Genomic DNA, 144,179 nt, shown 5'->3' on the forward strand with positions numbered 1-144,179 from the left:
ATGCACCGTGTGGGACCTGAGCTGCTAATCCCACCTGTTAGTAATTCAGTGGCTCCTCATTTGTTTTTTCTTTCCTACCAGCAAACCCCTCATCCCTTCAGAAATACCCTTCTCCCTGAAAGGTTTTGCCCTCTCCCACTGCTTTGTAATGCCTGTGCTCATCACATTCTGCCTTTTACTCTTGGCCACCCTCCTTCTCCCCCTTGCGTAACCCAGTCGCCTCAGTACTCCTGAAGTGGGCACTTTACAACAGCAAGGCCTCCGTGTACCTCAGAGCCCTGCTTTCCTCCATACTGTCCCTTCCTCCTGCTCATCCATTTAAAACAAACCTGGGAGCAGTCTTAAAATTTGGCAGAGATGTATCTTCCCTCCCCTTTCCAGTAGCTGTACTTACGATGGCACCATGCATGGCCAGTATCATGACCGCACCATGCAAACCAAGGCTGACTCGCTGCCATAGCTACATTCCAGATTTCTTCTTTCAAGCGGTTCACTTGTGACCCTGCTGCAGATTGAGGGGACAGGGAAGATGACTGCTTACTTGGCTTCTCCACTTCACTCACGGTCATCTTTCTTTTCTCCTCGTTTTTTGAGGAGGCCTCCCAGAGTGGTGGACTATCAACCCAGCAAGTCACATAGGATATCTTTGTGGACTTGCTTCCTAGTTTCTTTTTGTTATGCAAAACAGCAATTCACACACATACGGCAGGACAAATTATAGAGAGATGGTCATTCCAGGGTTTCAGCTCCACTTCTGAATTATGCTGATTTTGTACAGTTACACAACCTAAGGCAGTCCTTACGTAGATAGACAAATTTCAGGAATCCTCTTTGTTTCAAGAAGTTAACCTGTGTCCCAACACAAAAGATAACAATTAGAGTAGTGATTCTCAAGTTAGGGGTCCACCAAATGGGGGTGAAAGTCAAAAGAAATTCAATAGCAAAACGGAGATTTACAAACAGGGTTGGCTTTACAAGTCTGGATGTGAACCCAGAAAAACTGAAGTCCCCACCAAGTAAGTCTGGAATGCTAAAATACATCTCAAAGTATGTGCTCCTAGGCCCAGTAACACTATTTTACTTGTAGGGCACTTCAATTGCAGCAAGTAATAAGGGAGTGTAGCTTGAACTAGGAAGAAGGAATCACCTGTTACAGCATATCTAATGCAGTTCTGTTTAAAATAAACAAACACGCCTGTGCTCTGTTGTGCTGTTATCTGGCTCTTCGGTATCTTTATTATGAAAATAACATAACAGAGGATTCACTCTAGTTTTGCTTTCTGAGGTGGCTCTTAACAGTTGTACAGATGAGTAAGTGGAACTGCTCTCCATATTCAAGGGTGTGATGGATGCTTCAGGACAGCTACCGTGAAGGCCGCCAAGGCCCCCATCAGGGCACAGAATATGCTTTATGCCTTGGAGACTGGGCCCCTCCCTACCTGTGTTGCCATCATGCTCACTTGGAAAAACCAGTTGTTAATTTAAAGGACATTGAGATTTGAACTGGTTTATTTTCCCTCAGGAATAAATTAATAAAAATCTTTCACCAAGAGAAAAATCAGCAAAATTTTGCGTTTGTCGGTATTTTCTGATGTACTAACAATCAACTCAATCATGTAAAAGCCTTAATTCAGCACGTACTTTTAAATATGTGGCTAAATTTAACCACAGAGCAGTTTCACTGAAGTTAAGATGAAAACGTAAGCTAGTATATAAAACCCAAATTTGTAAAAAGGAAGTTAACGGCTTCAGGATTTCCAGATGTTTGCTAGGCTTGTAAAATTAAAAAATGCAACTGAGCTGGTTAATGGGTAAGACACTGTTTCCAGAGAAGATGAAGAAAACTAAACATACACCATCACATTTGTAACTTTTTGCTTTGTTTCACTCATTAAAGAAAAAATATATTGTTGTTTTAACCTTTGACTCTAAATCCTAGCTGCATTTGTGTAAAAAAAAATGAATCAAAGATAGCTGCAGGTAACCAATCTCTTTAATTTGACATGTTCCAAGCAACCTTTTATTGTGTTCAAATATGAGAATATTTTACTTATTGCAAAGTATCCTGCACAATACAGGTGCTCTGCTATAAAATCTTCTCTCTCGCTTATAATTCAGTCATTCTAAATTTAAAATACCAGTATACAGTACTAAAACCTCCAATTGAAGTTTAATATAAAAATATCAGCACAAAACTCCTTTTTAAAGTCTGTTTATTGTGAGCAACCCAAATGCCTGTTTAATTATTATTAGTTGTAGTATATTAATAGACTTTGCACCCCTACAGTTGCTAATTCATACCATCTCAGGTATTTTGATGAGATAAGAAATACTAAGTAAGAAAACAGTAAGTATTCAAAGGGTTAATTTGCTTAGAATAATAATAATAAATTAGTTTTTTGCATCTTCTTCAGTTCAAAATCCAGCTTTGAGACTGAGGAAGGCTTCCAAATCACATCAATTAAATAAGAGTGGTCCTTTTAACCAGTAGCAGTTTGATTGCCAATGACTCGAAGAATCTCTTTATGAATGCTTGGTTCCTGTGTATTTATACTTGTATCACCCACTTGACCATCTTCATAACTAAAAAAAAAGTACAGAAAATAAAATCAAATTAGTGTTTTATTAATCTACCTAAACCCATCCAAAACTCTGTTTCATTCAATAATCAAGAGTGCTTATTCCATACGTTAACATGTTTCTATTAAAATGCTCTGCTGCACTTCACCATTATATGCAGATCCTAAACTCTAGAGAGTGAAGGGTAGTAAGGCTGCCATTGTCACTGAAACCCTGAGGCTGAATAGGCCACTAGGACCCAAAGGGGACAGGTGAGAGGGGAAATGCTCACATCATAGACAGGAAGCCTTTAATGAATTCCTCAGCTTTAAAACATACAACCAAGTAGAAATGGTATTTTACGATACATGGATAGACTTACTGTAACATGAGGTAATGCTATAGAGTGGGAAAAATCAGTAACTCTCCATTCATTTATTCTATAACAAAACATCTACTAAACCTTTGTCACTAGCTTATCCATACATTTCCTAACAAAAGTAAGTACAGAGAAAGATAAAAAATGAAGTGATACTGAAAAGAATTAGGAAGAAACATCTTTTATCTACTTCAATTACAACTATTGGAGGGAACATGCGGAAGACGGTCTAGGACAAACAGAAGTTGAATGTTAAAAGAAGTTTTGTACTCACACAAAGAAAAATCTTGTACACACATGATCCGTATTGGGAACTACCCATATCTCGCCATGTTTGTGCAGATCGGATGAGGTTATCACTATCAGGGAAAGAATAAATTTCATAGTGATGAAAACATGCCTGGAAAATACTGCTTTAAAAGATTTGCTTTTTTATACACTTTAAATAGCCTTCTGGGAATGCGTAGTTTCCCACTGGATGTCTGTGGTGTGGCTTAGACTCTGAGTTGGCTGCTAGTACAAACAGGGAGATGAACTTGATTCTTGTTTCCAAAATATGTTATATTTTCCAGAAAACACAGATGCTTGATGTATGGGAGCCAGTTGTTAATTGGAATGAAAAATGAAAAAGTGTATTTATTAAATACTGATTTTAAACAGCCATAGGGCTGTTAAGGAGGATCTGAGTCAAGTGTTTGATGATGGCTGAGCCAAAAATAAGATGTTAAAGACAAAGTCTGAAACCAGATATGACAAATTTGGGTTTTGCAGTACTACCAAATATTTGAAAAAATTAAGCATAGCAATTATGACTCAAGGGGATCATGAAGCTTGCCAAAACTTGCTCAATGTTTAGAAAACAGCAATGTATTTGATGGTACGTTGTTTACCAGCAGAATGACAACACAGGAAAGAAACCTTTTTATTGCTAGGTAGAAGCTATACCATGAATCTGTATTTGAAAATATTTCTATAAATGCATTTAAAGAGCATCCTTCTGGACAAGTTGTCCAACTGTGGGATGAGCGGGTTCACGGTGCGCTGGGTGAAGAACTGGCTGAAGGGCAGAGCTCAAAGGGTTGTAGTGAATGGGGCTACATCTGGCTGGCGACCGGTCACCAGCGGTGCTCCTCAGGGCTCAATTCTAGGGCCACTTCTGTTCAATAGATTTATCAGTGATCTGGAGGCAGGAGTTGCATGCACCATTAGCAAGTTTGCTGCCAATACCAAACTGGGAGGTGCTGCTGACTCTCTTGAGGGACAGCAGGCCTTGCAGAGGGATCTAGATAGACTGGAGCATTGGGCTATGATTAATGGGATGAAATTTAACAAGTCGAAATGCCGGATTCTGCACCTAGGACAGAGTAATGCCGGGCACAAGATTAAATTGGGAGAGGAGTGGCTGGAGAGCAGCCCTGCAGAAAGGGATCTGGGGGTGCTGGTTGACAGCAAGCTCAAGATGAGTCAGCAGCGTGCCCTGGCAGCCAAGAGGGCAAACCGCATCCCGGGGTGCATCAAAGACAGCATAACCAGCCCGTCAAAAGAGGTGACTGTCCCGCTGTGTCAGCATTGGTGCGGCCTCACCTTGAGTGCTGTGTGCGGTTCCGGGCCCCACAATTTAAGAAGGATGTGAGGGTCCCTGAATGTGTCCAGAGGAGGGCAACAAAGCTGGTGAAAGGGCTGGACGGAATGTCCTGTGAGGAGCAGCTGAGGACTTTGGGCTTGTCTAGTTTGGAGAAAAGGAGGCTGAGGGGCGACCTCATTGCTCTCTACAGCTTCCTGAGGAGGGGACGTGGAGAGGGAGGTGCTGGTCTCTTCTCTCTGCGATCCAGTGATAGGATGCGTGGGAATGGTTCAAAGCTAGGCCAGGGGAGGTTTAGACTGGACATTAGGAAGCATTTCTTTACTGAGAGGGTGGTCAGATACTGAACAGGCTTCCTCGAGAGGTGGTCGATGCCCCAAGGCTGTCAGTGTTTAAGAGGCATTTGGACAATGCCCTTAACAACATGCTTTAACTTTTGGTCAGCCCTGAATTGGTCAGGCAGTTGGACTAGATGATCGTTGTAGGTCCCTTCCAACTGAGATGTGCTATTCTATTCTGTTCTAACACTACCATGAATCAATGCATATTCAATTTTTATACCATTTCTTCTATGAACTGTAATTTTTAACAAACATTTATCTCTTCTAATTAATTTAATTTAAAATCTATATTACACACCTCCTCTAAACACTTCACAGAAAAATGAAGTGAATATGAATGATGTAAAATATATTTTACCAAATATTTAAAATTCACCCTTATAAAATCGATAATCCATTAATAAGTGTGAGGAAAGAATGACATGGATGATAAAGTCCTTGTGAAAGATGTAATTTTTATTTAGAAGCTTTAGGCATTAAAGGCCAAGTAAATTCTAGTAAATCCTAGATTAATTTCATATCTTCTTCTGCAAGTTTTAGAACTAAACTTATGTATTTTTCTGTCCAGATCAAATTGAATTTTCATGTTCACTGACATCTCCTAAATCATATTAAATATCTCACTTGAACATTCTCAAAAATATATATATTAAGAAGTGGCATATATAGCTTAAAGCTTTCATTTTGAAATAACATCTTTTCCACTGTCTGTCTTAATTTTTCCTTTTGAAAATGAGCAAATGCTCCAAATGAAGGGCAAACTGAGTTTAATATAATTTCTTTCTGTTTGGCCAATGAGACTAATTACCAACTACTGGCACAATTCTTATTCCCACTTCATAATTCTTTGTTCTCAACACCTGCTGAGGTTTCATTAGTTATTATAAGAACAGCCAAGTCTTTCAAGAATGGCTGTACTCATATGCACTGGATTTTAACTTCACAAAATTTCTGAAGCAGTCAGAGAGAACAGACTGGTTACCAGATGAACAGTATATTTGCCTGAGCAGTGAAAAATTATTTGGAAATTCAATAGGAAAGCTGTTTTTTCTGACTTTTAGGTGTTTAATGCATTTGTCAAGAGCTTGCAAGAAGTCAGTGTTTCAAATAAAGGCCATGACTTGGGTTATCTTGATGGCTTAGGAATATGATCCCATTTGAAAGACAGACCAGATGATCAGTTGCTACGTGCATATGATTATTTCATGAAAATTCACCATGTGTTATAAGTTTTGTTCAAAGAGGGAAACGTTCTGAACTGAAATATAAAGGTCAGCTATTAAGCAAGTACTTGTATGCCTACCAGTAGTCTCTTACCTAGAAACAACCAAGACTGGAACTAAAGGTCTCACTGATTTGCATCCAGTAACAGTGTCCATGACTAAAACAGTTTTTCAAGGGCTTTCAGCTTACCTTCACATAAGGCTATGCATTTTAAGTTACGGCTTTGCAAAAATTGTGACTGTTGTCCTTTCTTCTGTGACTGAGATGTAAAAACATGAGAAAACTTAATTAGTGCAGTAAGACAAACGGAGTGAAAAAGTAACAAAGGAGAGGGCTGCTATTTTCAGTGGTTTATTAATGAACAAAGATAGAGGCAGTCTTTCTAAAACATTTCTATTGTATTTCCAAATGTAATAGAATTTCTAAAAACATTTATATTATTTGTTTGGATTACTGTAGAAGAGATTTGAGCTCCTTTATCCAGAAAGAAAAGTTCCTAATTATTACAGAATGAATAATATTATTAGAAATATCAGTGTTACTGATAAAAAAATTGATAGCAGAAAAAAAAAAGGTGAACTTGATCACCGATGGTTTGGCCACTACCCTGATATTTTACTGGCCTTCCCATTTCTGAGGGCTTCTGCTGTTACATACCAATCTCTCTCCAAAGCCAGATTATTCTGTAGTTTCTATGTGTTAACTATAGAGACAGATGTAAGATTTCTTTCTCAAAATTTAGCCCTACACATAAATGCTATGAGATTGCTTTAGTTAAAGCAAAATTGTAATGGTTTAATACGTAAAAACCATGAAAAAGAAAAAACTGACTTGCTATAAATGAAATGCTACTCATTTTCCAGCAATAAGCACTCTCAATTCCTTTTGCCTCATTCTTCTGCAAGTCCAGAAATCAGAAAGCAAGGGCTTGCTAAGGGTCATAATGCAATCTGTATTTCATTTTCATTCTCTTCCTAAATTCTTCTGCTTGGAGAAGAAAGGCACAAGACCTGCAGTATAATCCGTAAATTGTTACTAAAAGCAGTTGGGCTGTATTTGATGTTTGCCTAGTCTCTGAAGTTGTTGATTTCATTCAATAAAATAAAACTGTTAGCTTTCACAAAGGGAATATTACTTCCTTTGCAGCTATCAAGTTCCCAAGCATAAAACCATAAATCTTTCTGAGATGGCTGATGTACTGTACCTGTGATGTATTACTGCCCTTACTGCCTGAAGCTGGTTCATCTTTAGCTGACACCTTCTGCTGCTTCTTGTTCATCCCTAGGAATATTAAAATCATGTAAGATACCCTGGCATATAAATACCATAATAAGCAAAGTTAAGTATGGAGAATGAAACAGGTAGCACAGTGGGAATCACAGTCCTTTGCATGGCACCCAAAAAGCAAAGACCTTAGGAGAGTCAAGTTAGCATTAAGCAGGTGCAAAAACAGATAACAGCTCAGGAATACTCTTAGGTGGTTGCTTAACAAAGTTGCGTGTCAGCATGTCTTGAGTCTAACTAACCCTAGTCAGGCTGAAGTAACACAGTTTGATTTACAGTGGGCGGGATAGTAAAATCACATAAGAAAGAACTTTAGATATTAATCTTTAACACTTTACTTAGACTTATTAAAAGTACAATTAATTTTTAGTAGTTAATTTATTTAAAGTTTTAAAGTCTACCATGGTTTAATCAATTTATCTACATGTAAAAATATTAAATTGTCAGCCACATTGGATCCAATTTCCATCTCAAGTAATCTAAACACCTTCTTTTGTGCCTTAGATCTCTTTTATATTCCTCATGTTGGTTTATATAAAATTCCTGTATTGTATGCTACTATCGGCTTCCTTGCCTTTCCAGTATCCCGTATTTCTTGGCAGTTTGCAAACACAGACTGAATTATGGGAAAGTTTAACTCTTTGAAGGAACAGGGAGTGTAGGACTCCTCCGTGATTTTTATTGGCATCAAGTATTACATACTTCATAGGAACACAGGCCTCCTTTCTGGAGGAGACTGGATAGACGAGACCAGGAAAGGTAGAGAGATGAGAAAAAACACATTGAAGCTGACAAAGCAATGTTGTCCAAAAAGAAGGGCATTTTGTTCGATAATGATACTGCAACCTGCACTTTTAGTGAGTCCTAAAAAGCTTCCATACTCGTGTAATCTCTGAAAAGCTAAAAGTGCGTTTAGAGATTATTGATATTGAAATTCAATAAATAGTAGTAAAAAATGCTGAGCTCTTAAAATGAATTGTGACATTACCTAAAAATACTGAAAATCAGAAAGCGTAACTAAAACTCTCAGAATTATCTACATGCACACAAACACACATTCAACTATACCAGCACTTTCATACATGAGGAAATGGTAAATACAACATACCTAAAGGAAAAAGTCACCGTATTTTAAAATCTCTTAAGTTTCTTAACATACACACTGGTGTATCTTGTTTCCATTATGCTTCTATTTATGATCTAATTCATATATAGAAAACTCTGCACGACTCACTTTTGGATTTACTGGTGGGACAAAGTATGTTCCCTCCCCTTCTCATGCTAAAATAAACACACTCTCCTGTACTTGCAGTGTAATCCTGACATGGCAATACTCGGGAATACTCTTAAATATACACAGTTGAACATGTCTATTGATGAATATTTGTTTTGTTAGATCAGGTCATAAAAGCCCATGAATCCATAGATAATGTTAGATGGACTTAGGCAGATACTGACAAAAAAATCACAAACACAAAGTTGGATTTCCACTGCATAATCAAGACATGCTCCATTACACACAGCATCCAACATTAGCTACTATTTACTTCAAGCACAGTTTCAAGATACTAATCACCTTGGAAAATGAGGACAGTATTTAATGACGGAATTTAGATTTTCTCTGTTTTGAATAACTTAAATCTTGGTCGACAAAGATAAAATTTAATACAGTGTTGTAAACAGTGAAGCTGGCAAGAAAAGCAGTAGACTAAGATACCCCCCTATATTTCTCCAACTTTAGAGTGATTTATAAATATCACCTGAGTAACCAAATGATATGCTTGACAATGGACTAAGGTAGATTCCACTTCCAAACATTGCACCATGGAGCTGAAAAAGAGCAGAATGATCGTTTAATGCTAATTTGGTTATCTGGACAAAATAATAATGATAGGAACAGGTCATAATGTAGATAAGCATCTGCCCCACTTCATTAATTTATTGCCTGGTAATAAATGGTGTTCAAAGAAGTCTTTAAAAAAATCACGCTGCAAAAATACAATTAAAATACTGTATATTCTGGAAACCATGTCCAAATGCCCAAACATAATTTTACATCAGATTTATATATAAAATTGTATTTTCTGTTTTTAAATCTAACATCACCATGGAGGATGCCTACAGAGGGTGCTTCTGTACATGGCCAAATACACCTCAGCCTTAACAAGGCTGAGCAAGGTCAGCGTGCGTCTCACATCAAAACCTTGGCGGGAAGCACAGCCTAAGCCAGCCTCTGAATCAACAGCAGCAATAGCTGCTTTTGTTTTCTTTAAGGCAGGAGATGAAGAGATGGTGATGACACTGGTCATATACTATAGAAAAATTTAGTCACTAGTTCAGCCTGAGTACTGGAGGAATGGGTTCAATCAAGCTTTTGCCTGAGCCCATTCAGACATGCATATCCCATCACTGCAGAACTATGCTTTAGCCACAAAGCTACCAGCTGTCTGAAAAGAATAGAGGAAAGGGGAGACTCTTCTTCACCAGCATCACTGCTCCATGTCATGAAGCTTGGGCTAAGCAACAAAAGTGAGCACTTTTTATTAGCCCTGCAGACATTTTCTTGTCTGGAAAGCGGGAAGTATGGGTTTCACTTCTCCACCAGGGACTGACTGCTTTATGTAGAAAAGCCTTTGAAGAAAACAGACCAAGTAGTCGTTGGAGCACAAATGAGAACCCAGAGTATCTCCTACCTAGGTAGACGTTATGACCACTGGGCTTCAGAGTCATGCTCACCCTTATTTACTCTGACCCACTGATATTTACATTGTCTCTGCAATGTGCCAGAGCTCTCATAGGAATGTGCAAACGTGCTTTCACTCCTCCAGATCCTACAATGTTGTATAGGATCCTGGTGAGTAGATATTTTTCCTGACTGGTTGGTACTGGGGTAAATAGGATGAACTGGACTCAGGATATGCCTTAGGTGTGTGAGAGATCTAAAAATGATGACTTGTATAAAATAGGGGTTTACTGCTTCTGCCTATTCCCAGTATTTCAACCCTCAACAAAAAATAAGCATAAACAAAGGGGTTTACTTTGGTGAATTTTGGTGTATAAATCCTGCTTTCTTGGGGAATGATCTTCCAAAGACACTAATAAAAACACCCAAACCACCAAGAGGAACAGCAGATATTTCCATTTCCTTTTTTTCAGTGTCTTCTGTACCCCGATCCTTAGTCAGCACCCTGGGATCCTCCTCCAAGGTATCATGGACTCAGCTCTGGGGAAGAGCTGTCAAAACCACAATGCTAAAATACTCTGAGTTACAGCTCCCCAGTCCCTCTGGTACTGCCTACTTTGCTCTGCAGTAGCGGTCTCCTGATGATTCAGTCTGAGAAAATGAACTGAAGTTTGCAATAGCTCCTTCCTGGCCAGTACACTCATATTTCCATTCCCAAGGAAACCAGAGAAGAGAAGATGCTGTAAACCCAGTTGCTGTAAATCTAGTATGCTCTTGGATCCTATAACATGGAGATAGTTTATGTAGCTCTAAATTTTAATCCCGACTGCTTTTAAGCAGTACCAAGCTAAGCCTCCTGGAGGTGCTGCTCTGCAATGTAAAACTGAAACCCTGATTCCAGCAATGGGATTTTCTAGCCATTTTAGCAGACACATTATTTCATTTTAATTGCATCAGAAAAGCACCTTTTCCAGAAAACAAGAGGGTATTTGAAATCATCCCTTTTTTCCACCTATATGACTACCAGAACCACAGCCCCTGAAAACTTGCCTAAGCTAGTATGTAATCAAGCATGCACAGGTTAGCTAAAGTCTATTTAGTCTACTATTTACCTGCAGCCTCGTATTGGAAGCAACAACTAAGCCGTTCCTCAGGATGGAATGCCAATTTTCAATGTGTGAACCGCTGAAAAAATGAAAAAGAAAGCGTTAAAATCCACAGTGTAAAACGCAAAATGAAATCAGTAATCCTTTAAAACAATAAATTCACAGCTGTAAACCTCAAATGTCAAGAACAAAAAAATAGCAGGGCATTTTGATAACCTTTGATTAATATGAATATATGTACTTACTGAAATGCAAAGGTACTTCCGTAGAGATTTTTAGCAGCTCGGAAATTGGATTCTTTGGCTGGTGGACTGCTGAGAAGTAGGAACTGGTGGGGAGTGTGCATAAACTTTAGTTGCTGTAAAATATAACAGCGCACAAGTGAAAAGAAGTTGATTAACACAAAAGCATTGTATTTCCATAATGGTAGTTCTTAAGATACCATGCTGTTTCGCACAATACATGACTGCATCTAAATAACTACATGAACTAAGTTGAAATTGGTCTCATCACCATAGCTTTTACCTGAAATCAAACAGTAAAAATGTCTTTCAGTTTATGAAACATACAGAAGTTTCTGAAACAGATTTCAGCCTAATATGGCTCTAGTGAAGTAATTAAATTGAACAATTTCATCATGGTATTCTGATCAGAGGTGGCTTTGATTTAAGGTTCAGTTTTGAAAGGCTGCACATTACTGTGCCCTTAATCAGAGGATCAGAGGCACACATACTCAGAAATTAATCTCAGCACCATCCCTCTAAAATTCAAGAGCTATACTCCTTTTAAGGTGTACTGATATGTGGATCTCCTGGTACATCGTGTCTGTGTGCACTGCTTTCTGTACAATTCTGTATCTAATATTCTATATAGTAACAAAACAAATAGTGAAGTTATTCTCACCCAATCTCAGATCACTACAAGGCAGACACTTGTATTTGAGCTGCTCACCTCAAACAGGCTTTTTATGAGCATTATTCCTTTGACCTATTTTAGATATTCACAACATGATTCTATGCGTCATGACCTGAAACTGCCTATTTCTCTCCGTTGTCTATTAATGGAGTCCATGTGATGATTAGTTTGAATGTAGACACCCATGTTTGGCTAGGAGACTCCCACCTAAAATGCTAATATGAGCCATGAGAAATGAGAAAATAACAAAGAACGCACAGACACTTACCCTATTCACCGGTAGCTTCACAATATGTGATCTATTACTAGAAATAACCCTAAAATAAGAAACAGATGTATTAGACATGGTAACCAAACAGAACTTTTGTTCTTAAAAATGTGTTATGAATGGCTACCACAAAGCACCCAGCTGCAGGCCTTTGAACCTATCAGATGGAAGTAGACCAAATCTTAACTAGAAAATGAGATCAGAGGCTGTATATATAAGCTGGAGTCTTTCCAGTGTTTTCAGAGGGCCCAGATGAGGTCCAGAAACAGTCCAGAAACACCTGCAGTTGCAAATGTCAACCCTGACGTTGATTCTTAGGGTGAGCTTATACCAAATTACACTGGTGAAGTAAGTATTCATTAAAATTGTACTTCAATAATTATCATCTCATGTGAGTCAATTTTATACCATTGTAGAAGAGGATGTGCAAGCGGGTCTTGTTTATCCATCTGCTTCTTTATTTCCAAGTAAGGTGCCTAGAAAAGAGTAATTATGTTCTTTATTTCTAGTTGAAATCATAAGCTTAAATTTTGTATGTTACATTGCCCACGATTTCATCTATTAAAACGAATACATGGGACTCATTATTAGGCTTAAATCACAGTTTTACTGACATTTAGCATTGTACAGTTATAAATGTGTTTTGACAACAACAAGAATTAATATGGCAATTATTTTCCCTGGAGTAAAATAATAAGCATATAATTAGCATCAAAATGAGTATATTATAGCAAACACTGGTGATCTCAGGGAGAACAGCAGAAGACATCTATTTATGTTTGGCTCTTGGATTGAGAAATTGGACTGGAACTTCACAAAACTAAGTCTCTCAAAATACCCCGAGATAATCCACTTCATTTTTTTAACTGTTTCATGGTATAAACTGGTAAAATACTGTATCAGTTTATAATCCCTTTGAAAACCTTTCTTGATTTCAATCACAGTGCAAAGCATCCCTTTAAAAGTCTTCAGTCCAAGAATTATTCTAACATTTTAAAAAGCAAAATGATGGTTATTTTTCTTTTTAAAAGACATTACATTAGGTAACAGAAATACCTGATTTTTTAAATTTTTACAAGATGTTACATTAAGTAAAAAAAAATGTTTTTAATTTTCAGTTTATTTTACTCCTCTCTATACACCTCATTCTTCATTCCAGAATTGAATACATATAGAGTAAGATTTATAAACTGTTGTGAGGTTACATTTATATAGCAGTTGGAAAAGCAAGGTACATGGGAGAGATTTCAATAATCAGTTATAATCAGCTGGGCTGTCTGGGAAAGGAAGTGTAACAATAAACATAAGTGTGGCTACCAGATTCTGTCCCACTGTGAATACTGAGAAATCATATGGTAGTAATCCCAAGAGACCCAACCTTCAAAGTCCCTAACCATACTTAGCTGATCAAGTATTTTTCTATAATAGAAATAAAACTATTCATAAATAATAATAAATAATAAATAATGAAACATTCAGAACACTGTCACAAAATCAATTTCTTTTGCTTTGGAAATAAAAGACCCAGTTTGGCTTTGATATTTCCAGAAATGCAGCAGTTGGTGATTCTCTCATTACAACATCCCATTCTGCTGTTATTATCTCTTATTTAAACTTCAAAAGATCTGAGTTCTACTTCATCACTTTTATTTGACTGCCATTACGGATACTCTAGGTTTATTATTTTTAACACACATTTCAATATTATTACAGCTCTATAGGAAAGAGATGATACTATTGACTTCCCCACCTATCATAGGCAAGCAATATAAACATCTTCCTAGTTCTAGAAATAGTGATTAAGTTAGGTAAAGATTTTTAAACTCACCTGTGTCATCTCTCTAATAGAAGTGATACTGTCCAATGCTTTCATGACTCGGTCATAATTCTTCTTCTGATGTAGCATAAAATAAGCACATAAATTAGAAGAGTATTAGTCTTTGGCTCTACAAAAACCTGAATTCTTTGAGTGTGTATAAAACCAAAGCTAGGACATAATGTTCAGCAAACCAATCCTTTCAAACATTTCTAACCAATAGCTTCCTTCCACCTCACACATAGACTCTCTCATTCATAGTCCAGGAAAATTCCCTGAAAAAATATTATCATGATGGTTTTTCTTTGACTTTCACTGGAATCTCCAGCATACTCAAAAAATTAGCTCACTTTTTAAACAAATATTTTAACTAAACACAGGTTCTGACAGTTATTTGGAGAACATGCTATTAAGTTAAATAATGCAGTGACAAAATAGATTTTAAATAAAATGCTAAATAAACAGATGTGTTTACTTTGCTAACAGCTCTATAAAACATCAGAGGTCCTTCAGTTGTCCCTCTGCCTCACCCCAATCCTTGCCTACCTTCTGCTTGGGAACCACTACCAGACAGCTCCACCTTTTCCGAGTGGATGAGCTTAACAGTCTATGCTTCACCAGCTCCACATGTCATGTCACCTTCAGGAGCTTCATTGTTCCCCGTCTTTGGGTCTTGCCAGCTTCTGCCCATGGGCCTTCACCTTGCCCATGCTGGCAAGAAGCTGGGAGGCGGCGGTGTGGGCCCTGCCAGCCCAGGGCTCTCTGCATTCCTCCTCTGATGTGACCCTCTTTCATACTCCCTGGTCTGCTTCAAACTCCTGCCTTGCCCAGCCACCAGACTAGCTGTCTCCTCATCAGCCCCCTTCCAAGCACCTCCTGGCAAGTATATCTTCCCACATGCTACAGAACACACTCGCCCCTTCCTGAGGAAGAACCACTGCTAACTGGCCTTTGTTCAGAAAAAGTGAAATGCATCTGAATGCAGGACATCCAGAGTTCTCATTTATGCCCTTGGGGATGGCTCAAGTGAGATGTAATAGTTCACGGCTTCTCAGGGGCTTCCCTGAGAGGCAGTATTTGCAGCCTGAGGTGCAAGTAGTGCAAACACAATTCTTCAAAACTGATGTTTGTACAAAACTCGACTATTATGTCAACATTTGATAAAATTACATTTAGACATAATTTTTTGTAACGAGAAAATGAGATGACAGCAATGACCACTTTTAGAATAAAAAGATGGACTGGAAATCCCCCGGTTTACATGGTCTACACCTCCCAAAGGCCATCTTTCTCTTTGTGTCCAATGTGTGCGCTGAGAGAAAGACACTAAGAATATAAAATTTTGCATCTAGAATTTGTACCCTAAAAGAATTTTTTGGCTTCAACGTAACTCTGAACGCAACTTACAGTGTATACTCAAATACCTTCTCAGAGACAATTAAAAAAGCTACAAAGTTCTGCAAACAGTCACATGCTAGTGCTATATTCTGGAGCTGTATCTCTTATAGTAAAGGAGACTCCTCCAGAAGAAGGCTTTGCTTTGAAATTTCATGCATGACTAAAACCAAGCTATGACATAATGAAAGATAACTACTTACCCTGGGGTTAAAGGCCAGCATCTGAGGATCATTAGGATCAACCACAGAAGGATATGGCTCAAAAATGACAACTTTCCTAGGTGACTCTAATGCAGACCGACACATGGATACTAACAGATCAACCACCTAGGAATAAAGAAAAATATTTATTCAATATATGTACTTTCATATGGTACTATATTTCATTGTTACCTATATTGCCCAAACCGTGTTATCCACAGGACATAGTTTAGGACTGAAATTCTTCCATTGACCTCAACAGGCTTCGGGTTCAGCCCTCGTACATTATTCCAGGTGCATAAGTAGGACCAGTATCTGGTTCTAAATGTATTATCATGTGAAATACATTGCTCGCAGTCCTGCTTTCTCTTGTGCACATGTGCTAATTCCTGGATTAAATTCATTCTCTAGGGAAATGAAGTCATGGTGGATCTGTGTACCTCTGTACAGTAGATGCCAGTGAAAAATGTAATCACAAACCAGAGAGAATGCAGCTTTCTGGCAGCTGTGAAACCTAAATCCTGCTCATAATGAAATCCAAAGTTGCTACATAAAAATGTAGCTGCAAATTAGCTCATTTCCCCTTGTTTTTTCTGTGCCTTCTGAAAACATTATTGTGTGAAAACAGACTTTTGCATGAAAGAAAGGAAAAGCTGAGATGAGTCGTACTTAGTAGGCATCCCTGGTTCCTCCCACAACTCCACATGGATCAGATCTCATCTCACAGCTCAAGCTGTTCTAGAAGTTTTTATATATCTGCCATTGTAACTGATCATTTGGAGGAAAAAAAAAAAGATAGTCCTTTAGAGAAACAGAATGAAAATAAGAATCATGATGAAAGGGAAAAGGAACTGCACTGCAGTGAGTCATACTGTTGCCATTCTCCTCCTCTGCTCCTTCAGCATGAATGGACAATTTTCTCCATCAGTTTAAAAATATTCTGTTAGTTCCAGTTACTAAATATCTCACATATACTGAAAAATGAAGTTATTTAAATAATGATCGCTTCCTCCATGGTGCTCTGATTACTTTCCAGTTTATAACACCTGTAAGTGTGATGAATGTTCCAAAATAGGGCATCTGCATTAGCATTTGCAAAGGAGATCGGGAGTCTGCATACACAGCCAGGTCAGGCAACAGCCCTGCAACTGTGTAAATGTATTACCATGAAATTGAGCCTGAGTTCATCCACCTTGCTTCTCAGTTGCGCTTCTTAGCTTCCAGTTGCAAAACACTACTAGGGAAGAGTCGTTTCAGTCCCCAAATCTCTTAATAAAGTGACTTGAAGTTGTTTTGCTTTATGATTTGCATGATGGGACTTTGTCTTAAAATCAGCACAGGTCTGCTTAGAACACCATCCCAAAGCCCTCCTTTAAACCAGCCGTTGACTCCTATATTGCTTCTCACCATGATACTGGCATATTACTCTGACATGGAGGAAAACGTGCATAGATTAGGCTTAGTTAAACCCCTGATTTCCCCCAAGATCATTATTTTGAGCTGATGGAATGCAGAGCAACTTAAACTGGGAGGTAAGTCTAATACAAACATTATAACACAAACTTGTGTATGCTTTCCTTGGTAATAGGAAGTGCTGTGGATCTAGTAAATGTCCTTATAGATGGGCCTGAACTCCTCCTCCTTAACAGTAGGTACTGAAGTACGTAAGTAAGGATTAAAATATTTTCAAGGAGGAAGAGACAACGCTTGCTGATGACAATTCCCTCTTACGACATCAGTCTCTCAGACAGTGCCTCTCTCTCTCTCTCGACCCTCTTCAGGGAATCTGAACGATCAATAAATCAGGCATTTGATTTTCAGGCATTTTGACTACGTGACTAAAATAAGGCAAGGTGAGTTCGGGCTTGAAAGTTTTAGAAAGTACAATCACTTATTGTTAAGGAGGAGCCATCGGAATATTGGGAGTGACAAAGTAGGGGTGTACTACCTTAGGAAACCAGCTGAAAGCACAGCAGAAAAAAACAGGATGTGATTTCTAATAATGGGAACCTATATTTAGGCTCCTTCACTACACAAAATGATTTGGAGGAAGATTCACCTGACAAAATGTAGAGATTCACAATGAGAACACCTACCTCTTACTAGTGAGCCTAGGCTCTCTTTATAATCAATGTAAAAAATAACCACTGTGCTGATAGCTTATGCTGTGATTCACACTGTCCTAAACTAATGTCAAAAATAGCTCAGATGAATCAAACCCTAGAAGTGCTGAATTCTTTCTACAAAGAGGAATGGGAGCTCAACCAGATCAGATGTAGTGAGCTGGGTTCAATGCTATCACTAGAGTGAAACTTAGCAAAATTTAGTCACCTAGGTCCAATGGGACAATTGACAAAACCTCTTATCTGACTCTTTTAAGCACTGTTAAGGTTGTAATCACTTCAGTACTCTACAGCAAAGCTCTGCAGATGTAGAGGTACTCTAGAGATCTAGAGCAAGCTCCGCATATGCCTGCAACAGTGATATCTACATAAAACACAGAGAGCTAACCAGGACCACCTCTCCTGTCAGCTATATTTAAAATGAGAAGTGAGAGCTACTTGTTTGTACCTAATGTACAATGTACATGTAATGTACCATGTAAGTTTGTACCTAATTTTCCCCTAATTTTAGAAAAGCAAACTTCCAGCTGTTCAAAGAGTTAGTCAATAGAACCCCCTGGGAAACTGCCCTCAGGGACAAGGGAGCAGAACAGAACTGGCAGATCTTTATGGACGCTTTCCATAGAGCGCAAGAGCTCTCGATCCCCAGGTGTAAGAAATCAGGAAAGAAAGGCAAGAGACCGGCACAGATGAGTCAAGACCTGCTGGTCAAACTAAAGGGCAAAAAGGAAATGCACAGGCAATGGAAGCAGGGACAGGTATCCTGGGAAGAGTATAGGGATGCTGCCCGGTTGTGTAGGGATGGGGTCACGAAGGCCAAGGTGCAGATGGAGCTGAACTTGGCAAGGAATGCAAAGAATAGTAAGAAGAGCTTCTACAGGTATGTCAGCCAGAAAAAGGAAGGTCAAAGAATGCGTACCCCTCCTGATGAACAAGACTGGCAAACTGGTAACAACGGATAAGGAGAAGGCTGAGGTAGCCAACAACTTTTTTACCTCAGTCTTCACTGGCGATCTCTCTTCCCACATCTCTTGAGTGGATGGACTGCAAGACAGGGACTCGGGGAGCAAAGTCCCTCCCACTCTAAGAGAAGATCAAGTTCATGACCACCTGAGGAACCTGAATATACATAAGTCTATGGGACCCGACAAGATGCATCCCAGAGTCCTGAAGGGAATTGGCTGATGTAGCTGCCAAGCCACTCTCCGTGACATCTGAAAAGTTATGGCAGTCAGGTGAAGTCCCTGGTGACTGGAAAAAGGGAAACACTGCATCCATTTTTAAAAAAGGGTAGAAAGGAGGACCCTGGGAACTACCAACCTGTCAGCCTCACCTCTGTGCCTGGGAAGATCACGCAACAGATCCTCCTAGAAGCTATGCTAAGGGAGGTGATTGGAGACAGCCAGCATGGCTTCACCAAGGGCAAGTCCTGCCTGACCAACCTAGTGGCCTTCTCTGATGGAGTGACTACATCAGTGGACAAGGAAAGAGCTATGGATGTCGTCTATCTGGACTTCTGTAAGGCCTTTGACACGGTCCCCCACAACATCCTTCTCTCTAAATTGGAGAGATATGGATTTGATGGGTGGACTGTTTGGTGGATGAGGAATTGGTTGGATGGTCGCGTCCAGAGGGTGGTGGTCAACCACTCAATGTCCAGATGGCAATCAGTGATGAGTGGTGTCCCTCAGGGGTCTGTACGGAGACCAGTACTGTTCAATATCTTCATCAATGACACAGACAGTGGGATCGAGTGCACCCTCAGCAAGTTTGCAGATGACACAAAGCTGAGTGGTGTGGTGGACCACAAAGCTGAGGGATGGGATGCCATGCAGAGGGACCTGGACAAGCTCGAGAAGTGGGCCCATGTGAACCTCGTGCGGTTCAACAAGGCCAAGTGCAAGGTCCTGCAACCCCCAGTATCAATACAGGCTAGGGGATGAAGGGATTGCGAGCAGCCCTGCGGAGAAGGACTTGGGGGTACTGGTGGATGAAAAGCTGGACATGAGTTGGCAACGTGTGCTCACAGCCCAGAAAGCCAACCATATGCTCGGCAGCATCAGAAGCGTGGCCAGCAGGTTGAGGGAAGTGATTCTGCCCCTCTGCTCTGCTCTGGTGAGACCCCACCTGGAGTACTGCGTCCAGCTCTGGAGTCCTCAGCACAGGAAAGACACAGACCTGTTGGAGCAGGTCCAGAGGAGGGCCACAAAAATGATCAGGGGGACAGAACATCTCTCCTATGAAGAAAGGCTGAGAGAGTTGCAGTTGTTCAGCCTGGAGAAGAGAAGGCTCCAGGGAGACCTTATTGCGGCCTTTCAATACTTAAAGGGGGCTTATAAGAAAGATGGGAACAAACTTTATAGCAGGGCCTGTTGTGATAGGGCAAGAGGTAATGGTTTTAAACTAAGAGAGGGTAGATACAGACTAGATACAAGGAAGAAATTTTTTGCGATGAGGGTGGTGAAACACTGGAACAGGTTGCCCAGAGAGGCTGTAGATGCCCCATCCCTGGAAACATTCAAGGTCAGGTTGGACGGTGCCCTGAGCAACCTGATCTAGTTGAAGATGTCCCTGTTCATTGCAGGGGAGGCTGGACTAGATGACCTTTAACGGTCTCTTCCAACCCAAACTATTCTATGATTCTATGATTCTAAATGTACATGTAATGTACCATGTAAGTGCCTGAATTAAAAAAATAACTTGCTCCCCAGAAACACATAGCTGAAGTCTTCAGAGGACTTCAGGGTAAGGAAGAGGTGGGGCTTCATCAGCACAGCTCTCTCCATTTCTTACAAGCTTAGACAGGTATCCCAATGTTTGGTATGCTAGATGTTGCCAACATAGCCATCTAATGGTCTTCAGACACCAGATGAAGAGCTGATGTTCAGATCCTGCAGTCATATTCTCATGTGAAGAAGCTGGTGTACACTGCTGCAAGTTTCTTCCTTCGAGGAGATGCCCATAGGCGGTATTCAGGCACTTAGCTGAATAGTTTATTTCCAGTGGCTAGACTCGCTAGTGCTAGTTAAAGTCAATGGAACTGAACGTTTGCTCTTCCAAGAAAATCCATGTTGCTTACTACGTAAATGCCCAGTGAGTGACATATGTCTAGGATATCAGAGAGGAATGCACTTTTCTGTAAGACACGTAAACATTTAACTTAAGATCTTAAAAGGATCTTAAACATAAGATCTTTTAACTTTTCAATTTACTGCAATCTAAGGTTAAATGGTGATTTGGAAACATAGTTTAAATTACTTTGGTTTAAGGCACATACAGAATTATGTGAAATTATACAAAAACAATGATATGGTTATAACTACATTAATAACTGAACTTAGAGTCAGGAAGCAAGCTTATATTATATTCCTGATCCTTGAGAAGAGAGAAAAAAAAACTATGTAGCAACATTAGTAAGGACTTTCCCACTGTTATTTAATGATCAAAACAACAGATGCTCAGTGGATAGCTGCATCCCAACACCATGAACAGGAAGTAGTTTATTAATTGCATGAGAGCAGTAATGGCTCATTAGGTGAAAATAAATGGGAATTATCTCCAAATGACAATGGCTGCCTTTATTAACAACCCAGGTGACCTCATTGAATACAACAGAACAAGAAAACAGGGTTACTCTAATTACATGGAAGCACAACAATGGAAGCACCTCATTAGTACCGTTTGAAAATGCCATGCATAAAACAGTGTATTTACAGCTATAAGAGTGACAAATAAATACTACTTACCAAACAGTACTCATATGGGGAATATAAGTCAAAATAAATACTAGAAGAGACTCAGAAGACCGAGTATTCTATAGAAAATCAGACATGTAATAAGCATTAGATAATTCTACCTGAGCCCCAGTTGCAATTTCATCAGCAGCTTCGTTCATCACTCCTAATGTTTGGAAAGCAAATACACAGAGCTCCCGTTCACAAACAGTGGGCTACACAGAGAAAGAAAGTTACGTTATATTTTTTTTCTAGTTTTGGGTTCTTGGTTTTATCATGTAATACCTACAACAAAACCCAAACACATTTAATGTTAATTTTTTTCTTCAGATATTAACTGCAACATTAATTTCAAATTATGAATACATGTCAATTATTGAGGAAGATACATTAGAGAAGCATTTTAATAATCTGAAGAACAAGTGTGAAGAGCGCTAAAACTCATAAGTACTCACAGAGGCTAAACTTAAAAGAAAACCAAACAGATTACAAAACCAAAATGACAGGCATAGTACCCAAATGTCCTTAACACTATCCTATCAGGCTCTGAAAACTTCCTACATAATTAAAATTAATGGAGAACAAATCCAGAAACTAATAGGGGCACACCCTCTTCATAAATGCAGGTTTATCCTTCACAGCTTGTTATTCTGCTGTTGAGAACACAAATAAAAATCTGATCTAGAAGACTAATTTCTTGAAGAAGCTACTTTTAATTTAATTTTTAACTAACTTAACAACTTATTTGTAAACTTTAAGAAAATGCATTATATTTTTATAGAATAAATACCGTGTTTGGGAAGGCCATGTTATTTTAATAAATAAAGGTGCTTCCACTCTTTTTTCATATATTCAAAAAATAATAAAAAAAACTTGCTGTTGAACCATTTTTGCTTGTATTTTTTAAAAATTCAATTCACAATGGCATCATGATCAAATAAACAAACTTATTTAAACTGCATATTGAGTGAGAACTGAGACTTCTGCCTTCATAAAGCAAACAAAGCAGAAACAAAAAAGAACACAGCTTTAAGTAAAGAGAATGGGCATGACTTTACAGGCTTCCTAATTGGTTAAAACCCTTACAGTAACTCCATGCTTATTTACTGTAAGATAATTAGCAGATCAATTTTTTAAGGGCTTAAGTAATGAATCACCCAGTGAACTGTTATAAGCATTCAAAATGAACAAACAGTTGAAAAAAATACAAGAAAGAAACACAGATTAAAACCTTCCTTAAAATTGACCCCAATAAACATAACTGTTTATTACAATGTTGAAAACAATCAAAAATATTTTTTGGATGCTACTTCTCTGAATCCATATTATTAAATCCCACCTCACTGAAACTTCAAATGATCTTTGGTAGGCACTACTGAACTTTTGTAACTAAAAATTCTGAGTCTAGCTATCACGATAATCACTATAGCATTTGTAGCAGTACGCTTTGAAGTTCAAGCCAATGTCTCTAGGAAGCACTTGCAGCAATGAAAAAATGAATTGAGCACACAAAACACAAAATTTGGCTCAATTCTGTTTCAGGAAACAGCTTTGTCAGTAATAAGCATATTGCTGTATTTGTAGTCACTTGTTTCATAGCCCGCAAAATATGCATTTGCTGGGTTTCAAAGATTCAAGACTTCAATAAACATCTGAAATCTACTGCATTGACATATTCTCACATCAGTTGCTTTACAAGAGCTACCACCTTTCAAGTTCAATAGCGTCACCCATTTGATTTATTTTATCTGCTATGTTACATTGCATTAAGCAGCAGACGAAGCCTAACACAATCCAATTCACTGTGCCATGGCACGCTAGACAAAAAGTATTTATTATTGTCATTATTCTTAAGTCTTCCACATTTATAAGGTGGTTAAATCATTTGCTTAGTTGGGGAAGCATGGTGGCACTACCATCTTGACTATCATAATTAACAGTATACACAGACTCCCTTTTATTTCAGAGGAAGGGATTAGTTTAGCCATGCTTGCCATGAAGAAGTGTCAAGAAAATACTTACTTTTTGACATTTTGTTTACAACCTCAACAAAGTAAGTTATCCCGAGACTTAAAGATGGCAAAGGGAACACAGGATTTGTCATTTTTGCTCTTCACACCACCACCCCCCGTGTTATGATCCTAGAAGTGTCTGAGCATCTGGAAGAGGGAAGTTAGGAAAATGGTCATAGTCCTTATGTTTGACATTTGAAAGGCCCTTCTTCTCTCAGGTGGACACGGGAGCTAAGATCTTAAGGCTGGAGAACTGTAGATATGAGGAGAAGCAAGACAGCAAAATTTGAGCTCTGAAGAGGAATAGACATTAATGTTAGGGTCTATACAATTCTTTTGATTTTATGTATTTGATGAACCTTTATGCCCACTGAATATTTTGGCTCTGCAGTCTAATGAGGAAAATAACACAAACCCTGTAGCTATATGGACACTTCAATAGCCTGCCTTCATATATCCATCCTAGATGCCTTCTAACCCAAACTCCAGCCACTTTAAGAGCACTTCTGGATCCTGTTTCCGAAATTTGTCCCAATTTAACCAAATCAGACGCTTTTAACTTAAATTTCCCACAAGTGTTAGTAGAGTGTTCCAAGAGATGTTGGTATGGTTATTTCACTGTCCTCTACTCCAGTTACTAGTTAGGTTCAACCATTTAAACTCCTTTCTTTCCCTCCAAAATGAGAAGATTGGCTTACAATTAAGAGGCAAACATTTGGAGGGCTTTTGTTTGTCACACGATGGTGACTTCTCTATTCAGTGCCACACTTCCATATTGTGGTTTTGTCCGCAATTGTGCATGCTAGAACCAATGAAAACATAGGAAAACTAAGTTAATAAATCAATTCCAGAAGACAGAGCTTAAAGAAAATCACAAGCTTTATGGGAAAACTGGGATTCAAGGCTGCTCTTACACTGCTGCTAATGTTTTGCATACTGCCAGTGTGTTTCCCTTTACGGTGTCTTCTTGTCTCTTCTCTTGTAATAACATGTGAGCCCTTGGGACAGGAACAGTCTTGCTCTGACTTCGTATCATAAATATGAGAAATGTCCCTAGCCACAGTAAACAAACAAGAACAACACTAACACATTTATAAAAGATACGTTGCTCCAATGTTGGATACTCTTATTTTGGTTCAAGTACACGTACTATTCAGCAAGCTGAACTTTCTAAGAACTTTTGTGTACGTACATGAAAGTATAGACATGTTCTTACTGACGTGGATCCATATCCACCAAGGTACAGAATATCCAACTTCTATTAGATTACTAGTTTCCGTTGTTTTCAAAGGGAAAATACATGACAAAATAGGGCTTATACACTTAAGTATATATTTCTGGACGTGAACTTCACCTTAGGTGCACACAGAATTTTACAGATTACAACCATCACCTTGAAGGCATGCAGCGCTGACTAGCTGGGAAACTTTGTTCTCCACTACCTGAAGAGGGCAGCTGTAACTCCTCTTCAACAACAGCAGCTGCTAGTGGTCTCACATATACTTTATTTTTCACTTGAAAGGACAAAATTAACATAAAGTCATTGACTTCCACAAAACTATTAGCTAAGTGAAGATCATTGGTACTGAAAGACTATTTAGAAGGACAATTATTCCAGTGGGGAAAAGCCAGAAGAAAATAAGAGCTGGGCAGTTAACCTAAGACTGCAAATGCTTGGAAGCAGAAGGCACTGACAGAAGCAGAAAGCATTTTTTGAGCTTTTGAGGTTTTTGGACTTTTCCTTTAGCCATCCCCACTCTTTGCACCCACCCAACTGCTGCTGTGATGAAAAAGGGCTCAATCAGAGTTTCCACATGTTACAATGCAAGTGTCACTTCTTACTGCAGTGACTGTGAATGGCAGACAGGCAAACCACCTAGGTTCTATGACATACTCTGGTTCCTGGACTCATACGCTACTTAAAATATTTTCCAGACATTCTTTCATTTCGAAAAAGCTGAAACTTTCATAGCCAATATTGATCTATCTTGCTACTTTCTGATGTGTGCTGTGGCTGTGCTCAGAAGAGCAATGTGCCACCCTTTCCTGTATCCTGAGGGATGTCACACAGACACTAATGAGGCTGCAATGTGACTGACACACCTAAAAACTCTTGATCTAATAGGAGAAGCTCAGGGAAGGCTCATAGCCTGACACGTTAGCAAATGCAACAAATGGTAAAGGTGAAACCATTAGCGACTGTCTCACTTCTAATGAAAACAACAGGCATGGAGATGAAGTGTAACTTCAAATCTCTGCTCTGTTTCCTAATTTCAGCCATGGTAATTGTTAGTTTTTCCATAGGAGGAAGTTCTCTCTTTCTCTTCATGATACTCACCAGAGGGATAAGCATATAACACAGCAGCAATAATGGGGGGGGGGGGGGGGGGGGGGGGCAGAAAGAGGGAGGGAGGGAGGAAAGGAAGAAGGAAAAGAAAGAAAAGAAGGAAAAGAGGGAAAAGAACGAAAGAAAGAAAAAAGTGGGAAAGAGCAGGTGAGAGGAGGAGGGAGAGAGGAAAAGAGTCTGGTAGGTAAATGTCTCTTTTGCAAGTGAGCTTTCAAGTTTTTAAGGTTTATTTCACAGTTTGTGTCAGTTATGGATTTTTAGATACGTCTTAGCTACACTTGTAAGAAAAGTCTAAGATTGGTTGCTAATTCTCTACCACCTGAGTCCATATTACCTACGGATCAGTTATAACCGGAGCAGTAACAATAACATCGCTAATTCTGAAACAGAATCCAGAGCTGTAGGAAAGGCTTTCTTCCGGCTCTCTCATAGCTTACATCTGTAAGCCACGCTTTCAGATGAATTAACAAATGCTACAGAAACCTCAGTTGTATCTACAGATCTGACACACGAGATAAAACTGGTACCTGGAAGGCAGGCACTGATGAGGCACTTTTATACTTTCTACCAGTGCTGTTTAAATGCCGTAGGTAAAATTCTCATTCTCTGTAAGAGGACTAGACCAAAGCACGTTTATGAGTTTAAAACTTTTATGTTTCCTAGAGTATAACAGAAGGGTCAATTCAATTCAAAAGTGATAAAATAAAAAGTTTTAGGTAATATGTTTCTTAGAACACACTCCCACAGAACTACAAGGTAAAGATTTGACCACTAACTGTAACATAAGGTTCATCAAGCTTCAGAGTTTAAGTAATTTTTAATCAATGATCAGTCTTATTTTGAAAGGCAAGTTTAATGCACATGTGCCTACTCTACCATGGTTTATACTTCTGAGTGAAGCATCCAGCACTAGCTCATAGTGGATTAAAAACCCTATGATTTACTAAACTTAAAATTCAGCTTTGTATTTTAATAACATTTATTGACAGATTTTTGCTTTATACTAAAACATATATTTAAAAATAAACTTATTCAAATGAAATATTTACCCACTTACACTGATTTAGGAACTGCTTTAAACCTAAGTAATTACCAAGAAGTACACCCGTGTCCTGAATTTTCAAATGAAGTCAAACTACTACAGGGAACTACAGACCTGTTAGTCCAACCTCAGTTACTGGAAAAATTATGGACAAGATTATACTGGGTACTATTGAAAGGCATTTAAAGAGCAATGCAATCACCAGGCTGAGTCAACATGGGTTCACAAAAGAAAAGTCCTGTCTAACTAATTTGATATCCTTCTATGATAAGGTCACTTGCCTAGTGGATGAAGGGAAGGCAGTGGATGTGGTTTTTCTGGATTTTAGTAAGGCTTTTGATACTGTCCCTCACAGCATCCTTCTGGACAAGTTGTCCAACTGTGGGATGAGCGGGTTCACGGTGCGCTGGGTGAAGAACTGGCTGAAGGGCAGAGCTCAAAGGGTTGTAGTGAATGGGGCTACATCTGGCTGGCGACCGGTCACCAGCGGTGCTCCTCAGGGCTCAATTCTAGGGCCACTTCTGTTCAATAGATTTATCAGTGATCTGGAGGCAGGAGTTGCATGCACCATTAGCAAGTTTGCTGCCAATACCAAACTGGGAGGTGCTGCTGACTCTCTTGAGGGACAGCAGGCCTTGCAGAGGGATCTAGATAGACTGGAGCATTGGGCTATGATTAATGGGATGAAATTTAACAAGTCGAAATGCCGGATTCTGCACCTAGGACAGAGTAATGCCGGGCACAAGATTAAATTGGGAGAGGAGTGGCTGGAGAGCAGCCCTGCAGAAAGGGATCTGGGGGTGCTGGTTGACAGCAAGCTCAAGATGAGTCAGCAGCGTGCCCTGGCAGCCAAGAGGGCAAACCGCATCCCGGGGTGCATCAAAGACAGCATAACCAGCCCGTCAAAAGAGGTGACTGTCCCGCTGTGTCAGCATTGGTGCGGCCTCACCTTGAGTGCTGTGTGCGGTTCCGGGCCCCACAATTTAAGAAGGATGTGAGGGTCCCTGAATGTGTCCAGAGGAGGGCAACAAAGCTGGTGAAAGGGCTGGACGGAATGTCCTGTGAGGAGCAGCTGAGGACTTTGGGCTTGTCTAGTTTGGAGAAAAGGAGGCTGAGGGGCGACCTCATTGCTCTCTACAGCTTCCTGAGGAGGGGACGTGGAGAGGGAGGTGCTGGTCTCTTCTCTCTGCGATCCAGTGATAGGATGCGTGGGAATGGTTCAAAGCTAGGCCAGGGGAGGTTTAGACTGGACATTAGGAAGCATTTCTTTACTGAGAGGGTGGTCAGATACTGAACAGGCTTCCTCGAGAGGTGGTCGATGCCCCAAGGCTGTCAGTGTTTAAGAGGCATTTGGACAATGCCCTTAACAACATGCTTTAACTTTTGGTCAGCCCTGAATTGGTCAGGCAGTTGGACTAGATGATCGTTGTAGGTTCTTTCCCACTGAAAGACTCTATTCTGTCTAATCTATACTATAAGCTCAATGAAGTCAAGCTACTATAAGCTCTATATAGGTATACATACTGCCAGAGAGCAGGAATAATTAATACGCTATCTCACTATAAATCTGTAAGGTAAGCTCTCTGAATAATCTCACAATATTCAAGTGATATGTGGAACATGCTGCTGAAAGACATGGGAGATACCACAGTGGTAAGCAGATACAACCTGTAGAAAGATGAGAGTAGACTGAGGCTGAGTAAGTAATGTTACTTGTTCTGATAGGTTTTGTTTTGGCTGATCCAGATTTTATTTTCTGCTTTTTGTTTTTTCTGCATTCTTGGACAGCCTATACACATGGGGGTTTTTTACTTTTACTTCCCAGATATATAAATAGATAGCAAACAGACAAGCATTAAGGAGTGTAGCTGGGCTAGGTGCACTTTGGTAAGTTCTTGGTGACAGGAAAAGCCATTTTACTCTCTTGGTAAAAAACAAGTAATTGAAATCCATTCTACTAAAATACTGGTTGTAACTGGAGAGGCTTTTTTTCATAAAAAGAGATAAAACCAGCCTATATTGTGGACTAATGATAAGAAGGACCAGGGAGTTATTCCACAAGAATCTTGGAATTCCACAAGCATCTTGGCTAAACTCCAGTCTGGCTAAGCATATTTGTACACCTACCCTTTTCTCCATAGTTCAATGACGTTTATTCTACTCCAAGAATGTCCCAACCCTAAGTGGTGTATTGTTTCTGGAACATCAATGCTACTGTGTTTCAGTGGTGGCTAAGAATCTTAGATTCAAAGGACAGAGAAATCCAAGACCTCTTCAAGTCAACAGGAACTTACCGACACCAAGATTTCACCTGTACTGAATAAATCATAACTGAGCACTTTGGGATGAAAAACTTCCTAAAAATGTAAGCTTACTAATGTAAGAACTGATATATCAGAATTATCAGACCGTACTTATTTTTACAGCTAAATACAAACAACAGGTATTTCAAATATTGTTTTACAGTATTTTACCATTCAGATTTTATGGGCTAAACTTTGAACAGCAGAGATGTCTGCACCAGAGTACAAATTTCAAAGAAACTAGCCTCAATATTTAGTTTTGCTGAGTTTTTTACTATTTCCTGCTTTGTTCTAGAGAGGCCTCAGTCTGAAGTTTCAACACAAGATGGCACTCTAAAGAGACTTCTTGACTGAAATAAAAATTACTGATACAGAGAGGGTTTTTTTATCACCTTATTGAACATATTCCAAGATTTTTTTGTCCTGTAGAATTGTCTCACAGGTCTTTAAAATCCATTCAATGATGCTGTTTTACCAATGGCTTAAGTATTTGACAATGAGCAATTAGGGAAGGCATAGTCTGTCTCACTCACCTAAACAAGTTCTCTGTTGAGAACAAATTCAAAGACAGTAACGAGCAGACTCTTATTGTTTTCAGTAGGTTCACCAGGTCTGCCTTCTCTGTCTCTCCTTAGCACAAAACCTATGTCTGACCTTGTACTTCCCACTGTTTGTCAAAGCTGAGCAAAGAGCTACTTCAGAAGAGACTGATGACAGAGCTCCAGAGAGCTGTGCAGCACAGGCCACCTTGCAGGAGGATGCACTGTGATTCTTTACATGAGACAAGGGAGCTGTTTAGATGTAAAGGCTGCAGTCCCAACCCTCACTAATGATTTCAAAGCTGTTTCTTAATCCTTCTATGAAGAGTGAAACATGTAGGATTCAGCTCACTGTTAGGAATAATCGCATGAATTAGTATGGTCTATGTTATGCAAGAGGTTAAATAATACTTTTTCTTCTTAGGATCCACGTATTCATTGAATTTTCCCTGTGCTTTGCAGAAAGACTGCAAATCATGCCATGCAGTGCTTTCAGGGCATTTGCAGTTTTCAGTGGCATTCTATATAAGTGTGTATCTCTAAACACCCAATTTAGCTTTTATAACTTTGGGTGCACTGTAAATAATCACTAGATCTCACTGTGCCCTTGAAATAAATGCTAAAGAAACATGCTATGATGAGAAATTACATTCATCCTCATCTCATATGGGAAAGGTGTGAATAACTACAGGAAAGCTTTGCCTACTTTATTGGTTTTTTAAAAAAGGGGATGGAATAAAGCAATGGACCATGGACCCTTATAAAGAAGAGTGTTACAGCTTCATGATGCGTTATAGTACTTTTCTAAGATTCCTTCTTCCATTCCAGAGAACCTTTGTCCTTCCCCTTCACAATAATACAGCTGCAGTTCCTTGTGAGAGCATTAGGTTTTTGAGTGTTTTGAAGTTACCCTGTCTACATAATGTGTTTTTATCTACACACGCTCTTGTGGAGTACCCACAGGAACTGTATCTGTAATTCTGGTCTTCTGTATTTCAGGGAACTTTTCGAGCTCAAAAGAAAACTGGTTGTTCTGAAAGATCCATACTTTCCTCCGTAAAGAAATTCCCAAGAGAAATCTAAGAATTTTGTCCTTATTCATCTTCAGTAAGTCACTAAGGTAGCCTCTTTATTTATCCTCAATAAGTGACTAAGATAGCCTAACAACGTCCAAAGATTCTTATATACAACAGGATCCCTGAACCAGCAGGGAATATTTGCATGATTAGATTAGTACCGCGGGCTCTGGACCAAGACAGGTATCTGCAACAGCCGTCTTCCATAAAATGGTATGTCTGCCATGTGGATCTAGTGTCTAAATTAAGCTATACAAAAAGACACATCTTGTTGTCATCAAGTTGCTGTTATCTTATGGGAAAGAAGATGTCGAGATTTTAAGAAAGCGAAGTAAATTAAATAGATATTAAAAACAGAACACCCCCCAGAAAAAGTTATTTAGGAAAAAGAAACACAATACTTAGAAGAAAGCTTGTGCTGAGAGAGACTGATGTAAAGATACTTTAAGATAAAAACATAGCCTGTAGAGCAAATCTGCAGAAAGGAAAAAATTTCTCTCTCAGTTTCACTTGGTATCTTCAGCTGTCCTGAGGATGTGACATCTGAATTATGCAAGTCATTAATAACCAGCACAAAAAATTACACCCAGGTATGAGAATTTAGAGTATTAAAAGAATGTAATTATTGTGTGATAGCAATTGTTGAATTTTCTAAACTGCATTTCAAGACAATTAATTAAACTACACTATAGTTCAGGAAAGCTGTCAGGCTGACATACTGGAGGATTACAGAATCAAAGTCCTTACTGGCTTCTTTGCAATTGCGTAAAATTCCATTAAATACCCAAAAATCAAGCCTAAATACATTTTAAAATAGCTTCTCAAGGAATAACTTTGTTATTTATTTAACATAAATTCATATGCCTTCTTTATTGTTGGAAAAAAGGTCCAAAAGGTAGAACGGAAACTCATCATTAAGGATACATGCACCCAGACATGACCCTGTGTGCATTTGTGTGGAGGAACTATTCTTTAAAGGAAGAGACTGGTGAACCATCCAGCGCTATTTAGTCTGTGGCATCTCTTGTGATACAACCAACTACAGATAGAGCCTATCCAAGTAATACCTTTTAGACATGGACATCTGTAGAAAACAGCATCTAGACACAGAATCTAAAAATGTAAGCAGACCGTAGCAAGGTTCTGAGCATTATGCAACCTGGTGAAGTTACTGTGGTATCAAAAGTATAAGCACTCTAAAGCTCTTTATGAAGGCCAGGAATACTACATGTGGGATCCATTAAGTAAGTGACATAAGGCTAGACTGCATGTAGCCTTGCCTTAAATGAAAGCCCCCTGCATTCTGCTTAATAAAGTACTGTATTTCTGAGATCTGCTGTTGCAGCAGTATTAAACATGAAGTGCTCTTTCAGTTGGGTCATTCTTTATTCTCTTTATATACATTATATACATATGTATGTATGTACATATGTATGTACGTGTGCAGCTGAAGCATGTAAATAAACCCTACAATTGACTTCTTTAGGCTGCCTCTGCCAGAGCTCTCAGTAGAGTGAAGCATAAATTTCCTTAAGACCCTTTGGCAAGCTCATGCTCGATTCAAACTGAGATCCTTTCTCACCTTCTACAGAACTGCAAACTCATTAATGGCTCTATATTGCTTATTGAGTCATTCAAGCATACACAGAGCATGCTAGATTTCTTTCTGCTATCTCCATCTCCCTGGGTTATGTAATGACACCCTTTCATTTTTGCAAAGCTTGCTACGTTATGCTGCTTGCAAAGGCACTGATGAATATATGTTTAGTGGCAAACATGTTTGCACTTTCCTCTGTTTTGAAGCACTGACAAACTCTCAAGCAGATAGCTAAAATGACCCCTCTTTAAGCTGAAGACAGAGAAAAGTAATTCTGAGGGATTTTAATCTCCGAAGTGGGAAAGCAAGAAGAATTAAGATTTTTTTATTTAGAGCAGATGACTTTCCATTCTGTTTTAATAGTTCATCATGTGAACAGGAATAAATCCCACTGTTTGCTTTGTCCTATGGACAACAGATAAACCTCAATAATTTAAATAATGATATTATCCAAACTTTACTCACTATCTAAACATTACTCACTTTGTCTTATCTCATCCTGTCACAGGTAATATGCATAGCAGTGCATTCAAAGATGAACAAGGAACTGATGCCTTTTCCACAGGCTTCTAATCAGGGTTTGGTTGCTCATAAATCTGGCATAAAACTGTGTTTTTAAAAGGTAGATATGAGCTTGAAGAGGCAAAAACCCACCTGATAGGGTTTTCAAAAGTACAGAGGTTTAATCATGACTTAAAATGGTGTTAACTGACTAGATGCTTTTGCAAATCCTGTTAGCAGCCTATTTACATACCCTGCCTGCAGTCAGAATGCCTGACCGTGGTGCTACTGAGTGTCACGGGGGATGACACTGAGGTGATTTCTGCCACCGTGTAAGCAACAACCTTCCTGAATTTAGTTCCATGGAACTATCATAGATGATGTCTGCTTCAACTTATGTGTAGTTGCTTGCCACAGTGTGGAGAAATTGGCAGGTGTCAGACCATTCACAAACTGGTATTAAACAGTTTTACACGGCTTTAATCTTTTAAGATTACTCAGGTTTCCACAGGATTCAGGACAGGTGAAACAAGATGGATTCTAAACTGCAAGATCAGTCCTAAAGGTAAGAATTTTATTCTTCTAATAGACTCTTTCACAAAGCTGAACTGATCCAGTAGCTCCAGGCAGAGTGTGTCTCTCATGATCAATCTTACTCTTTTTCACTGTATGCATTCACCAACAGCATGAGGGTACAACGTTCAACATGCAAAACTCCTGGTTCCCAGTTATACAGGAATGAAAGGAAGGAAGAGCTGCCTAACTGGCCAGACTTTGAACCACAAAGGTTTGTGAACCTACTGAACCACAACAGTGCCCCTGGACTAGGTCACTGCTAGATCACACACTTCACAGAGCATCTCCTTCTACTGCCTTTTTTATCACATTATGGAGGATGGCTCATTCCAGTGGCCCATGAGCAAAAGAGGGTCAGAAGAACTTCACAGCCTTGTGGCATTAACACCAGTGTATCTGAGTACCCTGGTCATGGCTTGATAAGAGCTCCTGGACTGAGACGATCCTAAGCTTTTAAAAGAATGCCAGAGGACCGGGAAAGCACTCTAATGCACTTCCTCTATCTTATGTGGTTGTGACTACCGTAGTGTAATAGTGTTCAGTGAAATACATCCCCCCTTTATGTTTCTATATTATACAAACCTGACTTCCATCTCCCTTGCTTGCAATACATTTTTTTCAAATTTACAGCAAAATCTAGTTAATAAGCATTACATTTTTGCATCTTAAAAGGATATTAGGATGAAACGCATCTGAAATAATTCAATAGTTTTATAACAGGTTTGTATGGTCCATTGCTATTCAAGGCATTATAAAATGCATTGTTTATCCCAGCGAGCACACCACTTACCCTCAGCATAGGGCCATTCTGGAACACATGGGGTTCATCACAAACTACACAGTATTCATTCAATACTGGTATCCGCTGCTCAGCAAATTCAATAGTCTGAGAACAATGAAAATGAGAATAACAACATCTGCTTAAAAATAATTAACAGTCAGCTCATGCTCCACAGTGTTTCATAAATGGGTAAGATATGACATCCTACCTGCACAAGAAAGCCACGGTCTCGTACTGAAGTGCATTTTGCACCGTAATTTTGCTGCAAGGAAAAAGTTGAAGCAACTTCACTGTTGGTAGATTAATTATAAGGAAACGGTAAAACATTTGTATTTTTTGCGTGCAAATATGTTAATTAAACAATATTTGCATCTAAAAAGATCTCTCATTTGCATAAACCAGCCATTACAAATAATCAATCCTTTTACTGTTTGCTGAGTGTGGGGTAGATTTTTAGCATTTCATTTTAGTTCTTAAATCTGACGAGGTTTTGTATCTCAGCATCCCAAAAACTTTAATCTCAAATGGAAACACCTGTGCCTTCACTCCATTCTAATAAACCAGCATTTGGTAATTTCCATTAAACTTTAGCTGCGTATTGTCTATCCAAATATGGGCTATCTGCTTAGGCTTAAAAGACTAATATAACTCTCAGAAAGGCTGAAAATCTTTTTCTTTTATATTTACTAAGATCTCACTTCTGTAAGCACCACGCTAACAGATCTCTGTGCTCAGATCCCACTGAAATTCTGCCTTTTTCTTTCAACACACAGCAACATAAATTAGAAGGAACTTCTGTTACAGGAGTCAGTAAGGTACAAAATTCCCTCTAGGCTGACATCTATCTCAATCAAACCTTGTTTTGAATAAGAGTCAGATCACCTCCATTTATGGCTTTTTTTTTTGGTTTTGTTTATAGGCTTATTCCTTTCATTTCTCTAACTGCTTAATTGGGAAACTTTTCCCATTTTTCTGCTGGGAAATAATCCTCCTAATTGTATTCGTATGTGAGACTGAAATACTTTAGCTGAGAACTGAAGAGAAGTTAGGGTCCTGATTCATCACTTCCATATTCCACTGACTTCAAATTGCAGTTAGGTACCAAGGCTACCCATACATCTGGTGCTTGCATGTAAAATGTGAAATGAACTGTTGATGCCCTTCTGCTAACATCAGTCAAACTGCACCTGACCATGTATATGATGATTTTCCCTCAAAATAAGTGCATTCTAGCAATAAATTACTGGTAGTTTTTATAGACTGCCAAGCAGGGCTTGCATTTCTTCCATATCAGCTGATAACATCAGTAACAAAATCATTTAGTCAACTTCATTATCTTATCAAAATCAATGGGAATTTTCCTATTAACTTCAGAAGAGAAATGTCTTGCTATGTTAAGACATTTTCTGCTGATTCAGAAAAAAATGCATCTCTAAACTCTGACAAGTAAAAAGTCTGTTGGCTCATCTTAAATTAATATTGCTGTGCTCATTAGAGGAACCAACCACACAGCATGTACATGAATGATTTTATGATAGTTTATCACTGCTTTTAGATCTGATGAGTATAGCTCACAGCTCATTAAACTAATTTACCAAGAGATATAGCACACAATGTAATTTCATTATTTAGAATGCACTATTTTGAATATATGTATGGCATTTCAAGCAAGAATCAGCTTTTTCTCGCTGAGAACATCAAGGTACCATCAGGCTAAGGGAGTGGAGAGGACTGTCTCCTAAGTGCCTCTCCCCAGATCTAACAGAAAACAGACGAGTGCCTTGAAAGAGCACAAACAGACCCACTCTTTCTTCTAAAGTATAAAAGCCATCTTTTAAGAGGCAGAGGCAGAAGAATTAATTTTGAGTGCCCTTTCTTAAATTTAAGAATATGTGCTACCATTTGTTTTCCCAATCGGTCATGTCTCTGGGGAAAAAAAGGGGGCCAGTGTGGACCTAATTCCTTCCCTGACCTCCGGCTGCCACCAGTGCGTTTGAAGGTTAAACCTTTCACAAAGCACAAATGCGCAAGAGGTGAGCTGAATCGTGACTGCATTCCTTCCACTATGATGATGATCACAGATGCAAAGACCAGAAGGAGAGGTGACCTGGCACCCGAACAAGCCAATGGACGGTTGCTTCCCCCATAAAGCAAACAGTGAAATGAGAAAAGACCTGTGTGACCAAGCCAATTTTGCAGCACAGAAGCGCACACTCTCCCTTCTTCCTGCAGCAAGAACGGAGGCAGGGAAGGAAGTGGATGATTGAACTTTTCCCATGGCCAGCAGGTACATTGAGCTGTATTCAACGTGACATGTAAAATCTGTCTTGACCTAAGCAAATTCTGGTTTTATAACTTACATATATGTGCATGCACAGTTGTTTAAATGCTCCTTAAAAAGCTGACTCCATTGCTCTTGTCTTCCAATATATTCAATATATCCAATATATTCGCTAACATATATCCTAAGTATTAATGACTTTGCATAACAAGCATAACAGCACATTTGGAAAATAATAGGAGGAAAATGAGCAGAATAAAAAAATTATTACACACAGCAGCTTGTGAAGGTGATGATGAAGATGGGGTTAAGATACCAATAAGCCCTGAGGTAAGAGAGAGCCTCCTGCTCTCTGCTATGGTGGACTCCTTGAAAGGCTCCATTTTGGATGATTTAGGGGCATTGGAGTAAGTCTTGCTGAGTAACTTGTGATTCTTCAATCCATCCAATTCTTCCATTCTAAGATTACTGGAGTAGGACCTGCTTAAAAGTTTGTGGGGCTTCAAGGTGCTGTTGTGCTCACATCGAGGGTCCCCAGAACATGATCTACTTAACAGCTTATGGGGCTTTAAAGTGATGCACTCCTCCTGCTTGACGGCTGCAGAGCAAGAACGGTTCAACAGTTTGTGTGATTTAATAGCCATTGTCTGTTCAGCCCTAGGGTCACTCGACAACGAGCGGCCAAAGGTTCTGTGAGATTTTGTGGCACACATATCCTCCGCCTTCACTGTGCTAGAGCAAGTCCTTCTCAGTAGCTTGTGAGTTTTGGAGATGCCATCCTGTTCTGACTTCAGTTTTGATTTATTTTTACCACAGCCAGGTGGAGGATAACTTGGCGACCTTAAAAATAAAGAAGGAGAAGACAAAGTTGGAGAATAATCAAAATCTTGTGCAAATCAAGCACGACCACACATCTGTAAAAATTTTTAAGTGTCATCTGTCTTTATGTATTTCACTAGTGATAAATGCAGCCCAGCATTAAAAAAATGAGCAATTGTATGTAGCACTAATTTTCCAATACCAAATAGACATCTTACTCCTGTTTACACACCAACTCATTGATCAAAAAGATGACTGACTACTTAAGTAGAAGTTAGAGCTATATCCTTACAGCTCTTTGTAAAGGTCTCTATGTCTCTAAACAAACCATTTATTCAGGAAATTATCTTTGAAATGAAAACCACGTATTTCACATGAGATTACAACACATTTTCCTTATCAAAATCTATCTTTCCTATGTAATCATCATGGCCTGATGTCCTGGTTTCTCCTGGGACAGAGTTAACTCTCTTCTTAGTAGCTGGTACAGTGATGTGTTTTGGATTTAGTGTGAGAATAATGTTGGTAACACTCTGATGTTTCAGTTGTTGCTAAGTAGCGCTTATCTTAAGCCAAGGACTTTTCAGTTTCCCGTGCTCTGCCAGCAAGCAGGTGTGCAAGGAGCTGGGAGGGAGCACGGCCGGGGCAGCTGACCCGAACTAGCCAAAGAGGTATTCCATACCATGGAACGTCATGCCCAGTATATAAACAGGGGGGAGTTGGCCGGGAGGCGTGGATCACGGCTCGGGAACTAACTGAGCATCGGTCAGCGGGTGGTGAGCAATTGCATTGTGCATCAGGTTTTTTTCTCCCCCCCCCCCTTCCTTTTTTTGTTATATTCCTTTTCATTACTATTTTTTTTTATTATTACTATTTTTAGTATTATATTTTACTTTAGTTATTAAACTGTTCTTATCTCAACCCACAAGTTTTACTTTTTTTTTCCCTTTCCTCCTCCTCACCCCACTGGGAAGGGGGAGGGGGAAGCGGCTGCGTGGTGCTTAGTTGCTGGCTGGGGTTAAACCACGACACCTGATCCCATTAAAGTTAGTGTCTTCCAGACACAGCATAACAAATTCTATGCCCAGATCCAATGGAAGATATAATGAGCAGTGAAACTCGCAGGCAGTAAATAAAATTTCATTCAGCTGAAATGAACATTATTTTTAAAAGCCTCATAATAATCTGGGTGCTTTGTGGAAGACAATTTGATGCCCTTCTTTCCTGTTTTAGACAAATTCTAGCTCTGTAACACTAGAAATCAGCATGTGAGGAACCTAAATTATGAATGCAGAAAGTAAAGAAAAGGTTTTTACGAAACAACATTCACATGAACTGCCACATTTCTCTAAGGTTCACATTCGCCTGTCCTTGCAAAGCAAGAACATGTAGCAGGTATGCTGAATCATTTTTCTATGCTTTATAAGCAATCACAATCTTTGGAGTATTTTTCGGGCTTGGATCGAATAGAAAGGAAGTGAAACCCCAAGGGGAGAGGCTGGCAGGTCTTCCCACCCTGTTAGCAAGTGGTGACAGTAGAAGATGCACGTGGAGGTTGCTGACTCACTGTTGCAGTTGGCTCACTACTACCCTCCTGCAGACAGGAGGTAGGAATGGTGCTCTAGGGAGAGAGGGGGTCCCTGCATTTGGGCTGAGCCATCTTTGGACAGGCACTGCAGCAGCAGCCAAATCAAGAGGAGAAAGATTGGGCTGGCTTTTGTATGCCCTTTCTGAACAAAACCAAACCCCAAGCTACAGCCTGTGCTAAGCAATGGCATGTAGCACGGTAGGGTAAGCTTTCTACTTAAACATCACTTCCCTCTTCTACCTTTGAAAAGACAAATAATCTTTTGTCAACTTTGACATTCCTCCCTTCTTCAATGTGAGTGATTGCTGTACTCCTCCTCTTTTTTATACACAGAATTTAGAATGGCAAAATTCATCAAAAAGAAGGAGTGTTCAAAGAAGCATTCAATTCAAATTCACAGAAGGGGTGATCTGTCAACCCTTCATAAGCAGGAAAACATGCTAGAGTAAATAGTCACATTCCTTAAAGAGATAAAATCAGAGCCTGATTATACATACACTTATGAGTATGAGTAACTGGCAGAAGTCATAATGAATTCAAATGAACTATTCACAAACTACTTCTTATGTTTTTAATGCCTTTGTTCTTTGAAATTCTGTGCCCGTATTTCAGAAGTGGTGAACATTAATGTACTCAAACAGTGCAAAGGGGTGGCCGCTCAGCCTTTCATTAATGACCATTCTAGTTTTAAAAAATTAAAAATACATACAGCTGTGGAAAGAACAGCTACACAACCACAAATCGTTTAATATAGATATTATATATATATTATATATATGTTATATATTACTTGTATATATCACTTATATTTATATTCTTGCTATTCAAGTAACAATGCTACCAAGCTATAAAGATATAAATACAACAAGCTAAATAATATAAAATTAATTATTTCCAATTCTAGATGAAACATGGCTGTTTCAGAGAGCAGGGCACTGAAATGCTCTGCCTTCAAACAGTCTTAGAAGCTGCAGTAGTACCTAGTTCACTTTTGATGTCATACAAGGCAAGGACTGGAAACCCATGAGGTAAGATATAAATAGAGCACTTCTCTGTGGAGAAAAGTCAACATTTCACCTTGTGAAGTCTGCTGTGGATTTTGAACAGGATATGGTGGTAACAGCTCATTTTCCTTGCTATTACCTGCGCAATGTAGAAAAGATGTGCAGAGGGGATTTCACCTTTTTGTCAGACACCTTCTTATTGTGCGTACAATTAGATTTCTCTTTGCTATTTTTCCACTGTTGTGTAACAAATGTCTGCATGATTCTGCAAATTAAGAAAGAAAAAAAGATTTTCTTATCCTAGCCAAGACATACTCACTTTAATACTAGGGTCTCTCTGTTCACCACACAAGTGACATGATGCAATGTCCTCACACTACAGGCAGAGTTTTTCTGTCATGTATGTGGACTGATGATTGAGTGCCTCAGCTCCTCAAAAATGCTTTTTTTTCCCCCTAAAATTAATTTACACAGAACTTTTATTGAGAATACAGTCTGTGTAAACAACCACTGCAAGACTTATGCAGATATGCCTCTCCTGGAGACCTAGAGACAAACTGATTCAAAGGCATCCCATCCAACATGGGCGTCTGTCTCTCTGGTGACTACAGAGGTAGGCTACAGTATCCACACTGCTCAAGTAGGAGCATATTCTCCTAAGGCACAAACATGAAGGTAGGGATGTCAAATATTACACTACCCAAAGAGGGTTTACAGAGAAGACAGAGCCAGACACTTCCCAGAGATGGACAGCAAACGACAGTGGTCACAAGTTGTGGCAAGGAAAGCTAAAAAACATAAAGGCTACAAAAAGAAGACATCCACAAGAAGAGTGGTTAAGTACAATAGGTTGCCCACAAAGGCTGGAGATTTCACAGCCTAGCTGCCCGAGACTCTGAGTGAACTAATCTAACCGTGAAGTTAGTGTTACTTGGAGCAGGAGGTTGCACTAGGTGACCTCCAGTAGCTCCTTCCAAGCCAAATTACTCTGTGACTCTAATCTAGCAGTGGGGGTCTTCGAGTGATAAAGTCAAAGTGGAAGTTGGTACGGACTTTATTGAAAACTTAATGAATCTTCAAAGATGAATATCCTGTTGCCACAGCCATGAGGGGCCATGGGGTTCATCGGTATTCTGACTTCTGCTCAACTGTGAATTATGCAGCTATGTCCTTGAAAATGTCTTATGGGAACATTTAGTAATTACCCGGTGCACAAAGCAGAGACAGTGTAAGTACTGAAACATTTTAAGAGACTGTTCATGTCTGGGGAGCTTTTTATTTTTTTCTTCAAAATCACGCACCATACAGATTTTAGTAACATTGCTTCATTTGTAAGATTTTGAAAATGCTGCACTGAATTTCTTTAAACACCAAACAGCAAAAGATTTTTTTTTCTGAATGGATTCTTTATGTGGTAATGGTCAGATAGTAAAACCTATATTCTTGTCATTTTATTACACATACACAAGCGTATGTGAAAAGATGACTCAGCAAAATTTTACTAAATTGAATTGTACCATGAACACACAAAACTGCTAATTTTTTCAACTATTCTTCCCTCTTGTCCCCAAAATGTGGATGGCCTAATTATTATGGTACATCCTAGAGGCCACCATGAAAGCATAGCCCCCTCAGGGTATGCATGATGCTCAAAAAGATTCCTGCTCCAGAGGCTTCACCATCTAAGCAGAAACATGAAACTGAACACTCCTAGCTACAGTCTTTTGAACTTTCGTAGCTTACTTCCTAAATGGCAGCAAAGTGACAGAAAACCCTGGCAGGCAGCACAAATCAGGTTCTCCCCAACAACTGTCAAAACTGAACTTAAAAAGGCAAATCCTGTTATTTTTTATTTAAAGAAAAACAAGTTCAAACCACTTTGATCCAACCAACCTGACAACCTGTGAATTTCATCCTACTTGACACGGTCCAGGAACTAAAAAGAGTGTAGTAATTTGCCTAAAAGCAGGGGTTTACACTTTTCTAGACTTACTTTTTCAGCTGATGTCCCAGCCCAAATCTTTCCTTAGTAGAGATCTGAAATACATCCACAGTTGGCACTACGGAAAAAGGAGATATTGTTGATATATGAACTTACAGCAATAATCAAGAACTCATGACCACATAAGTCATATTTAAGGACCCTGTTCTATCTGGACCTTCAGTATAGACAATGCCATTGAAGCAATGGTGAAACTGGACATGTCATCTAAGCCTATTAAGAAATGAATGGTTCTTTTTCGAATATCAGCCAATATAATTTGTAATTTTACAAATGAGTATTTTAGAAATTGAATTCCCCCAAATGTATCTCTTCCCACTAATTTTAATTACAAAAATGTGCCCTTGTTTTTTATATTATGCAAGTACTAGAGAGCAGCATCAGATTAAATGTATCTGGACTGGTAATTCATCTCGCCTAAAGTAAGTACTCTTCACACACTACAGTTCCTGTGACTATGAAGAAAACCGAGAGTGGAATAAACTGAATATAACTGGTATCTGGGTTTTCCTTCTGAGGGCGTTTTAATACAAGATCTATAATCGTCATCTAAGTGCCTGATATATGAATTCCAGTGGCCAAGGATTACCCTGAATTTTCCTGAAGACCCGTCCTAACATTGGTATATCCATATTCATCTGTCACAAAACTGAAAGTGTACAGGGTGAAGGCTGGAAATTAGCTCCTGGTATTACTAAAATCCTTTAACAACATTTACTAGATAGAAGTGGCAGATGGAATCCAGCACTTGTTGAGAGAGCCTCAGGTCCTCAAGGCACGACAACAGCCAACACATATTACAAGCGCGAATAGACTTTATACTTCGTATTACATAAGGTGGTAATGACTACAGTAAAATAAAAAAGGAATGAAAACAAAAAATCTTGGGTCGGTTCAAATTTTATTAGAAAAAGGAAATCAGTATTTTAAAATCTATATTTTTCTGATCACTCAGAAAGCCAGATTTTATTCAGAATGTCAAAGTTTATCCTTTAATTTCGCTTTAATAAATAAAATTCAAAATACAATATATCTAACCTGTCCATCCAATTTCACTTAGTTCAAACCCCTGTAGATACCCTTTCTCTAATGTTATTATTCAAATATAATGTCATCTTTTAAAGACAAACTGAGGATTTTTTCAAAAGGAGTGAATGATTTGATTAGCAGTAGCAATGTCTTTGGATTGTCAAATTTAGGACACATGGTAGGGGGGGTATATTTCCAATGAGAATCATCATACCTAGACCAGCAATCTTAAAATCTGACATCTAGACTACAATTGTTGTCTAAGCTCTACAGCCAGAGGAGACAGCCCAGTACCTCCAAAGGCTGATTCATCCTCATCTAAGACAGGTTTCTAAGGCACGTGGGAGAAACTGCCCACAAGTACAACAATGAGACAAGCTATTAACCAGAAGAATGACTATCTAAAATCAGGATATTACACAGCTACAAGGTGGTATGAATACCTCCCATTGTGCTTTGGAGTATACTGCATTTCTGTTTCTTTTATCAATCAACAGAAAGTACTATGGGAGAAAAAGATGTTGCATAAAGTCATGGCCCAGTAGTCTCAAAACAACAAATTTAAGGGGGAAGAGGAATTTACAGAGAAAGGCTCTTGTTAACACAGAGAATGGTGGATCTCATTGTCCTTTTCTGGTAAACAGACGTGGCTGCAACAGCAGCTGAGTTTATAAAACCAGTATCTGCGAAGCACTTGCCTCTGGCCCTGATCTTGCCTTTCTTGGTACTCAGGCACTCCCAGAATCAGTCAGCTGCAGGACTGGGAACTAAGCTTCCCATTTTAACCTTGTCAACAGTGCAGAAGATATCTTGTTGTTACTTCTCATTTCACTAGATCATTTCTTACTGCATGCTGCTCTTCACGCTTCACCTTCTCTTATTTGCTGCACTTTTTTATTTTTTAAATTACATTTTGATAGAAATATTCTGAATACTAACATTGCTACCTGCTACGGCAAATACATATTTTAAGATCTGCACATTTACAAAAAAGATTTAAGCAATAAAATACAGACAGAAAGACCAAAGTCAAGCAAAAGAAAAAAAGATTGATGTAATGAAATACTTATTTGAATGAACAGAATATAGCTTATAGTTAGCATCGGCAGGCAACATATCCTAGAAAAATAGCTCATTGGGACAGATTTTGCTAACCATATTATGACTGCAAATATCTATTCATTTTCCAGAGGCAGAATTCTCCCACAGATACAAGCCTGAACTGACAGTTTGCACTGGAAGCCTCCAAAGCAGGGCAAGTTATGATCCAAATTGCAACTTAGTTCTGACTTCCCACTGTAAAAATATATCTGAAGTTGACTCTTGCATATGAATGTTTCCAAATCTTCAGAATCAGTTGATTCTTCAGGAGTTTGACCATTTTCACTCGCATGAGGAAGCTTTACTCACTTAACAACTCATTCAAACCTAAAGATTCCCGGAGTTCACAGAGTCATATAGAAATCAGAAGATGAAAGGATAATTATCACAGCCTGATTCTTCAAAGGTGTGTGAAAAAGGGCATATTAATGTGCTGCACAGGTCTGTGTATGTATAACTTATCAGTGATATCTCACCTGTGCAGATGATCCCTGATTTCCAAAACTAGGAAATCACGTATTAGAAACTGTAGATCTTTATTCCTTAACCCTGGTTCCTAGGGGAAGCAGTTGCATTTCAAAGGATATCAGGAAAACAAGTTCCAAAAATCAACTATGAAAGTTTAAATTAGATGCCCTTGTCATTATTGAGGGTCTAGCCATGCAAATACACGTAAGCATAATTTCAAACGACTAGGATTGCTCTCAGCAGTAGATCTAAGCACATGCAGGGTCAAAGATTTGGCAGCGAATGAGTATCTACCACCTCGTACATGGCTCAGACCGAGACACCATACAAGGCACATGAAGAATACACAGGTGACTAACCTGGACCATTTAAGTACTGTGTAAGTGAACAGTGCAATCGCACTATTATAGGCTCTGTGCGAATTACATCCCAAGCCACAGCAATCTCTTCCTAGTTCAAGATAAAAAGAAAACGACACCATTAGCCATCATGAGGAACTGCTGTATGTGTCAGTCTACCTTAGAGTTGTTATAAACACCATCCATCCATTTACCCAGTTGTGGAATATCTACTGCAACTTTAAATTTGAGACTTACGACAAACTATTGCCTGCTGATGCCCCCAAGAGCAGTGTTAGAGTGCTTCCGGTTGTTGAATATGCTCATTTAAACTGAGTACAGGTTTATACACAACACTACATCTACAATGCAGGCAGACACATTCTCATCTATCAAGAGATACTGCTTCAAAGCTGAGAAGCAAAGGAGCAAATAAAGACGGAAAGGAAACTCATCCCGTAACACAGGGCAAAGGAAACTTTTGCTCCTTAAGACTGATTAAAATAATTCAAGGTACAGTCAGATTTTCTTAAATTTTAGAAAAGCCCAAGAACAACTATCTTACGTGCTGTGCTGACCTGAGAATATGACATATCTGTGCAGAAGCTAATGATGCCCCTAAAAATACTAATTTTTATTCTCTCTCTAGAGGACAGGAAGTTACTGCACAGATCACGTGAGGAAGTGTGGAGTTAATGACAGCATAACTGTTACAGAAGCCATGCTGCCAGTCGACAGCACCACTGTCCTGTGTCTCCTTTGCCACTCAAGCCTCTCCCTAATCAGCTGCAGATGTTGAGAAGCACACAGGAGAGCTCCAGCCAAGGTCTTCTTCCCTCCAGGACTCTATGAAGTGCTTTCACCTAACTAATGTCTAGGATAGCAAAAAAAGAAATGTATTTCATTTATATCAGTTAAAACATTTACCATTCACAAAGCATGTTTGAAAGGAAATACGCATGCAGTAAATAAAAGCCTACAAAGCATTTTAACAATGTGATCATAAAAGGAAAAGGAAATCTTTCCACTGAGTAGCAATCAATAATGTGACAGCCACTTGCAAAGATCAAGTCTCCGAAAAACAAAAGTCTCAGTGGTTGTCTAGAGAGTCTGATGTGTAGCAAAATTAAATGGGTATTAATGTTCATTATGTAATTCTGTGATTAGATTACTTACATCAAGAAAGCTAACATCAATATGCAGATCAATATCGACATCATCAATGGCTCCATATTCCCTGAAAGGAAAGAATTACATTACATTAGAGCTCTTTAAGATACTCCTCAGCCCAGGAGTACTTATAACAGGGAAGATTTTATAAAGGATAATCTTGTCTGTAAAATCAGATGGTTATAAAATACACATTTACATAGATTGAATCAATATTCCCAGTGGGTGACTGGCTGCTGCACTGAAACTTTCCTTCAGTGGATCTTGCTTAAACAGGCTAAATCTTTTTTTCTACTAATGCCCTCAAATTCTCTCTCCGTTGCTGCTACGTATTTTTGTCTCGCATATTAAACTGAAAGAGAGTAGATTTAGATTAGCTGTAAGGAACAAGTTCTTTACTGTGAGGGTGGTGAGGCACTGGAACAGGTTGCCCAGAGAGGTTGTGGATGCCCCATCCCTGGAAGTGTGCAAGGCCAGGCTGGACGGAGCTTTAAGCAACCTGGTCTAGTAGAAGGTGTCCCTGCCCATAGCAGGAGGGATGGAACTAGATGATCTTTAAGGTCCCTTCCAACCCAAACCATTTTATGATTCTATGATTCTATGTATTGCACAAATAAATCAAGAAAACAATAATGGTCACATGCTGCTCCTATTTATGACAAAAGAAAACCCTAGTTAGTTTTCAAAAGTACTTTAGGTTAACAGCCAGTAACCTAAGGAGAGGCTTGAGATAAATCATTGAAGACAAATACAACATAGCCTACACGGTAGCACATTATACCTGTGGGATTGCTTCACACAGTCAAGCATTTGTTTGTCAAAACATAAAGATTGCCCTGTAATGTGCTCAAGGCAATAGTTACCTTATTTTATTTGTTATGTGTAGTATTGCTGGAATCCCCAAGGTTCAGATTTAACTTATGCTCATAGGTGTTTCATTGCCATCTGAAATCTTACATTTGAAGTGTGACTTTTTTCCCTCTTATTTTCTGACTCATTCTGATTGCCCTCCCCCAACATACTTGAAGACTTCTGAAAAATAGGGCTAGAAAATAGTCATTCATACAACCAAATAAAAAATTGCTTTCCTTTTCATTTAAATTACTTAAGTAGACAATACTATAAAAGTGCAATTACTCTCAATTTTTCACAGATTAGCTTCTAGTCACTAGGTTTTTTTCTTTACACTGCATTTATATGCTTGTTCTCAGAGTGACTTCCATGCTTTTCTATTAAACTAGACTAAGTGCACAGTAGCAGTTGTGCATAAATAAGTTGGAAAGGTAATTTTGAAATACAAAAATATTTTTGTGAATATAACTGTCCTCTACCAAAGTGACCTCTCAGCCCATGGTAGGGCCTAGCTCACACTGTGAATGCCTTGACCTCTTGTGAAGCGTGGTGGAGGGAACCCCTTCCACCAAACCTCGGCATCCCAATGGTTCTCTCCGGTAAGGGAAAACCCAAAGTCTCTCTCTAGATCAGACACGTCCACACATGGTACACACAGGGCAGGTAAATGGCTGGCCAGGGCTGTGTTACCTGGAGGCTCCCCAGCCACCCTGACAGCTGCTCGAGAGACCGCTCACCCAGAGCTACACGTACAGGCGCCCGCTGACCTCCTACAGCTCACTGAAGACCTGGCTTTGAAACAGTGAAATTCTCCACCTACTGAATGGCTTAGCCACTATCCTACACAACAGTGGCCTCAGATTTTTTTGTTAATTTCCCAGAAGTTCCAAAGGACAGGCTGTTATAAACTCTTAAGTAATATTTATGAACGCAGGCTGGTGTTACTCACACGACTGAGATTCAAAAGGCTGTGAACAAGCATAATTTGATAAACTAAACATAGTTCAGCTAACAAAACATAGAAATATTAGTGGAAGAAAGGATAAGATAAAAATCAGTTGTAACTGTGGAATTTCCATATTCGCTGAAAACCCTTTGCCCCCACTCCATTACCATCCTAGAAAATGGATTTTAGACACATGATGCGGACTCTAGTTTTACTTCCCCAAGCTGAAAGGGAGGAAGAAATCATGTTTTCTTCCAGCACCTGCAGCTTACAATCTGCTGCCTACAATGGCTCCATGAACACATCTTGATTTTGAAGCTCCAGAGGTCCTCTGTCCATCAATGCATAAGCAATGTAAACAGATACTGAAGAGTTTGGATCAGTTGGTCCAGAGGTCTTTCTCACGGCTTTGGTGGCCAGATTTCAAATGGCAGTGGTGAAAAGCATGCAGGTATAAGAATTTCACTTTTACATGTACAGTTGACTCTGTGACAGCAAGAGACTACTAAAAGAGGGTCAGCTGTCTAGGAAATACACATCTTAGTGGGTGTCACTGTCAGACAGACTTCTCTCTCCACAGAGAAGTGGAGCTGCAGGAGAGGGATGAAACTGAATGCTTAATGCCGTGTTTCTCATTTCCAAGAATTTGTAAGTATTTTCAACTGCAACACAGTGGAAGAAGCATTGAAGTTTTCCCCATGCCAAAAGCAGCCACAGATGCCAATTTCTACTACAGTGAGCTCAAGGAGATCACAATGCTTCCAGTGAAACAGTTGATTCAATAAATTAGATGCATTAAAGTTTTTGAAAGGTTACATATAATGTTTCAATTTTAGGAGCCTGAGGAAGCCTATTATCAAGGTATTCTCAATTTCATAGTTATCAATTTGGCAACTAAACATTTACCTCATTCATTTCCTAAACCCATATACAACTATTTGGATTTCAGTTCCCCAGGTCCTCAAAATGTAATGAAATTTCCACTTAATTTGAAAAGGTATAGTACACCATAGTTGTAGACATGCTCTCTCTTCTTAGACAAAAAAACCCAGAGCTTATCGTTTAGATGTTAATGGGAATTGTTACTTGCAATATATGTATGCTTAAGGTTACTACCTTCTCTGTATTTTATTACTTGGTTTGTATGACAACTTTGATATTTTATTTGTAATACATCTGACAGGTCTGTTACATCTTGCCTACCTGTTATTTTTATGAAATTATTAAGATTACATAGATGGAAAATGAAGTTATGAAAGACCTGAAGTGTATTAAAAATATCATACAGCTATGCCCTATGGCAGAATCATGCACGCTTATATATGCCCAACAGAATTTTTGTGTAATTACTCTTTGCAATCCACCTCTGACTGAGGTTCCACCACTTCCCCATGTAGGATACTTTAGATTCCCACAATTACAAAGCTTCCCTAAAACCTAATCAAATTCTTGTTTGTTGCTAACACAGCTAGTTTCTTATTGTCTCTCTCATGATGACAATAGAGAACATTTGATCACTCCTCCTATCTACAAACAGCTTTTTTGAAGAGCTGTTATTATGTCTTCTCCTCTTTTTTCCAGACTAGACAAATCCAATTCCTTCAATCTTTCCCTAGGGAAAACATTTACTAAATTTCTTCTCATTCCTCTTCTTCACCTCCAGGGCAAAAGATCCGTCTTTGACAGAATGAATATGACAGAAAAGGAGTTTAACAAGGGTTTAGAGTAATGCTGAATAGTAATTTTCAACAAAATACAACAGCCTGATCAAATACCGACTGAACTGCAAAAGACAATGACGTTTTAGAACAGGCTTCCAGGGCTTGTTCTCAGCACAGCCCATTGTATCAGTACTCAACCACAAAAAAAAGAAAAAAACAGCATTATTGCTAGCCAGCAGTGCTGCTTCCTTTTGCCACAAGATATGCAGAAATCACCAGAAGAGACTTGTGCTTTGGCAGTCAGGGAAGGTCCACAAGGAACTCAATCTCCAAAACATTAAATATTCCACAATATGGAAAGGTCAATGACATACCTGAGAGATACTGCATTAGGTCCATAGATCTCTCTCACTGCTGTCAAATCAGCCTCCAGCTGTGGGTGCTTGTGAAGTTCTCCATCATAGCTAACCTACCGGGGAAAAAACATATCCTAGGAGTTCTTACTTATTTCATTACTGGCACCTGATCTAGGCTGTTGAAAGTTCCCCCTGCAAAATATGCTGCATAAAGATTCCTTAACACCACGCTCAGAAAGGACACTGTTTATAAGCTGAAGCACTGAGGTGGTCTAGCTCTGCTAAGCAATGAGATTTGCAAAGCAGGCACCTCTGCATCAAAATTTTTTGAGGGTCCCACTCCTGTTTGTGGGAAGAGAAGCTGCAAAGGACTCATCCCTCTGTCCTGTCTTGTCCTGGGGTTTGTTCTGGGACACTTGTGCATTTTACAACTGTTAAGTAGGAGAAGAACCAGATCTCCCCACTCATATCATCCCAGTCCAACCACTACAGGAGAAAGGTTTGCTCCCTCTTGCTTGTTGTCACACTGTCATATATATTTGACACAGAACGGCTTGGGCTCAACAAGAGAAGCATGAAACTATTCTATATACCAAGTGTCTCAGCATCTAAATTACATTTTCAGTGTACCCATTGGCTGTATTCTATCCACCAGTGTGATGACATCACATGAAAAGGAAATAAAAGAGCACTTTCCCATTTTAAGTATTTTACCAGAGAAGGTGTAAAGAAACATGTATTTAGACATCACCCCCATTTTTTTCAAACTCTACCTGAAAAATGGAAGAAGTTATGTTAGTGCTTACACTATAAAGCAAAACTTGTAAGCTAGCTTGGTTGGACTGTATGAAGTCAAAATAATTAATATCCTCCTATCTTCTACAAGGACCAAAATACCTCTTTAGGCTTGTAACAGTCTATTCACAGTCTATTACTACCTTCTCGTTAAGCAATATGCTCCTGATTGTGTGAACCTAATTCTACTTCTTTATAACAATTAGAATGACAGTTACTCCACAAAAATCAATGAACTCCCTAGATTTGGACAGATTCAGAAATGACAGTAAGATTTGGCTTACTTTTGACAAATTCAGAGAGCAAAGCACAAGAGTGTAGTTTATCCCTTTAGACATATATATATATAGCCTTATACAGGAATTCCTGCAGAGAATTCTTGCTATTGCAGAACCATAACTGCACTACTATTTCTTCCATTTGTACATCCAAATCTGTAGACCAGGGGTGTGACACTTTCAGCTCTGATATCTAGAGATGTACTTTTCAATCTAATTAAACAAATTTCAATAGAATTAAAAGAATAATCAGCTGATCACTTTTTACATGTGAAAATTAGCAAAGAATAATTTGATTAGACTTAGAATTCTTCAAATATAAAACACAGAATTCATCAGCATAGTATGGGCATGTGTTTATCAGAGATATCAATGATATTAATGACCAGAAGAGTATAAGCCAAGTATCCCTCCCTTGTTTGGGCAGGCATGTCAGAACTATTTTCCAAGTAGAAGAGCATGGGAAGAAAACTTTTATTATAATTTTCTTTTTTCACTTTAGATAGGAGCAAACCAATCCTTTTTACATGCTCAGTACTCAAAGATGAATTATTTAAAGATGCATAAATAATTGCTGCCCTGCTTCCAAAGACAGCACAGCAGTCATTTCACAAATTGTAGCTGTGGTGCACTCGCCACCTTTGTTGGTCCAAAACCACATTTTTTTAATCGGTCTTAAGTATCAATAACAGTAAAATCCAAAAGGAACACTATGCAGAACACTGAACTGCGCATCATAATGCTTTCTCCCATCTATTTTCTGATGGTAAGAGGTTATGAACTCAAAAAGGAAACAAAGCAGTGTTCTGGCAAATTGTAAGACAACAGTATGGTATTTTCCACGCCTGAATTAGTGCCACAGGCATGCTGATGTACGCAGAGGAAACTGCCAGAGATTTGTATGTCCTGTAACTGAAGCACAAGGGAGAGGGAAAGCGAGCGCCAAAGGCAATAGTATTAGTTTCAATCTCCTCTTCTCGTTTGCAAATGTAGAAGCTAGAGATTCAAAGCAAGAATTAACAAAGAGTCTCAGAGAAAGTGAATATAAAAGCTAAAAAATCTGATAACTTTGCTATATCTGAAAGGTCTGTGTTTAGAAAGTCTCAGTTTTTAATCTGAGACCTGATTCAGATTATTTTGTCCCACATAATGACAAAAGGTTGCATTTTTAAAGGAGATTAAGTGATTTACAAATCTAAATCCCATTGAAAATCAGTAAGACTTACGCTATTGAATCACTTAGCTACTTTACAGTATTTATCCATTAAATCCTTAGGAAGGATTACAAGCAGGTGCCTAGGAAGCAGATACAAACATTTAATTTATGACCAAAAGGTCGTATCTTGTTTTCACTGCCCATCAAATGCCACTTCCCATCTTCCATGGTCCTTGTTTCATCATCAGCTGCTCTCTTGTCTTTCCAGCTGTAACCACTTAGAAATGTTAAGAATTGTCCCTGACCTCCACCTTTCCCAACTGTATTGCACACAGTTATATTGGCATCTATTCCCTCTAGTTGTTAAAGTCAATATTTTTGTCCCCTTTCTCTGTGGGCACAGCACATGCTTGTCAAATGAAGCAGCTTGCCTTGCTTGTTCCCCACATATACAGTCAACTGTTTTGTCTTCCCAATACACCTGGTGCTCACTTAATAACTCTTACAATCACTTTACTTGAAAAAGGACCGCTCTTTTTATCTCTCAAGGGATTTGCTCATTACCTGATTTCCTCTTTATATTCTGAGTCCTCAATATTTTAATTCTACAAGTCTTCTTTAGAATTTTGTCTTTTTTACCATGAAATTTTAAATTCAAAATTTCCTTTTTTCTCTCTTGTTAGATATACTTTTTGTGATGTCTGTCTTTTTTTGTTTGTTCTCCTTATTTTGGTTTTTGAATATTCTATACTCAAGACATTCACAATCATCTGATATTTTATTTTTATTGCTGATCTAATTGTATTTTTTTTGCTAGTTATAATTCCTTCAATTAAATGTATTACCTTAAAAAAATGACAATGCAATATAATGTAGTTTCCACTTCAAATATAAGGCAACTAAATTCTAACCAGTATTGCCTATCACACAGCTCTTTTACACCTTACAAAATAAGGTACTGCTCTCTGTGTTCATATCTCGTAGGCAGCGTCAAGATTTATTTATGCATTTGGGCACTGGCAGGCATCCTTTACCAAACATATTAGTGCTGGTTCAAGAAATAAGCATTCCCAGCTGTTTGCTGCCTTTTCCTTCACCTTGAGGTTACTGCCCTTTCTGCAGAGTTGAAAAATGGAGCCAGTACACCCAACTCATCACTACAGGGCAAAATCAGAAGCTTTTTCCTCTCATGCAGATTAAAATAAGACATCGCTCTTTGCATGGAAGTATGTGTACACAGTCCTCCCCAGCGCTCTGTGGGGCTGTAGGAGTCGGCAGCTGAAAGCAGGCAATTCCTGCAGTCATTTCTAAAGTGAACATGAGTCAATACCCCATGTCAGTTATTTCTGACACTGAAAATACATTCTTTCAGTTCCAGTTTCAATATAATTTTTAATAGCTTTTTAGGGGCATGCTTTTTTTTTTCGAGTAAAGCACCTCAACATGTATTTTGTGTTCAAACCCCACCACGCTGTTGGCTCTGCAAGATAAGAGGCTCGGCAATGTCCTGCTCATCAGCATCCCACGCTCTCTGCGCCGACCCAACCAGCTGGCACTGCTGGCGTGCTCCTGCAGCCTTGGCTCCGCACACAGGGCACGGATGGCTTCAGCCTCAAGGCTGAGGCAGTGACAACTTTCATAAACAGCAACCATAATTCGTTAACGTTTTCATCGAAATAAACAGTTCTAATAACAGGAGTGAGGAATGATTCCTTTGGGGCAATAGTTAGACTAAATAGATAAGAAAAATCTGAATAAAGAGACTAGCAGTGTGAAGCACTCTGTTAATATTGCAAAAGGAAAACAGATGAAGAGATCTTATTTCCCAATACATAAGAGAATGTAATAGTAACTAAGTCTGCTGAGGGAACAAGAAGGAAAGAGACAGAGCAGTATATTAATCTAAAAATATGCAGCATTTTTTAAGGTGAATTTAACTGTACAGCTCAGAAAAAGAATGGACTATTCCCTAGATCAAAATTGTTTTGTAATAACCATTTTTACCATTAAATTGCAGTGCTCTTGACTTGACAAAATGGCAATCCTCCAGAAGGAAACAAATTTGGATCCAGCCTGACTTCCCATTTGTATCAATAATGGGATAAGCTTTAAAGAGTGAATATCTACTTCCTGGAAGTAAGCAACTGGCTTCTATTTTCAAACATGCTAAAGAGTACTTGCTCTTTCTATTCTTACAGCTTTGCAAATGTAAACAAACTAATCTTATTTTAAATTTGATATAATTATACAGTATAACATATTCAATATTGTTGCTATAAAATACTATGTATATATACACATGGCATTCTATTCGATGTTGAATAAACTAAGAAATTAATTATTATAATAAATTTATAATGGAATGAATAACAGAAGCTTTCAAATATTAATTTTTTGAAAATTGTGCAAAAATTTCCTCCATTACCTGTCCTCCATAATAAAATTCCTCAGAATCGTTATCTCCTTCAGAGTCTTCTTCAACTGTGCTGTTGTGCCGTGACTCCTTAATAGAAAAGGAAAGTTAACAATGATACAAGCGATATGCTTATCTTGCATTTATAGTTCTAATTATAACTACAGCAGTTATGTTTTTACAAATAAGCTCATAGCACCCTTTATTAAGAGATCTTTTAGTATCATTTTCCCAGAAAAGTACTAAAGGCCTGTTTTAAGAATAGTGAAGTATCAGACAAAACAAGCACCTACTAACTGGGTATACAAAACCACCATGAATATATGTTGGAGAAATAATACTTTGTCTGACTACAGACACAGTGTGGTATTTTAAGGAGCTGGGGAATTCAGTAGACTATGTGGGAATACTTCACTCTGTGCTTTTGCTAAAGAAAGCATAATTTACCCACCAAGACAGGTTCTGGACTTAATTCATTTGGTGTTTCATTGACCTAATAAAACTTTAATTTACTTTATTCTGGTAAATCAGTTCTAATAGTTTAAGGAAATAATTCAAATCCGAGCACGGGATCTCTTAAGTTCCTTTCTCACATGTAAAACTCACATGAGTTTTTCAATGAGTGAAAAACTCACACATTGCTGCTTAATTATTATTTTTAACAGAAGTTCCAGCCTGTTGCCACAAAAGTTCAAACTTCATTTTCTGACTAGCTTTGTTCTGAGACTTTGAAAATTAAGGATTAGAAAGTAATATGCTTACCCAAGTAAAACCCGCTCTAAATAGGCTGCTCTGTGAATATCTGCACTCAAGTAAATAGAACTGATCCTAGTAGAGACTGTAACTCTGTATGAGCTGAATTGTTATATTCTGCTTCCCACCAACGGAACCTTTACTTATAGTTATGTAATTGCTTGAAGATACTAATTCTTGTTTCCCGCAATCCATGTGTTATTTCTAGGCCCTATGCTGACAAGGATCCCCTAAAGAACACCTGTTAAAATCATAATTCTTCACTTCAACCTGAACATGATGTACTTACTGCTTATTTTGTATTTATGTCCTGCACAGAACTGCCATAATGGAATAGAAATCAGACGTATGAATCAAATAATAGAAGTTACCCCTAAATCCCATATATTCATAAATGTCAAATACACTCTTATCACCAATTTCTATGGTCAGACATTCTAATCCCATTTCCCTACCTCTGACTCTAAATTCCTGCTCTATTCACTGTATGTAGACATAGAACAAAAATTGTATTTCAGCCAATTTTCTACGACAAGGCATAAAAATAATTTCTGTTTCTACTTCACTGAAACGAAACAAAGTGACTTCAGTCTTTTCTGTTTTATAATAACCTTAGTTCAAGGGGAAGTCTGTGTTAAAACAGAACTCAACTGAACAAAAATTCAACACAAACCAAAGAGGAATGAAACTCTCACATTAGAATAGTGACAAACCCATCCTATCGTAACCAAACCTCTAACTATCTAGCTAACAGAAATGGTCAGTGTTAGAGATTTCTTTTTAAAGTGTATTTTTTTCCATACTATCATATTTAAGTACCTCGTTCAACTGAAAACAAAATACAAGCTCAAACTCTGTCCCACAGAAGCTAACTATATCTCAGGCTTTTAATCAAATGGGTAAATTCTTCCTGCACTTGAATTTTTCTTATGTTTACCGAGCACTGAATACAATGACGAGGCAGTAGAAGCAAAGTATTTCCAGTGCAGCTTTTTGCATCAAATCAGGTTTCATCTACTGAAAAAACCAACCATACACATTAGCATATCTGGGCACGCTTATCTCCCTTTTCCAGGATCGAATACAGATCGGAGCCTAAAAAGCAGTCGTCAAGAAACGCAGCAACCACCCTTACCAAAGCAAGTCTTTAAGTCAAGCACCTGAATTCTTGATACAATGCTCAATTTCTTGCTTGGGCTAGGAGCCTATGTGGTACTTTCTTTGAGCCCATAACACTGTCAAGCCCTGTAGGCTTCATGTTAGTGCCACTTCTTTCTTGAGTTAATGTCTCAGTGAGACTGGTCAGGGACCCATGCCAGAGGTACAGCACAAATACAACCGTGACTGGAAGGCCTCAATACTCCAGACGCTACTTATGGTGACTAGAGTCATACAGAGGTCTAGAGACTCCAATGGAGCTGTTGTAGGCCACACGAAGAAGCAGTGAGCTAATAAATGAGATGTGGTCCTATGTGCAAAAGTAGGTTAAAAGGTAATGGCATCATGATCTACTTCTCCAAGAGAGCTGTATTTTTAGGGCAGACAGGGTCTATACCACTGTTGAACAAAAAATGAAATAAACTTCAAAATCTCATTTCCTAGGATGGGAGCATCCCTATCCCAACTAAGTGATTCACTGGTTAATCCACAGATGAAACTCAGAGAACTATGCTCATCTTCTAAAACGTGTAAACGTGTACTGTTTGCGTAAGCACATATTTGATAGGAAATCTGTGGTAAACATTCATATTTTATTATTTTCTATAGTTTCTTAAAATAACTTCTGTTAAAATATGCACACAAGAAATACATACCTCTCCATTCTCCCTCTGTAATTTTGATTTTATGGATAAGCAATAGTTGACATCACTGGTTTTTCTTAATTCTTAAAAGGGAAAATGGGGAACATGTGTGAAAAATGTGAAATAATTTTGCATATGCAGACTTGAAGTACTTAGTTGCAGTAGTAGAGCAAATAAGGAACAACATAAAGTTACAGATATTAAAAGCATCAAAGAGTTTACAATACAACAGTCTAAAATTAAGAAGCCCCCACATCTCAGAAGACTCCTATTTTTAACTGTGAAATGAAACTCAGCTGGTCCATCTAGGAGATCTGTTTTTCCCAATCTGTGATTTACAACTTATTGTCATTCATTCATTTTGTATACTTTATAAAAGAAGGAAAAATCAAAACCCCTCAGCAAAATTAAAAGTAGAACGTCTTCTATACAAAACACAGGTTTTTATTCTATTTTAAATGACAGGCTTTATTTCTTTTCAAATTACAGAAATATTTGCAAGTAAAATTTACCTTAAACTTCTGACTGTAATGGCCAGTTTTTGGGTGCCACTGCACTGATTTTAGTAAAATTATTCTTGATTTACATCAGTATAAATGAGATCAGAGACTGAAGATCATATTGGTTTTCCAGTGGGATTCAAAGTAATTCTGTGTTACGCAAAAAAAGCCCTAAAGCATTGTAATAATAATAAAAAGACTGCAAAGTCAAGTGTTCCTATCTGAAGAACTGCCAGAATTAAGACTGCTCTATGCAGTTTCTCCTGCAGCCTGAAATCATCAGGGAATTTGTCTGCTAAAATCTAAAAAGTCTCTATGGAGTATGCATAAATCTTGATTATATATTGTATAAATGTGCCTATATGTCTGAAAAGCATACCCTTTCATGTATCAAATACTTTTTGAAAGTATGGAAATAATTTCAAATGAGAAGTTACCAAAATCATTGGGAAAAAATATTTTTTTTTCCTACAGTCTAATTTAGTGAAACAGCTGAACGATTTTGTTTGAAATTTCCTGAAATAATTCACCAGAAGCAATAGTAGTTATAGACTGTTTCATCCCCAATGGTGAAGATTTAGTGAAGGTTTAAGCAAATGAGCATGAAAACTTATAACGGGAAGTATTAAGCATCTCTAACTGTAGTCAAGGAGAATTGTTTTAGCACAGACTGCAAGACATTAAAAGAATAAAATACATTCTGCCTACACAATCATAGTGATCCTCAAAAGAAGTATTTTAATTTCTTCTATTCTGAAATGTAGGACAATTTACTACAGCAAGATAGTGAGAAAATAGCAAACTGTATAGCTGCACACATTAATATCTCTCCCTTTAAGTGCAGGCAACATTTTGTCTTTCTCCACAAAATATGAACTTGATAAAACACGCGGGACGTAAGATTACCTGTAGCGATTTGGTGGAAAATTACTGGAATTGGCTCTGTTGTAACTAACACATCTTCATCATTATCAGAACTGGAAACATAAGTGTTATCTAGAAAGAAAAACACCTTGCATGGTGAAGTCCAGTTGTGCTCTGCCAGCCCCTTCCCACGTTGCCCGTCCCACCCTTGTACCATATGGAACCACTCCCCAGATGGTTAGGGAGGCTGAGCACTATCATCTTCCTGGTGTGGGTTTTTTTTCTCTAGAGATTGCTAATGAAAAGAAAAATACCAAAAGGATGGAAGATTCGGACTCAAATTTTATACAAGCAAACCCCTGGAGTCCGATGTCATGGCTTTCGTGAATCACACCAAGCACTGCTCCAAACCGTCCCACAAGGCTTATGGGGGTTTGAGCCAACCTTTTCCAAAATGAAGACTTGTTCTACGCTTTTTGCTATACCTGACACTAAAACTCAAGCTAGATCTGCTGTGCAGAGTGAAGGCTGCATTCAGAGCTGGGTGTTAACAGCCCCATTATGCAAAATACCTGTGCTTCATTTTGCCTAGTCACATAAAGGTTGTTTGAAGTACCTTCTCATCAGTGTATAACCTTGCTTGTGCCTGATTCGGGGCGGGGGGGCGGGGGGGGGGGCGGAATTCCTCCCACTTAACAAAAATGTTAGGTATGGATATGAATATGGAAAGTCTATCCCAAATTTTCTTACAAAATGTACGGATTAGGCTGAGGGGTGCGTGTGTTGTTTTTTTGGTTTAGCTTCTTTTTTTGCTTTCCAACCAAACGTTTAGTAACAACAAACAAGGAGCAGCAAGTTTTTATGTAGTATCTGCAGAAGCTAATTTTGCATGAATTGCTGAACTGTCTATGAAAGTAGTAATATTTTGTTTTCTACTCATCTGGGCTGAATTGAAACTTATGCTCTACAGCAGAAAGGCTGACAATTAAGATAATCACCGATAAAGAGACAAATAAGAGAACTGAAACAAGGACTTGATTTATCATAATTCCAAACACTCCAGTCCCACATCAGCAAAGTGCGTGGACTCACATGTAATTTTAAGCGTACTGCTGCAATCTCAAAGCCTTTGACCACAGTGCTTCCAGTGAAATGTTAGAGATGTTAACATTAATTGAGCAGTAAATTCAGTAATATTATCCTTTGTATCACAGAGGTTCTTAGCAGCCCGCATCTAGACGAAGCCCCGGCGCTGCTGCCCCTTTTTCGCACAGGTGTGCCACACTGCCTCTGTAAACTAGCAGCTGCACTGACGCACACGGACAGGCGCGTGGGGCTTTCCCAGCCCGCCGCCTGTGAAACAGCCTTTCTGCCACATTCACACACATCTCCCGAGTCTGACACTATCCCACACCTTCGCCTACTTCCAATCCTGCGCTGTCCCACAAAGTAATCTGAGTGATCTGCGCTTAGCTGAACATACATACATTGCGTGCAGGCAATTGCTGCAGGAGGCTGACACCACTTTTCCCTGAGCAGTGCACTCCAGTGGGCACAGCAACCTGCTCCATCAGCTCAGTCTGGGTCTGCTCGGCTACGTGCTTGGCACAGGGATGTGTTTTAGAGCCACAGCATCGTGTGAATAAAACGGGGTTCCTTCAGCCGTCTGCCAGCATTCACTCCTTCTCCCACTTTTGTCTGTTGGCAGGCCAGGCTGTGAACTATGCCTCCAGGACAGCTGCATCTCACGCTCCCCACAAACCCCTGCCTTGCCTCTGTTTGCATGCTTGACCTTGCTGTCATCATTTCAGCGTCAGCCTCACCATGCTGGATGACTCTGGGCATATACAACACAGGCTCATTCCTTTCCCAGGTTTGGGAGTGTAACTTACTGCTATAGAGTCTAATGAGCTGGAATAAAAGAGACCGCTAGTTGGCTCTAAATATACCTAACACCATATATATGGATGGGAGAAAGGAAATCCATGTGCTAGAACTTACTGCTGTATGAAAAAGTAGGAAAAACAACAGTATGTGCTGTACAGAATAGACTATTACCAAGATATACACATATGGAAAAAAGGACTGCTCAATTACAGGTTTTACAGATTTTAATTATATTTTTATGTCCATTGTCATTCTTTCTTGGCAGCTGCATAATATGATTTTCACTGCCAAGTTTTTGTTTTCCATTTCTATTTGGCAGCCATTAGGGTTTTTTTCTTTCCTTCCATCAGTCTAATGAAACTTGAAATTAAGATACTGGTTTTGAGTTGCTTTCTTCAACATCTTGTTTCTAAGACACTACACCCAGGAACACCTCTTCTCTTAAGTGGAGGACCTAGTGCCTAGACCTAGTGGAGGGATGCAGCAAACCACTCACTGCGAAACTGGTTCTCTCCGTCTCTGCTGCGATCTAACGAGGTATAAGAAAAGGATGTTTCTGTTAACACGTGTGTAACCCACAAATCACTGGGATAAAAGACTACAGCAGTTCTACAAGTTTATGGCAGCCAACACGTATCACTCCGAACATATATTCATTAGCAGAATGCTTGCTGCTGTAATGGTTCTCACAGGAGTCATGATCCACTCATATTAATGGGACTTTAGTCTACTCATTGATGTTATATTCTATAACTGCTCCTTAGGAGCATTATTTTCCCCAGTTGTGTCAATGTTATGAGAAAATGGTTACAGAGATATTTTGCTGGAACTGTTATTACCTGCCTCTAAAATTTTCACTGATATTTTCACAATTTCAGCGATGTATATATAACTTTGAGACATTACTGTCTCAATGCTATTCCTATTAAGTTCTTCAGCGTGCCTTTGTGAGCATATTTTTAGCTTTCACTCATAATTATGAAACTTTCAAACACCTTCCATTATTGAAAGTTGTCATGTCGTATTATGGGTCCCATAGGTATGATTTAATGCTCAGCTGTTTATAATCTTTTGATGCTTTATGAAGCAATTCAGCAATAGCTACAGTTATCAGTGCCAAAGTGGTGACGCTGCATACATAACAGCAAAGCAGGCAGCTAGAGTATACGCATTATGCAAAGCTTGTCTTATAGTATCTAAAATTTACTTGTGGTGGTATCACTTTTGGCTGAATGAACATCATTTGTATAGTAACTTAATCTTTTCTATTTTCATATATTTATTGCATGCATTAGCAATTTATCTGATGATCAACTCTGACAGCCTTCTCCTGGATTTCCAAATTTGATCCACTATGTATTATACACTCTTAATCTCCAGAGGATACAACTTTGGTAGAGCTATGCACTTAGGGACTTAAATCTTGATCTGTAAAGATTTATCCTGTGAGAAATTTAATTTGATGAGCACGTGCTGCTCTGAACTCTAACAAGTAGCAGCAATACTTGAAGATCACCTTCCAGTTGAGGAGGACATCAGCACAGAGCTTCCCAGACTTGACATCATTGCACCCTGACATGTCCCTGAAACATGCCTTACAATACATGCAGGAGAAGAGAGCCACAGTCAGCAGTAACGTTAAGTTAGAGATTTAGGACAAAGAGAGGAGACAAAGAATCTGGCTCACCCAGTCAAAACGAGTGTTTTTAGGATCAAAGCTGTAAAATGGCAAAGAGTCATTATCATTCCTAACACACTGAACACCTCTTCATCACAAAGCAAACATACATCCTGCAAAAGCTTGAGATATGAATGAAATCAGGTCTTCCAAAGCCTTCAAGGGTTAGATTTTAATCAGTAAACATGTGCAGCTGGTTTACCCCACCCCCAAGTTAGCTACAGTGTAAAATGTTGAAATTCTATCCAGCTTTAAAATATAGGGAGTGACGGCAGAGAATATTCATTAGGTGTTAAAGACACCAAAGCCACTCAGGCTTGTAGGCCATCAGGGCATGCTGCAAACAGCATTCGTAAAGGAAGTTTGAGGTCTGTCAGACAGAAGAGTTTGCCAGGAGATGAGATCTCATGTGCTGTAGGAGTAACTGCTGCTTCAGTGCTTCAGCTTGCCATTTAGTTAGGGGTTCCCAGAGATCAAGTTTTGTGATGTTTAATAAAACAAACTGTTAATAACATATGATGAAGATTTTTTTCAACTATTTGTCCCTCCATTGTCAGGTCAAGGCAGTAATCAGTAAATCAATTTATCACTGGTATGACTGTGTATTTTATGAATCTCAGTTTCTCCCCTTACTACATGTTGAATAGATTATTATTAGTAGCAGTTTTCCCTCCAGTTTTTACTGGTAAAAAAAAATCTCTCATAAAGGTTGTTAGCATTCTTTCAAAAAATCCATTGTATTCAGCATCACTGTTGATGCTGATTTCTCTCTGTATCTGCTTCAAACACTCTGGTGTTTTGAACAGACGTAGTTTACTGCTTATCAGTGAAGAAGATCAAAGCCTCACTTCTTTAGAGATTCTACAAGAAACAAGAAATATTTCTTTTAGAAATATTACAGAGATGTTACGGATAAAGATAAAAAAAGGCCAGAGGGTTTCATATCATTCATGGTACTTACACTATTAGATAATCCCAGGTGCAAAATACACAATATGGTGCAATCCAACAGTTCTACTGTGTACCTTTACTTGCACAGCACCTGTCGGCCCTCATCCCCGCTTCCCTCTCCCGCTTCTGCTAACCTCTGTGCCACCTGAAGTATCTGTGCAGTCTCTTTGAGAAGGAAATCAAGGAAATAAGCTAGCTGGAAATCAGCTTTTGCTCTTGCCTGGTTGTCTATCATATGAATAATTCCCCTTGTCTAGACTGGCCGCACGGTTACACAAACGCTTTCACCAACCCAGCTCCGAGTATGAAAGGGAGGCAGGACTGAGCAGCTGGGAACAGCTTTGCAAGCTTACATTGCCAAAGACATACCCATACACAAACCCTTGGCTCCAGCTGACCCTGAGAAGCATCAATGCACAGTCCACAGACTTAACTTGAAGAACGTGAGTAGTCTCATTAAGGTCTAATGCAGAAGTGCTTTGCTGGGCCCATGCCAGACTGCTCGGCCTCTTGAAAGATCAAGCTTTATCTACCATGCCAAGAGGAGTTGGGCGCTTTCTCACTCCTGTCACTGTTGGCTCCAGACATGGAAAGCATCACAAGCTCTGGTCTCTGCAAACTTGTGAACCAGGTTTTCTCACCCTGACCCAGCTGATAAATGACGCCTGAAAAGAAGAAATGACTCTGAAAATAATCTAACTAACGGAAAATGATTAGCACAAGGATGCACCTGGAAGACACCAACACCCTTTCAGATATTCTCATCTGAATATAGCAAATTGCAGTAACATGCATACATGTGTCACGGACAAGAATGTTGCACTGTACCTGGGTAATCCTCAGAGACATGCACTGAATAGGATACACTGTAAAAAGAAAAAAAAAAACAACAAAACAACAGAATTAATAACAACAACATTAACTGCTGGCATAACATTTTTTTACTGCTCTTGTATTATTTTATGTTTATTTATAGGTTCCTGACAGTTTCCAGGGCAGAAGGTAACAGCTATTTTGATGGCTTTTGAAGTGCTCAGCTAAAAAAAAAATGTCATGCCCATTCTGAAAGCTTACTTTGCTAAATTGGCATATCCCAATGTCAACCTTCTTAAAAAGAATATCAAGACTGCATTCTATTCACTTTAGAGTAACATTTCACAATATCTGTACTTATGCTTAAAAAAAAAAGGTTGCTCTTTGAACACTAGAACTAGAAAAACCCAGTTTTCCCTTTATCTGGTTTCTGGGGTTGACTCAAGACTCAGTAGGAAGCCTTTCTCGCTGGCTGGGCACTTCTGTACGTTCCTGCTAGTCTCAGCAAAAGCTCTGGGTGGCTGGGGCTCCTTCCTGTCATTAAACCCCATATTTATAACAGTTGTGGCAATTTTATTTGATACCTGTACCTCTTTGTCAAGCTGAGTTCAAATCAAATTTGAAAGAGCCACGGTCACACTAAAGCGTAGCTTCACTACATGGATTACCTGAATCTGTTTCATCAGAAAACAGTCATACTAACACACTGTCCTGGTCCTCCAGCTGAGCCCACATGTGCTTTCCCTACCACTCAGTGAGATCTTCACTAAATTCACTGCTGAGAGCAGGACAAATGGGCATGATGGTCTGCTCAATTATCTAACTACCCACCAAGTCCTTTTGATTTTTTTTAAGGTTAATGTGCATCTTCATTTTGCATTAAAAACATTCAACTCTGCAGCACGCTGAAAGCTTTCTGTTGTATAATTCATGTTCTTTCCACTTCTAAATCCTATAAATTGTGTCAACTTACACATTTAAATAATACATGGCGTGTGTTCATGTCTGTAATGAGTTAAGCAGATGGACAAAGGCAGGATACATTTTGGTATGTACTGTACATCGCTGAAAATTGATTAGGTGGATCTTTCTAAATTACATGAATACAGCTTCCATGTAGACTATAAAATAGAACCATGTATGATTTTTTTCTTTGTCTCTCTCAAGGACTTCCGTTAAATAAGCTCCACTTTCACAATCCAATGACTGTAGGAGGCAATCAATACGAAAAAGTAGGTCCCTCATACTTTCTTCTGTAAGTCAATCAATTACCGCACAGCTCTGTCACCTGTTTTTGCACATCATCTATTCTAGCGTAATTCATTTTATGTATTGTTTGACTAAGAGGCAAAGATGCCTGTTTCTTCAACAGCTGCAAATGTTCACATAAATTGAAGCACGAAGAGTGTTTACTACGGCTGACAACAGATTTAGCCACACAACTCTTGATAGCCTCAGTCAAGCCAGAATTAAATCCCATCACTGTGTAAATTCAACATTTTGTGATTTTTATCTTTTAATTAATTTTCAGACATTTGAAGAGGCAGCATCTGTATCCCCTCATTTTGGAGCATTTTCCTTAAAGACTGGGGTATTTAAATCTAATTAATGTGTTATGGCATAAAATATCACTATTTTAAACAGGGAAATATTCCAAAATAAGGAAATGTTATATCTCAGTGCAGTCATGTGTGGAGAATTTTGCCCTGTGGTGCAAAAAACAAAAAAACCCCACCAACCTCCCCCCCTCCAAGAAGTTAACTAAGGGCCTGTTCTTACAAAATCCATCTTCTAGATGTTGTGTTTGTAACCACGACTTCTTCCTTCTACTACTGAAAGAGGTACTTCAGTCTTTAGACTGGCTGCTTGCACACCTCTTTGCTGCCTCCAGAACTGCTGTGTATGGGTTTGTTTGACCATTGTTACATAGGATTATCTTCAAGCGCAAACTTTTATTCCAAGAAAAGAAAAATCTTTCTAGAACTCACTCCATATTCTAATTTAAAAAAACATCTCAATCCAATTTAAAAACTGCAGCAAAGCACGGAAATTCCATGTATGTATAAAAAAAAAGTTCCTCATATTGAGAACAAGAACAGAGGCTGAAGAAGTTACAGAATTTCGATCAGTGCAGATATTCAAAACTCAACTGAGTAAGGCCCTCAGTAACCTAATCTAACTTTTAAGCTGGACTTGACTTTGACATTAACTTCTGCTTTGAGTGGGAGGTGGACCAGGTAGTCTGCACAGATCATCCCCCCACATAATTACTCTATGCACGTATGTGCAGAAACCCTATGAAAGTGTTTCTCTTCCTTCTTCTTCATCATGTGGTATCTGTGGCAGCAGCAGCTGTGGCGACGTTAAATGGAAACTAGTAAGAAAAAAATATACTATAGGTCTTGCGAGATGGAACTAAAATGAAAAGGTTCATGAAGATGCAGGTTAGAAATAGTCTCAAACCAGATCCTGTAATGACTGTAAGCAAATTCAGGGTCTGACCCAGAGCCCAGTGAATCCAGCAGCAGTCTCACTGCTAAGACAAACATTATCAGAGAGGAGAAAGGAAGGGTAAAAATCATGTAAAGTAAAATTATTCTATGATCCCAGTAATAAAAAGTCCCTTACAGAAAAAAAATTGCCACCAAAATCTGATGTCACCTCTATCTGAAAAGCATTAATAGAAAATCTACATGCCAAACCAAAATTAAATGGTAGTATGTTGGAAATAGTAATGAAATCTGATGAGCCTGAGCTGCCACTTCAGAGGAAAGTGTTTAAAGGAGATGTGAACCAAAGATTAAAGAACAAAATGCCTGAAAATGGGATATTTACTTCCAATTAAAATAAACCAGTAGCTTTTATTAGAAACACTACTAACTCAGTTTAGGAACTGAACAAACTTAGTTTAGTCCTCAACTTGGCAGAACTACTAGTTTATTATGCTGGGTGTGTTTAATCTGAAACTCTTTACTTTATTAGTTCCACCCCACCCCCCAAAAAAGGGAACGTCTAATTGTCTTCTTTCCACCTAAATTCACATCTTCAGCACATGTTGGGACCTCTGTGCTGCCCTCTCTTCAGTGTCCCCAGATCAGTGTACTCTGAGAAGTATTAGTGAAGTATTATGCCAGAGAAAGCTCTTGTGAGAACAGCCTTTTAGATAGCCCATTCCTCTCACATGTATTTAAACTCATATTCGGGGAGAACAAACGGCTTGTTTGAGCCCCCAGAGAAAGGTGGTGGTGCTTTGCTTGGGCTTGTAATCTTATGTTAGTTATGTGCAGGCCATGGAAGCAAAAAGCAGAAATAAAACTACTGAACAGAACAAAACCTTGGTTTTGTGTCCCAGCTAGCCCCTGTGATTGTCACATAGGATCACACTTTGGCACATTTTTCTACACTTAGGATAAACTGCTTCCTACTGAGTGTGCACCTGATTTGTCAGAAAACAAGAGATACCAGGCTAACAAAGGTCTCTCTTAAGAGGTTCCTGTCCTGCAGCCACCCAAGCATTTTCCCACTGACTTCAATGAGATTTAGAGCCAAGACAGAAACACAGGACTGTGATGGCTTATAGCACCTTAAACAGCACAGACTTCAGTGAAGATGCAGATGTTCAACGCCTCTCAGTGTTAAATCCTCTCAGAGTCAAAGAAAGCCTTTACTGAAGCAGCTTTCTCGTTTAAGTACTCAGAAATGCAACTGGAATTAATTTAGGCCTGGCCCCCACATAGAAGTACAACATGATTATTCCAGTGAGGGATGTGATTTTTCCTTCTGGCAATGCAGTTCCTCTGTACAACCCTACTGCAGTTACATTGCTATAAATACAGCTTATAGCACTGTAATTTATTTCCATTCCCATTAACACATTCTAACCAGCCAACCATCGTCCTTGCTCATTCAGTTATATTGCTTTAGCTACACGAACATACTTAAACTCCTGGGTGTAAACAAAGCCTCAACGATGGTGTTATTTCTGTTTTATTCAGCTTAGACCCTCTGCAGAAGGCATTGTACAGCACATATGCTTCTCGACCCTTAAGCTCAGAACAAGCTTCATACTAGAAATGGCCTAGTAAAATTTTTGTTATTTAACAAACAGAAAAGCACCATAGAGAAATTAGTGAAAGCTGTCATGTTTCACTGCTTATGAGTTTTTAATGTAAACTTCTTATTGCCTGAAATAATGTTAACATGTAGATCCACAGCCTTAGCTTAGTAACAATTCTACTCACAGAGGACTCCTCGCAAGCATTTTCCAATGTGTTTTAACCATATCTGTTCCTTCTTCTGGAAGATTATCCTGCAAAGGTCCATCTGCATTTGAGAACTAATTCATCAACTAGATGGGGATCCACCACATAATTGCTATTTTTCAAATTAATCTGTCCCAATTTGACACAGAACAAGCAGATTCACCTGCATTTGACATTACTATAACTTCTCAAAGCTAGTTAAAAAGTGGTCCAGAGTCCAAACTGCTTATACTACCACGCAACATATTACCCCAAAATTGAATCTCCAGGGCAAAGAAAAAATCCATGAAAAGTGAAAAAGACAGCAAAGCCAAAGTTACTGTGACAAAGCACATTCATAAAAAGGAAAAGAACCAGCTTTACCTTTCACATCAATTTGTAAGATTTTCTCCCGTACCCTGAACTGCAGTTTTTACCTATCACGGTACAAACCCCATGATCAGACGTGCATCCTGAAGCCACAACAGTGACGCTGGAGCTGGAGTGTGTGACTGGAGTGTATCTTCCCATCAAATTAACGTTATCTCAACTCTCTGCCACCTGTAGGTTCTCTCTAGGAAAGAAATCCTTTAAGCTGAATTTCCAGCTGTTTTGCACAGCAGGAACAGTGTGAAGCATCTGGCGCAACTCGAAGATTTATGCCTATGGAACAGTTATGACAATTCAACCAGCTCTGTCCCATGGCAACAGCTGACTTACTGCCTTATTAAGTGTGGAAATTGTGATCTAGTTTCTATTCTAGTTTTATCTGTCTCTGCTAGAGCCAGAGCTCCATGTGCTAATGTTATAGCTTGAAAACTTGTTGAAGAAAGGAAACAAGATTTTTTGTCATGTGGAATCTTATGGTAGTCTAATGCCAATCTATAACAAGATATAAGAAAAGAGTAACCAGGACTTTCTTAATCTTAATGCATGTGGAGCTACAGAATTCAGAAGAGATTAGTTTTTGTTTATGATATCCAAAATCCCAGATCCAGCTCATCAACGAAGCAATGCAATAAGTCGCACAAAACTTTATACCGGAAGAAAAATACTAAGACTCAGCAAAGTAAGCTATGGACAAATACGTAACATTAAATGTTCCTGTGGTATTGATTATATGCCAGGCTCAACTTCTGAACAGCTTGGTGAGCTGAAGAAAAGATTAGTGAAACGCTGATAAGAAAAATAAAATTATACTGGTGAACGCTTTGGGCAGAAGGACCTTTTTAATAATCTGTATAATATTTCCGAAAGCACAGCATGATATAGACCCGATGTTTTTACTCTCTTCTAGGTGAGGCAGTAAGAAGGAATAAGAGTGAGGTCCAATTGAACAGATAGAACTGAAATTGTATTCTTTTACCAATTTCTAGCTATCAGCTCTCCAAATTACTACTCATCTTCAGTATCTACACATAACATGCCACAGCAGAACATTTCATGAACGTCCACTAATTATACAGAAAATATTCCCCCATCTTCACCCCTTTGTTTCCTTATCTTTGAAAATGCTTCCAAATTCTTCAATGGATTCCTATTACTTTCACAGCCTCCTCTTCCACCTCAATAAAACCACCATTTGATCCTGAAGCCAGACCCTTCATATTATTTTACTTCTGACCAGCCTTTTTCCTCAAATGAAAGAAAATTGGTTCCAAAAGGATTCCACCACAATCACAGGCCACTCTCTTTTCTAGTAACTGGTCTGAGATCCAGTTTGAAACCTAATAGCTTGGCAATAAATCATATCATAAATACAGGGTGGAAATTATGATTTTCAGAAGACGTACTGTGGGATTCCATCCAAACAAAACTTTCAGATTGCATTCCTGAAATATCTGACCTTTGAACAAGTGCCTTGAGAATTGGTAGGAGATGAAGGTATTGGCCAGCTGAAAAACTAGGTAGGCTACTTACACAAAAAATTTGGAATACTTAACAAGGAAAAAAAATCCATTAATCTTTTTCTTTTTTTTGTAGTTGACCTTATTTGAATTAGGAAATTCTCTGAAGAAAATTACAATTCAAAACTAATAGTTAAACACACTGCAAAAGTCTTCAATATCAAGTCTTTCTTCCAATTGTACAAAGATGACATGCATGCAAATAATAGCAGAAGAGACCCAGCAGCCATAAGCATCAATTTTCTATGGCAAAAAGATCTCTTCTGCTCAATGGACACTGCCTAAAGACAAGCTTTCCAAAGTCACAGCCTGGAGACAACCATTTTGTTCTAAGTTGAAAACCGAACAAACAAAACAACTATAAAAGCAATTGAAAAATGAGCAAAAATTACTACTGTGTTACTTACAGCTAGGACAAAGAAACTTAATGCAAACTCTCCTTTTGGTGTTCACCTGCCACAGCCATGAGTGAATGATAAAAGTTAGGCTTTTTGACAATTTATGAACAAATGAATTAGCAAAATACTTCATCACTTGGTATGTATGACTACTGTGCTATGAAACACTTCATTACCTTTCAATGGAGCTCTTAAAAAACAATGCAATTACACTACAGGAAAAATAATCTTGCTCTTCCACTCTGGAGCTTTTGAAAGATTCCATCCCACCCAGCACACATCAGCTGAGGAAGTGCTCCACTGAAGCTCATATTCAGAAAAATACATAAAACTATGGCAGCATTCTGAATTTTCTTATCAAGTAAATTTTGTAATCAGCTATTGCTAGCATTCACAATGTCTTTAGCAAAAAATAGGGAGACTTTAAAAATTTATTTATAAATGTACATTTACAATAATATAATGCACATTTTATTGTATTGCAAATCACATTAATGAGTGAAGTAAATACTATTAGCCAACACAAATCAGCAAGTACTGCATTCCATTCATTCATGACACCTTTACAATACAGTCCCAGTAATGTGACTAAAACATAAACGGAACTGAAAAAAGTTCCAGTTGCGTAAAACACTAACCACAAAGTGACATGCATCTCCAGACAGATAGACAGACGAACAGCAGTTAGAATCACACGAGTTAGAAATATGGAATATAGCACATTACACGACATGGTTCTGAAAATAAAGGTTCGCATAAGGCTTTTTAAAATACAAATAAATACACAGGCTTTTTGCTCTTTCACACAGTGAAATGACTATGAAATAGTCACACAGGCCTTGTGCTTTTTTTTAAGCAGTGAAATAAAACCTGATGTCCTTAAATAAAATAACAATTACTGAAAAACAATCTTCTTATCTTCTGGAAAAGAGAATCAGAAGTGTCCACAAATGAGACAAAAATTAAAAGGAGGTGGACCTAAGTTTTCATGCATATATTAGCACAGCTATGGAAAAAGTGACTGCTAATCAAGGGCAGCAAGAATAATCTCACTATATTAAAATTTATTTTCTTTTCTGTTACAGAATTTAGAACTTGAATTAAATCCCACTGAAGTCCAAGCGAGACTTAAGTACTTGACAAAGAAGATGACAGGCAAGTTGCACAGAAAATATAAGACTTCTGGCCCTTACCACACTCCTGTTATTTCTAGAAACACGTACTTAATCGCTTTGCTAAAAATTTCAAGATGTATTCCAATGGGTGCAAATTTTGGTGAGCACTTTTTTTCTTTTTTTTTATATTTGCAGCTTGCTATACAACTGGACTGTGAACCATTTCATATTCATGCTATTTTCTGGATTCCTGATTAAAACAAGCTTCATGGATTTCTAAACAGCTTTTGAAGTACCCTTTAAAATGTTTTGAATGTGTGTGTTTGCACCTCAGCAATTTGTTTTCAGATATACAGGCCACCTTAAATCTCCTTCTAAAACACATTAGTCAAAGGAGTTTCCGTATCCCTTGTGATCCAATAACTGATGAACCAGCATCAGTCACAGCTATTTTTTCCTGCTAGATAGAGCCAGGTGCTTGCAAAGAATTGAAATTTGTGCACACGCTCCTTTCACTATACATCAAAACTCCCCATGGTGCACCAGCAATTATACAGAAAAGAATAACAAGTGACTCTGAGTAATCTTTTCCTCTGGATGCTGGAGAATGTGTGTGTGTGATGACATATGGAAAGTCCCAGGCACATCTATTGATGACAAATTAGAACTATTCCAAAGAGAGATGAGCAGTGTCAATGCATCAAAAATGGCACTGCTTTCATTTCTTGACATAACCTGGAGGAACAGAGGCGCTGAGTCAAAGTTATTATATTTGCATTTGTCACTAAGAATAATTGTGCTACTGGTCCTTCCACGCAACCAAAGTGCATCTGAATCAAATGGTGAACATTATTCATAAAGCTCTGCTTGGTTTACCATGTTATTCAAATAAAGAGGATACAGAAGACTGCAGCTCAACCATTTCCCTTTTGCAAAGCATCCAATGAAAACGGCATGGCAACTTCTAGTAAATGCACCAAAGTCTACAAGATTAATCATCACTTCAACAAACACGAGGACACTCCTAAAAATAAAAATAGCACTTATGAAATAAGTAAATCAAGGACGTTTGGCAAAAAAAAAGTGTGTGCTGTGTGTCATTCTAGAAAGAGTTACATCAAAATATGGCTACGTGTGGAAAGCCAGGTTGTCCACAAGCAGACTATACTAGAATCAGACCATTTCACCCAGAAGTACAAAAGACACCTCTTCTTGCAGTCACCCTGTCTGAACAGGTCCAGCTCCCTCCCCTCGACACGGATACTCTTTAAACCTCCCTTCTGTGTTCTTCCTTCTTTCCGCTGATCCCACTGGTTTGACTTCTCCCTCCATCCTCCCCATTAGCTCTTCATCTGATTTCAGTCTTCCCCAGGACACAGCGTGCGAAACAAACTCAGGACAGTAACCTCTTAACCCAGCTCAGCTGCAGCCAGAGCAGCATATTTGATCGTACCCTTTGGGCACCTTATCTCCAGGGTTGGGCCCATCTTCTTCCACTATGTGTTTTCTACAGTTTCTTTTTTTTTTTTTTTTAAGGAAGAAACTTTTTCCTCTCGTCAGCTTCGTTTTTGTTTTGGAGCACCGCTGTCAGAAGCAACCATGATATGCTCTTTTTGGAGCCAGTTAAGAGTTATCTTAAAGCCATGAGGTTTTGGTCCACATTGTTCCTATTGGAAGGCTGTTCTGAGGCTCTTGTGGCTATAATTCTAATAACTCAGTTTTCAATTCAGATTGATTGAACAGAAACCCCTTGTCCAACCCCTGTGTGTACGAAGGCTCTGTGTTGCAATCTTTCAAAGCAAAAATAAAAGGACACAAAAAGAAACAACCATGATCCCAAGGCAGAGACACTAGGCAAACTGCAAACTGAACAGCTACAGTGATCCAAGCAACAGAAGAGAGCATCTTGTTATAGGAAGTTTTACCAGATCATTTTAGCAGATAATTCCAGCATCTTACCAATCATTAAAAGCAAAAATAAAGCCCATATAAATCCCTGGAGACATTCACTGTTTAACTTCATGTCCCTAACAAGTGGAATGCTCTGTTCCTTTACATACAGTGTCAGACAAAGGAGAAAAGTCCTAGGCATCCTTCTTAGACCACTCTACAAATTCATTAATTAGTTGGCGTTTTGCTTTTTTATCTGATGAGATGTGCGACAGCCACTGCTGTGCAGGGAAAAAGTAACAAATTTAAATATTCTTTCTCTTCATTTCTTTGAGATATCTCACAGAATTCAAAATTTTCCCTTCCCCCTGCCCCCCCCCCCCCAAAGTCCCCAATACTTCCTGGTGTATCTGAAATACTGTATTTATGGACTAAAAATAATTTTTTCATTAAGTTCCATACATACAGCTTACATTAACATCAGTACAAACTCAATATATAACTTCCAAATATAGAATTTGAACATCAAACTATAGCTTTTAGGAATATTCTAAATTAAAATGCATATTCTTGCACACGTTCAACATAACAAAATCCCATAGGGCAAGATTTTCAATAGATGTTACCTGTGAAATTGCCCAACCCAGATTATTCATGCCAATATAATGCATTCACATAATTCAGGACCACTGGCATACCTACAGCCAGTTATTTATCTGTTGCTTACAGGTACACACAGTCTCTTGGTCAACTCAGTAAGGCAGTGTCCAGTACCTCTCAAAATCGCTAGATTATGATACACCACAGACCCATATCCTGCACACATTTTAATCCAAAGCAACAATCGCTGTTCCTGATTCCTATGCCACACAGCTGCAAGGATTGCTTGCAAACCTGAGGCGTTGGCTCATCCTGCTGTCCCACTACACTAACGTGGTCAAAACCACACCGTTTTCTGTGGCTAGAGACACAAAAGGAGGTGCTATGCGGCTAGCTGCAGTGCCAGCGGGGTTTGCCTCCCCAGCCCAAAAGACCCAAGAATTACAGTGGTGCAAGGGACACCATGAAACACAAGAACAGGTCAAACTCTCACCCCTGGAGCCTCACTGGGATACCTGTAAGGTCTCTGCCACTACACCAGAGTCATGAACAGCATGCACTCACAAACAGCAAATAAAATGGAAAATTCAGTATGAGATGACAAGAAAAGATGACTTTTTCTCCTCTCTTTTCAGATATGACAGTTTCAGTCTGAGGGCACAGGTACACTTCAAATACAACATTCAGTCCTGGGTGTCCTTAGCATTAGAAAGATGTCAGTAAATTGTGGGGAGCACAGGAATCATCAAGAAACAATCACCAATATGGCAGAACAGGCCAGCAAGCAAAAAAATGTAAATGGGTATATACACATAGGTATATAGAGTATGGCAAATCAATGAGCAAGTGTGGTAGGAAATGTGATGACTGCTGAGACATGTTTTCCAGAGTGCAAACATGAAGATGGATATCATACTTACACGATAGCCCAAGGGAAAATGGCAAGCCACATTCAGGTGAAATTAGAGGAAAAAGTATAACTTGGCTGAAAATCAGAAATGGAGAACCCCATTAAATAGTGAATTAGTCTCCCAGGGAAGGGGTAGAGGGCTAATCACTTAGCCACTTAAAGTTAGGATGGAAAAGCAGCTTAAGTAAAATTAATGGAAAAATTTTGCATTGGCAAGGTTACTAACAAATATGTTTCCCATTGCTAGTTTCAATGAGCTATGAATGAGTAAAATGTTACTTGTCTCTCTCACTACTAGCTCGGAGAACAAAGTTGTAGGTTGAATATGACATTGATGACTCTCAATGTGACTCATGGAAAAAAATTCAAAGCCTACCCCTGCACTATATTTCAATGGTGTGCACAACAATAGCAGCAGGGAATTTCAGTTCAAGCACTTTTTATGCATTTGAAGTGGCAGCATTGGCTAAGATCTGAAACAGTTCTTCCACCAACTTCTCATGAATTTTAGCTGTTCCTGAATATCACACACCCTGATTTCTTCTTCATGACAAAATGCAGTAGAAAGCATACTGCACTATTTTTTTTTTGCATTTAGGCATATTTAGTAACAGCTCACCTAATAAGGAACAATTTCTAAATACATGGGCTGTTCTTGGGCCAAAGAATACTTCTAGATGCATGACTGCTCACAGAATATTAATTTCATACTACACACAACCAACCATACCTGAATATGGTCTGGCAGACATTACTACAGAAAATGTTAAGCAAACTATAGAACAAATAACAAAATATAATTTTAGTACCTTACCCCAACATGTAGTTAGATTTTGAATACCATTTTAATTTGTAAAGATACAATTAAAAAGTCCCTCCACTAGCCTTAATTAGATCCCTGTCTTCTCAAAAAACTAATTACATGTCAGGTGAAGCACTAGCTTAGGAAGCCCCTGTATTCTTGCAAAGGCAGAGGTAGTTCTATTCCCAGCTGTGTTACAGTGACTTGCTACATGTCTCCCAGCAAGAAAAAATGCACGCATTTTCAAAAGGCGATCAGTAACTACAAAGCTTTCTAGACAGTGATTTACCTTTCATGTGTGCTGAACCTCTGCATCTCAACAGAAATCAGTGGGAACCATCAGCAGTTTTGAAAAATAAGGCCTTACAGTCCCGATTTAAAAAATAATTAGGCAACAATAATTGTGCAGAAATGGCAGTTAGACACCTAAACTGTTTATATTCCCTTGAAAATCCCATCAGTATGTATCCACCATTTTAGATAATTCAGTGTACTCACAAAGGTATGAAAATGTCCATTTTATCATGGATGCCTATAGAAATTTAGGTATCTTGAAAGGGATTCGCCTATCTAAGCACCTTTTATGAGGCCAGCATGTAATACCTTTGAGAAACTGGTAAAATAAGACTCATGCTAAGGTACTCAAAATTGGTACATACTTTTCAAAATACACAATGAAATGCTGGCCCCATGAAATTCAATAGGCAAAACTTTCACTGACTTAAAAAAAAGTGAAGGTTTACCCTTGTCTCAGCTTCTTCATCACCAAATGTGCAACAAAAAAACAGTCAGAGATGATGAACTCTCTTCATCCCTTCCTTACTGCTTGCTCTGTCTGCACAGTTTAGCACACTCAGCCACCAAAATGATCACCAAAATTTGGAAAGCATCCTGAAGATGGGCAATGACCTGTAAGCGTTAAGTTTTGTAATCAGACATTCTATTATGAAGTATTTCCAGTAAGTCTACAGAATGAAAGTAAATATGGCCAGAAAACTTCAGTCTTTTGCTAATGTGAGATTAAAACCAGTAAATCTTTCACTAATACAGAGCTCTTAATCTGAAGATCTCCTCAGAGCCTTTAATAAAGACAGAGCTATGAAGACTAACATAATGAAAACTGAGATGGTATACAGAAAACAAAAACAATCAACCTATAGAATGAAAGTAAAAAAGGATCAAACACCAAAGAATAATTCCTCCCTTCTTGATGTCTCACTGACACCACATGCACTTGCAGTGACTTGAAGAACTGTTCAGCCAGCAGTGCCTCAGACTGCAGAGAAAGCACCAATGGAAGCAGCAATGCAGCTGCAAGTGCTTGTCACCTTGTTTACTGAGGCCATTGTACTGAGGTACCTAAATATAGAGATTAAAAAATCTGATTTAGACATCTATATCTTAAAATCTGGGCCAGTTTTACCACGATCCAAACTGTCTTCTCAGGGATGTCGGGATACATAAAACATACACAGCGCTGGGTAACTGAACTGCAAATAGTTCAAAGTAGGCAGAGTCAAAATAACGTAAATATGAACACTTGGGAAGATTATTTTGAGGGCTGGGGTCTCGGATTCTTCTTCAGGGAGGAGAGTTCACAAAGAAAAACCTTCAGGTAATACTGCCCCAAGTCAGTGGGTACACTGCATTTTAATCTCAAAAAAATTCCCCTGAAAAACTTACAGCAGACATGGGTCAAACGGCTCACCTGTTCACACAATTGTTTCTCATCAGAGGCATCAGTGATGTGAGTCATGCAAGCACCTCGATCAATAAATACCCCCATTTCTTTCACAGCCCCCTCAGGTGCTACGGGGCTACTGTGGAGGCTGCTCCTCCAGAACAGAAAACCAGGAGCTCAGTGGCGGACTGATTATGGTTCACTCCATTTTGAAAGGTCACTCACTTTCCATCATCTGATAGCGTCATTAAGCCCAAGAGAAGTGGGATAACTGTTTGAAATTACTGCCTGGGGTGAAATGGAACAGTAAAGCCGTATTGCTTATTTGCACCAGAGAAATTAAAAGGAAAAATAGCAGTCTCCTTTCACACCAGGACACATATAGCAGAGGGCCTGAAAAATACAGCAAGATTTTACTGCTTAACGAAATACTTACAGTGATATATTGAGGCACAGAAATTATTACTGTGGGAGAGTCCATGACGTATTAATCAAAACACATTTGAAAAGCTTCATCGTATTTTTAAATTATGCTAGACGGTGTGTGATCTGGCCTTGCGAGGACCCAGCCACCTCCCAGGGCGTGCTGTGTTCTCAGCTCCTACTGAGAAGGCTGTGGGAGCAGAGGATGCTTAGCACTTTGCAGGATAGGGCCCTCACTGCTCAGAGGAAAATCTAAGCTGAATTTAATTTAAATGACTCAATCAGATCAAGCAGCTTTAATTAACAACATATAACAAGAACGTGGTTAGTGATGTAAGCATTTCAAGCTTTAAAAAAAAAAAAAAACAACCAAAAAACCAACACCACACAACAACTTAGCACTGACTATTTCACCTCCCATGTTACCCAGCAGCAAAAGCCTGGTTGAGGGAAACAGAAATAAGCCTCTCTTCCCCCCTCCCAACTTCTCTAGTTGGTGGACCACCAGAGGACATACCTATTGCTCTTGTTCTCAACTGCATTCTTTCTTGGCCTCAGCACTTGTGGGAACACCATCAAAAGTGCTGCGACAATGCCTTGGTGGGAAAGCCATTGATAACCCTCCTGTTTTATAGGTGGGAAACAAATACCCAGGAATGACACTGAACTGTTTCAGCTCACACAGGCAGCCAGTGGTAGATAACAAGAGATCTTTTCTGTCACAGGCACCAGCTGGAAGACCATCCTTTATCATATACAGGTCTTCAATGCTGACAAAACTATTGTTATCCACAGGATATAAGTCTTTCACATTGATTGACTCCTGCCAAATACAGGTATTTCCAATTCCAATGGAAGGTTTAGAGTTGACTGGGTTTTTGCTACATTTTTTCAAGTCATCAGATATATATAATCAAAATGTTACATCTACTACCTGCCTAATTTAGCTAGGTGTATCCAACCGTGAATGTTGTGCAATGAAATTCCAGCTAGTATGGACCACACAGCTTTGCTGCTCTGCAAACTGCAAAACCCTGCCACTTCCCTTTTTGAAATAACAAACTAGAAAGGCTTACAAGAAGGTAACTGCTACGCATTTTCAATAAAATAAAGATTTTGAGTTTTACTTTTGGAACACCGACTAAACATTTTTTACCAAACTTCCACCAAACATAGTCACAGCAGTTGACCATTCAATTGCCACTGCTTCCCAGAGCAAGGGGATTTTACTAACCTCACATTTGCTAAACTGTCTACAAATAGAATTATGTGAGTAGTAATCAGTTTGATTTTTTAAAAGCTTGACAATTTTACTAACATTATGTCCTGTAAGTAGTATAAGAGGCAATGGGAACAAGAGGTAATTCCACTGGGAATAAGAGGTATGGCTATTCCTCTTATAATTAGGACAATGCATTTATACAAGACTTTACTGAGCATGAGCACTCTTGCACAGTCCTACCAAAAGGACCGGTCCTATCATCGCCATAAGCTTTACAGCAGTGGCAAAGCCAATACAGAGCTCGCAGATACAGCAATGCTATAGAAAACTGGTAAGCAAAATTGGAAGAAAAATCATACAGAGCCTGTTAAGTGACTTTAATTTACAGACAAACAAATCATCTGCTTATAGATTTTCTTCTGTTTTTTTTGAAAACATTCTTTGCAACATGGATCACATTGAAATATGAGAAAGAAAACTGCTCTTGTATGATGTACTTCACTAATGAATCCTAGCTTTAATGAGAAATTATGATAATTCAATCTGTTAAACAATTTGTTGTCCCTCACCTTCTGTGACTTCACTGTGTCATACTAACCTAATGAACATCAGTGTAATGCATACTATATCTTTTTAACATCAAAACCACTTGCCTCCCAAAATGGTAATTAAAAAGAAATGAAATTACAGACAAATAACTACATTTTGTTTGTTTGATTTGTTTTAAAAATAAAAAGCAGATCCTGCAGGACACTGGATCCACTACTGACTAAGTGTGAAATGAAGCTAATTTCATTTGATGTACTATATTTACTTTATTAGATCAGGAGAGAAACGGAAATGCAGCAGCATACTGTAAATGTGCCTAATAAAGTAAGCAAACATAGGCATAAACAACTTACACAATGTATTTCCAGTAAGCTATATTTGTTTTCATCAAAGTATTTGTGTAAGCAGAAACTACACTCTAAACCTAAATCTGAAAAGGAAAACAAAAAGGGTACAGCTCATTCAGACAACTAGAGGTCTAGGCATGTAAACTATTTAGTTTAGGAGTCTCTTCTTCTTTTCAGGGTCATGTAATCCCCCCAGTGACCTCAGTGGATCTTACGCCCTCAGAAAAACAGAATTCTAAGTCAAAGGTTGTTTCTGTTTACCTCTCCTTCTTTCAAATCCACAGGCACAAATGAACCTCCTTTCCTTCAGCAAGAATTGAAATGCCCACTGAACATGCCAGCCCCTCTTCTATAGGAGAGGGCATGGGAAGACAGCGGCAAGGAGAGGGTATGCTTTAACCCAAAGCATGTGTGGGACCAAAAAGATGTGGAGAGCGACGTGAACTGGGACTGCTTAGCAATTACATTTCTAAACCGAACTGCTCCTAAAACCAATGGGAGCCCCGAGATCTATTTCCTTAGGGAAAAAATGCCTCCATGCGGTTACAGAGCTTCATAGAGGATCAGGCAAGGGGAGGTTTCAGTAAGTGAGCATCCAGTATGAGAGATGCAAGTGAACTGGCTACTTTATGATTCATTAAGAGATCTAGCCATATAGAAAAAAAAGGAGAGAAAATGATAACTTGCCCAAATTAGTTTCCAAACAAATCATACTTAATTTAAATAAACAGACACAAGGGTTCAAGGAGTTCAGCTCTGCCTAGGCACAAATGAAAGTAATGCAAGCCGGTTTATTAGGAGACAGATAAAACCATCCAGAAATGGCCTGATGAGTCAGTACAACTCAGCAGCTGAGGGAGATCTCCACAGCTTTCACACATGATGGGCGCCTGTGACAACAAGGTCTACAGCTGAAGCCACCGGCGGCAGAACGCAGCTCTCTGGAGCTGACGGTGGGAAGCGTTGAACAGCTGTAATGGAAATGGGGGCACTCGGCACTTCACTCGGCTTGCTGGCAGGTTAGGTGATCACAAGCAGCCACACCAGCCAGTGAAGGAACCTCAATAGCCTGGTCTGAGCAAGGGAGCCCCAGGGGAGCTGGGGCTGCCCCGGAGAGTTATCAGCTCCACGGGCTGCGGGTCACACCCAACACGGGGGTTCAATGAGGGAGGTTCTCTGCAGCATCTTGCAGACTGAGGGGTTACTGCCAGGGGGCACAGGACACTTTATGAGGTGCCTGGCAAGAGTGCTTGGGAATTGCCCAAGACTTATGACGGGAAGGATGAAAGGTGGGCAAAGGTGGTCTGGAGGGGAACAAGCAAAGGAAAACAGGGACAGGAGGACAGAAGAGGCTGGTCCTGTGTCAACAGGTCAGTACGCTTGTTTGGCCATGCCTTGTGCTGGCTAAGCGTGGGCTGGCCTCTCATGAGCACCAAGCTGGACTAGCTGGTGAGCAGGACAGGAGGCTGGGGGGGCCCATATATACATATGCATATTTTGCCTACTGGGAATACACGCTCAACCTCACTACCAGCTGGACTTCGGGACATGGAGCTGTGGCAGCCTCAGCTCTGGCAGGCTACCAGGGTTGGCAACTCCTGGCAGATACCATCTTTGTGCTGGATTTATACCAATAATTGTAAACTCCTCATTTGATATCCAAATAGGAAGAACTATATACCCACCAAAGTACGGTTAAGGATATCCTAACTATAATCCTCACAGCTCACAAACTTCCAAGCATCAGTTATCATGGAACAATATAGAAAGCTTTCCAGATGTTCTACCTGTGTAAACTTGATATCCGAGAGTAAATACTAACAAATCTAATAAAAGGTGTAATAATGATGTAGAAACTGTAATAAACATTCTAAACTTCTACTAGGGAAAAATATTAACTCAAAAGTCACATTGGCTTGCCAGAAAACAAGTTTGGGGTGATAAATAAAGATAAAACAAGTTTGTGGTTGTAGGTTTGTAGCTTTACATTCAGCTGAGCCGTCAGCGCCTTTGAACAGCTGAGACTGATAAAAGCGTGGTCCTGTGAAAACAAATGAGGATGAGGTCTGCACTTTGCACCTGGTAATTGATGAACTCCTTTACATGGCTTTGAGCCTCATGCTCCTCTTCCCCTTCTGCAAAGTGCTTTGAAAACTACCGATGAAAAGCCTATGTTTATTACGCATTATATTGAAGCCTTATACTCCAAAATAAGATACAAAGTAAAAGTAAATTAGTGGCCAAATTCTCAGATGGTAAACAGCGGCCTCCCCCCCATCCCAGCTGATAATCTTCTCAAACCAAGAGGCCAGCTCACAAATCAGTTCTTACTTACTTTTCATCTGTGACAGGAGACTTCTCAAAAACTGCCTGCAAAGCTGTGGTATGTCAAAGCCTCCCCCTCCAAAAGCAACTAGCGTCCCTGGCCACATCCGACAGAGCCGAGGCCGAGCCGGCAAGCGAGCCCTGTCCTGGCAGACCCACCATGGCACTGTGGGGCAGGCTGGGGCAGCACTTGCAAAAGGGCCTGGGACAATGAATCTCTGCTAAGGATCTGCCCTAGTTTCTTCCAAAGACAGATTCGGATAGCCCAGCAGCTTGGCACAGCCCTCACGTCAGCCATGTCATAAAACTGCCAAAGCAGGAGCCGCATCTGAGCTGCTTGTGAATTCTGGGCAGCTCACGTTGGCCACTTCTTGCTGTGACTTCCCAGCTGTTCCAAAGAAAGTAAGATCTGTGACAGGGGATGCAAGCAGGATCAGGCCTTTTGAATGGTAAATCAATTGACACACAGTTTGTCTGAAGATCAACGTTTCTCTAATGTCTGTTGCAAAGTAAAAATATCTTTTCTTGATGACTCATTTTCCACACTAAAGAACGTCCGTGGGTGGGAGAACAGAGCTGAAGCAATTCTATTTTTTTCCTCCTGTCACTATTGTAGCAGCTCTAAACTCCAGCATGAAATAGAAATGAAGCACTTGCAAGATGTTTCCAGCAAGTGAACTGAACAGCACTGTTTTGTTACCTTTTTTGTCATCATTTTTATCCAGATGTATATTATATTAAAATCATTTCAGCACTGTTATGCTCACCCTCAGAATCTGATCTTCCAAACACCATCCATTTGATGGTGCGTTATTTGCAAAAATTTCTTCGCTGTTAGTGTTGTGAGTCCAGTCACGCTTTAGTTAGGTTAGGACCAGAGTCCCTATGAATTTAATGAGAATATATTTATCCCACAGGATTAGACTAAACAACAGCCTCTCAGAGTAAGGAGTGCCTCAGAAAACATCTGCAACATTGCTGGACTCTGAAACTCTATGGAGCTCGGCAAGGGCTTTCTCCTGTCCCAGTGCCCCCCTACTACATTACACTTCAAGTGGAGATGATACATCTTCCCTTTTGTTCTAGATGGGGAAAGGCGTGGGATACTGACACCTAGTATCAGGACAAGTAGGTGATCCCAGCATCCTCCTAGGGAAGGAACAATTTTCATGCACTCAGAAGCCAGGCAGAAAACAGCCCACAGCTTCTAAACCAGTGTGCCCAAAACAGAAACAGCAGGAAGTGTGGGAAGACTCATCACAAAAGGAGATTTCCTCGCCTCCTCCTCCTTCCCTTGAGCAAGCTGACTCACGGTTTCTCAGCAGCACAGGCACAGAGTCTTTCCCTGCAATGGCAAAGCATCCGTCCTGGAGACGCTGTAACGAAACTCCAGTGAGTTGAAAGGGGATGACAGAAAAATGGAGGTTTTTTTGAAAGGTAGGGGGGCTAGGAGGAGCTAGTTTCAAGGGGGATCAGAAAGCTCTCATCAGGTGGTAAGAAGGACTGGGCACCTCTTGCCCTCCAGTATCCCACCCCGTTCCCCTACACCTCCAGTATCCAGTATCCCTCCAGCAGAGAGAACTCCAGCAGAACCCAAAGAGCCACGCTGCGTCCCGCACTCTGAGCATCCATTCTGCCCTCACCCACGTGTGCCTCCCTGCCTGCCGCAGAGGGGAGAGGATGAGGCCGGATGAGGGGGAGGCCAGTACACTTTTTTCCTTGCCACCATGGAAGGAGCAAGCATTAAAAAGAAGAAATTTTTCTGGGTGGGGAAGGAGGCAGAGGAACTCTCTCTGTACAGGAGGCCATCCAAAAGCAGATTACCCCAACAGGTCCTACGCTTTGTATGTAAATAAAAATCAAGAGTTGCCTTGTTCTTGGCTTAAGAGGGAACCCATTTATGCTTATTTTCAGTGAAATATGAATATATATTATTTTAAACTCAAGTGCCTCTTGTTATTTTGAGACAATTTTCTCTAATGCTTTGCCGTGTTGCAAAAGTCGTTACTTTACAGGGTTGTCTGTGACGACTCAGGAATTCCTTCCTGTGCTCTTTTCTTATTTGCTAGATAAACTTATTTATTTATCCAGGTTTAAACATTACACAGCGCCAGGTCCACTCTCTGTTAAAACCATAGAAAATGCAGGTGTCCAGTTAAACCTGTCCAATAACAAATATTTGACATGGTTCATAGATCTCTATCTGAGATAGTACAATGTTGCAGAATGACTTTGATTTTACATTTATACAGGAAAAGGATCAAGGTTTGCTCATACAAAGACAGAGGACAGGTGCTTTCGGGCAGAGACAAAAATGTTCACAAGCAACCATAGCTATACCCAGAAGAGTAGTGCTTTCAGAGAGCATTTGTGAGAGCAGCCCTAAAGATACAGACAGAATAATCAGTCTCCTGTGTGTATAAAATCCTCAACCCAGCAGCTGCTGATCTGAGAGCAGATCTAAAGATGCTTTTTCACACTCTTCATCTCTCAAGTCAGTACCAAATACACATATACAGATTTATTTCCCAGATTTCCCAACATGAGAATTACCTGGGCATTTCTTACTGACTGCAGACCCAAAGGTGGGTAACACCAAATGGATTCACCAATATTTGTAGGATGATAAAGAAACAAAAAAAGAAACAACAGAGGCATGAGCGCTCCCAAACTGCAAAACAGTGCATCAGAAGAGGCACTAAGGTTTTCTGTTCACTGCATTTCCAACTCAAGCATGATTTTCTTGAAACTGCTGACACAGTCAAAGTGCTGACAGCTGTCACATATGGACGGTTACTTCTCTTGGTGAACCTTTTCACTTCTGAAATCTTGACAAATGCAGGTGCTAAACCAAGAAAATCTAGTATGAGTTACTGTTCTATATTGACCTCAGTGAAGGAACTACCCTCGGTGTTATCTTCCCAGATTAGGGATATAGCCACAATAAATAGAGTACATTCACCACGTAAGTCTATATATAAACATGGGCCGTATGCTGTCCATATCTGTCTGAGTCTGTAGGACAGAAATACTAGCCAAACACAGATCATCTGCCAAACAAGACAGAACTATTTTCGGAAGATCTGTAGAACTTCAGAGAGCTCATGTTTCACTGGACCACTGTCCAAGGACAACGTCTTCACTCAGGATTCAGATTTCATGTTAGTCATGAGTAGTCATAAGTCACCTAAAATAATTGCAGGCTTATCAAATCTCTCCTTAGTTGAGAACCTCCAAAGTAGTATATCACTGAAGAACACAAGATTTGTCCTCACGGGGCTTGGAGATTCATCAGTCTTTCAAGATATTGTATTATACTTTATTTCTTTTAAGTGCAGGTCAGAACAGAACCCTCAGCCAAAATACGAAAGATCTGCAAATTCTTGCCTCAGAGGGTTTTTTAATCCATTCATGCCCTACACTCTAACACAAACAAGAATGGAGAAAGGTTTATTTCTCTTTCCCTCAAACTGATCTAGATGACAATCTTGTACTTTCAGTGATAGCTTGTTACCTCCTTTGCAGAGAGATAAACTTTTCACCCTTGGCAGTTCATTTAGATACGGTGAGGTCAGAAGTCTGGCAGAAATATCTTTGCTGATATGTATTTCACAATGATCAATAAGAGAAACAGAAAGGAAACAAAAGGCATTGGAATAAAAATAGAAGAAACCCAATGGCAACCATGGCACATAATCCTGTAGGGGTCTTGGAGATTATTTTTAAGATTAAAAGAAAAAAAAACCTTGTCCGTCTCCTCCAGTATAAAGCAGCTTGTTTAGATGAAGTGCAACACTTGGTGAGAAGAATTCCAGCCGAGCTCTGCCTGGGCAACCTGGGGCCTCTGCTGCCCTCGGCCAGCAGACAGAAGAACACTTGTTTTCCACATCCCCAACGAATTTAAGTCTCAGGACTGAGCAGCCTGAAAAAATACTATTCATAGTCCATGCCAACTTGCTTCCCTATCCTGTAAAAAAACCCTAAGTGACAATAAATTCAGGACTATTTTTAACTTAAAAATGTGTATGTTACTATATTTTCAGCATATTAATAAAATCTGGTGGCATTAATCTGACAGTTTCTAAAATCTGAATTTCAAATACAAAATAACATTAGGAAAGCATTGTTGGCCATGAAAATACAAGTCTGCAGATTCTGTGGAAAGCTAAGATTTCCAAAGCATTTTTTTAATAGTTTATGTTTACAATATTAAAGTGCACATTTTTTTATAAAAGAAATTATTAAAATGACTTTTGCTAAGGATTTCTGCACTTCAAATTACATTGCTTTAAAATTACTGAAGGGACAGTTTTTGTTTCTCTCTGTTCTGTTCTTTTAATCGCCTACTGATACACAGACAAACTTCATTTCATTCTAATATGGCGAGACTGTCAAATCCTCCATTCCCTCTCCTCCCTAAGAGGTCTTTCCTTCTGATCTGCCTATCAGATTCTCTCCTCCTTCCCAATTTTCTTCTGCATTTTATTTTCTCACCTTCTCTTCACATCCATTTCTCCTCTCTTGGTCTGCATAGAGCTCTAAAAGGGCTATAGTTAATTATGCTAAATGGAATGGGTTTAAAAATTCCTTATCATTTATTTAACCATTGAAAATCATGTCTCCACTAAACCAAAATATTCCATGAGAAGCATATGCTTCCTACAGGTGAGTTTTCAATCAAATTGGTAAATATCTCCCAACTGAAATATTTTTATATGGCCTTAGTGCATCCTGGAAATTGTAGTCGAGGAACCTCATGTCCTCTTTGGCCTGAACAGAGTAAGCATCCCGTATTTAACACAGTGTCAGACCCTCTTGCACATGATCCATCACCCCAGGCAAATAACGAACCAACCAACCACACACTTCATTGCAAAGAGATAATAAAAGGACATCTAGAGGGAAAACAGGCGCAGAAGCTCCATGGCAGCCAAAGTGCAAAATGCCTTGGGCCAAAATAAGAAATTTAAACTTTGCCGCACTGAGCTGCCAGGTGAGGCAAGCACAAAGGCTGCAGGAGCAACAGTCCAAGGGTCACCAGGAACAGTAACGTTTGTTTGCTTTGCAATTTCCTTGCCAATAACACAATAAGGAAGACAAGAAATAATACTAGGCCAGTATCTAAGCTGAGATGTTTACAAACTTTTATAATTAAGACAATTTATTATCAAAAATCACTTTAATTGAATTTAATTATGAACAGCTTAAATTAATTACTTGTACAACATTAACTCAGGCAAGAGTGGGGCTCCCTGTGCCTTGCACAGATATATATTACAAGAGTACCTACGCAAGCAAAGCTACAATCTCACTCGATCAAGGTCTCATACTACAGAAGCACACAAACACTCAGCAAAACTGGACTAAAACTCATGGATTTAGATGTGAGATCCTGCATGTAAGCAGGGAGGGAATGTCCATACCAGGACTTTGCAAATACATAATGCATAAGACGATGTGGCTTTTCTGACTTTAATGTAGGTTCACCTATATATGTTGGACAAATGACTGACCTAGACCTTCCAATTATTTTCCATCCTGCTAGGATGGGTGACCTGACGGTAACAGCCATAAAACTCAGCAGTGAGATCCTATGCTGTGGTAGGAGGCACTAAGATGATCTTTTCAAACTCCTGCAGATAACCACTGATAAATCCTCACCACGGTAACTAATACTGTAGGAGATTAAACAGTGAAAGACGTGTAATAGCTTTCACTGAATATTTCTGTACAATAAAAACTGGTACGCAACTAGGACCAGTTCTCCCCAAGTTTTTAGTCGACGCCGATGACTGAGAAACAAGGTATGTGGCAAAGCAAGTTTGACATAAGTTGTCAGGGAGGCCCAGTACCGTTCCATCCCTCAGATTATTTAGTCCTTATAAAACTTGCCTCAGCACTACTTCCACCAGGGACTTTTTTGCCTCTCGGTGGGAGAGAAAAACAAACTTCAGCTGAAAATTGCGCTCCACAATTAAAATCCTCCCTGGGCTATACTTCCAAGTATTATATTTACTCAAAAGCACTAAAGGGGATGAGATGCACAAGCCTTATTAGAGAATGCACAGACTTCTGTATTAAATTAATATTCTCCCTCTTTCCCCCATTCATATGAGGACACAGTATTAACAATTCCTATCTAAGCGTCAGTGGTAATAAATAATAAAAAATGATCATAATGCTAGTGCAAGCACAGGAAACTCTCCACAACCTGAGGGTATAGAAAGCATATTTATTGTTCTCCTAAGACTTGCCACATAGGCTATATTGGTCAAGTAAGGAAATAAAGCACAAAACCCAAATCCCACTGTCCCCATAATAACTAAATTATAATATTAGTGCAAAGCTATTAAGGCCATTTAATATGATCCTCCTAGAGTTCCAGACAACTTTCACATTTTGCCTACTTACAAATACATTAAAATGGATCCTAGCTAAATTACTGTTTTGGTTACTTTGGAGTCTGTTCATTAGCAGAACCCCTACCTTCTCCATGCATTATTAAAATTCCTTTCTTAATGAATCTTTCTACACGTGGAAATATATTATTGACACAACTCAAACACAAGTATACATTGTGTCAGCAATGCTAAATTATCTTCATTACACAGCGACGCAGACCTGAAACAAAAGCTATAGCACTGCATCATTTAATACAGCATGCCAGGCTACGTGGTCCCACTTCAATAAACAGTCTAGAAATCATGGATTTCAAAGAGAAAAGCAGCTATTGATTTAATACAGCAATCTGAAAGGCTTACACAAAAAGAGAGATTTGTAACTCCTTGCTTTCTCTAAAATGCACAGAGAAAGGAAAATAGATTTTTTCCCTGAGGAAAACAGAACAGCTGAAGAGAGAACGCCTGGAGAAAACCAGCTTATTTTGATCATTCACCCTTCACATAGTCAAACATCACAGAATCAAATTACCAAAGCCAGAAGGCAAAAATATGAGACAGTAAATGCAAGAAAGAATAAAATGCTATATTAATTCAAGAAAGTTAGAGATTTATATAAAATAATATACTTTTCACATCTATTCCACCCATTGGAGCAGAAGCATCAGTTCAAGGTAAGTAGCTAAAGGTAGGTGGAACACATCTGTGTTCATGTCAGGAAATCCTACAAAATTTGAAGGCATGCATTGAGAAATGAAGGCACGCCTTTGCACAAAGACGTACACATGTGAAATGAACCTTGGCTGAGGGCCTGGTCTGCAGCTCATACATCACTGTGGCTGTAGCGAAGCACACAGAACCAGCTTACGCCAGTCCATATGCAAAGCAGAAGTTGGTAACCTGCAAATATAAATCCAAGTATAGCTTTATCATACATAGCGTATCAGGTGCAAGTACAAAATACACACCAATGAAAAAAAAATGGCGGTGTAGCTTGTATTTTTTTAGCCTCAGGAGAAAAGAAAGTTCTTCTACAGCCATTTTTGAGCTAAGTCTACATGCCACGTATTGAGACTCTACCTCAAGGTTAGAAAACCAACTATGTGAACTACAAAGTATTCCTATATATTTGCACTTGCCTTAATTTTATCCTAACATTTCCATTTTTTTTATAGAAAAGGACAGCCATCCCCTTAATCACTAGGATAGATTTTCCAGATACAATTTTTATTAGCAGAACCCAGTGCAACATACGCTTGCATTAAAGTACTGAGAAACTTCTTCACTCCACAGGCTCTTCCTTCCACCTCTACCATATCTGAATCTACAACTTACCAAACTGTATTATAAATAAGTTGTTACAATGGAACAGCCAGGTCCAACAAACAAGACTATCAGACAATACTAGGGAACACTGACTTCCTTCATTTACACTATTGTCTTATACTAAGAGCAGATGGTTCAAGAGAAAATGCAAACATTCCCTTATGACACGCCAGGTTAATGGCTGCCGCTTTTTAAATGGCTGAAAACTTTTCCAGCTGAGCAGAATAAATGAAATGCAGCCATGAACAAGAAGCTATGGCCTTCACTTACAAACCTCTAATTTAGAAGTCTCTTTCTTTTAATCAGATATACTTGTCAAAGGTGCAGTTAATAAACATTTACTACTGATTTAAGAGGCCCTACCTAACACAATAGTCCGAAGTGCAAAGACAAAGACGAGAGTTTATTTTGCAGCCTGAAATCAGATGTCATGTCCCCGGTTCTTCGCAGCCATTCCCAAACTGAACAATGAGGTAGAGGGATCCAACCAGGGAGGCCAAGAAAAAACAAAGCTGAGATGAGTATAGCTTGTCTCTAACAAAATTCCAAAAGAAAGAGCAACTATGTAATGTAAAGGAAAACATTTGTGCAAGAGCAAGTGGATGGGTACTGGTTCACTCCCTACAGTTAGGTCAGAAATGGGAAAAGTATCTAATAATCAAAAGGAAGGCACCTGGAACTCTCTCAACATCATTAATTTATCTTATATGGAGATTTATACATCTACCAAGTGGATTACCACGAGAGGGTTGCCCAGAAATAGCTTGGATTCAGGGCTACAGAATCTATTCAATTTTATATTCAAAGCTTCAGCCAGGTCTCTCACCAGAATACATCACCTTCAGAAAGTCCATCTCATTCTCAGTGGTGTTATTAGGTAGGCAAACCCCAAAGCATGTCTAACACATGCCCGCTCCCTGCCCATTCCTTGCTGAGTTCTTCCATCTTCATGCATGAGGATGTGTCTGCCTAGTTATCACAATTACCTGCTTTAGCAGATACAAATAGTTGGAAGTCATAATACTATCACTGCTGCCCTACAGTGATTAATATTAAGGCTAAGGAAATTTTCTGAGAGCTAATTCTCAACCTGCCAGCTATAACCAGAGCCTAGTGGGAGCAGAACTGCTCTTGAATCCTTAACTGGTCTATGTGCAGCAAGGACGTGCCGGCTCCTGCCGCTGCAGCAAGACAGTGAGAGATTGTCTCAACGTGCTCCCTGCATAAAAACAGGAGTCTGAAGTAGCAAATGTTACAGCGTGCATCACCTCTTCTCAGGCATCAGAGGAACTAAACACCAGAAGGTGTATGCCTAATGAAATCCAAACCAGACCACAGGGGAACAAGGCAAGATGCTTATGGCTTTCTCTATCAGAACGTGTATAGCATACAGCTATGTCTGGGATGACAAATGTATAAATATAAGAGATGAAGCAAAACAAGCTAAAACCAAGGGAGAGTGAAATGTTCTGACTGACGGGGGAGATATGTGCAAACAAGGACAGTGAGTTACTGTGGTACTGAAAGATCTCACAGTTAACTAAATATTAGATCCCTGAGAGAGCAGCTTCGTACTGTGTTTAATTCGAACTAAACAGTGGGCTGCCACCAAAAAGAGACATCCCCTTCTCTCCCGTCCTCTCACTGCTTTCACTGCTCTCAAGACCTAGCAACCCATTTAATCTCTCCCTTGTGCTGCATCTAACAACTGTGCAGCCATAATCATCAGTTCTCTAACAAATCAACTCACTGGTGGAAAGGAAGGGGTATTAATACAGCCACATATCCCTCTTCACCAGGGGGCAATGAAAAAGCTGCCTTTGGGCAGCAGTCTGCAGCTAGGCTGGATTACGTACAATGAGAAATCGAACACTGGAACTGCACAGCCTCTGTGCCCACGCTTTCCTAAATGTTTCACCCATTTCAACCTTGAATTTGCATTATCTGCCTTAAATTTTCCAATCTGGACAGCTGAACACATGAGAGACCATCTTGGTTATGAAGACGTTTTTGCCACCTAGTCCCAAAACTATAATGAAAAGCTTTCAGATATATCAAGGGATGTCAAAACCCCTGAGAAAATAACTAGCATGGCCACAAGCATGAACTGTGAAATTCTCTTCTTGTAAATCACTGAAAAGCTAAGCACTGAAATGTCAAGTCCTACGGTATATATCCACAAAGAGTTAAAGTACCAACTGCATATGTAGTTCAAAGAAAAAAGAAATGTAAATGTTGCACAAGCAAAGGCAAAAAAAGAAAAAAGAAAATGCAATGACATTTGCTAGGCAGATAAATGCACTACCTTATAATTTTCACACTAGCCACAGCAGGCGAGTACAGAGTTCACCTGGGGGAGCAGAGATCATCTAGTGCTGAAACTGCAGCTGATCTTGCTGCCTGAACCTCAGATATCTAATGATTGCAAACTTTGACAGTTCTGATTTAGTATCGATAAAGCACCATAAACTAATTAATCTCAGAATACTACTATGAAGCAAAGTAACATTATTCCCATGCAATACTGGTGAAATTGAGGTACTAAAAGAGCTGATAGTTAAAACACTACTTTCTGGCTTTCAGGCATGTACTATAGGCTTGCTTTTGTAAGAACAAAATATTTTCTGCAACAAACTGAACTCACCACACTGATCATTTGTTCTGTGACCATACAAAGATTAAGGACATGACAGCTGAGCGGCACAAAAAACGAAAAATAATATTTCCGATTTTTGCCAACACAGTTGAATACTATATACAACAAAACAGGAGCTCTTTGGCGCTTAAAACATGCTAACCTTTCTGCCAAACCTCTATTGTAAAGTCACTGTGTAAACACCTACGCATATGGAAAAAGTAGCCTTTCAAAAAATCTTCTGTGCTCACCAGATTAATTCTGGCAACACACTATGAGGTTTCACCCATACAGTAATCCCTTTGAAACTGATAGTTTCCTTCTCCAAAAATGCTACACAGAGGTATCATCTTCCCCGACAGGTATGTCAGCCTTTCTTTCAGCCCTCACAGACGGGACGTGTGTGATTCTGTGCGGGGTTTGCTGTGCAGGAGGGCAGCAATTGCAGCTAGAGGAAATGAACATTGCATAATGCTAGGCGCATTCCCCCCTCCCCCAAGTTTCAAGTCTCCACTCAGGCACAAAAAACCCAAAGACAGCCAAGACAGTAGAAGGCAACATGCAAGAGAGAAGGAGTTAGAAAAAAAGAGTATCTGCATTGGGCATCTTAAGCCTGTATTTTTGCAGATTAAAATATGCATGTACAACTGAAAGCATGACAAAAATTTTACAGAAAGAAGGAGACAGCACAAGCAAAACTTGAAAATGCTGTCTGTAGTGCTGTGGGTGAATCTGTATATATAAAACACATGAATTCTGTTTTGCCTTTATGAACTGCCTCTATTTTTATGTCTAACAGCTGCTTTTCATTCTCACAGTGTATTGAACTGTGCTCCTTCCACTAAAAGAAGAGCAATAACAACTACCAATTTGTCAGGAAAAAAACCTCACCACAGTAATTAAGAGCTAGTAAGCAATGAGTAAGGTTACTTCAACACAAAATGGCTTTTCTGTTTTCTCTGAAAAAGGTGTTAGGTTTGGAAATAAATAATTTCCACAACAACAACAGAGTCCAGGCTCCCATGCTGCATTCTGCGATCTCGGGGGGACTGAGGGGAAGGACACACGGACAGAAGTGCCAAGCCGAAGACAGGCTGAGAGGTAGGGCTTTCCCAGCAGGCAGGCAACCCTGAAGTTTGGGGGTCATCCTGGGCTCTGGGAAGGTGGTTTACATAGATGAGAGCCAGCACAGAAGACCCTGACCCAGGGCCACAGGATGTTTCACAGCAGCAAAGAAATAAGCCAGTCCACTTCCATCTATAATATGGGCTAAATTAAGCAAAACTGAGACAAGAAACCCATGTTGAACCTACCCTTCTACTTGTTTCCTTTACCTCTCACTTGACAGCTACTTGTTAACCGTACATTCACCCTGGAGGTGAGGCTCTGGAAACAAATGTTAATGAGCAGTGCAGAGCCTGAGGCATCAGCAGCAGCACTGGGACCTGCAGGCTGCATGGGCCCAAGCCTGGAAGGGTAACAACAGAGTGCCCATGCTCAAGGAACACGTGCAGAAAAAGGAAGAGTGGTAGCCTCTACAAAACCCAAAGAAATGTGGAAGCTACAATTACACGACCCAAATTCCATCTCCCACTGACTGTACAGGAGGGGGCAGAGGTAACAGCAGCCCTGCAGCTTTGCTTGTTGTGTTCTTGCATCCGATTCCCTGTCCTGGTTTACCCTTTTCTCACTGCCACCCCCACCACTTCGCTTTTGGAGGAGGACCCACACCAGTCAAGAGACAACGCTAGTAAGCCTGACCTGTTTCTAAGAAGCCTCTACTGATATGAAATGCATGGCCCAAAAAACTGCTTTGGTTCTCTGAAAGATTGGGATCTAGCTAGGGAGACCTATTAGATGCTGCTTAGACAATGGTGCTTTCCAAAAACACCATGGGTGACCAGGTAGACCTGTATGTGAAAGCCAAGGACAAAACAATCACCTTCCCTAGGGGAGATCAGCTGAGTTCACACTCTGAGCATCTTTAAGATACATGATAACCCTCTCCAGTCAGACAAAGCATTTCTAACACACCCAAAACAACATTCACAAAGCAAAATGCCTTCTATGCACAAGGCACAGTAGTAGAAACACTTCTCGCAAAGGGGGAAGTATTCAATATCAAGAGCTACTTTGTACAGAAGAGCCTCAGGTTCCTTAGAAAAAGAAGCCCAATATCTACAGATGTTATATATCTACAGACATTGTCACATATCTCTCTCTCTCTCTACAGATAGACAGAGGCCACTTTCACAGCAGAATCAGAGCACTTATGCTTAAGTGGGAGCAAGGTTAGGAGAGTCTAAGCTTTGGTACAGAGAATATTTAGTTATACATCTGGGCTTCCTGTACAAGCCAGCGAAGAGCAGACTAGGACCGTGACCAGTACATCCCACCCTTCAGATACAGCAGTTCTGCATGAGAGAAACACAGCGCTCCTACTCTGCCTGCAAATGTGACTACCTACAGACCTCAGTCATCACGCAGTTTCAGCAGCAGATCTTAATGAAGCACTTTGGAAGGGATGCTGTTAAGAGACAGCATTGGCAGCAGCCATTTACATAAATCTTATTCCTCTTTCAGAAAAGAGGCAACTCTTCAAAGAACAGGAGCCAGGGGGCTGATGTTCCCACTGCTACCTCCAGAGAGTACACAGATGACTGGCTCTAACCCACAGCCCTGCGCTGCTCTACGGGTGCGCATCAGACACTCTTCTTTAAGAAATGTATACAGTAAAAAACAGCTCATGGTACCATATATTTTAATATTAAAGTGTCTCAGCACTGATGGATTAAATACATGACAGCATAAAAATGTCATTCATCTTTCTTTCAGGTCTACTAAATATCTCCGAGTTCCCATTGCTACCAGAAGTCTTAAATTAAAAAGGAAGATCTGAATTAAATCAGATTCTCCCTCAGACATACTTTTTTCCATGTCTGTTGAACAGAAGTGCTCAAAGGTTTATTTTAAAGTGACTCAGTGGAGGAAAACAGCTTTTGGTCAGGTAAATAAATCCTCTGAAGAATAAAATGCAGAATGCTATCCTGACCTGACTTAATTTCCCTGAACCCAGAAAAGTGCCTCTGGTGTCTCACTTCACCAAAGACTTTTGTTTCATGCAGATTTAGTGTCTACACCTATAGGAAACAGGAGGTATATAAATTAAGGCAATCTTAGGAACAGATACAAATATTTGTTTAACATGCTTCAATTACACTTTAAAACATTTTACGGATTTTATGCAAATTCAGGTAGGTAGGAATTGTAACAATTTAGGATCAAAGTGATCTACAGTCTGAGATGTGGGAAAGGAAGCATACAAGAAGATTAAAAGAGAGTAAGGTTCTTTTTTTGCTTTGTTATAATTCCATCAAACTTTATTGATTCCAAAGGAAATTGTTCGCAAATTAAATGTCATTAGTGAGGGGAGAAAGGGACTTGCCGAGCTCCGAAATAATTAGCAACTTATTTCCTTCTTCCTGTAGGGGGAACAATTCCCATAAATGCCAGCGTCAGTGCAGACGGACACACATCCTCTTAGTCTATGTGTTAGCTATTTCTTGAATTATCAGTATGAGAGTATGGTACTGTACCGGTTTTGGCTGGGATAGAGTTAATTTTCTTCACAATAGCTTGTATGGTGCTGTGTTTTGGATATGTGACCAGAACAGTGTTGATAACACAGGGATATTTTAGTTATTGCTGAGCAGTGCTTATCATCAAGGCCATTTGTGCTTCTCACGGTGCCCCACCAGCGAGTAGCCTGGGGGTGGGCAAGAGTTTGGGAGGGGACACAGCCGGGACAGCTGACCCCAAGTGACTCCCGCTGGGGGGAGTGAGCAAGCAGCTGTGCGGGGCTGAGCTGCCTGCCAGGGTTAACCACAACAGGTACCGTGTTAGGAGGCAGCTCGTAACAGTATATGCTGTAAATTTAGATTTCTTGTAGCAGTACGAATGTCTCCAAATTCAAGTGTTTCTGTAAATCTTCAAGTACATCCAGATCCACTTTTCTTATCTCTCTTCTCCATTTTAACTCATGCAGGTCCCAGCAAGACTGTATGTTTCCAGTTTAAAAGGAACTTTGAAAATAATCAAGGATATTACCTTTTCAATGATGCCCAGTCCTGTTTCAGGTTTTTACTTTTGGAATACCATGAGAGCTGCTTTTAAAATATGCATAACAGGACCAGCAACAGAACCATACCTCGCTGCAGCTTCTGTTGGTAACTCTACCTACCACAGTCCTCACATACTTCTCCAGACTTCACTCTGAATCCTTACCTGAGCATCCCCCGCTGTAACCTCTTTATATGAGTAAATTTATGTGAAACAGGATTGCAATCCATATTTAAAATCCCACTGACAATTAGACAGATGTTACAAACCTCTCCTTCATCTTTATGCATGCAAATATGCAAGTATTTAGTTTTCAGACTGCAGCCAAAAAGTATTTTAATAAGAAACCTAGGCTATATACATCCAAAAGCTATTCTATAATTAACACAGTTTTAATTTGTTTGCCTGAAATGAAAATGCTAGTTCAGCCAGGAGTTGAATCTAGTGATTGCTATTACAGTTTGCAATCAGACTCATAAGTTATAAAGACACAAATTAATTCAAAGTCAAATTTGAATCTGATCATGGTACACAGCATGGTCATCATTAAAAATGTCCTATGATTTTATCAGACTGTAATGTTTTAGGGGCAGTTTCCCCAACAGATTATCTATCTCGAGTTTTCTTCTTTAAAAAAAGTAAAATCTAAAATGGGCCAATCGTTTCTAAGAATGAGACTAGTAAAGACTACATTCTTTACTCATACGAAAAAAACATATACATCTTTGCAAGATGTGGAGGCCTCATGCTTTAGATCAAGAACTTGATGGTTGGCAAGAGAGGAAATGTTTCAGGTTGTCTGTCCACATGGACTTTTGTCCATAATACGTACTGACAAAACCTGCCTTATGCTACACAGCTACACTGAATACATATACAAGCACACACTGCTCTGATTTTTACTCTATTATTTTATTTTTCTGTAGTCTATTTTGTCCCTGTAAATACATCAACAAAATGTATTTTTCCCTTTACTCCTAGCCTATTTTAATCATTTCAATGTAGAATGGTACATTTCTTTAGAATATAACACATTTTAAAATCCTCTCCTTTTTTCTCAAGAAGGTTTCTTTTTTTTTTCCCCAGACACGATGCTTCCTCACATGCTCTTATTGGTGGCGTTTTCTCTCTGACTCAAGCTCTCACACTTGTCCTTCCACTTCCCCTTCCAAAGTACGTGTATATCTCCTTGTCACTCCCTCTGCCCTTTCTATCAGTATCCAGCCATCTTCGGCTCCCTATTCTCCCCAGTTTCTCCACCACTGTCTCCTCACTACCCGCTTCTCTACACCTGTTCTGGCTCTGACTAGGTAAGGCAGCTCCAGCGCACCCAGATGAGGATTGGTTTTGTGTATGTAGGCTGAGCTATGGTCCCAAGTCGGATTTTCAACCTGCATAGCTACTGGAAGGCATGAAGCTGGACATGGGGCAGTGAAAGAGCGTTATTCCTGCAATGTCCCAAAGCACTCCAGTGAAGCCAGGGACACCCCCCTGATGTCACTAAGCCTTTCCAATTGTAGACTTCATAACGAAACAAGACAACAGCATTCATTGAGTTGCGAGACGTACACCAAAGCTACATTACGGCAATACTTGCATAATCATATTGCTTTAAAATGGACCTAACAGCATTTCTCATCGTTGAGATCTGCAGATGTCCATGCTGATGCAACTATACGTCACCTTCTCCTATGCCATTAAATAACACCTTAAACATGATTTCAAATATCTGAATGCAAGTATATGCATTCATACAGTACAGATGCTCAGGTTCATAAACTCATGATTGGATTACATTGTTTCATCAATGCAATACTCATCTGTGAAAGACAATCTAATCTAGATCTGTGAAAAATAATCTAATCTAGATCTTCTCCTCCATTATCTCTAACCTTTTCAAAAAATACCATCCGAGAAGGAGAACACATGAGAGCAGAAACTGGTTACAAACCATGTTGCACCAAGGCAGCTTGAGCTTAAGTTGTAAGAACGAGACACATTTATTTGGGGATCAGAATACACAGTCTTTACCAGTGAAAAAAACCAAGCTGTTATTTTTCTTTACTGATGGAATATATCCTAGATGTCAAGGGCTTGATGTATCCTTCACAATTCAGTGGCTCCCAAATCTCACACAGACGGTACGCTGGAGCTGCAACTGTCATTCTACTTGAAACACCACAATGAGGCAAGAATCTCACAACTGCTTTGTATTAAAAGATGGATTTAGAGCAAAATTCCATTGAAAAATACATGAAGATATGTCAACTGACATCAGATGAGTTTCACTTCACAAAAGGAACTCATTAGCTGACCCAGGAGACAGAAGATTGAATGCTCATTAAAAAATCTTTTGACATCTCCGTTCCTAACCAGCCATGTCCCCTAAGCACCTACGTTTCTGCTCCAGAGCCTGCATCCAAGCTGCCGGCATCTGAGCAGTCTTATACAATTAGTCACAGGCATACAAAAGGATTTAGGGATCGTGAGACCAAATTTTAGAAACCTTCACAGCTCAATGACAAACAAGAAGAGGCCTGGACAATGCAGAGTTTTAAAAAACGTTTAGGCTCTGTTTTCAGGCCAGAGCAGCCTAATTGTGGGGCTGGATGTGCTGTGGAGTCTCACAGTTGAGCATCCTGATACCTCGACCCTCGGGACTACAGCAGGATCATGCGCTACCAAAGGAAAGGGAACCACTGCCACAAAGCATTTAGCCGTATTTTGGAACAAAAAGGGCTGGTGTAGACACCTAATGCTTCACGACTCTGGACAGGAGGCAAGTACCTAAATTCCCTGAGAGTGCATGTCCCGACACAAGCCTCGCAGCTTTTGCTACCAGACACCTCAGGACATTCCCTTTGCAAAGCCTCTCCTCGGCAGCCTGCCAGTCCTGCCGGGAGCTGGGTCCCCACACCGGCAGCTCCAATGCACAGGAAACCTGATACAGGCCAGTACGCCTTGTAAGACAGGTGCTGTAAGACATAAATAAATTTCATTCCAAAGATACTTGGAGAATGGTTCAAAAGGCCAACAAGTGTAAGTTTCTCTGATGCAAACGCCCCACTGCCTTCTTACTTGTACACTGGCACTTGCTTGGCATGTCCATCCATCTTCACTTTCAATGGAAAGCAAAGTTCTTTTAGATTTTATTCTAAAAGATGAATGTTTTTACCATGCTGTTTCTCAAGACACCTCTGCAGGGTCATTTGCCATTTTACTAGTGTAACCATGAAGTAGCTGGGTCTGAAATAATGAAAGCTGAAAGTTCAGTGACCCAACTTCCTGTCATCAACACAAGTATGTGCTTGTATCTGGAACATAAACATGGCATGTTACATGTTGGAGGATCCTGACGGAAATCTGAGATAAATTAGAAACCCTCACAAGTTTGTTTAATGGATGGTCCCCTGACCAGTTACTCTTCTCAGAAAATGCTATTGACCATGACATTGACTATGTGAGATGGTCAATGTTAATGAAAATAATACTATCAAAGGAATCACTGAGTACCTGAAGTCTCTGTAAATAAATATACATTATGTATAAACATAAGGAGGGTTTTTAGCTAGATAGATGGCCAGGCAGATACATAGGGTTAAGTTCTTCGAATGTAAATAAAACCAGTATCATCGCTTCAGCTTTATGCAGACGACTGCAGCTACAGGTACTAAGACAGCAAAACACATCAAAGCAATTTGAACTATAAATGGAATTCTTTCAAAATGAAATTTGGTCAAACGTTAAATATTTGCCTCAATTACTCCAATAATCTCTAACTGAAATAAATGGAATGATAAAGGCAAAATATGACCATATAAAGGAAATTAAACTGTGCTTTCTCTTTAGTTAAGCTTATGTCATCTCATCAGTTTACGTAGTCTAGAGGTGGAGAGGAACAGGCTAAATGTAGAAACCTTTTATGTATTTCATTTCAGTTAAAATACCGATCAGCAGCAAAATGCAAACGTTTATGCAATAATCTCCTGAAACTTACCAAGTACAACAATAAAAACCTCAGCAGTTCTGACCGACTGACTTCAAAATAGAAATAATCTACGCAGGAAAGTCCCAACATCACCCCAGCCCATTCAGCCTTCACCAAACAATTCAAGGATTTTTCAGTACAGTATATTATCTAGTTAATCATGAGCATATTGCAATCATTAGACATTGAAATCACTGAAGTTTAAGAGTTGTACATGATTCTCACTCAGTAGCAGCTAAGATCCCAATCAACATACTGCCACTGCAGAGCCATGGGCAGCATCCAACAAGGAACTTCAAAATACAAGGGGCAGAACAGCTCAACTGTTGACCTACCTGAGCCTTGAATGCATGTCAGTCAGATGCCTTTTTTTTTTTTTTTTAATTTACAAATATTAGAATAAGGTGTGGTATTGGTCATCCTCAGCCCTTCAAAATAAAATGAAACAAAACCTGGCATTGTATGTCTGAAGGAAATAACACTACCATAACATGTAACATGCCCGGATTCAATCTCCTGCCAGAAATATTCATTATCTTTAAAAATAAATGATAAACAACTCTGAGAGAAAATACAGAGGTAAACAGATGAGAAAACAGATATTTACATTGTGCTTATTGTCTTTTAAAGTATTTTAATTGTAGACAAAAGTAGATGGCAACAAATAACTTCTTATTCTGTCTTCACTGCTTAACACACCATCTCTTTAATAAAGATGCCTTTCCACACACAGCCAGACTTCCACTTTGCACTGATGTAACTCAGAGCTGAATGGTGACCAGTGCTCTTTCTTTTCACTACTCCCTCCAGATTTCTCTTCTATAGTCCTTCATGCAACAGCAGCAGCAACAAAAAGGAAAGAGCGAACCTCTTCCTGTGACAAGGCTGTGCCACGTTCGGTCACACATTAGCGCTCTGCCGAGCAATGGTGCAGAACCTCTGCCACCCTCCTGGCCATTGTGGCAACTTACCAGGAAACTGAGGGGCAAAACTCATTTGCATGCACATTTAAAAAACGCACACAATTTGAATCAGAGAAAAATGAAAAGAAAAAAAAAAGAAGAGTTCTTGTAATGGAGAGCTCAGATGTGTTCAGAGCTATAAAACCTCTGAGGAAGAAGAAAGGACAGAATGCTAAAGAGAAAGCTGACACCACTTGTCTAAAACCAACGTGCACGCACGCATTGGATATGGTCTGGAGTGGCTGCATATGCTGCAGCTTTGTGCACGCTAGATTATATGAAATTAGCACTGGAAAAGTGGTACTCTCCGCTTAGCTCCTCTCCAGGAGAAAATATTTTATGCTTAACCTGAAGGACTCCGACCCCTCTGGGAATCAGAGGCAATGAGAAAGGTCTGTGATCCATCTTCAACTCTTTTTTTCCAAATTTCACAGATAATGAACTCACAGAATTCCTTCCATTTGCCTGATGAGCTTTTTGCTAGCAACAAAAGGTTTTTTTCCCCCCACGTATTATTTCATTGAAGTAGTTAATTGTTTATTTTACCTGACCTGACTCCCACCGAACGGTCCTGTGGGGCTATGCTATCTGCCAGCCTGCCACGAGTCACCCTTGTCCTGACACGGGAGGAGAGCAGCCATTTGGCAGCGCACACTCCCACGGCAGGCTGCCAGGCTCTGCCCTGCCGCCGGCGGAGCGCACCGGAGCGCCGTGCCGCTCCACCTGGAGCAGCTCTCCGTCCTGCTCTGAAACATCTCTGATCCAAGATGGTCACTTCAGGTGAAGTGCTACACTGTGCACTACTAGTACTAGCTATCCCAGTGCTACATCGACAGAGGTGTGGAAGAGCAGCCTTCAGGGAGAGTATATGCACAAGAATTTCACCCTCCCTCCATTTACACGGTTGTGGAGGGCACAGCCCATGGCCTGTTCCTCTGGCTGTACCTACTGCCACACCACCCCGCCGGATTTCCTTAGCCGTACTAAGGAACACTAAGCCTGTGTGCTGAGGGCACGCTTCACTCATCCTGTGCCTACGGGGCTGGTGATCTGCACAACAGACAAACCTGGTTTTTAAGCCTGACCCTTAAAAAACCACAGACATACCCAAGGAGTCCAGCTCACACTAGTGAGACTCCACCAGCAGGTGTGCAACAGGATAAGTCTTTCATCTGTCACTTATATCATTACAAATCATAGCAGAAGCCAATCAAGGAAAACCTCAACAGCATCATAGAGGGCAAAAAGTCACCCTCAACCAGTTATATTACTGGACAAATACATGAAAAGAACATTGCAATGATCCCCAAAGCAAGTACTGAACACCCTGGGAAGTGCACAGTGACAATTAATAGCACTATGCACCTAATGAAATGTGCATTGTTACTGATGGAAATATCAGATTTCCTATATTCAGGGGAACAGAATTAAAAGATAGTTACTGGAGAGACTCCCAAAGGTCCATAAAGAGTGCTTTTTAAAGAATAAGTAGCCTGTAAAATGAAGAATGGGAAACCGTATAAAGCAACATCTCTTTTTCATTTGCTTTGCAGTTCTATTTAAAACATTTTCTATAATGTGTAAGACGATACAACTTTTATTGGTTCAAGCTAAAATGCATTCTTACAGCTGTGCAGCATCTACAGTGAAAGATCTGAAACACATACTATTTCTAAACCTCTCTGTTCAGTCTTACTTAGGTACAACAGAAATCTCAAAACCATCCCAGCTAAAAAATATTTTTAAACTTAAATCAGCAAACAAGTCAGGCCGCAGCTGCAATTATTTCAGCAGTGATTTTTTTTTCTAGCCACCCACATACTAGACACCAAAACCAGAATAACGAACAGCAATGAACATGTGATCACTGATTAACAGTCTGAGCACCCGTTGTTATTCTGGTGAAACTTCCCAAGAACCGGAACAGGCATTTCAGGGTATATATATATAATCTGAAGAGAACTGGGAGATAAGCGATCTATAGCTGCTCCATGTTGTTAACTTGCATAGTACAGTCGTGTAATACCAACCATTTCATGTCTGTCTGCTTCAATGATATGAACACAACAGATACCAGTTTTTGTCAGAATAAATCAGTATGCAGAGCACCTCTGGAAAACAAAAGGCCACAAGAAAGAAGGGTGGAAAATGACAAGTTGGGAAGGAATGGAAAGACAATTGTAAGGAGCCTGTGCTCTCCAGTGGCACGGCCAAAATGGAAACGGCATGGGCAGCACTGGTGTGAAACCTTCTCTAACTTCTGCAGATTGAAATCATCATTATCTCTCAAGGGGGAGTGCAGAGGTGGTATTTTCTGTGGGACAAGACCTTCCTTGTGCCAGAGGGATCCTGTGGGAACACCTATGTTGCACACAAACAGGCAAGTGCTCTGTCACGCTCACCCTAGCACTGAAAATGAAAAAAGAGAGCACTGCAGTGTCTTGGCTAGTGCCTTGGCTCATGGGGTTGCACCACATGCAAACCTGAGACTTGAGTGCCACACTGCTGAGAACACCTGTTTGCTATGCAGGAAAACCTCTCAAGTCTCTATCACTTCTGGCATCTCTGCCCCATTTTCGTGTTGTCCCCCCGCTTCAATACGAGCCATTCCCAAAGAACATAATTTATATCTCACTTTATCAGCTTCCATGAAACTTGTCCTTACCTGTCACCTAAAATGCAAACACAAATAATGTGTAATTTCACTTTGGTATGTAACTAATCATGCATATATTAAACTATTCTATTAGAAGTCAATGAAGACAACATACAGCATTTATATTCAGCTTTGTTCTATTTAAACTTCCTTAACAAGATGAATATAATTATAGACAGGTCCTCAGTGCTATAAGTTGGCACGACTTTACTCAATTCCATGGCAATTTGTCAGTTTAAATTAGCTGAGAATATGGTAATAATGTTACATCACATAAAGTACAACAGGAAAATAACTTGGGACAAAATAGAGATGGGAATATGCTATAAGCAGCCAGAGTAATGGCGAAATGCTCATTAATACCAGCAATTTATGATGATTTGCTCAGCACTTATGTCAAAAGTTCTGCAACTGTTACATACACTGAAATATGCTGGAAACATGCTTTAGAAATTGCCATGCCAGACAAGACATGCCACCTTTCACAGTGGCCTTTCAGTCAAAGACTTGACCCACTGTGCTGTTGGCTGATGATGCCTTACTAACAGGGGAAATGAGGAAGGACTTTGTAGCCAGGGTGAAAGCTTTTCTGGACACTACATGATGATCGGTTTATGTCCTCCATGAGCACATCAATAGCTTTCATAATTTTTATCCTGACTCATGTAACTGCAACTCCTGTTCTCTTCATGGACAGCAAATGCCTAATCCTTATTAGCACACTGGGAGGCCAGCGTCTTCCACCCATCCATGCCTCCCTTGAAGCCAGACAGCGCTAGATGTAAAAGGTATTTACACTCTGTATCTCTGTGTGGATGTTGTCCTTGGCAAAGCTCAGTTTTCAGCTGAACTGCAGGATGAATGTGTTTCTTCATGTCTTAAATAAAGGCATACACTTTTATGAAGTAGTATTTTTTAATATCTATTTATTGATGTTTAAACACAGAAACAGTATAGTAACCAATTATTCATCACAAGAGGGACAATCTAAAACAAATAAAAGCTTATCAGTAAAATATAAATTCAGGTATAGAAAGAGCCTGGAGTGTCCCTCCACTCATCTGCTCCCTATAGTGTGGTTCACAAGGAGAATGCATTTCTTTTAATTCACTGTATATAGGTAAAACCAAATAAACACCAGAATTTCTCAGAATTTGTCATTTTAAATAAGAAAACCAAAACGAACAAATAAAATGCAACAGCCAAAACATGGAATTGTAAATGTCCTTAGATTACTGAAGGTAGAACAGCTTTAACCAACACTGAAATTTGGTGTAAAAATTCCATCAACAGCTAAATCTGGCACAGGGAACATGCAGAAAGCAGGACTGTATGCCAAAAGGCAATGCTGTTCTTGTGTTATACAGAAGGGGGGGGGGAAGTATGCGCACATAGGTCTGCTAAAGGCAAGAGAGCTAGCACCTTTGGTGGGCTGATTATTGTGACTCTTTACTTCATACTCTACAGACCAATACTAAACTAATGTAAAACTTCTGTTGGCCTGAGTTAACAAAGCCAGTGCATGCCCAAGGAGATTCTTGCAGAGGTTATGTTCCTCCTGTTGCCACCTAAACATAACCAATTTCATTGTTCCTGTCACCCACTGATAAAACACAAGTCCTTCCTCAACATATAAGCCTACAAAATCCTACTACTGAAATTTTATGCCAAGCCTAACAAGTCTTGTTCTATAGGATGACTAAAAGTCTTTATAGCAAAATAATTCTCTAACTTAAAAGAAAAGAATTAATAAGCTCAGTTTTCAGCTGTAACTCCATTAGAGCTACAACCATGTACAAAAGATTTCATGTAATATTCATAGAACTGTATTAAACCAGTAGACTACCTTAATTTATATAATTCCCTATCTATAAGGGAAGGCTGTTGATAGTGTCCATAACTGCCGTACTAAGGCGTTAACCAAATATATGTTTTCCAGAAGTTTTTAATACTTGAAGGTCACATTTTTTGGTCTGAAATACTGTGAAACTTTTTTTTTTTTTTTTTAAATGTTTCCACTGTTTTGCACAAATACATACTGAAATGACCAGATTTCACACAGTTTTAATCAGGACAAAGTCAATATGTTCCTTTTAGGTGCTTTCACAGAATAGTCCTCATGAAGAAATCACCATTTCTATTTCAACTAATGGTTATTAGTTGAAAAAAAGCTCTGAAACCATTTTGGGAATCAGCTTAAGATTTAATACTGATTCTGAGTGAGTGACAGGTAAAGAGGTTTTCATGTGGCCTAGCAAATTACGTTCTTAAAAGATGACTCTGTGACAAACAGGTTTTCAGATGCTAAGGCTAAAAAGACAGAGGAAGAAAAGCATGGTTTTGACAACTGGTCTTCTGTCTGTGCCCTCTGCAACACCAGCAACTTGGTAAGAATGCATGAAAGCAAGCTTTTTTCCTTGGATAAATTGCAGCTCTCCCACCATCCAGGAAAGTACTCAAAAATGAGAATACATCTGCAAAGATGGCAGAAAACAGAACTCTGGTCTTCATAACTCCCCCCCAGGTGAAAAAAATCACCTGGATTGCCTCTCACTAGGAGCAGTCAGGGCCAAGTAAAAAAATTCAGTAGTATCACTGTGGACCCAAGTGAGCCCCATCACATCAGTGGAATTACTCCGGATTGATACAGCTGTAATTGAGACCAAGCAGTTGACTATCAGCAAGTACTTTTATGACAATGAAGTGCTTCCTGGTTTTAACACCTTTATCAACTCCAGCTCCTAATCTGACAGAAGAGCATTCTAACTATTTTCATATTTTGCTGTACGTATGATTATTACGGGGTGAGAACTCCCCATCAGAGATGAAGTTTTCAACATCAAGGAAAAAGAATAAGCAAGAATGAGCAATACTACAAAAAAAACCTAAAATAAAATATTCTACCATTTGCAGAAAAGCTAATGACCTGAAATACCATGTCTAACCCATAGGCTATTTTTTCTACTTGAGAGCAAATGCTGTCTGTCACAAACACCTTATTGAGTAGAAGCACGACAGTTGAACGGTGCAAAGTTATCCTGCCTTCTACCTTGGCTCTTAAAATATGAAAAATTCTTATCTATAAACACAAAATGGAACATTAATTTAAAGCAACAAGATTTCAAGATGGCAACCTGTAATATATGAGATGAAATGTAGAATGCTACACAGTTTGAAAGGAACTTACTCTTTAATTATATACTTCTTTCTACAAATGGTGTAACACCATTTTTTGCACTCTCTTTTGGCAAACAGTACATTTCATTACACAGGAGACATGCTGTTGCCCCTTTTATTTCTGATCAATGCCTCGAGGATGGAAGGAAACGTTCGGAGGGTTCGCTAGTTTGTTTGAGCTTCCTCTTTGCCCTCAATTCTTTGCTTCAGACAGGCTCCTGCTGAGCACTAAAGAAGTCTCCCTCAGAAGAAGTGATTCAGCTCAATCCTAACTGCGAGGACATGCTACCGTCTTCTACAACAGCCAGGAGAAGCCAAAGCCTTCTACAGGGCTCACCAAAGCCTTCTACAGGGCTCACGCAGGTACTCTGCCTTCAAGCAAGCTACAGAAAGATGCTCACCCTCCAACCTTTACCCAAGATTGTTTTCTGCCTGTTACCTTACGTGAGCATGTGCAAGACCATGACTTACTCCCACGGGATTACATCATGCCAACAGCACGTATGATGGTGTTTAGCCCTTGCAGCAGGGGAACACAATGTCTGACATAAAGCTCCCTGGAGATAATGGGTCCTCCCAGGAGAAGTCTGACTCATAAAAGCAACAATTGTTCCCGGTCCTTAGGCAAGGCTCTTTCCTGCTCTTCCTCCCATAGAAATAGGCTGGAGGCAATCTTGTGTGAGCATGCAGAAGGCTGTCAGGGGAAGGAGATGTTATTTCTGCACCTTGTTTAGTCCCTCTTCTTTCAGTGAGATTTTCTAGCTACTGCTGCGCAGGATAGTAGGCTTATCTTTGAGTCAATTTTACCCTGTTAAAAGGAGCTCCTTTTCCTCCGATGAGGCCAGTTCAATGAAACATCTGTAAAAATCTTCACCCTCCTGCAGCAAGGAGGACATTAATTCTTAAGAGCTGTCCTCTTAAGTGGGATTTATTTAATGCCAAGGCAGAATTACACATTGGAGTTTTTCGAGATCTACTCACATTTCAACCCTTTCTTAGTTTTAATTGTAACTAAAGTGAACTCTCCCAGCAGTTTAAAATTTACTTTCCCTCTAGGTGCTCAAGCTTATTAAAGTAGGTATTTTGACTCTGAGTGATTAGACTCTGACTCAAATGAGAATTCATATTCTACACAGTAATTTATGGAAAAAATATGCCAACAGCTATCTTCAGCTCTTTATTTATGAGCAATGAAAAATATTGGAAATTATTAGACTAACAGGCAAAGCCAGAAATGGCATTAGTCCCAATACAGAGAAAAGTGATCTAAATTAATTTTGTCAGAGTGAACTCTGCTTTCAAATTTATTTGTCTTATCACATTAACACTTTAACAACGACAGCCTACAGTTCTTTTTTTAGGAACTTAATATGTTAAAATATGTGATGAAAGCAGAGAAAGAAGAAGTTACTGAAAACGTTTTCTGTAAAGACATTCAAGCACTCTTCCCAACATTGTGCTGGTGAACCATTCAAACAACAGTGCATACATTTGTACCACAAAAACACCTGCATAAAGATTGTGATGCTTTTCAAAAGTGCTAAGCAATGCACAGTAATTCTGAGACCACTACGTGGTGTGGGAGTTCGGCCCTTCTGAAAACCAGGCCATTCATTTCAGTGCCTAAAAACACATTTTTCTCACTGAAAGGCAGACATTCACAATTTGAATATATTGTTCTTAGTATCAGTACAGTATGCAGCTGAAAGAGGACAGCCACTCACTTCACCAGACCAGTAAGAGATCTCCACAAGACCACGCTCTCCCTCAAGTATGTGATTTTTACAAGATGCAATGACGGGGACTGGGTTAATTTCAGACAGCGCTAATTTTCTAACAGCAAGGCAAGAAGGATCTGTCAGACACAAGATCATCAAAAAAAGGCAAGCTCAGTAAGACCGTGAGTAGAATGGTGTTGATTTTGCTTTTCACAAACCCTCAACGTTGCACTTAATGACTTTTTTACTATACTGTTCTACTAGATCTCTTTATAGGATGAATCACTTGTTAAATCACACCTACTAAATTTCTTGTAGTATCTATCAAAAAACTATCTATAGGAATGTATGGGTAGGTCTCATGTATGTACTACACACTGCCAGTATTAGAAGGTAGTATAAAGTCAGAATAGGTACATTAGCAGGAATTCATAGAATGGAAAATGCTTGTCTTAAAGAGAGATCTTAAAACAGAAGCTTAATTAATACCTGACACAAAACTGTTTTTTAAAAGTACCCAAGGCTGTATTCAACATTACTTCATCTACGGAATCTTTAATGAAGAAATGAAAATCACAATGCTTGCCATGTTATATCTAAACTGGATTCCTGCCTCATATCACATATTTCTCTCCCAGGAAATGGTGCAGTCCCAGCAAAAACGTTAAGCCGTATTTGATAGGAAAGTTAAAATTGAAAGATGATGTACAATCTTCCAGGTATTTTGAAATAGCAATAAACAGCTAAGTACAAGCCGTGTATCCACTTTTCACTCCTCTCTTAACTGTAGTAAATTTTAGGAATGTAACTACATATTTAATAACCTGAACACAAATTTAAGCACAGCCATCAGCAACAGAAGATGAACTGTTGTTATGGTTTAACCCCAGCCGGCAGCTAAGCACCACGCAGCCGCTCGCTCGCTCCCCCCCACCACTGGGATGGGGGAGAGAATCAGGAAAAAAAACCTCATGAGTTGAGATAAAGACAGTTTAATAGGACAGAAAGGAATGAAAAATAATGATAATAATAATATGACAATAGTAATACTAAAAGAATTAAACTATACAAAGCAAGTGGTGCACAATGCAATTGCTCACCACTCATTGATCGATGCTCAGTTAGTTCCCGAGCCGCGATCCGCCCCTCCCAGCCAACTCCCCCCAGTTTATATACTGGGCATGATGTCATATGGTATGGAATAGCTCTTTGGCCAGTTTGGGTCAGCTGTCCTGGCGGTGTCCCCTCCCAGCTTCTTGTGCCCCTCCAGCCTTCTTGCTGGCTGGGCATGAGAAGCTGAAAAATCCCTGACTTAGTATAAACACTACTTAGCAACAACTAAAAACATCAGTGAGTTATCAACATTATTCTCATCCTAAATCCAAAACACAGCACTATACCAGCTACTAGGAAGAAAATTAACTGTGTCCTAGCTGAAACCAGGACAACTGTACTTGCGCCAGCCCTTCGTAAGCCCTGTATAAAATCAATTCCAGCTAAACTAAAACCATTCAGAGTAATGGATTCCATAAAAATCGTCTTCCCATCTTCTTAAGTCATACTTTCATGGACACTTTCATCTTATGTAAGCCACCACTCCTTCCAAAAGGGACAGTCCAACCTTCTCTTCCCAAACCTTGCATAGCCAGCACATACTTTGCCATGCAATGAATACGACAGAGGAGCTAGGTTAAACCTAACCTATCCAAAAAAGGCGGGTCTTAAACTAGATCATTTTGGAAAGGAAAGAAAAAAATGAAAATGTTCAGAAAAGTGTTCCATTTTGATATTTTTCTGAAGGACACAATTTTATGTTTCAGTTTAAAAAATGTTTTTCAGTTCTTGCTCTCCTTTTTTGCTACAGTATATACAAATCGAACATAAATTTTCAGATAAAAACACACCTCAATTAGCCCAAAACCATTTTTCTTCACAGCTTTTTTTGTACTGAAGATTTTCAGTGTTATCAGAGTGACACCAGAATTTCAAATATACACCAAATGGAATCTCTCACATAGGCAGTTTTATTAAATTCACATAAGTAGCAATAGGGCATACCACTAAAGGGGAAAAAAAGGTTATCTGTATCTATTTATCATCAAGTGGTTCAAACACCTGCTGGACATAATGTGCTAGGACTTCAGATAGTGGTTTTAATCTCTAGCTACAGAAAGCCACAAGCAATTTAGTTACTCTTTCAGTGGCACAGCTCCCCAGCTGTGAAATATTTCACTGCTACGGCAAGGTGGGAATTAATTCATCAGTTTACAGGAGAATTTCTGATACTACAATATTAAGCACTATGTATAACCTCTTGAATAGAAAACAAAAAGCCAAATATTCAAAATCAAACCAGCCTATGTTAACAATTTGTCATTATTTTAAGAAAAAATAAACAGTTATTTCAGAACAAAATTCAACCTTCCTTGCTTCTTCAGAACTGCCATTGTTATAATCATTGTGCTAAAGTAGCGAAAACAGAACACAAGAGTCCACTGTGCAAATAGGAGATGGGAATTTTGCTGACAAAATTAAACTGTGTGTTCAGTTCTTACAGGTCTTATCTAGTTTCTTTACAATATGCTGCAGTATTAGATCTTTCTCATGCACAGACTTATTGTCATTGTCCATCGCTGCCAATGAGAGTTAAGTACATATTTGAATGAAGAGGTATTTCAGGACTGATACAATGTCCTTGTTTAGCCTCAGAAAAAAAAAAAGGGGGTGAGAAAAACACTAAAAAAAGGAAACATCTTTTTTTCAGGACAACCAAGCACTGCTTCTATGTAAATCATGTCAAATGACATATAAAGTGAAAACAACTTCAGGGCATCATGCATTTTTATTTGAAAGATGACAGATCAGCAGTTCTGTTCACTCTGCACAGTTTCTGGAAGAGCAATGTTTCATACAGGGGCAGAAAATAGGAAAAAGGAAACAAGCGATTCTTTTTAAAAAAAAAGAGAACTCGACATGTTCATACTTTAATATCCTTTTTAGATCCTACAGTAAAAAGCATAAAAAATCCAGCCATTTCTGATATTCTGCCAGATGTAAAGAAGAGTAAATCTTGCACAGTCACAGCACCCAAATGAACACCTCACTTCATAAGAAATCTATCACCCTACTTATTGCTTTCTGACAATGAAATTAAAAATTATTAAATTGATAAACAATCTGCCCCATACTTAGTGCCCACATTATGCACAAAGATGTGCTTCACAAATAAATGGCTAACTACAAGCTTCCCAAACCAGGAAGCATCTCTGCAGTGTCAAACAACTCCAATAATTTGGAAGCGTGAACACAGTGCATTAAAAAAAAAAAAGTACAGTGAAATTTAACGGAACTACATAGGTAAAGGATTATTTATGATAATTCACACAATATATTTGTACTTACAGAGACTCTTTCCTTCTAACTTTTCAAGAAAAATCCTGCAAATGCAGAATCTCCTTGAAGTGTATTTATGCCCATCCAGCGATCATTTACACACAGATTATTTACACAATATAATAGCTTAATATCACCTAAAGGTCAGATGTTGGAACAGGTCTATATAAAGAATAAAAAAATAATAGTTCTCGGTTTCCCTAGAACCTCTGTACTTGAACAAAAGCTAAGTCATGCCCTCAGGGTTTAGTTCAGCACTTTACTGTCGGAATACAAGTTAACTCCACTGAAGCCGTGACAAATGTGCTCCGGATCAGGCCTATCTACTTGGATTGAGCTGCAGAGTGGTTACGTACTACCTCAATATTTGAATAGTACTAATGTAGGAAGAGGCTGTGCAATCAATCCAAGTAACAGGGAAAAATCAGATAAAGTCAGGGAAGCTGGCCCCAAGAAGAAAAATCTCACACAGATAAACTTAACAGTTTAAAGAACAAACACAAGTAGACCTTAGGTCCTCATCATAACTGAAATAATACTTGTACACTGACTTCCATGGACTTATACTGATTTACTAACAATCTGGCTCTGAGTTTATAAATTAAGACCACTGATAAATGGACTTAATGGGCACTAGAGGCAACTACAGTATGCAGAGGAAAACCCCAGTGACGTTTAACTTGCTAGTATTGTCACCTGCCTTTATACAAGGGTAAGACAAAGAATCCTCCTTCTCAAAAAGAAAACATACTGCCTTCTTTCAAGGGTTTCTGCTCTTGTATCTAACCACTATGGCTAAAACAAAGCCATACTACACATTGACCTAAAGGAACATCTAAAGGAAATAAAGCATGAAAAAGACTCAGTTCCAAGTACGGTTAATGAGTGCTAAAGTACTGTAATCTTCCTTACCCACCATTTCTACTCTTACTAATTTAAATCTGTTTGTCAGTTTGAACATCCATCCAGTGAACGTCCACCCCTTTGCCCACTACTCAAAAGCCTGTGTTCCTGTCAGTTTGAAAAACAAAGTCATCAGGCTGAATATCTGAAGTAACTGGACAAGGCCCGTTGGCTGATACTCAAGTGTAAGATCATGAGCTAACAGAGGTTTTGTCATTTAGGGACAATTCCTGAGTGCAATAGTCAAACAATGGGGTCATGACTCAGGAATTCCATAGCTGCAGCAGTGGCAGTAACAAAAAAATCATGGCCAAATGCAAGAAAAAGATCCTTAGATAGCCTTATGCTCTCCTAAACTGTTACCACGTACAAGTCACTGCTGTTGACCCTGTACTGGAGACTTGCCCGAATGCTGCACACAGTGCTGGCTGCTGCTCAGCCAGCACCTTCTGTAAGAAGAAACCACCAACTCATCTTCAATGTGAGAAACTGAAGTTTGGCTCTTAATAGTCAAGGCTTAGGGTTTCCATTTTACGCACTTCACAAGAGAGCTTACTACTGTAAACCTGCCACTCAGTACACCACTGTACACTAAGAATATTGTAAAACGTCTTTCTAAACCACAATACAAACAAGCAGAAAACATGAAACCCTTATTTCAAATGATGCTTTTTAAATGTCCTTAAAATGTGAAAAGGAAAGTGAAATTTGAATATGCTCTAAGTAACAATCCACTTTCACCAATTTCTGTAAGCATAATGTTTGTTTCTCAATTCAGTTTGAATTTTCAAGGTCTTGAGACTAGTTTCCAGTCAACAGTTTCCTAAGCAAATGCTGAGCCCAGTTAAAATTCAAGGCTGTGGGGATGTAAGGCCCTCTTCCATTTCTCGTCATAGAAGTGACAACGTTTTGTTTCTACATTTATAAACCAGTTTGTTTCCCATCAGTTATGCCCTTAGGCTTTTTACTTTACTCAGCTTGGAAAATGTAAACAATAGACAGGTTTCACTTCCTGGTTTCTTGCTGCAGTATTTGTTTTAGAAAACAGTGCAAAGTAACTTTCAAATTCAATTGTTTTAATTACATGATAAATAATATTTCGGTTAGATAATTTTTACTGTGTCAAGCCTTTCAAAATAATCTTTTAAAACAAGACCAAAACATATACTAAAACCCTAAATGAAAGAGTATACTACAAGCAACCTAAAAATACATTGATTCTCAGCTACTGGGTGAACTATTCTACTCCATTGAAAATGACAGAAGCTGTCTTTTCCTTTAGTAGGAAGAGGCAGGGTAGTGAGGTGGGAAAGCATTTTTCTGAGCAATCATGCATCCTGGGGACCATCTGGGAGCCTGGTCCTGCAGCCAGACCCTGAAGCATGCACAGGGGAGAACCGATGGCTGTGGGAGTGCTGCCTGCAGTGAAAGGTTCACTTGCAAAGAATACAGTACTTTAACCTGACGTACCCCAGGAAAGAAAAACAATTGCCGAAGATATCAGATGAACTGAGGGGAAAAAAAAAAATCCAAAAAAATAAACCCAAGACTTCTTGCCAAGTCTAATAAAAATCAGCTAAAAGATAAGAGAACGATGCAACATATACTGTTAACAACTTACTAAGTAAAAGGTAACTAAGAGTCAGGGAAACAAAAAGGATGTGCATTCACGCTTTTACATATATTTCCTTTTGAAAACAGACAAACACAACAAATGCTGAAATATAATTAAAAAATGTGTACATGCACAATCCAGTTTATAACCAAAAGCTCGTAACCACATAGAAATAATATTTAAACTAACATTCAATAAAAACATTTTTTAGCCTTATAAGCTATGCTGACATTTCACTTAATGTCTCAGGAATTTGATTTGGTCAATTGCAGACAGTCTTGCATGTGTCATGGGACTAAAAATGGCTCTCATGCAAGAGAATAAGGAGCTGATGTGAAATTTGGCCTATTTGTTATTAAAATCGTAACTTTTCCCAGTTTTTTAACATGAATTAACTTTATATCATATGTTGATGCCTTTGCTGTGTTTCTGTTAAGTTTACATACAGCAGAAATTCTACATATCCACATAAACTAAAAAAAAAGAGAAACAGTGAAGCTTCGCAGAGCAGCACTCAGAGGAACGAGTCTCCGACAACTAAGATCACCTTTCTGATCACCTCCCTCGACACTTCCTCCTCAGTTTATGTTTGCGTGAAGGCCGATGATTTATTGATCCTCCTTGCAAAAGGAAAGGAAACAAAAAAGCCTGCCACGGTATTGAACCACTGCACCTCACTGCGAGCAGAAAATGAAGGGAGTCATTACTGTAAAAAAAAAAAAAGTACCTTTTGGAGCCTCCAGTATAGGTGAAGGTAAAGGTGGAGTCTGAGTACCTGAAATCTGAAAGACAAAGAGCTGCGTTATTACAACTTGTCCTTATTTTGGCTGAAATAGCCGAGGTTTTACAGATCAGCATTCAGCCACCGACACGGGGGTGGGTGGCGGGGGGGTCGGGGTGAATCAGAGGAAATGCAGCATCTCCCCCCCCAGCCCCTCGCAACAAGTGCCCGGTGCTATGGCAACGGCAGGGATTTCCATTGTCAGAAACGGCAACAGGCAGCCACCAGCCGGGCTCCTGCGACGGCTCGGCACCGCCAAGGAAGCCGCGAAACCCCGGGTGCGGCGGGGAGGGGGTGGTGTTTGCACGGAAAGGGGGCACGTTTACCGATGGCCGTGCCCCCGGCCCTGAAGCCGGGCGGGCACAAAGGCATGCACCGAGGATGGCAGGAGCTCGGCCGCCCAGAAAACAGCCGCGTAGCGCCCGCCGGACCAAAAAGCACCAGGGCTGCGCTCGGCTGGGCGCTCGCCCCAACAGCTGCGGGCTGCGCCAGGCAGCGGGGGGGGGGGGGGCACGCACACCCACACCCGCCCGGTCTTGCGTGTGGCCACTGCCACGCTCCCTGACTCGGGATGCCCCCCCCCCCCGCCGCCCTTTCCCGGCCGGCGCCTGGTCTCATCTGCCCTCACATGCCCTCGGAAGGAGAGGAGGAGGAGGAGGAAGAAGGGGGCTGAGGGCAGGCACACGCCGGCTCGGCGGCGGCCCCGCTCCCGGGAACGGCGGCGAAGGGCACGGGCACAGCCCGGGCAGCCGCGCCGCGGCGGGAGCGGGGTCTGGGGCGGGCGGCGGCGGCGGCGGCCTCCGCGCCGCCAACCTGGCGCCCGGGAGAGAAACTCACCTGCAAACAGGCAGTCCTTCTCCGCCTTGCACTTTTGGATCACAACGTCAATATCCTTCTGAATCCTCTCTTGTCTTGAACACATCCCCATGAAATAAATCCCAGGGGAAAAAAAAAAACAGCCTTTATTTCCACCCCACCCCACCCCACCCCCCGCGCTGCCAGTTTTTAATATTCAGTCCGAAAGACGGACCCTGGGGCTGGCGAGCAGGAGTCTCCCCGGCGGCCCGGAGGGATCCGCTCGGCCGGCTGGAGGACGGAGGAGGAAGGCGGCGGGAGCCGATGTTGCATGCCCAGATGTGCCCGCCCAGATGTGCCGCCGCTGCCGGCGAATGGCAATTTCCTCACAATGGATCCAGCGGAGGGTGGCGGCGACGACACGGGATCCCCCACCCCCCACGCCCTCTGGGTTTTTTGGGGTTGGTTGGCTGGTTTTGTCTTTTTTTGGAGGAGAGAGGGGGGGGGAAAAAAAGGGGGGGAGGGGGGGGCCAAGCCGACCCGATCGCTCACATCCCTGCCCCTCCCGCCAGCAGCGCGGAGAGCCGGCGGCGGCGGCGCCCGCACCCGGTCCCTGGCGGCGCGGCGGGGCCGGCGCTGCTGCAGCGACGCCGAGCCGCAGACCCTCCCCTCGCTCCCGGCCCGGCACGTACGGCCCCCGCCGGCTCCCCCGGCGGAGGCGGCGCGGGGAAGGAAGAGGCGGATGCACAGAGCCGTGCGGGCGGCCCGGGAGGCGGCGGGCTCGATGGCCCCGGCCCCGCCGCCGGCCCTCGCCTCCTCCCCCCGCCCCGGCCCCGGGCATAGGCTGCCGCCTCCTCCCGAGCAGCGGAGAAATGCAAATGGCAAGTGATCCGGGTGGCGGGGCGGCTCCCAGGCCGGCACCGGGGAGGAAGCGGGCAGCGCCGCGCTGCGCAAGGCCGGCGGCGCCGGGGCACGGGGAGAGGGGCACTTCCCGGCCGGCCGGGCGGGGGGGCCGGCGGGCCGGGGCGGGGGAGCGGGGCCCGCTCGCTCGCCCTTTGTCCCGGGGGAAACGCCGTCCCGCGGCGCCCGTCCCGGGCACGGCGGGGCCGCGCCGCCCTCCCCCGACAGCCGCCCCCACGCACCGCCGGCTCCCGGCGGGGCGGGCGCTGCGGGCGGCCCCCTGCGGCGCTCCCCGCCGCCGGCCCCCTTCCGCCGGCATCCGCGCCCTTCCGCCCCCGCGGCGGCTGCGCTCCGGCCCGACACCGCGGGCCGGGGCCGGCGGCAGCGCGGGCAGAGCTCCTCTGCCTGGCCCTTCCCCGGGCAGGAAAACCTGGCAGCCCGACTGCAGCAGAGTGCCGTCCCCGGCCTGCCTCCGCCGCCGTCCTGTCGACGGGGATGCGTGCCCATGGAAACAATAAAGAGAGAATTAACGTGTTTGTAGTCCTTCTCTACCGCCGTGGGTTTTAATCGCGCTCCTCTCCCCTCAGGCTCCAGCAAAGCTGTCTCTCAAAACTGAGGGCTTCAGGAGAGGACTCCCTGTCGGTACAGTGCCTAGCAGTCGGCGCTAATCCAGGCTAGAGGCTTTGGGCGCTAATGCGATACCAGTAATAACCATAATATAACTCGGAAGGAATGGTCAAGTCTGGAAAGCCAAATATTTTTCACCAAAGTGCAAAATGAATAATTAATAGAACCGGGTATGAATGTAGTAGGAACAGATGTGATTAAAAAAATTTGAAAGAATATTCACAAAATTCAGTTTTTACGTATTCACCCAGCTCTAAACAGCTCCCATGGATTATTCATTATTGAGCTCAGTAGGTTTAGTGTTTTTTCATTAAACAAGTCTCTGTTAGTAATGTATTGTTGATTTCAAACACGGGACAAACACAATCATTATTTTCTTACCTGTTCTTAAGTGGAAATAGCTAAAAAAGTGAGGATAAAAAAATTCCGTATTTATTCCTATCTTGATAAGGTTTTGTGTCTAAAGGAGGGAACAGAAGGGAAATTGCAAGGAAAAGCAGGTAGTGTTTAAAGAGGACAAAAATCCATTATGTGATAGGACTCTCTGCCTCTAAGAAAATAACTTATCTTTGAAGGGAGATTTCCAGATGACTTTTCAGTGCTGTTCACTAAATTCTCTTCTACTGCAGCAAGATTTTTCCAAGGCAGGATACAGAACTTGTCACTGTAGTTAGAAATACAGTGTAATATGGTAAGACACTGTCATTCTGTCAAGTTATGCCAGCTTGGTCAACGAGTGATGCTCTTCTAGAGTTTTTTTCTAGTTGTTCAAGCTAGGACATCAGCAGCCATGTTTGCTGCCTTCCCCTTAATCATAGTTAGAACTTGATTTATTCTGGTGGGGTTTTGGTCCTGAACCTTGTAGAGAAAGGTCTCTCTTATTGCTCCCACGTGGATCGGGAAGGGGATGGTTATTAGATAGTTACAGGATATTTATGCTGACAATTCTGCTCACAGCTTATTCTAACCATAGCGATCTTCTCAGTGTTATGTCAATTAACATAATTCTTGACTGCCTTTTTAAGCTTCAGACTATTTTCATAGACGTGGTAACAGTGAACTGAAAAATCATCCACAAAGAAGCACCACTGTCTTCAGGAAAGCTAATATGGTTGGTATCTGGTTTCACAGCATCAACTGAACAGAACAAGAAGTCTGGAAATACGGTTGGTTATTTATTCCATTTATTGTTATCTATTGTAAGTGGCTCTTAAATTTCTAGTTTCTTAGCCAATTTGGCCCTTGATTTACCTGATGACTAGTACTGTTACAGCAGGAATGGCTCATTTCAGTGAGGAAAAGCTAGATTATATATTGAGGTCATTCTATTGATTAAAATACTGAAAATGGAAGTGTTAGAAAATCAAGGTGAATCTTTAGAGTTGATCCCTAAATTTGTAAAGATTGACAAGCTGCTGACATCCAGGTACCTTATCCCTATAAGGATGTACATTACACCACCCTCTTGAAGAAACTTTCTGAAGAGCTTTACAAGTAATTTCATGAACAATAGGACAGTTCGTCTTGGTAGTAATGGTCTTGGCTCAAGGGAATTCAATGTATGTCTTTCCGATTACTTTTTCAGTCTTGAAAATTGGCTCATGTCATTTCTAGTTTTATCTCGAGTACAGCTCAGCTCAGTTAAATTGTACTGAACTGATTACCCCAATTAAGTAAAAAAGGAGACACAAGTAACTTTTATGTTTGTATTCCTGGGAACCTCTAAACATTTACAGAGGTGTAAATAAGGTAAAAAGAAATTGAAATCTGTGGAGCTACATGATTATAAAATTTATGTGAGAAGATTATCTCAAAATTTAATGGGGAAAATTATCTAAAGAGAGAGAGAAACAACACAGTGAATGTGTTCCAGTAATGTGTGACCAGTGACTAAGTTATTGAGGAAATGCACAGGTCAGCCAGTTTCTGCTCGTAGATGGGTTCTGCCTTCTTTAGACTAAGCAGATTTTTTTCATTTTATGCCAGCAAAAAACCCTTTCCGCCTATTAGTAAAGCTGTTAGAAATATTTCAGTAAGCAAAGTACCTTCTTTTTATATTTTTCTAAACATGTTCCTGTTACCTATAAACACATACTAGAAGTCTTAAGAAAAATAAAAATATGCAGACTTGCCATTGTAGGGAATATACAGAACTTGGGGCAATGCGATATGGCATCTGTCCAGTATTTCTAATGTAGGAGAGCATTCAAAAGGGCAGAGATAAGGAAAAAAAATCCAAACCCCTCCAAAACAAAAAATTGCCATCAGCCTTCCAAAACAATAACAAAAAACTGTCTCCACTTTTATATGCTCCAGACAAAACTCTAGTACAAAACAAACTAAACTTCTGCTTTTTCTCCAATTTCAAGGACTATTTGTCAGTCACCAATACAGCGAAGCTCACTGATGTCTGTAGACATTGAGCTCTGGGAGGTGTAACGTTTAAACGATCAATACCATTCCACTCATACAGCATAAAACACAATGCTATCCTTCCAGTAAGCTTCCTCAAAATGACACAGTCATTTCTAAATGACACTGTGGCATTAATGTCTGAAAACATAGACACTAAGTTGTGAGATGTAGGAGCAACACTTAGCTGTTCCCACCAACAGAGAAGTGACACAAAACATAAAGAAATGTTTAGCTTTAAGCTTTAGTATAATTTTCACTAGAACTCTATTATTAGCAGTTACAATCTAATATTCTGATGTAATATTCAAGTAAATACTCTTGAGTTTATAGTTCATTTTCTTTAAGCCTGTTCCAGTTTGAGACAGACAGCAAGTCAGCTGTCCTACACCATTGCTCTCAGTTGTCCATCCAAGTAATCATTGCCACTCTGTGTAGCCACAATGCTTCGCCAAATCAGTCCATAACAGAATACAAAGCCACTCAAATCAGGGTGAAGTTATAAATAGATAGGCTTCTTTGGGTCATCACTGTAAGGCTGTGATGACTCGGATTAAAAACACACTAGCATGGTGGACCTATTATGATTTAAGAGTGAATTTCACTGTGAGTAAAGCATCTTAACTGATTTTTGGAGTGGGTTAGCACTGGTCCATTGATAAAAAGCCTTTGCTTTTTAAAAAAGAATGACAGTTAAAACGGAATTAATAACATGACTTAAAATACTGCTTAATTCTTAATAAAAGCTTTAAATATTTTTGCGTGATAACAACTGAAGTAATGACTTAGGTTACAATATGAAACAATAGCTTAAACTATCACCTGTCCAATGCTCCATAAGTTTTGAAAAATTATTTTAACCTGTCTCATCTAGCCTAGGGGGTGAAAAAACCTTCAGCTAACATATTTTAACATTACATATTTTATATCCTTTTTTTTTTGGAATGGCAATAGAGTGGGGAAAAAAGCATTGAAGTGATGTACCAGAGGACCAAGGCTTATTTTTTTCAATTCAGTGTTGAAATTTCCAAAGCAATTGTATTTTTTTTTTTTTATATATTAAACAGCAGCAATAGTCACCTCAAACAAAACAAAAGGATGTACAGGTGCTACACACAGACGTGTGGGGTGTGGGTTGCTGTGACAGGGACCTCTAACTTTCCATCAAAGACCAAGTACTCATCATTCCAGATGTCACTGAGGCCCACAATAGCTAAGCCTATGGCTGCTGGCGTGATAAATGCTCCTGGCAATGTTCAGTAAATCATGCAATCAGAGTCCCAAATGACACCACGACTTATTGTAACTCTTAGCATTACACTTTCTAATGATAGTTTTAACTTGTTCTTGTTTCTCCTCCTTCGCTAATGTCATCTCATCTTTCAGTCTCTGCCCGTTAGCCTCATTTCTCCTATTCCTCCTTTTTCCCTTCCTCACTAACTCTTACACCATTAAGACCTTCTTTCTTTTTCAAGTGCATCTCATTATACCCTCTTTTCAGCTCTTCTGTCTGTCCCATCCATTCAGTTCCCCTCCTCCACGTCACTCTTGGCAGCTCACTTAATGAGCAGCTCAAGGAAGAGAGCTAAAATGGAGCTTTCTCTACAGAAACTGGAGTTTTGTAAGAAAGGCAAGGAGGAATATTTCTAAACCTTTTATTCATGACTTTCTGATGTCTGTCACAAACAAATCCAGAAGGGGAACCCTATGTTTCCTGCCAGCTCCTGAAGTGAGTTGCCTCTTGCCAGCATCCTCGTTATTTCCATGAATCGTGGACGTTTCTGGCTGCACAGTGTCAATGCTCAGTAAGGCAAGTAGTGGGGCCTCCGTCTAGATTACTCTGCAGCCCGGTAGCTAGATTATTTCTGTAGAAGTTGAGAGTTCTGAGTGTATACTCTTAGGCTGACATTAAGTTGATGCTTACTGTCTCCGCATCTGTGTCTTATCAGTTACACCCTAAGGTCAAGCAGTGATCAGTGCTGATGGTACATCATCCTGCCTGAGCATAAGAAATGGCTTGCCAGTCAGTCCGAGGCGCCTGTCGAGGGGTGTGTGTGTGCAGATAAGCACCTAAGCCCAGGCGAGAGGCAGAATTCCAGCTCCATTCCTTGGCCGTGGGCTGTGCCCCGTTTACAACTATTCTAAACCCCCTTCCCAAGAGCTTTAGTGCTCCCATTCACTGCGCAGGGAACCTGGATGGCTTAGCTATGCTTACGGAATAGCTGCATTTGCAGCCTGTGGACAGCACGTAAGCACTGCTTCTCCCAATTCACATTTAGTCCCAGACGATAATGTTCAGTGAATGGCTCAAGGGTACGCAGACTGTTTCTGAAATCCATAGTATTACTGGTGTCATTTACTGCAGCTGAACTTATTACCTGGCAAATTCTCAATTGCTGAGCAAATACATGGTTAAAAAGCCTTAAAACAAAACTCCTCTGTTGCCTATATCCAGATTGCAATTTCTTAATTGCAAATAGTCATGCCAGAAAGTACTCAAACTGTAAAATACTTACCTTGCTAAAAATATTCCATTTAGTCCATTTTCTGCAACAGTAAATATGATTCACCATGTCACCATCTGTTACCAGGTGCTGATGCGTTCCTGCTATAACAACCTCTGTTGCAGCCAACCTGTGCCTGATCTTAACTAAGAATTTATAACCCCAAATTAAAAGGAATTGTCAGTACTCTCAGTTTAGCTGAAATTGATACGGTGGGAAGCATTCAGCACCTTGCAAGATAAACCCTTAGAAACTGAGGACTAATTCCATCAGTAGACTATGTCTCATACTGCAAGCTGTGGGGTACTGTTTTGATCTCTGACCAAACTCTAAATGAGAGGCTGAAAAAGAGGGAAAATTAGCACATGCAGAGTTTCATGCTGCTGCAACTACACTGCTTCCTGTACCCAGGCAAACTCATTTAGTGTTTGCTCAGCTATAGCTGCACAACCAACTGTGTTTAACCTCACAGACGTAATTAGATTTGGGTGCATGCATTTGTTCCCTTCAGAAGACTGGAACCGGGGTTTAATGCAATGTTCAGTCAGTCTTCTTAAACCAAGCCACTCTTTAATCTTAAGGAACTAAACATAAAAGAAAGTGACATTTACAATAATTAATGAGCGTATGCAACTGTCTCATCTAACTCTTACCAAAAGCATCCCAAGCTTGCATACAACAGCCTAACTTTCAGGCTCTATATGGGTGTCTTCCTTAGTCACTTTCCCACAGCCTCCTGTCCAGTGCACCTATGGCTAAGAAAAGAGGTTTGGCTTTTTAACTGTTTATGAGCCATCTTTTATGGTTGTTTCTCATCTGGTGAAACAATTGTGTAACCTGGCACAAGCCAGAGTAGGTTTTTTTCTTTATAAATAATAGCTCAGACACTGTATTTAACATTAAACTAATACAAGGGACTACATTGTATGGGGTTTTGCTTATTTCTTTAGCTGCTAGGAACATGCTAGCCAAACGTGTACAGCATTCATCCCATTGACCATATCTTTTGGTAGTTATCCAGATAATTTGTTTGCAAGCCATGTCCCTGATTACTACAAGTCAACCCGTTCCCTGGTTTCCCTGTTATCTTAACGCTGAAGTACAGTGTGAGCCAACAGTATCCAGAATGCAGAAGTCACTGTTAAGCTAAATAACACCATAACCTAAACTAGTAAAAATCTGCGGTCTCTGCTGTATCCCAAACAGACTGGAACAATTAAAAAAATCTTAGGCAAAAAGTGTGTGGCGTTTTAAATCAAAACCACTGACGTATTTGGAGAAAAAAAATCCATTCCCTTTCATGTATTTGCTGCACTTGTACAAAATCATGCTTGCCGCATATCAAGTAGATGTCTTTCCTTTTAAAATCCTGTGCTAACTTCAGAAGGCTTTTCTGTAGATGACCAGCTTCAGATGTCCAGTGGTGAGACTGCTGGCTGTCTACAAGGTAGGAAATGGGTGAAACAGAAGAACTGGCAATGAAACAAAACCTGACACCCCTCAAGGACATATATATCAAATGCAAAAGAAAGTGTGCAATATTTACAACAAAGAGATCTGAGGTAAATCTACAATGCGGCGGGGGGAAGGGAAGGGAGGAAGCAGAGGAAAAAAGAAGAGGCGTTAATAAAGTTCAGAAATAACTGGGAGAAAAGGAGTAAGACTGCTTTTACTTGGAAGGGAAGAAATATTTAAGTACTTCACTTGATTTTTTTTTAAGGAGATCATGTCAGTATTGCTTCTTATTAAAAAAAATAATGTCCATGGGTATTAACAATAATGAAGACCTTGCTTTTGCAAATCACATCTAAGCTTTCAGCATGAGTAGTCCCATTGATGCGAGCAAGACAAGTTATGAATTAAAACGAAATTATTAATTAGTTTTTTAACACAGGTCTTAGTTGTGCCACATCCATACTTTGATTTTTAAAATCCGTAAGTTTTGGTGCAGCATATAAAAAAATGTGGCATTTTCTGAAAGCCTAGTGAAGCTTTGCCTATTCCAGTAATATTCTTTCTATATATTTCTAATAATATTATTTTAATTAATACTGAAAGCAAGTCTCCTTAAATACAATATATTCTTGAAAAGGGTACCAAAATAATTCACTGTCATTGTTGAAAAGATTCATAAATGCCTTTGTGAGGAAGGAGGTTGGGATATGCCCATTAATGAAGCAATGCCTATATCATGTACGGGTTTGAGCATTCATAATGCTATCTACCTTCTCAGTTCCTTCTCTGATACACAGAACATGCAGTAAGACCAAGGTTATATCCTAAAAGTAAAAAAAAGATATCCTCTTGTAGGCAATTCCTCTACTTTAGCCCAGAGGGGTGCCATATTACTTCAAAACCACAAAATTAATGAGGAAAAATATGGAAAAAAAAGTTTCTGGATTAAGTGCATTTTTCAGATCTTCTGTATGACCTTTTTCTCTTCCCTCTTCTTCCTCAATTCTGCTTTGATTTTTCTCTGAAATGAGATCTAGGCTGCCAGCAGTGAAGTAACCCATTTTACAAATCCTGTTGGAGCCCCATCTGTTTTGGTTGAACTTTGTATTTATTTTGTCCCATCTAACACCCATAAACACTAATTAAATATATTCTAAAATGTAGATGAGCTGTCTTGTGACTGATAACGTTGTTTTACAAGGCTTACAATATGTTTATACTAAAGCTTGTGTAGTATGAGACCAATTTCTTCTAACATTCACAACATAAAGTATATACTTGTGTAAATAGACTAACTCAATTGTACAACTATCCTTGCTCTGTGGGAATAGTATAGAAAAACAGCCACAATTGAAACTAAGTTGTTATTATTGATTTCTAGGTGTAAACATTATTTATTTTATATTTTTATATAGCATTTTACATGCAACGCTTTCCTTTGTTTCTTTTAAAGTGGTGAAAACCATGAGGTTAACACATAAATCTTTCCAAATATTTCAAGGGTGAAATTTCCCATAAAATAATCAGTTGATAATGTTTCAGCAAACTTTTCTTTATTCCCCATTTGCCATTCCCCAAAATCAATTATTAGTATGTCCATCATTGTCTTTAAACTATTCCAGTTTTATAGAGATGCTCTATGAGGTTTTGGTGTGTAAAACAGTGATAAAATGTTACATAAGGAGATTTATCTTATTTCTTGTGTCATGGTGATTTTTTTATGCAGCTACAGACAGTTCTATACTATAAACCCTATTTTTATTTTCTTATTAATTTTTCATCTTCCTACATAATTATCTAAATTCTGTAAGCTACACAGATATAGCTCTTGGCACAATATTTCATACTGACAAGAGAATGCCAAAAGAGAAATACAGCTGGATAGACTCCTAAAATACTCAGCACTGATGTATGCATTTCAGTAAACTCAATCACAAAAGCAGAGCTGGGTAAATAGTAGGAAAAATTATTCATGGAGACATTTACAAATCCCTTACAGTTTGGCTATAGTCCCACCCCTTATACTTGCTTGTTTTAAAAAATACTCAGCAGGATTGTTTTATTGGATGATGTCAATGTGCAGCCATGGTAATTCTGGTACCAGTATTAGTATTTACATTTGAGCCAGAAAATTATTTTCATCTGTTTACATATGTAACATAATTCCAACATATAAAGTATTATGAATGATTAAAAATATTAGAGTGAACAGTTTTCAAGCAATGCAGTACTTGATAGCTGTTCACATGAAGGTGTTTAAATAATGAAGAAGTGATACATACATTTATAAAAATGGCAGGGTGAAGGTTTTCAGTATTCTGAGGTCCTTTCAACTGGGAGTTCTGCTGTTGAATGAAAGAAAAAGGAAAATTGTATTTGGTTTGTATCAGGCTAAACTTATTTTTGTCATCTCTTTTTGTGATTGAAATAGGAGATAGAGAAGTTCTGGTCCATTTAAGACAAAACTGATCTTTTCAGCCTGAAACAAAAAGTTTCATTTTGGGACACTCATTTGAGGAAAAACAAGAAGTCATAAAACAGCACTATGAAGAAACATCCTTTTATTCTGTAGCTTACAAGGCCTGAGGAGTCCTCATGTCGATGTCTCACATCTTGGCCTCTCGACATTTATTGAAGTATTTTATAGAAGGTGAAACAGCTCAACAAGAGCACCCCACTCTAGAAAATTCCCCCAGCTCCTAGCTAGAATACTTGGCAGAAGCCAGGTTTGGTTTTCTTCCTGCCTTGATTGGAACAGAGAAGTAATGAACCTTCAGCTCCATTGTTTGAACAGTCACTCAGGAGGATTCCAGGCCCTTGCTCAATGTACTTTTGGTTTAGACAAAGAGAAACAGCTTTACAAACACAGAGCAAGAGCACTCGTCTGAGAGCTGGGTATTTATGGCACTCTGTTTAGAAGCGTAAGATCTGTCTCCTGAAGAGGAAGGAACTCAGTTCAACTTTCCCATATCTGGAGTGAATGCACTAGCCACATTACTCAATAAAGGAGAAGATTATTTTCTGCTGGAAAAAAAAAAAACCATCCATACACTTAACCAGAATAAATAATTCAAGATCTCCCTTAGAAGGCATTTTTGTTACTCGATAAAAAGAACAATTGTTCATATACCAGTCTGATACTCTCCTAAGAAGGAGTAAATAAGAGGAATGTCCAGGAAAACGAGGAACAGTCTTAGCACCTCTGGAGTTTGGAAATCCTTAACTCTCAGAAAAATACTTGATTGACATAGTCATTAGTGTTCTCTAGGGCCATGTTTCTCAAATGGTCAAAACATGATCAATGAAAATGGCTGTAAAATACAATATTTTTAAGCATACACACAAGCAGGGAAACACAAAAGAGGATAAAGAATTTAAAAAAAAATCAGACTAAACTTTGAATATTAATTTATATGTGAATGTAAACAACAGCCACTGCAACATACTGTACAAGGTAGTTCCTTCATTCCCCTCCCCTCTTCCTCCTCTAAAATGATGATGAAATTTCACAGATTAAGTTCAAGCTCCCACAGTCCACTTACCTTCTACCTTTGGCTGCGTGTTTTAAGCCCCATTGCTAGACCAGCATTGGATCCTGTGCAAACCCACACTGAGCTGGTGCGGGGAATGAAACCAAAATCAGGTATACATAAAAAGCAATTTTCAACAAGATCAGCTCTTGAAGTGGCTTATTACAAAACTATACGTTAAGCAACATGCTGATTCAAGAGGGGGGACAGGACCACAGGAAACCCCACTGATAGGTTGTAGCTATTCTGAGAAGTTTCCCAAGTCCAAATCTGATCTCGCATATACCAATGACAGTCAAGTAGTCCACTTACCCCTTGCATAGGCAAGAACATAAATCTTACAGTCTAAAACATAAACCTTACAGTCTAAAACATAAACCTTCTACTGAAGTACAGACTATGTCACTTCACATTAGGGGTCCTAAAAAATGCCGGTTGAGCTGTACTGCATGAAACACTTGATGTGAGAAGGACACAATAACTCATCAGAAAGTGGAGTTTTAGAAAACAGAAGGCCAAATAACATGATGCAATTATCTCAGTTACTTCTTTACCGCAGAGGTGACAAGGATAGCTCGGATCTGGAGAGGGGGACGCTGCCAAGTGGGTAAGGACACAGACTAACCAGGAAGGAATGCTTACTGTGATAATGTAAACCATAGTCTCAAAACCATTTTCCAGGTGGTCTGGGAACAGATCTGTGGGTCCCAGTTTATGAGGGCACAGAGCCCCAAGTCAAGCAACTGCCTCCTCGCAGCCTGGAATAACAAATGTCATCGTTCTACCTAAATAGACACCAGAGTTTTTGATGAGGTGAGCTTCCCCACTGTGTGATCCATAGAAGCAATCCTTGTTAAGACCATCCCTCACTTCTGTCCTCCTACCCAAGGAAGAGCGGCGATACTACCCCATAAATTATTTTAAACACCACTTGTGAGGAATATGATTCAGATAAAATATTGCAGGAAAAAAAAGGCATACTCTCCATTCAGCATTTGATCACAAGTTCAGAAACTCATTTCCTTTAGTAGCACATGGCCCATTAAATTCTTTCACGTTTTAAAATTATGTATTGTCCTATGGCCATATTACATTTTAAGAAGGTAATGTAGCATTTCTAATTCTTCAGGAAGAAATGAGTGTGGAGACCTATATAGTTGTATTCATTCTTTGTCCGTTGCAGTATTCAGTTTTAGTTTTTAGTCTATTTACCCAGGTTATCCTGAAATATTTTGTACTTGTAAAAACAGTGTCCTGGAATCAAACTCCTCCCAGTGAGTCCAAAGAATAAAGCATTTTATGTGGCCTTTTGCAGCTTTCTTTAAATATTCTGTGCATTTACTTTGTGATTTACATCCAGACATAACTGGGAGAAAAGGAGTAAGTTTATGCTTCAAAACTTCATACTACAAAACATAAAAAGGATTTGAAGTGATAGGATTTGCTAAATCCCACCTTGATATCTAATTGTTTCTGAGATCATAACAAATAATAGACATTGGAGTGAGAAAGGAACTGTGCAAGGTGTGTACCATTGCCCTCTAACTGTATATAATCAGAACTATTCAGTTAGACATCTGAGGCCTTGTATATTCAATATTTTTGAAAGCTAAAAATTGCCTTTTGGCTGTACAGATTCTTTGGGTTCTAGGACCACTCATCAAGTTGATCAGTGCAATTTTGTTTTGTTTGGAGTCTTCTGGGAGATGGGTGGGGTTGAGGGCTTTGGGAAATGTGGGGGGGGTTAAACACAACAGGTGAACAAGAAAGGAAATGTGCTAGGTATATAAGCCCAGTGGACAACAAAAGTGGATGGTTTAGTTTTAATTTAAAAATTGCCTCCCATCATACATATTTTTTTTCCCTAAGGAACTGTGCTTTTATAGCAGAAGCTGAGGTCTAGATCATATCTTCCAAGAAACATTCCCCTTGCCTCCTCATCAGTGTGGCGATCACTGCTACAGGTAATAGCATATGGCAAAAAGTACTGCAACACTCAGATCTGGGGGATAGCTAATTGTAGAGATGAGGCTCCTGTACACTGCCTCAGCTACTCTCTCAATAGCTGGAGGCCAGCTGTCTGTCCTACTAAAGTGCATGCATATGTTCTGAAACCCGTTTCCCCCGTCCGACTAGTTGCAAGTGTCATGAAGTAACCAGAGCTTCCTGTTCCGCTGTGGGCTGGAAGTGTCCCCAGACTACCTACTTGTTTCTGCCTGCGACTGCCTTCAGCTTCTTACACACTTCACTGTTCCTCTTCCTGTTTGCCAGGCTGCGAGCTCTGCAAGCCGTTGTACAGAAGACTTCAGCTCCATTATGCAAAGAGATTTCCTTCAGTATCGGGAAAGGGGGAAAACAAAAAGCAATGATAGATTTTCTCCAAAGGCATGAAGTTCATACAGCTGAAATACGCAGTAAAACAAAGGCATAGACCATGTGATGATTGCACAATTTCCAGGCTGGTAGAAAATACATTGGAGGAATAGTTGCAGAAAGAAGCTACAAATACCTTTTTTGGCTACAGTCGAAGTCGGTACTTTGAGGTTAAAGAAGCAAAGTCTCCTACAGACACTGTATGGAGGACCAGATGGAGTCTGACTCTAATTTTGTTGGTGTCATAGTTTAACCTTGATGTTCTAGTTTAACCTTACAACTTATTTGATAGTGTTTAATTGGTAAAGTATATTATCTTTCAAAAAATAATATAAATATCTCAATGTAAGTAAGCACCTGTGATAACTCCCCCCACCCCCCCAATATAGCTTCAAATTCATGTACATATCTTCCAAATTACTTTCTTATATAGATGAGAGATTTCCTCTTTCTGAATTAGATCATTACTATTACACAGTGTTGTTTTCTGTTTTGAGGAAGAGAAAAATCACTCCTGGGTATCTGAAGAAACATTACCACTTGTAGTTTAAGCAAAACCAAGTAGGAGGGGTTTGTGTTAAACTATCATCTTGTGGTTAATAAACAGCCATCTGTATATAGACTGTGCTGTACTGGGTTGTAATAACTGTTCTGCTTAATAATGCTGTAGGGCAGCCTAAAATCAGATATAAACAGTTTATCCAATTTTGAAGCACTTGCAAGATTTATCACTGGCAACTGATTCTGTACTTTATATAAGGTTGGCAGTATATGTTGAATACAATTTAGTAACACAATCTTAAAGACTGAATAAAAAATGAATAGGTTTTAAATATATATCATGGCAAAGAGTTATAATCCAAGAATATGTTGACAGAAAAAATGGGAGAGGAAAGACTGCAAGGGATAAGACAGTTCACAGACTAGTAAGAGCATAAAAAAATTAAAAACAAGCAAGGGACATCTTGCTTGTTTATTGCTTTACACTGAAGACACTAATTTTGCCTCTGTAGTTATATTAATATTCTCTGATGCCTGTTCCAGAAACTGGAATCTCAGATCTAATACCATTCTGTTCATCCCTAAAAATACAGCTGATTATTGTAATTAGTTTACCAGCGTTATTTACTCTGTCACAGTGGCACATACTTTATTCCTTCTCCAAAGTGAACTCTAAGCAGTTTTCTCTGGTGAAATAGAACAGTCTTGAAACTATGCTAGAGATCATTAAAAAAACCACTCAGATTACCCTTTGATCTGAAAAGGCATTTAAATTTTTGTCACAAGAAAGTTTATTTCACCTTTGATGGTGGAGAAATCTATCAAATGACCACAATGTGTTGGTCAAAACTGATTTAATCATGTTATTGACAGTTCCCAAAGCAAGTGATTGGGGGTGTGTAGTGAGTCATTTCAACTCTTCTCTGTATCTTGATGTTTCAGTACTTGGAATTACTTATGGTCTCTGAGTTACATGAGAATTTTAAACATGGTCATCGGAAAGGACTAGATGTCGTCAAAAGCATCAGCCAGCCGAAGTCCTTACATTAGATAATTTATTGACCTCTCCAAGTTTTCCAAGTTTGTATGTTACTTTACTGATACCTTCTTAAATTATGTGAAAATCCTTCCTCCTGGAACAGTCTGGTTGATTTTCAACCTAGTGCAAGAAATGCACTGGGTTATGGGACAATTAACATTGTGTGCAAGCTTCTGAAATTGAAATGCCATCTGCTTTGGTTTATAATACTTCTGCCACTATACCCTCTTCTCCCGTTTACCAAGGAGCCTCAGTAAGGAAAGTAATTTTTGAAAGGAACACTGCAACTAGAAGAGACTATTTAAGAAATCATTGCCAAGCCCTAAAGAGGCACAAACTGATGACAAATCACATGCATAAAAATATTGGCAAAATGCTGACTATTGTACAACATGAGCAGTTCTTACTGAGGCTTAAAAGTAGTGGGTGAGCAAAATTGTATATACAGGTGTATTTTTACTTCAAGAATTGCTAAAACACTAAAATTACAGATAAGATGATTTTACTTCATTCAGTTATATATTAGCAAGAATTCACTGCTCTACTTCAGAAAACAAAATCATAATTAAAGGAATAAAAACTACCATATTTCTCTTTGGGCTTTTTTCCTTTAGATAAAATAAAATACTAAAATCCTGGACTGTTACCAAATCTAGACTTTCCTGAATTAGGATAAAAAGAGGACATTTAAAGACTGAACTATGTAAAAGCACTTCAGTTTTGAGGAGATTCACAATGACAATAACAAAAGAATTTGCCTGTCTTGAGGCAATGAAAGATTACTTTTTTGAAACAGATTATTATGTGAGTCCTTTAGAGAAAACGTAACCCTTAGGAGGTATGTAACAATCAGATGACAGCTAGTATGGACCTGGGATAGATCCAGGGAAGAGAGAGGTCCGTCATGTAGGCGTTTAGAGAGGAATTATCTACTCAGCCTGAAAACACCATTTAGCTGGCACCTTACCTTGGAAACACCCAAATGCTACGGGGTGCCACGGGCTGTGCCTTTGACAGGCATCCCTCAAAAGGGCTAGCTGTGTACATCACGCGTTTGTTGCGATGGGACTGAGGTGCTCAGCTTCCCCAGCCAGACTGCACTATAATCCATGCATGTGCCTCTGTGTTTTGGGGTGGTTCTTTTAGTACTGCTAAGAACCAGCTCTCTTCCCGAGGGGAGCCAGTCCCCTAACACTAGCTCCGTACGGGACAGCCAGGGAACAGCCCTGCAGTCAGTCCCAGGAGCCAGAGTTAACGATCAGCAGGTAGGAAGCTCCCGTGAGCAGGAGAAGGAGCCGCTGGTCTAAGTCCCCTCCGCGAGCATCCCCTGGCCCGGGGCAAGCCCTGAGCAGCCTGTCTCACCTCGCTGGCAAGGCCATCCCACCGCCGCTGAGAGTCCCTGTTCAGTAACTGGGTTTCACGGGCTGGGCAGTAACATGAAAAGGATTTAACTTCACAAGGGCCTTCTCCTGGTCTTTGCTCCAAGGTCTGTTATTAGTTAAACTGTCATTAGATGAAATGCTCATGTAATGATTGGAGCAGGGCCTAGCACACAAACGGCACTGTCGCCTGCTCGCGCTGCCTGCCTTGCTGGCCCCTCCCTGGCCTCTCGTACCTCTGCGTCTTCACGGGCTCGGCCACAGAAATACCCCTCCACCCAGGTGGGCCACCTCCTCAAAATGAGAAATAAAGACGTACCTGAAAGAGGCAGACCTCTGGCCACAGCACCCATCGGCAGCCCCGTCAGGAGCAAGAGGAGCCGGACTGCAGACAAGCTGCAACAGGGGCCTAACCTCCACCCTGTGGGCAGGACCTGAGACAGGCACACTGAAAACGTAGCCCAGGCAGGGTTGGGCAGCCTGCTCTGGGTGGAAATGGGGGCATGGGCAGGCTGGGGGAGGCTGGGGGGCGAGGACCTGCTGGTGCCCTCCTGGCCTGACGCACAAAGGTACCGGGCAGGACATGACAGGCCTCATGTGGGGAGGGAAGAAGAGGGCACCGCCTCTACGGCTTCACACTTCATTTGTCTTCTGCTTTCTGACCTGTGAGGAAATGCTCATTCTCAAATTTGTACTCTGAGGTGCTGGAGTTACTAAGAATGCCATGAACACCTCAGGGCTGAGGCTCGACACCTTCCCTTGCTGCTGGGGCTTCTTCTGCTTCCCACCACAGGGCTGAAAAATGTTTTCACTACAGGAAAAACATGACTTGATACCTATTGGATAAGACTTTCACACTGAAAGTAAAATTTGAAATACAAAATGAAATGAAAAATTGGATTCCCAGCGCTGTTTCAAGAACAGTTACTGAACAAAGTACATAAATGGGATTTAGAGTATTCCCAGTCACTCCCCAGCGAGTACTCTGACCGCGTGGCCACAGATTCATGCCCCTTTTCAGTCTGTCTCTTTATTCTTAATATAAAATTAATCTTTAATTATGCTGTGACAAATGTAAGAGCTATTACAGATGGGGTGGGGAGTGCGGGATGGGGCTGGAGCCTGCCATGGTGAAAGAGCAAGTCCCATCTCAGTGCCACCTCAACATGAGGATTTTATCCCACTCTGGATGTTGAGAGGATGTCATTTCACAATTTCTCATTCATCAACCAATTTAGGTCAGGGTCAATCCCTAGGACAGATAGATCTCTGCATCTGTTGTAACTATAAATGTAGAAAGGGCAATTTAGTTGGCATATTGGTATCAATAACTCTTGCCTTGAGAATGAACTTGCAATATCTGGTTATGTACTTTAAGTACCGTATTAGAGAGACAAAGGCAGATTTGCTTTACCTTCTTCCTTAAGGAAATCAATATATTCTGAAGTGTCTGTACCAGTATAGCTACCGAAACCATGCCAAAAGTTCACAAACAATGCCAAATAGGTACAAAAATAAAAGCATTGTCTTCATTCTTGGACCTGGGACAGAAGGGAGTCTGTTAAAAGGATAAGGCCCTGAAGAGCGTCAGGACAAGCCTGAGGGATAGGGAAGAGAAAAGGCAATCCCTTGTTGAGGGGGAGAAGTGTGAGCCCTGAGAAGGTACAAATGATGACAGACTACAAGCATGAAAACATAGGCAAATTGCTGACTGTAGTACTGAACAGGCCATTCTAAATTCAGCACAATGACAGGTGAGCAGATTTTCATGTGCAGGAGTACAGGAATTCCTCGCTCCAACAAAATAAACAACTGAGACAAAATCTAGAACAACATTTGGATTATAAACAGAGAACTTAGTGCAAGCAAACACAGGGAAAAAAAGACAGGATTCTTACTCTGAGGTATAACTTTCTCAAGTCCCAACTTTTATCAACATGAAGGGAAATGCAGCAGACATTGAATTCATGGAGGTTTGGGTAGGTACGGCAAAGGAAAAAACCAGAAATAAGTAGGTGCTGACTTTACACATAGGGAAAGGCAGGCAAAGAAACAGTGAGACACACAACAACCACTTTTTTCCCAAAAGTGTTTTCCCTAGCCTTCCCACTGGTTTTCCTAGATGCTGTCTACAACATGAAGCATCTAGCACTTAAAGATATTTAAGGTGCTGTGCCAAACAATCTGTAAGGACCTAACCCACACTTTTTCTTTTTTTTTTTTTCCCCTCTTTAAATGAAAGCTCTCAAAAGCTCTCCTGTGCTGAAATTGTTCACAATGTATTTATCACCATCTCTAGAACTCTGGAATTATCAACTACAATCAGATAACTAAGGCTTTGCTTTGGTTGTTACCAGATTACAGGGATGTCCTCAGTAGCATTTAGGCAGATATGCCAGGATTAACTGTAGCATTCAAGGGTTTGAAACAATGCACTTTAATGTTCACAAGGAAGAGCCAAGGTATTGTTTCTAGGGCTATCTCCTCATTTTGTATTGACTGCAACAAAAAGAACTCTTCGCCAACATTCAGTATTCAGTATCCTCTCAGATACTGAATATCAGATATCCTCTAAGTGTCTGAAACAGACCCAATACTGTCACCATCCAACCTACTATTATAATAGGCATAAAAGAGATGAATAATGGTTTGAAAAGCTGAGTTGATGTAAGCATTATCAGAAATAATAGCAAAAAATCACACAAACCATGTTAAAACATTTACACTTCTTGATCTAGTCATATGACTGATATTCATCATCTTGCAGCTTGCTATCAAGAGGAAATGAGACATGCTTAGATGCAATCCTGCATATTTACAATGTCCATTTCTCTTGACTGAGGAAAAAGCAGGGGCCTGATACACACTGTTAGGTGACAGTTGAAAATCCTTCTCCTTTTCAAACTTCTGTTGAAAACACTTTGTTTAACAAAGTTTATTTTGTTTCTTCATGGTTGTACTAGTTCTTCATGACCATGGTATTTCTGATGCTTCTTGAAATTCTCTGTAAGCTTAAGTGCCAGTTGTGTTTATTAGAGCTCACTGTGGAAGTAATCAATATTGAAATGGCATTCAAATCTAGGAATAAAGGACCCCTATAAAAACACACAGCTCATTTCTTATTCTAGCCTTTCACCTCTGTTTTGACCATAAACTCCACACCTCCTTTTACACCACCCATACAATAAAGAGCTCATTTTTAATATGTCTTGTACCCTGTATCACAGCTTTAACTTTTTTGTGCCATACTCAGCAGAACAATATAATGCAAGTCAGAGAAAACTGCCACTTCAGTGGTTCAATACTATCAGTAAAATTCAGTTATTAGGAACACTGATGTTATGACTATGACATTTCACTAAACGTATGATTTACCACAACCAGTCTCACCTGACTCCTGTCACCTCCTCTCAAAAAACCAAGATATCTCAAAACAACCAAACATGCAGTATCTTCTAGCAAGGATCAATGAAAATTTTTTACATTTAAAACTACACAGTTGTTTAGGTGTCTCCAGAGAATGATCACCTCTCCTTTTATCTTACAGGTCAGCAGTTCAAAACTAGCTTGTCTCAGCAATGACTGAACGCTGTTACCTTCATAAAAATATTCAGTGGTCTACATAATGCACTATAAAGTCTTGTTGCATTCTGAGCTTTTTACACCAAAACATTATTGCACTATATGGAGTGCAACCGTATTGCACTCTATATCGATAATTTTAGCACATTTAAAAACAACTGGAATATGCACTTTTAGATATGTCCTACCTAAAAGAAGAAATAGTAAGCTCAGAAAAAGGAAAACAAGCATAGGCTGCTCATCTATTTTTGAAGGAAGATGGCTGTAAAATGAAAGGATAAAGGAACTAAATGTGTGAGTGTCCAATGCGATAACAAAACACAGTAGGGATCTAGAACTGGTTGGAGACTATGCACAAAAAAGTACAAGAAAGTTATTGATTGTAATAGAGGAATGCTATCAGATTCTTAGCTGTGTTTAAAATAGTACCAGACATTGTAGTCCCAGGAGTTTCTCTGCAGTCTCAAAGCCAAAAACAAACAAGAGAACTACCATTCAAAAGTGTGTTCGCAGTGCCGGCTTAGCACGGACCAGCTACGAGGGCCTCAGCTCCTAACCTGCTGGTGTCTGGTGTCCAAACATAGCCTGGCTGCAGGGATGATTGCTGCAAGGCACTGTGCTTCTGTTGTTTGGAGCTGGAATTCAGGAGATTCACAATTTACACTGCGTATCAGGGGGAGATCAAGCTCCCCCAAGAGGGCTGGCTCTACTCCGAGAAGATTTCTAGTCATAAATGCAGAGGAAACTAGATGGCGTGCCAGGAGTACGATATTCCTCTTGCTCATTAGACACAACTGAGGTTCAGACATGCACTCGCCTAGCTAGAGAGCATGAAAGTGTGCTACGTAAAGTGCAGCAGAAAGTGCAAAGAAGTCAAAACAAATCCAATTTTCTTTTCTAATTTATCATTTTCTAATAATAAATATTTGTAACAATTGGTGAGAACGCCGAGAAGGGCAGATTCTGAATGATTTTAAGACAGATCTTACTCTTGGTTGTCTTTAAAAGGGAAAACTTTTTTTTACTATGTATCAGTGATTTCTGCTATACACAAGTTTAACCCACCACTGAATTGTTGCAGATACGTGCACTTTTCTTCTTGTTAGCTTAACAGAGCTTACTAATTTGAAAAACAGAGACTGTGTTTTAATAATATGTTTAGTGGAAGATAGACTGTGATAAAAGTCAATTTATCTCCCAGCTGAGCAAAGATCACCTTCTTCCCCAAAATAAAATAGCTGCCACCACCCATCTACTCTCTCTGTTGTCATTCAATCCAGCATGCTGGCAAGTCAGTATGTCGGTATCAGCAGTGAAGTTGCCTGGGGATAATGAAGGAGAACCTATAAAGAGGAGGTTTTCTTTCCTGCAGAGTTGTGTCCCCAGGGCAGATTACTGTTATCTGTGAAAGGAAACTAATGACTTGTCATTATCATACAAAAAGTTAATTTTGCATTAGAGAAAGGTTTCTTGTTTTGCTTTAAGCCTGATTTGCATGTTCCTGTTAGTTGGGTTTTATATAAACATAGCTTGTTTTGGGTATGTCTACACTGCCTTCCAGATATAGACCCAAACCTGCCCTTAAGCCCAAGTTCATCCATGCCAGAAGTCCATGGACTTTGAGCGAGATTCGACCATTCCTAATAGGACAGTGAATCACATGCTACCGTTTAGTATGATCCCAAGCACGTTCCTGCCTGCTCTCTGATCAGTGTCTACTGACAGTAAAATTGCTGCCTCAGAGACACTGTGAAGGACTTAATGCATGTTTCCTACCGCCAGTTTTTTGTGCCTGTAGTTCATGATCTGATAGTATTCTACAGACAGCATTTTCCCTCTAGGTCTATGTAGGAAGAAGAGCGATAAAGAAAAAATACTATATAAACTTAGCATTAATGGGATGATACTCACATTTCTTATCTCGTCTTCTCCAATAAGGAATATAACTGATGACTGTACTTCTTCATTCAAATTATACCCATATGCACACACACAAAAAATGGCAAAAGCTACTGCAGGGAGGTAAAACCAAGAGAGCAAGAAACAAACATGCAGTTGGTAAACATTATTCTCTAGCTTCTGCTGCAAGAGTGAAAAAGTAGCAAACACTGCACAAAGGCATTATCTGAATAAGAGACATAAAAGTGCTACTTGATAGCACTGCTGTTCTCAGTAGAAATCTTCTGGAAAAACGTTTGCTCAGCTCCCAGAGAAATCCAGTCCTTTTGTGAGATATCTCCCTTTTGTACTTTGCTTCCTTTTTAAAAGCTCGGAAGTTTAATTTTTTGAACTACAGAGGATGCCTGTTTAGGACTAAATGTGGACAGTCATACTGTGAATCAGATAAGCTGCATACTTGGCATACAGACAAAGAATTGGAAACAGTGATGTTTCCAGCTTCAGTTGACTTCAGGTTGCCATTACAAGATCTTGTCTGTTTTGAAAAGTTCCTCTTTTGAAAAGCTCCGAGTGTTGTTTTTTTGTGTGTTACACAATGTTACACAGTATGTGTCTTAGGAAAATGTAGACAGTAAAAATGTCCCCCTTTCTTCTGACATCAACTTAACACCACCAAAAAGGATGTGAAAAGATTGATTTTTTGCAAAAAAAGAGTGTGAAATGAGGTAACGGTAAGGTCATCACTCAGTCTGTTAGTGAGATTAAATTAAGTGTTGTATGGACCGTATCATAGTCCTTGTTACAAGCCCATCTAGAGATGGGCTTTCCTTGCAAGGATCTCTGTTTCTCCAGTAATAACACCTGTGTTGCTACTACTTGAGACATCACAGAGCATGCTTTGAAGGTGTGCTAAAGAGTGCAAAGGTTTTCAAGAATGAATATGTATCCTAAAGGTGAAACTGCTAAAAAAGTAATAAATGCACAAGAATAATTTTTTTTCCTACTAGGAAGGAAAAATGGAGTTTCAGTGGACAGAGCAACTTCTGCAGCACACAACAGCTGCAAAAATTAGTGCACTGTCATGAGAGCTGCCTTAGAACTCGTTTATCTTTCACTGTTCAAGGATGAGGCTGCAGAGAAGCTGTAGAAATAGTGATGAATTATGCTGCACTGATAAACTGGGATGTACTAGATGAGGCAGGAGGTTTGTCCATACCCATATAGAATCACAGAATGGTTTTGGTTGGAAGGGACCTTTAAAGGTCATGTAGTCCAACCCCCCTTAGCAAGATTAAATAGAACAGTGACTAAGAAAGGCGTGTGAAAAGAGGATCATGTATTTTCCAACCACTCTAGTCACAGATTTCTGGGCGTGACTTCTGCAAACCAGATTTATTCTCCTATTTTCCTACTACTACGTTCAATTAACTTACTGCATGGAGGTCACGGTCGCTGTGTGAAGTACAAACTATTTAATGATTACTTTAAAAAATGTAATTAACACCTGCACTGCCCCTGGCTTGATGCATTGTAATAGTGAGGCACCATCATCCTCAAGGGTGTATTATCAAGAGAAGAAGAAAGTCTTAAAGTAATTTAGAATTAATAAGCTTTGTTTTAGCAACTTTGTGAGAAGCTTTAAATAATTTTATGAAACTTTCAAGCATGTTTAAAACAAGTGTGTACCAATAAGAAAGTATAACTGAAATTTTATTTCTGTTTTGAATATCCCAGGACAGTTCAAATGTAGGAGTGAGCAGACGACTTTTACAGTAAAGCTGGACAGTATTTATCTCTAAAGCCTAGAAAAGACACCTCTGTAAGAAGCTTCAGCTTAAAAAATAGCTTTTTTCCTAGTTGATATACTACACTAGCTGTAAGTCCAGGAGACCTGTAACCATCAAGTCCTAGAGATCTACAATCAATCAAATCCCTTGCAGAAGTCCTAAAGGATAATGAACCTGTTGCACAACAGCATTTTTTCAGGTCACTCGTACTTGGAATCTAATTTCCAACATAATGCCAATGTGTAAAAGTGCTCAAACATTTGCTTGCATCAAAATCACCATGTTCACACAGCTGTCTGCAGTCTCAGATGCTCACCTTGCAATCCATGCTGTGTGTTAGAGGGGGCAACTCAGATTCTTCCCAAGCCAAGTCCAAACATGCTGTCTGTACAAAGGGCATGGCTCGTTCTCTCCTAAAAGAAAGAGGAGTAATAAAACAGGTCAGCAGGGAATGCCTCTGACTTTTTCAGTGCACCCCGAGTAGCCTTTTCTATCTACTCAGCTTTATCCTGGGGAATCAAAAAGAACCTGGCACAGGGCAGAAAAAGCTAGAAAAGAACAGTCAAGTGTAACACTTTTCCTGGGTTATCTCAGGTGAGCCACTTAGTGTCTCACTGGAGTTAACATTACCCACAAGGCTGATGTGAGGACAAACATTAAATGTTGTCAAGCATGGGAATAGGGTCCACATGGAGAGATCACATTTTCCTCTGATAGACTTGTTTCGAACACTATGAGAAGTCAGTCAGAGGAATATATCTCATCTAAATAGTCAGAATGACCCAACATCCTTACAGTAGACACATTTACATTTTTCTCTGAAACCTTATTTTCCAGTATATAATCACGCTACCCTTAGCAATACGCTTTCTAAAGTCTTTCCGATGTCAGATGTACTTTATTACTTATTCTTATCTGAGTTATTTAAAAACCAAACAAAATGATTTTTTCTTCTAAAAAGCTGTCTTAGTGTTACTAATTCTAACGTGCAGCTGAATTAATCAAAATGCAATAATTACAACAAACTAATTCTTATACTACAAATTGAAATTCTACAATACAGTTTACTATTGGTTCCAGTAACTCTCATAACCAAAAGAAGGTGAAACAAGCTGCAGAGGAAGCTGGAACAATGAAGAACGAAAAGATGCTTTTTTCTGGCATTTGTGGGGTTTACAAAACCTGAAATAAACTTCATAGATCATCCAGGATAATTTGGTATCAGTTATTGCTGAAAAAATTTACATTATCTTTGTAGATTTTTCACTACTGATATGTTCTGCACATTCTTCTCTTCATGAGGAAACTTGGTTGTTTTTTTTTAAATTATTGTATTGAAAGGTAAAACTCAGTTAGGTTAAGTTATCTTTGCATAATCCTCCCCCACCTTACTAAGTGCAGAAGTATTCAGAAATATATTAACAATTGCTGAATCAGACCTGAATGTAAAAACTACTTATTACCATTCTTTTTCACTTTGAAATTCACATTCTACACACTAATATATTTTAGGCTTCTTTCACTTAAAAATATATATATGTATTTTTTCCCTGGAAATATTGATAACATTGTCCAAGTTATAATATAACCCTGATGAATCCTTTGTGGAAATGCCTCGCAGAACAAATCTGCTGTTAAAAAGTCACCTTCAGAAGTTCATCTTTGAACCCTTGTGGTGTGACATAAGCTTAGCTGAAAAAGGCATTTTAACTCCATTATTACCAGTGTCAAATAAAATTTATGTATTAATAGGACTAAAAAGACATGTAAGATGACTGTCTCATAGCCCAGTAGTTCCTCTCTCACAGACCCCACTGCACACTTCTAATGGGGCGGTTTACAGCTCTGGATGAAAATGTTTCCCATGCAGAAGTAAAGACTGCATACTGCTTCAGGCATCAGAGAAACTGTAGGATTCTGATGCATAAACAGAGTGAAAAAGCCACCAAGGGAAAATGGTTCTGTACAAATTATTCCACAAATTCTAGACATGCAAAGCCTTACTCCTGATAGTCTTTCTTATTGCAGACAAGTAAATTTCTTTATTAGAGTTCTGGTGGCTTTCCTTCGTCTGAACTCTCTTTGCTACATGCCGTTTCCGCTTCTCCAAACAAAATATTTGCAGACTGGAAAACAATCAATTTCTGAAAGACGCTCTTCCACATGCGAAGAACCAGAAATATTTGCCGGCTGTTTCGTTTTAGAATAGTGTTTTCCTTCCCACCCAAAGAAAAATATCCACGACCACCTCCCTCTGGACCAACATACTTTTTTTTATTAAAGTACTAAGCTATTCAGTTCTGAGTATGCATCATTTCAGAGAGTATTTAAATAGTTGTGTACCTGTTACATAAATGTTGCATTTGGGTGAATTAAAAGCTATGAGAATTATCACTGTGGTAAAGCCTGAAACTGAATTTTCTCTTTAACAGAAATAGTATGGTACAAGAAACATGGGTGTATTCCTGTAGCGTGCAGATTCCAGGGTACATTTGCTTGCGCTGTCTTAGATGGCGTGGTTCTGCCAACACGTATACAGATTCGTAAGTTTTAGGAGAGTGAACATTCACAGTCACTCAGAGTCACTACTGTTAAGTATTCCCAATGCATACAGACTGAGATCTCTGCCTCTGTGCTGATGAGGACAGGGACATATCTTACCTGTGTTCCGCAAAGTTATGAAGTGATCAAATGACAGCATAGTTCTTCCCACTTCAGTTCTTCAGTTTTGGCTATGATGACTCTGCAGTCAGCAGTAAGTGCCAAAGATTTTATCACAATTTTTGCCATCCTTTTTCTTTTTTCTGCTCCCTTCCTGTAGTCCTGTGACTTCAGAAAAAAACCTTAACTTTCATTTAAGAGAGAAAAGAATTAAAAAGCAAAAGACTAATAAAAACTGTTTAAAACCTCAAGATTTTGAAATTTCAAGTAACAGTTTTTAGTTACATAGCTTTCTCTACTTTTTTCCTGAAGTCCTCTTTTCTCTTTCTAAAATAATAAAGACTAAAGGAAAAACAATGTTGAAAGTGAAAGGATGCTGTTAGAGGGAGTTTTTAAAGTATACTGAAGTTGACTAATAAATGCATGGAGTGGTGTTTAACTTGAATGACTTCCCCCCACCAGGAATATAATTAGTCAGGCTTAGGCCACTTTACTTGTTACTTATTTGACGCTGTCTTATCTTCAGCATTACAAACATATTTCCAAATAAAAAAAAATAAATTCAGAGAAACTAGGTTTGTGTCAACTACCTGGAAAAAAAAACCACAGCAGAGGAAAACCACAAAACAGGTCAGCTGAATGAGACAAAGTCTACACTGTCACCATACCCACAAAAAAAAAAAAAAAGCATTATCTTGTGCAGCACACGCATTACTTCCCCCAGAGCAGGAGCCCCACATAGCCCAATCTCGATGTAAACAAG

At 39.7% G+C, this 144,179-nt stretch overlaps 1 protein-coding gene across 2 annotated transcripts; it reads right to left on the minus strand.

The window, feature by feature from the left end:
- Positions 1 to 2,013: 2,013 nt before the first annotated feature.
- On the minus strand, positions 2,014 to 116,906 carry PARP8 (poly(ADP-ribose) polymerase family member 8). Of its 2 annotated transcripts, XM_050912793.1 has the most exons (26): positions 116,810 to 116,906; positions 115,919 to 115,973; positions 63,907 to 63,944; positions 58,605 to 58,694; positions 57,211 to 57,281; positions 54,656 to 54,733; positions 50,020 to 50,114; positions 46,193 to 46,253; positions 45,038 to 45,128; positions 42,072 to 42,138; positions 40,218 to 40,343; positions 36,943 to 37,507; positions 34,595 to 34,648; positions 34,396 to 34,491; positions 21,735 to 21,827; positions 15,756 to 15,881; positions 14,170 to 14,235; positions 12,750 to 12,817; positions 12,342 to 12,390; positions 11,404 to 11,516; positions 11,165 to 11,237; positions 9,130 to 9,199; positions 7,290 to 7,366; positions 6,275 to 6,344; positions 3,213 to 3,297; positions 2,014 to 2,583 (listed from the first exon to the last, which is right to left on the minus strand). In XM_050912793.1, exons 1-26 carry the CDS (start codon positions 116,898 to 116,900, stop codon positions 2,481 to 2,483), a joined length of 2,571 nt encoding a protein of 856 aa, XP_050768750.1. In that variant the 5' UTR covers positions 116,901 to 116,906; the 3' UTR covers positions 2,014 to 2,480. The 2 variants fall into 2 exon arrangements, with proteins under 2 accessions (XP_050768750.1, XP_050768749.1); XM_050912792.1 differs by lacking the exon at positions 15,756 to 15,881 and having other exon boundaries at positions 116,810 to 116,900.
- Between the last annotated feature and the right edge of the window lie 27,273 nt (positions 116,907 to 144,179).

Source organism: Gymnogyps californianus, chromosome Z, assembly GCF_018139145.2.
Source record: "Gymnogyps californianus isolate 813 chromosome Z, ASM1813914v2, whole genome shotgun sequence".
In the NCBI taxonomy this organism is placed as follows: domain Eukaryota; kingdom Metazoa; phylum Chordata; class Aves; order Accipitriformes; family Cathartidae; genus Gymnogyps; species Gymnogyps californianus.

Coding starts and splice junctions, on each gene's coding strand:
- PARP8 (XM_050912793.1), bottom strand. CDS start 116,900: ATGGGGATGTGTTCAAGACAAGAGAGGATTCAGAAGGATATTGACGTT. Junction 63,945..115,918: donor TATACTGGAGGCTCCAAAAG/GTACTTTTTTTT, acceptor TTCTTTTTACAG/TGTATCCTATTCAGTGCATG. Junction 54,734..57,210: donor TACAGAGGGAGAATGGAGAG/GTATGTATTTCT, acceptor TTTTCTATTAAG/GAGTCACGGCACAACAGCAC.